Raw genomic sequence first — 144,179 nt, 5'->3', positions numbered from 1 at the left:
AGACAGAAAGGGAAATCCAGAAAGCAGAAATCAATTTAGCACATGAATCCGAAATCCAGGGCGGAGGAACAAGAAACAGGAACTAGGAAGTAGGCACAAAAGCTAGGAACAAGGAACAAGGGACTAGTCACAACAGGAACACTGCAACGATGACCAGCGCTGGACAGAAGTAAACGGAGGCTTTTAAAGCTGCCTAACGAGCACACCCCTCAGGTGCGCCGCCTGCTGCACCTGCAGCCACAGGTGTTGCCTATCCTCCACTCAACCTTGTCCTGCAAGGGAGGAGGTGAAGCAGTGAGCCAGGCATTCTGGGAAGCATAGTCATTTGAGTAAAGTAGCATGCTGGCTGCCAAAAACCTGGAATGGATCCGGAAGGGAAGTAACTTGGAAAATAAGGTTTTAGCGCTCCCAATACATCACAGCACCGTAGCATTAGGTTTGGAGGAAATGTCCAGTACGGAATAAACCCCAAAACATGCCCCCAAGTGGCGGGAACGGGAGCGAAGGGAGCGAGTCGTGACAGTGCTGCTGAAACAAAGGAAATCCATTGCTGAGGAGTATCTCTGCCGAGTACTGCCACATGAGCCCGCCAGATGTCCTCCCTTTCATCACAACGACCAAGGTCCAGGAACCAGGGTCTGCCAAGCTGCAGCTTGGAGGAATCCAGCTAGAACATTTTTATTCGAATCACCGGTACTGTGGGCTTGGGGTTTTCACCTTTTAGCCATAAGTTGTACTTCCTGTCTTGCAAAGTACTTTTGGAGTTGATCTCAACTCACCTGCACTGGCCTAACCGCTTGTGCTCTCTACAAAGTAGCTCACTTGAGTTATGTGATTTCTTCTGAACTTACTAACTTTGTCAAGATTTTATCTAAGTAGAAGTGCATCAGAACTATTGACTTTTTCTATTGGCTTTGGCTGTCCTAGCTCACTAAAGGCACTCATCTGAAGCTACTGTCTTTGGCAGTACTTCCCTCATGGGTTATAATTGTGGATACTATTGCTGGGATACAAGTTTACCTGCCTGACTTTCGAAGATTGTTATTATTTTACAAACTGTTTAAAACATGTTCTGTTTTCTTCTAACCTTTCCTTCCTTAAACAACTCAATAACTGAATTGTTAACTGAAAATATCTGCAATAATGACCTTAGCAGAAGTCACTCCATGTGCTGGAACGGTTTATAGTCATAATATCGAAAACAAAATTTTTAATTACAAAAATGTCGAATTCAAAAAAGTCGAATTCAAAAATGTCGAAATCACATACATATAATAGAAAAAGTCATTAATTCGAAAATAAAATGTGGAAAAAAAATCGAAAAACCAATGCTAAAATAACTATGTAAAATGTCACAAATACTAACTTTTTTTTGGGGGGGTAAATCCCAAACCCCCCCATCCCAAACCCCTACCCCAACCCCCCCATCCTCCCCATCGCCCCCAACACCCCCCATAGATATACCTTTAATTTTTTAAAAAAAATATTTAATAAAACATTAATTAATTAATTAATTATTTAAAAACCCCACCCCAAACCCCTAACCCAACCCCCCCTCCTCCCCATAATGGATATACCTTTCATTATTTAAAAAAATATGTTTAATACAATATTTATTAATTAATTATTTATTTATACATTAAATCGAAAAAAAATCGAAAAAAATTTGACTTTTTTGTAATTCGACATTTTTATTTTCGAATAAATATTTTCGACATTTTGACTTTCGAAAAATATTGTATTCGAAAATATGACTGGACACCTGCTGGAACATGTGTTATCATAAGAATAGTATTCACAGGTTTTATTGTCTTTTACAAACTGAATCCAAACCTTGATTGAATGTTACTATTAGATAAACATTTTTAAAGAATGCTTATTTAAACCTGGTATATATATGAAATAAATATTTATATATAACTTTAAGTGTGTCAGTGTTACTTGGCTACTTGTACTTACTGATTTCAATTATTCAGCTCTACAGCTCACATTGCCCCACATAAAATAAGCCTGGCTGCTCAGCCACACTACCAAGTCTTCACCAGTTGGACTGCACCAATTCTTACCTAACACAGACATGTTTGATGTGTCATGTGTTGCCCATGGTGGTGTTTGCCAATGTGGATGGCTGGCTGTAGCCATTTGATGTCATTCAAAATTCCAATGTCACATGGGCATTACTCTTCCCCTGGTACGTGTAGCGACTTGACAGTTGAATGGCCCCTCATTGTGTGTTTACCTCACTGTTGAATGTCAATGTGTCCACTGCTGGCATGGACATGATGGGTAGGGGAAGGTCACTTGTTAGCAAATGCCATGCATCTGTTGCTTACTTAACAACGTGTGTGAATGCACAATGTATAATGAGTGTGTGTCCTGTCATTTCTTGTTAGAGTGCATCTTGAAGCGTGTGTGCATTGTTGTGTCTTTGGATCAATGTGCAAGTGAGGATGCATCAGATGCAGAGGAGGAAGAGTTAATGGTGCAACCAGTGGGGGACGTGTTGTGGTACGCTGTGAGACCCCGCTGGTGCTCCAGTCCATCCTGAGTCGTGCTGCAGACTCTTCTCACTCAGATGGCTTTGATGCTGAACCTTATGCGCATACCTCAAAGAGGGAAAAGGTGAGTGGCCCAATGGGTGGATCAGATGGGGGTTGTGAGTCTACAGTGGGGCAGGTGGCTTCACAAGGCCAGTCGGTGGATGTCCCCCCGCCTGCCGTGGTTACGGCTGCAAGGCCACCCTCCCATGATTTGGCTTCAGCTCCTTGGTCCATTAGTTTTACTCTTAAACACGTGTCAAAGACTTTCAATTGTACAAAGGGTTTTACTCGACCCTTGTATGAACACTTTGACCTCTTACATCAGGCTCTCCTAGGGCCTCCTGGTATTTGTAGTTTTACCAAAGGGGGACCAGCCAGAGTCTTTCGAATGAGTGCCCACATGGCGCTGGACCACTCTGCAGCTGATCTTTCACTGGGTGTTCTTTAAAATTCAGTAACACACAAGTTCTTTGTTCACAAGTTCTTTCAATTCATATCATGTTGCCGTTTGCAACCTTCACTCAACGCAGTTCTATTTACTATCGGTTCTCCCTCCAATTCACCGGCTGTGCTGAACTCCTTGGCATGTCCTGTCTCTGGAGTCAAGGATGGTATCATGGTAGCAAACGTGTCTCCCTGCCTTGGTTATCAGTGCGGGAAGGTCCCGTGCACGGTTGACATCTGTTACACCACACGCCAGCTGTAGTTCATGTTCTTATGATTCCTTTCATGGAGGCATTATTGGCTCTGGATCGAAAAGGGCAAGGGCACTTTACTCCTTGTCTGCCTTTAAGGTCTCGCCGCCTTTCTCCTCCATTTTAACTGCCATCCTAGAATAGTTGCTTCCTCATGCATTTTGCTTTGCTCAAAGTGCGCTCTCGTGCTCTGCCTTTTATCCCTGTGGGGAAGGGAGAGTGCCATCAGGTGTGTGTAGTTATTGTCAATAGCCTGACTCTGCCTGACCCTTATGTTGGGACATGTCAGGTAAGCAGCTCTGGTGTTAGTCCATTGACTTTCAAGGTGTAGGAAACTGATTGTGTCAGAAAGGGGGGTAAAGCTTCTAAATATCCTATGGGGTAGGATGGGAAAAGGTTTTATAAGGAAGCAGGTATTGCGTCTCACGCATCGGTGTCCCACTTCCACTCCTCCACGACCCCCCATCCAGGTGATCCTCCCCCACTGGTCCACCCCCAGGAACTGGATCCAATAGAGATGGCCGTATCCTGGCCACCTGCATGACAGATCTCTGGGGGACTCACGGGTGAGACACCATCAGGTTTCTCACAAGGAGCATGAGAAAAACTGCCCTTAGCTTAAATGTATGGCCTGTCCAGCATCTTCCTAAATTCACCTGCCTCCAAACCCGTCTCTGTGTTTGTTGCCCCTTCCCTCCATTCCCTATTCCACCTTACCATGCCATTCTTAAAAAAACAAAAAAAGCCAAAACAATACAAAATCCCAAAACACAAAAAAACTGTTCCGTTAGGAGCCACATTTCACTGTAAAAAATAAAAATAAATCACAGGCCCCTTTGCAGCCTAAATGGTGAATTGACACCTGGAAAATTCCAGGTATGAGGTGGGGGAATTAAAATCAATGTAAGTGTTTTTCGTTCAAAAATGGTGGCTCTTAAAAGAAGCTTTATTCAGTTTCGGGCTTTTATATATTTTTTGGATTATTTGGTTTTATGTACTGAACTAAAAAAAATTCCACTGAATTTAATTATTTTTTCTACACAAAGTGCTTCTATTTTTTTCTGTTTTTCCTTTTTCTTTAGTTCAACTAATAAAAAATACTTGAATACATATTTTAAGTGTTCACACAAACTGCTTAAAATGCATTTTGAATGTTTTCATGAAAAATCTGATGGCCCACAGCAGTCAGATGCACTCCATCACTTCGAATAATTTTAACAATATCAAATGTGATATTTTCATTATGAAAAATGTCATGCCAACATCCTGCAAAAAGGCACATACAACTTTGTTCACATTGAGCCTTGCTTTCTCAATTTGTGGACAAAATAAATTTTAACACATCCACATTTGTCCCTGAACCATCCGGAAAAAAGAAAAAATTGAATGTGGAACCAGTTCCATCAACTTTCCAAATGTATCCTTCATGCCAAACTGTAATGATAGTCCGGTAGCATAGCCCAAACTGTTGCCTCCATAGTGAACTACAATGCTGTCCGGATGCTTCAAGTGAACCAAATTCTCACAAAATGGGAGGAATTCCGCCCACTTCATTTCTTGAACTCCATACCATTAAACCTGAAATACATCGGATCCAAGATTCTTAGACAATCCACAGTGCTCGGAATACACCTTCAGCCAATGGACCAGCGATCTGTTCAACCTACCTTCAGTAACCTCCAGGCCTTACTGGAACGTCTGGTCGACCACCAGATAAAAGCAAACCAACAATTCCAGGAAGAACTAGCTAGAATAACATCTGGCAAACATCGACCCATACTCCCTCATAGCATACGAGAGCCATGTAGAGCGGGCAAAGACCTAGGGATTTTTTTTCTAAACTTTAAGAGGTTGGTGTAACAGTTCAGCCAGAGTGAAGAGCTTAAAACTTCCCATTATTGATAGGAGAGCTCCAGTCTTCATAGCAAGACCTGAATACTCTAGGTACCACTTCTTTGGGGGAAATCAAGCACGTTCTGTTCAAAAGGGTCAACAGTTTTTATAGACAACACGTCAGGGAAATCAGTTTACATCTGGCTGAAAGCTCACTAGGACTGGGAGCACATGTTCAAAACACTGTCTCCCAGTGGGTACATAAAATAAAGCTCTGATTGAGGTATTAGACATATTGCCACTTGAATAATTCACCAATGCTTTAGCCCCTTTTTTACAAAGAGCAGTTTTACAACAACATAAGGCCACTTTGAATACAGCCATGGAAATCGGTCAGGCCCAAGCAGAAGTCACAAAACAACTTAGGGCTTTACATACGGGTTAGATACCCACAAAGGAAGTGAAACATAGTCCCAAAAGGACCTCCATCGAAAAACATTCTAGGCTTATTCAACCCTTTGTTAGAGACTGGGGGGGGAAAGGAAGAAACAAACCATGACCACACTAAAAGATGTCCGGACTAGAACTGAAAGTGAAACAATGTAGTTCCTGGCACCACCACTGGCATAGCGGGAGCCTGCAGCCCCTGAGGTGTGGGGGGTCCCACATATGTCTGTGAGGGGGCCCCTCATACTCAAAAAGAAACTAAAAAACAGAAGAAAAAAATAGTTTCTTTTTGAACTCCCTCTGCCTTCATAAAGAAATGATTTCTGTTACAGAAATAATTTCCTTATGAAGGCAGAGTGACTAGAAAAAGATACTATTTCTTTATGAAGTACAAGGGCTCCCCGTCCCATGACATAGAAGCCTACAGGATGGATGCCTTCACGTTATGCGGTGGCGGAGCCCTATGAATTCAAAAATAAATAGTTTCTCTTTGAAGTCACTCTCCCTTCATAAAGAAATGATTTCTGTTTTACTTCGATCCTATAATGGAAATAATTTCTTTATGAAGTCAGAGTAACTTCTTAAAAGAAACCAGTTCTTTTTCAAGTAATAGGGCTCTCCTCCACCCCATGACACAGAGGCCTCCAGATCATTTGCAGATGACGGGAACACGCTTAGCAGTTGCAGGGAGAACAAGATATCTTTCCCTGGAACAACAATTAAAGGTAAGAAAATGTATTTTCTTTAAATGTGTGTGCATGTAAGTGTGTGTGTATATATGTATATAATGTAATTTGAATTAATGAGTGAGTGCATGATGCATCCTGGATATGCCTGTGTGATTGTATGGTGAAAGGGTGCACACACAAATGTATGTGTGGCTGGGTGTGCTTGTGTGAGTGCATGGTGAAAAGGTGCCCACTTACATGTACAGGCGGCTGCCTGCGTGTGTCTATATGGGGAAATGGTACACACTTAAATGTATGGGTGGCTTGGTGTGGTGTGTGTGCTTGTGTTCAGGGACTCAGCAAAACCTAAATTTCCAGGGGCTGGGGGCTAACCCTTCTAATGTTGGGAGAGGCTCTAACTTCACAGGTGGTGGGGGAGGGGAAAATTAATTTGTGTGACGGCATCTAACTTCTTTATGCATTCTAATGAGACTACTACAGTGCTGCTTCAAAGTTACAAACAGTTAACTCTCTCCTTTAAGTCTGAAAGTACCCACTTGTGGATTGCTATGAGAATTAGTGGTCTCCTGTCCCCTCTCTACCGTTCCAATCACTCCCCTGGCATGCAAGTACTAAATGTACATCAAGATTTCAACTGCCTAAAAACTAAAAGTGAAATGATTTACGTTAGTAATTGCTGTGACTTTGTTAAGATGATCCACAGGCTCTGTTTAACATCTGTGTCCTGTTCTGTCCTGTTCTGTCCGGCAAGGGCTTTGTAGGTCAGCCAGGTCAAGTCAACATAGCCCAAAATTTCAAGGAGTGGAGGAGAAGACTGAAGCCCAGTGAGATCAATGGTGTTGTGCCACTGCTTGTGTTTAATGCCATGATTGCTTATTGGTAATCTTCATTAATCGTATCCACTTACTTCCTCATCCCAGTACTTGTGCATGAGGCACTTTGCCTCATACACAAATAGTGGGATGAGGTAGCGGGCCATGGAGGTAATGCCTGGCATAGTTATCTGTAATCTTGATTACTTCTAGCCCCACTCTTCCTCATCCTAGTACTTACCTAGGAGGCTAAGGTGCCTCATATGTCAGCACCGGGACAAGGAAGAGGGATATGGTGGTCATTCTGGGCCAATGTGCTGATTTTGTGGTTTGGGGTAGGCGGTTGAAGGGAGAGATGGTGTTTGGGGGAGGGGGTGTGGATTGTGTGATACATCGTAATGGTAATCCATCTCCAGGCTAAGCAGGCATGATATGTGGTCTCAGTGGGTAGAGAGGCGTTTTGGTGCAGCCAGTCTAGTCATTTCTTAGTTTGGCTTGACTTTTTTTTAACTGGGCATCTCTTATAAAGCAGTCCTGCTAAGTGTAATAACCTGGCTACACTGGTATTTGGATGCTGCAAGTCTAGCCATTTCTTACTGTAGCATTGTATATTTTTCTGGGCATCTGTGATAAAAACAGCCATGATAAGTTATATTGCTTTGACTGGCATTTTGGTGCAACCAGTCTAGGTATGTCTAAATGTGGTCTGGCATGCTTTACTGTTATATGTTAATACGTGGCTGGACTGGTCTATAATGCAGCCAGTTGAGCATGTTTTTATTTTGGCCTGGCATTTTTAATAGCAAAGCATTACATTCATTAAAGCATCGATGTTCCTGTGCACTGTTGGTGACTTGCATGTATTGGATTTTTGGACTAGTGTTACCCTACACAACAATTGCAAATGCTCTGGCTTTTTAGTCAATTTTTCTACGAAAGTTTGTTATATAATGCATTAAATGCATTAAAACACACATATTACACAGCCACGGGTGTTATGGTCATGGTTATGGTTATGGTTATGGTTATGGTTTTTGCGCGGCTTATAACTTCACTCCCTCTGGACGAATCCTTCACTCCCCCTGGACGAATCCTCACCAAACTTTGCAAAAAAAAGTATATGGGCAAATTTTGGTGATATTTGGTCCAGGGGGGGAAAAGTTATAAGGGGGGTCACAAAACATCTTTTTTTCCCATAGACTGAATGGGGGAAAAACTTAGCGCACGCCCACAGACCAAACCGCTGGACGGATTTTCATCAAATTTGCGGCAGGAGGAGGACCTTGGTCGCAAAAGCGTGCTTTTGTAAATTTGATGCCAATCTGTCCAATAGTTTTATTTAAAATGACCAAAAAGTATGTCTCAAAAAATAAGTGATATCTATGTCCGCTCTGCGGTCACACTTCCCTGTTCGCTCCGCGGACAAGATAACGATTGGCTAAGGGGCTCGCGTCATGACCGCAGACATGCGACGTGTCGTCCGATTGGCTAGAGTGAGGTGTGATGTGCGTCAGATTGTTTGGATGCGCCCGACATCTTGGATCCGCCGACAGCGCGGCGGCGAACAGAGGTGAAATGCTGTTTTGGGGAGTGTTTTGGTGTGTCAGAGTGCTTGGGGAGGTTTAGAGAGTAAGAGATAGGTGAAATACTGTATTTGTTTAGGCGGCAGGTGTTAATGATGTATTCGCCATGTCTGCGCTGTCCGGGATGTTTGTAATTATGGAAACTGAGGGGTCTCATAAGGATAGTATTTCCGTCCGTGCTGTGCACAGGGAGGTTAAAACTGTTCTAAGGACAGGCGTGGTGTTAGCAAACATTAAAATTGGCTACATGCTGCAGTTAACATTTTTGTTTCCATGGATGTGGTACTGACTTATAAGCCGCCATGGGTGTGATATGCTACGGTGGTTGTGGCCAGGGCCTAGAGTCTTGGGTGATTGGCAGTAGGCCGTAGGCCGTAGGCCATACACCCAAGACTCTAGGCCCTGTCCACAACCACCGCAGCATATCACAGCAATAGATACACCGGTAGTATCGAATATCAATCAGGTGGTGTTGGGGAGGGCCTAGAGTCTTGGGTGCATGGCCAAAGGCCATGCACCCAAGAACAAAGTTATAAGCACTGAAGTTATAAGCCAACATGGGTTTTATATAGTGCGGTGGTTGTGGGCAGGATGTAGAGTTTTGGGTGCATGGCCGCAGGACGTAGACCGTAGGCCATACACCCAAGACTCTAGCCCTGGCCACAACCACCGTAGCATATCACACCCATACATCACACCCATAGAATCGAATATCTATGAGGTGGTTGTGGGCAGGGCCTAGAGTCTTGGGTGCAAATTGAGTATATGCCTCAGTTAAAATGTTTCATTTTATGGGTGTGACAATGAGTTATAAGCACCATGGTTCTGATGTGCTGCAGTGGTTGTGGCCAGGGCCTAGAGTTTTGGGTGCATGGCCAAAGGCCATGCACCCAAGACCGAAGTTATAAGCACTGAAGTTATAAGCCACCATGGGTTTCATATACTGCGGTGGTTGTGTCCAGGACCTAGAGTCTTGGGTGCATGGCTGAAGGCCATGCACACAAGACCAAAATTCTAAGTACTAAAGTTATAAGCCACAATGGGTGTGAAATATTGCAGTGGTTTTGGCCAGGACCTGCACAAGACCAAAGTTATAAGCAGTGCAGTTATAAGCAGTGAAGTTGGGTGCATGTCCAAAGTTATAAGCTGTGAAGTTATAAGCCAGCATGGGTTTTATATAATGTGGTGGTTGTGGGCAGGAATAAGAGTCGTGGGTGCATGGCCAAAGGCCATGCACCCTATAAGTTGTAAGTACTGAAGTTATAAGCCACAATGGGTGTGATATGCTGCAGTGGTTATGATTTGATATGATATGGCATTTGTAACGCGCCTATACACAGGTGTTTCAAGGCGCGACGAGGCAGGGAGGGGGGAACAAGGGTAAGACAGACAACGATCCTACTAGGCCAGGTATCATTCAGACCGCGCAAGTGCAGGGGTAGGTGAGGGGACAAGTACAAGGGGAAGGGGAGGGGGGAAGTGCAGTACAAGTAAGTAGAATTAAAAAAAAAATATATATAAAATAAATAAATAAATAGGGCCAGCTGGTGGCAAGTGCAAGGTAAGTGCAGACAAGCGCTTGGAAGGGGGGGCTGTAGGGATACAGAGACAGTCCCGCAGTGCAGGGGTTGCCAGGGAGGCAGTGCAAGTGGAGAGTGGCTGGGCCCAGGACCGAGGTCGGTGAGAGTGGGCCAGTTGCAGATTCAGTGCAATTTCAATGAAGAATTTAGCAGGAGAGAGGGACAGAGAAAGCAGAAGCAAAGAGGAAGGTTTTGAGGAGCTTCCGGAACCGGAGATGGTTTTCCTCAAATTTCAGGGAGGCAGGAAGGCTGTTCCAGAGGGAGGCCCCTGCCACGGAGAGAGATCTACCCCAAGCTCGTTGCTTTGAGAAGCGGCTGACCCTGAGGGAGTTGGAGATGGATGAGCGAAGGGCTCGGGAAGGAAGATATTTAGGAAGAGAGAGTTGAAGGTATTTAGGCCCCAGGCCCCAGAAGGCCTTGTGGACAATGCAGAGGGTTTTGAACTTAATCCTCGCAGCCACAGGGAGCTAATGTAGAGATTTCAGTCCTGCAGAGATACGGTCCCTGGGCTTGAGGCCAAGGACAAGTCTTGCAGTTCTGTTCTGGATGAGTTGCAGAGGGCGGAGAGTGCAGGCAGGCAGATTAAGATAGAGGCTGTTACAGTAGTCCAGCTTCGAGAGAACCAGGGCTCGGGAGACAGTGAGCTTCTGGGGGAAGGAGAGGAAGGGAAGAATACCTCTGAGGAGGTTCAGCTGGTAGTGTGACTTCTTAGAGACGTCAGATATGTGAGGAGAGAAGGAGAGTGTGGAGTCGAAGATGACCCCGAGGTTTTTTGCCTTGCAGGTAGGAGCAGGAAGAGGGCCAAGAGAGGCCGGCCAGAGAGCTGCAGGGAAGGAGGGAGTGGGTGTGCCGATGAGTAGAATCTCAGTCTTACTGGCATTAAGGCAGAGGTCATTGGCGGCACACCATTACTGGATAGCAGACAGACAGTCAGAGATGAGGGAAGGAGAGGAGGAAGCGGAGGGTAGCCTGAAAATGAGCTGGGTATCATCCGCATAGCACTGAAAGTTGGGGCAGAGGGTGGCGATGCAGTGGGCAAGGAGTGCCAGATACTGGTTGAAAAGCCAGGGAGAGAGATTAGATCCCTGGGGAACACCACAGGTGGAGAAGAAGATGTCAGAGAGGAAGGACCCAAGTTGGACCTGGGAGGGTCGATTGGAAAGGAATGAAGTCAGCCACGCCAGAGCCTGACCAGTGATACTCAGGTTCTCACGGAGACAGTTGAGCAGGATGGCATGGTTGACAGTGTCAAAGGCAGACGAGAGATCGAGCAGAATGAGAACACAAGCGGTGTTGGAGTCAAGGTTCAAGAGCAGGTCCTCACGGATGTTCAGGAGAACAGTTTCCGTGCTTCTGGCCGCTCTGAAGCCAGATTGATGGTCATGGAGACTACAAACAGATTCAGCATGGAGGTTAAGCTGGGAGATGGCCAGTTTCTCCAGGAGCTTGCCCAGGAAGGGAGTGATAGAGATTGGGCGATAGTTAGCCGGGCAGGAGGGGTCGGAAGAGGGTTTCTTAAGAAGAGGGTGCACAAGGGAGTGCTTGAGGGGGGATGGGAAGACTCCAGAGGCGAAGGAGTGGTTGCAAAAGTCAGCCAGGGCAGGAGCCAGGGAGTCGATGTGGTCCTTGATAGTTTTGGAGGAAAATGGGTGAACCTGTTTAGACGAGACTTTCATAGATCGGACTTGTCTGGAAACCTCGTCAGCAGAAAAAAGGGGAAAGGCAGAGAAGGAGGGAGGAGGGGTGGCTGCAGAAGGGCCAGAGGAAGAGCTGGGAAAAGAGGGAGGGAGGTGATAGGAGGAGAGTGAGGACAGGATGTCCTGAGTTTTAGAGATGAAGTGAGAGGCCAATGCCGTGCAGAGGGCCTGGGAGGGGACAGGAGAGGTAGAGACTGCAGCAGGGTTGGCAAGCTCCTTGCAGATTTTAAGGAGTTCAGCCGAGTTGTTAGATGCCGCAGAGATGCAGGCTTGAATAAGGGCTCTCTTTTGGTGAGAACGGAGAGACGGTATTGCCTTTGGAGAAGGCGACAGGCCAGTTTGTCAGAGGATGAACATGAAGCACGCCATTTCCTCTCTGCCACCCTGCACTTGCGTTTTAGGGTGACGAGATTCGAGTCATACCAGGAGTTCCATTTGGCTTTGGGCTTCAGGCGGATTCTCATGACAGGGGCAAGGATATCAAGAGTATCAGATATAGCAGAGTGGAGCATGGAGAGGGCTGTGTCAGGGTGGGACTCAGCCGAAGTGGGAGAGGGGGCGAGAAGAAGGCAGCGAAAGCCTCAACTGACACGCGCTTCATGGGTCGGATGGCCGAGAAGGTGGGTGGCGATGATGAGGGTGGCTTTGCCTGAGGGGTAGGGAGGGTGAGGTGGAAGGATAGGAGAAAGTGATCACTCCGCGAGAGAGGAGTGGAGAGAGGGACGGGTTGTGGCCAGGACCTAGAGTCTTAGGTGCATGGCCGCAGGCCATGCACCCAAGACCATAGTTATAAGCAGTGAAGTTATAAGCCACCATGGGTTTGATATGCTGCAGTGGTTGTGGGTAGGACCTACAGTCTTGGTTGCATGGCCGCAGGCCGTAGGCAGTAGGTTATACATACAAGACTCTAGGCCCTGGCCACAGTCACTGCACCATATTTGAGCCATAGATCACACGTATAGATTCGAAGATGTATGAAATGTGTGAAATTATACTTACTGTTTCATTTGTTGAGATTCGATATATTTTTTACATGACTTTAGTACTTGGAGGAAATATTCTTTTTCAATTTCTGTGATAAAAGAAAAGAGCATGTTAGTGTTTGTATTTTACAAAGACTTATTACATTGTATAATAGAGAATTTACCTTTTTTTTTAACTTTTGTTTATTGGCAGAAAGATAAGACAGGTACAGCACAGAATACACAGAGATAAACAAGCATCACAGTATCGCATTTAGGCATTACAACATAACTATTTCAAGCAGCTCAGATTGGGGAGGGGGGAGGGCTGACAGCACAAAGGGGGGCTAAGTGGTCAGTACTTGTGGTGAGTTGGGCGGATCAGGCAGAGGGGTGGATCTCCATTCAACCCTGTCTCTATTGTTCAGATAAGTGCAGAACTCGGTCCACACGTTTTTGGGACGGGATGGAGTGGGCAGAGATGCGATGTACTCCTCCTCACACATTTGTACCCAAGTGAGGGCCTTCAACACATCTCTAGGGTGGGGGGGGCACGGCGTTTCCAACATTGTAATATGTATCTTTTGGCGACAATAGTGCTTACATTTAAAAATGTTGACATTTTTTCACGTTTTCCCCAGCCCATATTCCGGACAGCAAGGCTAATGGATCCCGGTCTACTGGGGACCCAATTATTTCAGAGAGCGCTTTTGTCACTTCTATCCAAGATGCCTTCAGCGCAGCACAGGACCAAAACATGTGTATATGATCTGCATCTTCAGATTTACATTTAGGGCATGTGTGAGTCGGGGTGTGTGTGAATATCGCCACTCTGTGCGGTGTATAGTATAGCCTGTTGAGAAGTTTATATTGTATGCAACGGAATCTGGCACTGAGGGAGACTCTGCGCGTGTGTGCACACATTTTGTTCCACATTGCTTCAGTGATTTCCGTTGCCAGCTCCCTGGCCCATGCTTCCTGTGGCTTGAGGGATGTATTCTCTAGTTTCCCTAGTTGGATTTTATACAGAGAGGATATTATGCCCCTGCCACCTGTGGACTTTGCAATGTATTGGAGTTCTGGTGAGTCTGGGGGCTCGTCTGGGTATGAGGGCCACATTACCCAGACCGCCGCTCTTAGCCTGAAGTATTGCAGTAGTTCCATCGCTGAGTTCGGGCCGCCATGTTTGAGGGGTGATATATTTGCCATTTGGGTATAGGTCAGTTAGGGCACGGTAACCTAGGTTTTCCCAGTGACGCAAGAACTGCTGATCGTATGTGGGGGAAAGTCCCGGAAATTGCCATATGGGAAGCCATTTATAGTATGGGCAGTGTTCTTGTTTAGAGTGCAAAATACTATTCCAGCTCTGATCGTGGTGGCCATGGGGTCTGATGGGGCGTCTGTCTGGAATGTGCGGTGTAGTAGTAGGGTCATGATGTTGGTCCTGTCGCCTGCCACTTTCTCTAGCTTGACGTGAGGGGGCGGCTTCAGGTGTGTGTACCAGTGTGTGGCGTGTTGGGCCTGTGCCGCATTCCAGTACAGTGCTAGGTCTGGGGCTGTGAAACCTCCTTTTTCATAGGGGGGGTCATATGTTGCCACTTTTTGCGGACAGCTCCGGAATGCCAGAGAAAATGGGCGCACGTCGAGTGGAGCCTCTTGAAGTATTGCTTCCCGGGCCACACTGCTACATTGACAAAGATATAGAGGAGCTTGGGGACCACGATCATTTTTGTTAGTGACAGTCTGCCCGCAAGGTACAGTGGGAGGTTGCGCCACTTGAGCATCTTGGATTCATTGAGATTTGCCATTGTCTCGTAGTTGTCCGCCAGCAGGGAGGCTTCGGTTAGTGATACTTGCACCCCAGGTACTTGATGCCACCTGGGGACCAGCGTAGGGGAATTTCACATGACTGTTGCTGGGTTGCTTTAGGGAGAGGGAATATTTCTGATTTAAAATAGTTAATGGTGAAACCAGAGTACGTGCCTATTCTGGTCATGTCTCGGATGATCGGGTCTAGGTATGTGGACGGGTTTCTGACGTATAGGAGTACATCATCAGCGCACCCCGAGATGATTTACGGTGTGTCCTGTAGGCGAATACCTTTGCGAGTGTGACGGTCCCTGACGTAGTCTGCCATGGGTTCAATGGCGAGCGCAAAAAGGATGGGGGAGAATGGACATCCCTGACGGGTGCCCCTGCATAGCGTAAAGGGGGAGGAGATATTGGAGTTAACTAGCACCCTGGCCGATGGTCCTGCATATAGTAGTTTAATATAGGAGATCATATTTGGTCCTACACCCATTTTTTCCAGCACGGCCCATAAGTATTGCCATGAGACCATGTCAAATGCCTTCTGGGCATCTAGTGTGACCGCCACTGCATCAGCCTTCGGATCTATTTTGGACATCACATTGAATAGACGGCGCATATTAAGTGCAGTAGAGTGACCGGGGACAAATCCACTTTGGTCGGCGTGGATTAGATGGGGCATGAATGGTAGGAACCTGTTAGCGATTATTTTAGCAAATATTTTCATGTCTGTGTTGATGAGCGATAAGGGCCTGTAGGATCCACATTCGTCTGGGGGTTTCCGTGGTTTGGGGAGGACTGTTATTAGGGTTTCCCTTAAGGAGGGAGGGAAGGTGGTTAATCGGAATGTGCAATATGGGTGCTAAAATGGCAACATGTTCTTGGTACAACTCAGATGTGAGTCCATCAGGGCCGGGGCCTTATTCTTAGGAAGGTCTGAAATTACCTGGACTATCTCATCTAAGGTGAACGGGGCATCTAGTTGTTCCTTGGTGTCCTGGGAGATGAGGGTCATAGGGATGCGCTCTAGCAGGTCGTCCAGGTCATGGGCAGTGTGTTCAGGCTGGGGGCCATAGAGATTGGCATAAAAGCTAGCAAAGGTGTCAATGATGGCTCTGTCCGACCAGTGTCTTGAGCCCTGTCCATCTATGATGCTATCTATTTGGGTCTTGCTTCCCTCCGCGCGCACCAATTTAGCCAGGGTTCTTCCAGGTCTGTCTCCCTCGCCGTACTTTCGGGCAGCCGCGGGACGAGAATAGTATTGCACCTCGGTCAGGGAGTGGGACTCAAATAATTCTAATTCTGTTCTAATCTTTGCTAGGGTTGCCGGAGATGGTGTGGAAGCTTACTCTTGTTCTAGGGTTTTAAGCTTGGCTTTGGAGTTGTTTAAGGCCTGCCTTATGGATTTGAGGACCCCCGCCTCCCTCGAGATACACATCCCTCTGATGTATACTTTAAATGCCTCCCAGCGGATTCCTTTGGGTGTGTTAAGCATATTGTTATTCTCAAATAACGTGTTTATATCCGCAAGGATCTCCGCTTTAAAGACAATGTCGGATAGATCAGATGTATTACCCAGTCGGATCTGAAGCAGCACAGGGGAGTGATCCGAGAGCGTGCATGCGAGGATCTTGACATCTGAAACCCTGCCCACCCGGCACCCTGAAAGGAGGAACATATCTATTCTTGAGGAGCTATCGTGTGCCGTTGAGTAGAAAGTATAATCCCTTTCTTGGGGATGGGTAGTTCTCCACACAATGTGTAGATTCAGGGAGCTCATATGCATGTGGAGTCGCTTGGCAGCTCGAGTTGTGACCCGGTGGGTAGTGGTTGTTCTATCCAGGATGTTGTCAAGTATAAGATTCATGTCTGCCCCCCAAATGCGGGGGACTTCCACTTACCTCATGAGGATGGCGGTTACTGCGTCTATACATTCGGGGGAATCGGTGTTGGGCGCGTATGAGTTAATGAGCAAGCATTCTTCGTTCGCTAGAGTGCAATGGAGAATCACATATCTACCCTCTGTGTCAATGTGAGATGTGAGATGTGTGGAGTGTGAATTTTACCAATTTATGGATGAGAGTAAGGACTCCCCTGGCTTGAGTGGAGTAGTGGGTATAGAATCTGTTGGGGCCCCGGGTCTGTGCTAGGTTCGATGATAGGAGTTTCAGAGCGTGCGTCTCCTGTAATAGGAGTACCTTGACCCCATGTCTTTGTGCATATGCCGTGATCCTACAGGACTTTGTGAAATTCATCAATCATCGAACGTGCCATGTCATCATTTTAATAGACATGCTGACAGTTTATGGGAATTCCCAAGTATAGAGTCTGTCTCTGTCTACCGCCATGCGTGTTGCGATGGCGAGAAATCGCCTCTCTTTACAACCAGTCATTACCATCCTGCCATTTTTTGTGTAACATTCCCCTGTTTCCCCACCCCCCACCCTCACCGCCCTGCGTAAACTAGCAGTGTGATAATCCCCACCCCCGGAGCAACCAACTGCGTGCCATCCCCAACTCGGCAACGCTTGACCAATAGCCCAACCGGGGTTTAAACAAAAACACTCCGCCTTAGAAGGCATTGCAGCTGCAGTGGGGGCTGCCGCTGTCGTCTGAACCACTTTTGTTAATGAATATTATGATGAAACATCAATAATCTTCCGAGCAGCTGATGAAACTTAAGTTACAAAGAAAGGAGGCACGTTTTTAAGGTAGAGAAGTCAAAGCAGATACTGCCCTAGGCCGTTGCATCACAGTAAATCTTGGCTTACAAAGTACGGACCAGTGTGTAGTATTATGGTTAGGCAAATTCCCCTTCCAAAAGATGTGCTCTTGATATGCTGATGTTTGGGCTATGTTGGGCCCTAAGTAGGGCGGAGAAGGGGAGACCACCAGTCCACTGGGGGGGGCAGTCCATAGATTGTCCACGGCCAAAGGGTTCTATAGTAGGGGCCTAGGAACCCTGGTATTAGTCGTTGTCCATAGGTTCCTTCGGGGGACTACCAGCAGGATTTGTGCCTCGTGAATTTGACTGCCTCGTCTGGGACCGTGAAAAAGTACATCTTGTTGCGGTGAGTACATTTTAGGCGATTTTCCTGTCTCTCAGCATTTTTTTTCACACCTCCGAATTGGCGTCGCTCCATCTGCATCCCCACCGAAAAGTCAGAGAAGATCCTGATGATTTGTGTGTCCAGCCTTAGTTCTCCTTTCTCTCTGGCCAGGCGGAGTATGTGGTCTCTGTCCTTGTAGTTTAGCAGTTTTGCAATTATTGGTCTGGGGAAGTCGCCTGGTTTAGGCCGGGGTGCCAGCGAGCAATGTGTTCTTTCAACTGTGAAGAATGGTAGAGCTCAGGGTTATCAAGGAGGTCTTTGAGCAGTTGTTTGACCGCGAGTTCCATGCAATCCTTTAGTGCAGATTCAGGAACCCCCACTATGCGGATGTTATTTCTTCGTGACCTCGATTCTAGGTCATCGCAATTAGCTTTGACCTGTTTCATGTTGCGGACGAGCTCAGTGACTGTGTTTTGTAGAGTATGAATATTGTCCTCATTGGTTCCTATTCTTTGCTCAGCCTCGGTGATCTTGGCCCCCTGTTGGTCAAGTTTAGCTCTTAAGGAGGCTACATTCACGTTTATATCGTCCAGCTTTTCATGAAAAGCTGTGAAGTTTTTGGCCATGGATTCCATCATCACAGTCAAATCTGGCAGCGGGAGTCCGGCAGGACATCGCCATCGTCCTCTGCTATGTAGGAGGATGCCTGGTCCACCCTGTGTGCTGCCTTGGTGAACTTATCCATGGTGCCTACCTTGCTAGTGCCTCGCGATCTGTTGGACATTGCTGTGGTGGGGAGCAGCGTCAACTTTGTAGGTTTGGTGTTGGCCGCGGGCCAGGAGTCACGTAGAGGTGTTGATAACAGGCCAGTGGTTAGGCCATGTAGATAGCTTGCGTCGGGTGGTCCCGGTATTGCCCCGAAAGATTGGAGGTGGCCTGTCCGTGGCTGGGCAGTAGTAGCGAGGAAGCCGTGGGCCAGAAATTGCCAGGGGGGCTGTGTAGTGGTGGACTGTGAAGGTGATCCATGGCCACCACAAGCACAGTGGGTGGAGAGCGCTGGGGGAAGTCAGATGGGCTCCTGAGCAGCCGGTGACACTTTAAAGTATGTTTGGGTTCACTGGGGTTCGAGCTGTTAGTGGGTTGGGTGGTGGGCCCACCGGGATGAAGAGGTGATGTTATTTGCAGTTCTGTGTGATGATGGAGTGGGGTGCTTCCCCCTTTAATGGCACCCTAAGGGTCACAAGTCAACAGTGGGAGATTCCCAGCCCACGGATATGCGGAGCCCACTGATGCGGGGGGGAGCGTGGCAGATGTAAATGTGGGGCCATGGAGGGTGGTTGCTTGGCCCGATGTTTCCACTGCACACGTTGGCTAGATAAGCTTCTGGAGCAGAGTTCGGGAGCGAGGAGTCAGTGCATGTGGGGGACAGCCGGGAAGGGCTGCATGCACGTATGAGTCCAGCCGCACTACGCGGCGCAGGGCCCTCCTGGCAGGGGGCAGGGCCAGATCAAGCGTCCCCACAGAAGATCCGGATGGCTTGGAGAGACTGCCACTGACCGCCGCCGCGCACGGAGAGTATGGCAGATGATGTTGTGAATGAGGGGGGTGGGTGAGCCGCGGCCACCGCACCGATGGAAGAAGGGCCCGCGGGGGTCCAGGCGGGGCAGCTCTGCAGGCAGCAGCCACCAGCACTCCCCCCCAAAACACCTACCGTTGCCGCCCGCAGTCAGCACGGGCCCGCGGCGGCAGAGTGGAAGGGGCCTCGGCTGGCACCGTAGTTCAGCGGTCCGGTCCCACGTCGCGGCGCGGCAGCACTGCCGTCGGCAACACAGCTGGGGGGCTCCTCAGGAAGGCTTGCAAGGTTTCTTGGCGGCATCACCCAGGGCCACCGAGGGCCCGCCGCGCACCAGGTTCCAGTAGGAGGGGCCAATGGGCCTACACGGCCAGGCTGCGTAGACGGTCATATCTCGTTCACCGCTGAGCCCCCTTTAGCTTTTTTTTTACCCTCATATTTAGTTTACAAACCAGTGTACTGTGCATTTTGCTCAGTTTCTGTGTTTGTTTTTGAAATCATTGGGTCTGGGGGAAAAATAATCCTTGTCGATTAAAAAAAAACCTTTCTTTGCTATGCTACAATCCATTTCTGTGTTTCCTTTGAGTGTTCACTTGTTGTTTCTGGTTAATGTTCTATATGTTGGCTTGTTGCAGATTTTTTGAACAGTTAGATACCTGTTGGCATATTCTAACTGTTATATAGTCTTTTAATTGAATTTTTGTTAATGTTGAAGTACACATTAGTTATAAAATGTTGGCTTTAAGAAGATTAAATAAGCGTTTGTAAGATTTGCTGGTAATCTCTGCTTTAGAGTAATGCTACTATTATCCGGGTACCTGTATTACTGGGGTGCGCGGGAAGTTTCACACGCGAATGTCCTGGGTACGTGTATCTTGGGGTGCGTGGGAAGTTTCACACGCGATATCAGCAGGGTACGTGTATTTCAGGGGTTCCGTGGAGTACTACACGTGAATTGGCCATGTGGGTCCTCCCAGGTGTTCGCTCCACAACCTCCACGGCCCCTGCAGGCAGCCCACATCACGGGGGACTAGCCTGCACCCCCACTCATGTGCCCCAGCACCCCCACCCCTCAGCACTGTGTGGCACCCTCCACCAGGCCCCCAACTCATGTTCCCCTGCACCCCCACCCCCAGCACTGTGGGGCACCTGCCAGCAGGCCCCCAACTCATGTTCCCCTGCACCCCCACCCCCCAGCACTGAGGGGCACCTGCCAGCAGGCCCCCAACTCATGTCCCCCTGCACCCCCACCCCCCAGCACTGTGGGGCACCCTCCAGCAGGCCCCCAACTCATGTTCCCCTGCACCCCCAGCTCCCAGCACTGTGGGGCACCCTCCACCACGCCCCAAATCATGTTCCCCTGCACCCCCACCCCCCAGCACTGTGGGACACCCTCCAGCAGGCCCCCAACTCATGTTCCCCTGCACCCCGACCCCCCAGCACTGTGGGGCACCTGCCAGCAGGCCCCCAACTCATGTTCCCCTGCAGCCCCACCCCCCAGCACTGTGGGGCACCCTCCACCAGGCCCCAACTCATGTTCCCCTGTACCCCCACCCCGCAGCACTGTGGGGCACCCTCCAGCAGGCCCCCAACTCATGTTCCCCTGCACCCCCACCCCCAGCACTGTGGGGCACCCTCCACCAGGCCCCAACTCATGTTCCCCTGCACCCCCACCCCCCAGCACTGTGGGGCACCTGCCAGCAGGCCCCCAACTCATGTCCCCCTGCACCCCCACCCCCCAGCACTGTGGGGCACCCTCCAGCAGGCCCCCAACTCATGTTCCCCTGCACCCCCACCCCCCAGCACTGTGGGGCACCCTCCACCAGGCCCCCACTCATGTTCCCCTGCACCCCCACCCCCCGGCACTGTGGGGCACCCTCCAGCAGGCCCCCAACTCATGTTCCCCTGCACCCCCACCCCCCCCCCAGCACTGTGGGGCACCTGCCAGCAGGCCCCCAACTCATGTTCCCCTGCACCCCCACCCCCCAGCACTGTGGGGCACCCTCCACCAGGCCCCAACTCATGTTCCCCTGCAACCCCCCCCCTAGCACTGTGGGGCACCCTCCACCAGGCCCCAAATCATGTTCCCCTGCACCCCCACCCCCCAGCATTGTGGGGCACCCTCCACCAGGCTCCAACTCATGTTCCCCAGCCAACATGTCATCACAATCTAGATCCCTGGTCCCTATGGTCAGCCTCCAAATGCCAAACACCCACCCGAGTATTGCATCCACCCACTTAGAAATGGCAACAACATGACAGAACCCCAATTGCAAGTTTGGAAATGAACACATGTCCCTCACATACACCCAATGGGTGTCAGTGAATCTCAAAACCCATATCATGATATGCATGAAACCAATGAGATGATACTACTCATTGAAGTTTGAACAAAAAATATGTATTAAAGGAAACATAAATTGAATCAAAAATAAACAAACAGAAATGGGAATTCAAAAAAATAAAAAGCAGCATGTCCGTGAAATAATGCAAAACCAAAAATCATAATCCAAAGGAATGGTGTCCAAAGTCACAGTCCACAAAAGAAAATCCAATGGAAAATTATAATTGAAAGCCATTGCTCCATGGGTAAATTCTAAAAAAAAAAAAGAAAATCCAACAGTCAACTATATACAGACGAACAAGCCAGGGTCCATGATCCCAACAGAAGAAATGAAACCTATCTAATAACACTACCTAATAAAAAAAAACTATATACAAAAATGTGGCCCATTGTCCAAAAGGTCCAAAAAAATGCAAAACCAAAGGAAACCTAACACTAACGACAGAACTATTTACAAGGGCAGCGGGCTAGTCCGACGGCTCACTTTTGGATGTCCCGGGCCAGGGCATCATCAAACTCCTGCTCAATGTCCCGGAGGCGGTCCTCCTCCATGGCCCCGAGGGTCCGCAGGGCCGTCGACGTGTCCACCTCCAACCCCCTGCGGATTGCCTCGAGGCACTCGGCCCGCCTCAGGGCCCTCCGCATGGAGTTCTCCATGGAGTTCTCCACCCTGACCATCGTGAGCCGTGCTCCGCATCTATGGGGTGGCCCAACCGCTGCCACACGGAAGACACTTTCTGTCCTGGGTCCTCCTGCCCTCCGGCCGATGCCTGCCCCTCCGATGTCGAAGGCCCCGAGCCATCATGGCTCCCACCACGTTGCTGCTGCTGCTGTGCCTCTGCCCGTGCAATGCCTCCTGCTGCCTGCACATCCTCCGCTGGCTGGGGTGCAGTCGTTGATGTGGCCACTCCTGCTGGACGTCCGACTCCCGACTGTGGCAGGGATGCCTCCTCCACCAGCCTGGCCGCACCGTCAGAGGCAGCTCCGCAGGGCACCCAGGTGACTGATGGGTGGGAAGATGGCACGGAGGACGACTGGCGCATAGGGGGTTCAGTTGAGGAGGGGGTCGTAGCAAGCCCCATCAAACGGAGGAATCCGGCCTGGGTGACCTGTCCCAGTAGGCCAACGCGGTCAACAAGCCATTCGAGATGACGTGCAGTCTCCTCATGAAAAGACTGCAGGTCACCTCGCATGGCCCGTTGACGCAATGCCACACCAGTCAGGACAGGCTCAACCCGTACCTGGATAGCCACGTCCGCAGGCAGAGGAAGGCCAGTTGTCGTGAGCTCATCCCCTGCTTAAAAATGGGTCTGGACGTAGGCATTTCTGCTGGTGCAAGATGATGCAGGGACATGATCAGGGACAGGATTGCACACAGGCACCTCCGCGGCGGCCTGTGCTGCCTCCTGTCCCTGGTCCTGCACTGCACCACTAGCACCAGTGGAATCCCCACCTCCAGACCCCGTTTCTGTCGCTTGCACGGCCTCCTCCTCCACCAAACCCCCCACCAACCTGGATGACTCCGTGCCATCTTCCCCCGTTGGGCCCTGTGGGGTCCCAGCTGCCCCTTCTGCTGTCGAGGAGTCCAACTCCAACCTCCGCCTCTTGGACCTCCCCCCGGCAGCTGCAGCATGGGATGCGGCACCGGACTCCTCACTCCCCGACGAGATCACAACCTGGGAGGGGAGCCGGGCCTTGCGTCTCCGGCTGGCGGTGGGATCCCCGCCACTGTGCTCCACAGCACCTTCTCCGCCCTCTTCATCAGTTGACGCTGCAGACAGGGAGAAACAAAACACAGGCATCAGGGCACTGTACAATGGACATATACACACATGACAGTTGTACATGAGTGGCATTGGCAAACCTCAGACATGCCATCACAATCCCCAACACACATGTCATTTCAATTTGCACACATGAGCCATACCACAGCCATATCACAACTGCCAGCACCATCCATACACATACAACAGCATGAGCAGGCAATGGTGAGCCAGACATCACATGCAACACAGGGAGTGCACTACACATGTACACACACCACCACACTTGCATGCATGTGTACACCTCTGCCAAGTGTCGCAGTGTTCAGATGGGCATCCATGTCACATCTGCCAATCAGGCTTCCACAACCCGCTGTCACATGCATCCATGTTGCATCACTGTTGCACCCTTGTCAAATACACACACATGCACATGTACACAGTGCTGATACATGCAGCTGAAAACAACATACATGCGTGACATCACGAACATGTCTACTTACATACACATTCATCCAAACATGTGTGCCCACACAACTGCATTTGGCATGCAAGCCTACACACACAAGCACCATCCATGTCTCACACATTACAGCCCTCGCATGTGTTAGCCTCACGGCCCTGTACACCCCCACCCATACTCGACCCTATACAAACAGATGTGCAACCTGCACACTACTGAAACATCACCACATGCACAGCTCACAATCAGGATGCATGTACACTTACCGCTTGACTCCAGACGGGTCTGCCTCTCAAGGACCTGGACGTGGAGCGCTGGGTATATGCGTTCCCGGACCCTCATCTGATCTTCCGACAAGTGTCCCCGGCGCCCCTTAGCATCCGCTGCCTTCAAGAGGCACCGGGCCTTGTTCAGGGTCCTGGACCTGAAGTCCTCCCAGCGCTTCTTGACATGTTGGAAGTCGCGGACTGCCACCCCTCCGCGTTGATGGCAGTCACGATGTCCGTCCAGATCCGAGTCCGTCCTTCCTTGTCGGCGCGGGAACTTCCGAAGGGGGCATCATACTGCCCCAGGTCTTGCTCCACCAGGACACCAACTTCCCTGGCACTGAAGCTGGTGCCCCTCTGCCTCTCTGGCCGGGGGTTGTCAGTGGTGCCAGATGTTGCAGTGCCCGACATGACAACCCCAGAGGCAGGAGTGGGTGGGCAACTGGGTCCTGGGGCTGGGCTGTGGAGCGATGGAATCCCAGTCAGGAGTCTTCGGTTCCAGCAGGGGTGGTCACAGCAACAGCACCCCTGGCTGATGTGCAGGCAGCAAATGGCAGGGCACGTGGGCAGCAGGCAGTCAGGCAGCAGCAGATGGCAGGTGGGGGCGTGCTCGGGGCTCTGGGGGGCAGTAATTCAGCCTTCTGGGCAGGAGCGTGGTCTTCCGTGTGCTTACGCGTGGCCAGCTTGATACAGAGTGATTTGGCACGTGAAAATTCTGCACGTCAGCGTGTAATTCGAGGAAAGGCCCTTAGCGCGTAAGCGCGTCTGCACGCATACGCAATTTCATTGGACAGAAGGCCCCTCAAGCGCAAGCGCCCCTGTGACGTGACGCGCGCAGGCGTGCATGGGCATTTCAGCGCCCGTGAAAAAATGCACGTCCGCGTGTAATCCGAGGAAAGGGCCCATGCGCGTAAGTGACGTGACGCGCCCGGGCGTTTCTCTCAGCACGGGTTAAAGGTGAGTGGGGCCAGCAGTTCGCTGTACATGCCTTTTGTGGAAACCGACGCGTGTTGCTGCTTCCTGCTGTTTCGTGCGCCATCACAACTTCAAAGCTATCAAGGACGTATCTCTTCTTTTGGTGGGGGTATTGGCTACGTGTGTTTTTCTGCATCGCGCTAGTCAGATGGTCTTTTTCCCACTGCGGGTGCCCCTGTGTATCACACCCATTTTCCATGTCATAGTAGCCTGCGTGTCCCACGCGTACGCGTTATTCGTGTTACTGGGTGCCACCGCGTACTGCGGGAGGTTGAATCCACGCACGTAGGCTGCAGGGTTGCGTGCACGGTTTTACTGCAGTTTTGGGGTGCCTGAGCATTGTGTGACCCGTCACTACATCACCGGGGTCACATACAGCCTTGCAGGTGCAGGGGGGCTGTTAACATCTTGCTTCCCACCCCCTTCACCCCAATTGCCCAGGTCAATTGTGGTGTACACCTCCCATTGGCACCACTCCATCTGTGCCGGCACTGCTACATCTGTGCCATGGTTGGGAGGCCACCAAAGGTGAGGGGCGCCTCAGCTGGGCGTACTCCTCGTGGCGGGCGTGGTCGGGGACGTGGCCGTGTTGACCAGGGAGTAGGGGGACTCCAGGGTGTCCAGGGCGGCCACAGAGGGGGAATAGGCAGGGGTGCGCCACTTGAGCACAATGTTGTGCCATGTGTCGGTGCAGTCATACCACCACCCCCTGTGGTTCCGGGGGATGCAGCTTCTGCATCTGGCACTGGCACCCGTGTGACTCGGCAGTCCGTTCCATCGACTGCCACGGGCCCAAGGGTAGTGGTAGCTGCAGGTGCAGCTGTGGACACCTCCACCCAGGCTCAGGGTCTGCCAGCGCAGGCTGCGTTGGCACTTGAGGAGCCCTTGGTAGATCTCCAACAGGCCAGGAGGGAAACCATAGGGGCAGGCCGGGCTGCTCAGACCAAGACACGTGTCCCTGGGGCAGTCATGTCATCTGCTGCCCCGAACAGCCGGGTGTTGGCAAGTGCAGGGGCAGATGCGTCCCTTTAACACAGTTTTTCATAGGTTTTTAGTAGCGCAACTTAACCATAACGTCCCTTTAACAAAGTTTTTTCACTGAATTTCATAGGTTTTTAGTAGCGCAACTTAACCATAACGTCCCTTTAACAAAGTTTTTTCACTGAATTTCATAGGTTTTTAGTAGCGCAACTTAACCATAACGTCCCTTTAACAAAGTTTTTTTCACTGAATTACAGAGGTTTTTAGTAGCACAACTTAACCATAACATCCCTTTAACAAAATTTTTTTCACTGAATTTCATAGGTTTTTAGTAGGGCAACCTACAGACTACTCAGCACATATCTTACCTGAAATAGTAAGTGTACATCATTTTACTCATATCTTTATAAACTTTCTGTATTAGATTAAAAAAAAATATTATTATTATTTTTTTTTTCTCACAGAAATGTCTAGTACTCTGGAATGGCTAGAGGAGCACTTCCCACATGACGAAATGTCAGAAAATAGTGAAGCTAATGGTACACACTTTACGATATAAACCATTTAAGTGTTATTATTTTATATATATTTCACATATATATTTCTTTTTGTACAGAGCATACCAAAATAGAAAATATGTCTGAAGAAACTGTTATGGAAAACACACTTGACAGCTTAAAAGAAAAAATTGATTTATTATTGAGCAATTTTAATAATTTGAAAACGTTTGTTGAGGATCATTTTAAATCAAAAACCTCATACCATTGTCCCAGATGTACTTTTCCCCCCTCACCATATCCCAGTCAATTATCCCCAAACCCTCTCCATAATCCAAAACGTTTTGATGAGACTTCCATCCCTTCTTCACCTGATATCAATCATGTAATCATGTTGAAACCCCTAATTCTCCTGTTTTTGTTTCTGTTTCTGCCTCACCTTCTCTGTCATAAATTATTAATATATGTGAAATAAAGTTAAATTTTTATATTGTGTTGTAATTACTTTCCATTTTTTATTTTTTTTAAAACAATGTAGATGTCCGTGGACAGCGCGGGTGTTCTGAAATCTTCGTAAATAAACGAAAATGGAGGTGTCCTGAAGAACACTATACCTGTCTGTATTGTTCGCTAGAAAGTTGAAACTGTTCTAAGAACCCAATTGGTGTCCTGAAATGTTCGTAATTAAACGAAAATGGAGGTGTCCTAATAAAGAACACTACACCTGTCCGTACTGTTCGCTATCAAATTGAAACTGTTCAAAGAACACAAGCGGTGTCCTGAAATGTTTGTAATTAAACGAAAATGGAGGTGTCCTAAAGAACACTATACCTGTCCGTACTGTTCGCTAGCAAGTTGAAACTGTTCTAAGAACACAAGCGTTGTCCTGAAATGTTCATAATTAAACTGAGGTGTCCTAAAGAACACTATACCTGTCCCTACTGTTCGCTAGCAAGTTCAAACTGTTCTAAGAACGCAGTTGGTGTCCTGAAATGTTCGTAATTAAACAGAAATGGAGGTGTCCTAAAGAACACTATACCTGTCCGTAATGTTCGCTAGCAAGTTAAATGTTCTAAGAACAACTGATGTCCTAAAAAGTTTGTAATCAAACGAAAATGGAAGTGTCCTAAAGAACACTATATCTGTCCGTAGTGTTCGCTAGCAAGTTTAAACTCTTCTAAAACATACGCGATGTCCAGAAATGTTCGTTTGATGTGTGACGCACTTTTAATTAATTCAGGACCCGAACACTGTCCGTAGAACATCAACGCGCATGCGCAAACCAATGTCCATGCATTTGGTGTCCTGCAGACAGGAGCTTCCTTCGCTGACCTGTTCGCGAAAGGATCATGTGACCGCGCCCATGCTGATCACGTGTCCTGAATGCGGACACTGTTCGTGTCCCCGAACAATTTAAAAGTACATTTTCGAGTAATCCTCAATATTTTTCCATAAAAACTCATCATGGCACAAGTCCCACATAGTAATCCTGAGTTTCTACATATATTTTGAAACTTTTTTAACCCTTTTTTGTGTTCGATCTGTCCGCGGACAGCGCGCATGTCCGCGAACCGCGTACAAGCACCCCTATAAAAGACCACGCCCTAGAGCTTATTCTCATTGTGTTTCTGGCTATTCTTCAGAGCACAGCTATTGCTCCAGCAACTTGCTGATTCCACCATCGAGATGGCATCCCTGGCTGCAGAACTGCCACCTGGTGCTGCACCTGCTTCAGCACCATCCCCACCTCCTCCACCACCACCACCTTCCCAAGGGCCTGAAGAAGGGAACAGGAGTGAGGATGCAGAGGAGGAAGAAGAGGATGATGAGAATGAGGTAGAGGAAATCCCTACTACACGCACTAGACGTGAGTCTTGGGTGTGGCGGTTATTTTCCTTTTATGGGAATGGTCATGAGGCTCGTGCGAACCGTGTTATCTGCAATGAGTGCAAAATGATACTCAGTCGCGGGAAGCACGGTTCGTACAGCTTTGGGACCACGACCATGAAGCGACACCTGAGGTCATTTCACTCTGGGGCTATTCGCAAGGTTGTACCTTGCGAAGAACGTAGTAGGTTGATTTCCTCTACTTCATCCTCTGTTTCTGATCCTGTCACCACAAAGACCACCTATGTGGGACAGCGTCTTCCTCAAGCTGCCTCACAGGCCATACAGAATTCTAATGACCCTTACCTTTCGAGGGTCACAGTTGTATGTATGTACTGTGACACAGTACTCTGCAGGGGGGAGCGACTTCGGAGTGCTTTTGAGACTATCGTCTCAGAGCACGAGAGGACCTGCTGACTACCCAAATAAAACCCACTCTACATCTTCCTCTCTCAGCTCGCCCTTTCTTATCCCTGTGGTTGGTGTCCCCCCTTTCCCCTCCTTTCCCCTCCTCTCCTAGTGTGTTGTGTCTAAAAAACCAAAAAAATATATAAAATTACAAAAATCACAAAAAAATAAGGCTCTTTTCAGAGCCGCCTTTCACAGTTAAAAAATAGAAGTGAAGATAAATAAAGCAGGGCCCTTTGTATTTCTTTAAAGTCCGCGGACAGTTCGCAAACATTAAAAAAATTGGGGTGCTACCCTATTGTTACCATTGCATTTTTCTCTGGGAGGAAGTGGTGGCTCTGAAAAGAGCCTTTGGGAGGTGTTTGTATGTCAAAAATTATAAATACTTAACACCTACTTCAAAATGGATGCTGTATTTCTAAAAAAGGTTGCAGTGCATTTTGTTCTTTTCTCAGAAAAATCTGATTACCAGCATAAGTAAGATGGACTCCATTTCTGCGAAAAATGTATCTACTACGAAACATAATATTTTCCTTGTGAAAAGAGGACATGCCAAAATCTCTTAGAAATGCACAAACAGCCTTATTAACATTGCGCCTTGCTTTTTCCATTTGTGGACCAAATGAAGAAGAACGAAGCCACATTTGTCTCTGTGCAATCCGTGAAAATATTATTTGAGAATTAGGAAACATGTCCATGACTTTCCCCAAGTCCTTCTTTCATAGCAAATTGCAAAGAAATTCCGGACACATGTCCTAAACTGTTCCCTCCACAATGAATTACAATTATGTCTGGATGGTGCTTTGTTTCCAAAGTAGCTCACTTCATTCCACATACTCCATGCCAGTTTGCTTCCACATGTGGAAATCCAAGATCTACAGCTACTCCACAGCTTTGTGCATGCACCTTCAACCAATGTATCCACGAATCTCCCAAAATCCAAACAATCTGTTTTCTGAAACACACAGCCATAGCTATCTGTTGTTCTCTCAGCAAAAAGAGTATCTGAGAAACTCTCTCCTGGCACAACACACCCACTAAACTTTCCTGACCAATCCCTTTCAGTGCTCATTCTCATTTGCATGACTTCTGAACCCAAAATCCCTGGATGTAACTCCCGATGTCCGCGAACTACCGCCATGTCCGAGAACATATCGTAACATGAACAGCCCTTTCCACTTCACTCTCTGTGCCATTCCCTAATTGGATGTTGCTAAGAAATCACATGACCATGCACCAATCACATTCAAGACCTCTACATCTAACTGCATCATCATAGATCAGCACTGCAAATGTACTCTGAATCTCTCTGAGTACAAGTGTCATATCATTGGCAAGCACCATCTACAAGAAATACTGTACAAGTCTCCAAGATTTCTACTTGCAGCTCCATGCATATCCATATGCATGAACACAAACTACAGGTATGCACATTTTCTGTACAGTACATGAACACATTTTCAAACTGAATTTTAGCTTGTGTAATCTGTAAAATGAATGTACTGTCTTTTTTCCAATTTCCTAAAATCAACTATCACTTATAAACCTTCATACTATTTACTTTCTTAATACACACACTATCAAATCATGTTAAGCTAACATTTTTTAAATGAAATTTATAGACTACATATATTGAAACAAAATTGCATGCATGCACACTCTATGTTCCAATGTCAAAAAATAATACTTATACAATTACATTTATTTATTTATTTGATTACTTTAATTTAAGCATGACATTAAGACACTATTACTTAGAACAGCTTAGTTACAGAAATGGTGGTATTCAGTGGTACATTATGAATTTCTCAAGACATACTAAAGATATGTTGTTTGTTACAGTTACTCATTGCAATACAATTTGTTCATTAAGAACATATCATATGTATTGAACTGGTGCGACGTATTTTATGTGATTAAGATAGTTTAAATGGTTTTAAGGAAGGCGCTGAGGATTTCAATTTAAAAAATCAATATCTAAATTAAAAACAATGCTATATACAAACAAAATTACTAATTTGTTTCTTTTACAATTGCAGTGAAGACCATTCTCCTGAAAGGAGCAGCCGAATTTCAAGAACATAGAAAAACTAAGAATTAAACTGCTCATTTTAGAAAAAAAGTAAGTAGAATATCACCATAATATTTGTATTATTACTCAAACATACTGTAAAGTTAATTCATGCTATTTCTGTGCCTAAAAATAGAGATAGTGCACCATTCTGTCCAAAAATCCCCATGTCTTAAACAGCGATTTACAGCCAGAATGGCGCACAAATTCCTACTTTTGGACACACAAATTACCCAACTCAACCGCTAGAATTTTCATATTATAGAACAAACAACTGTTTGTATTGTATACATTAGATTTACTATTTGTACTTCTCCACACCACTAGCTTCTTTTTTTCTGTCATCTGAACCTGAGTTTAGTAACATATTAATTGAAGAATACACATCCCTACTAATTGTAGTTCCCAATGCACAATCAGACACCATTACATACATCTTTATCATCTTACTCAATCATCTTACTCAAACACTCATGCACACAGCACACATACATTGCAGAACACCCCAACCCATACCTTCTTTATTTTTTTCAACAGACCCTAAAGAATGCCTACCAAAAGTCAAGTCCGTAGAAAGCAACGCAGAAGTAGAGCAAATGAAAATAAAAGTGTCCAACATAAGCATCCATCTCTAGCAGAATTTGTAAAAAAAAGTTCAAACAAAACAGGTAATACAGTCATTTAGTGAAACACAAGAGGTTTCAAGTATAAAAACGTTGCCTTCTCTGTCAAAATGTAAAACAAACAAAAAACAATTAACAGAAAATCAGCTATCACTACAGATAAAACTACTTCTTTAAATTTTAATATAGTGCAAAGTAAGCATACCAAGAAAAGTATTTTAGCCAAAATGTTCCGTCACAAAGTCCTTCAAAATCTTATAAAAACAGGAGAGAAATCAGGTTCAATGCTTAAAACCTATTGTAGGAAATTAATTTTAGAAGCGTTGATAGATAGTGCAATTCTTCTCAAACAAAAGATTTATTTTAGTGTTAAACAAAATGAAACCACTAACAAAACTAATAACTAAATTACAAAAAAGATTTCTCAATAAACGAAATGTCAACAGAAAGAACTTCTTAAGTATCTGCGCAGGTGAATGGAGTCACACTACGAGCACAGAACCATACTTTAATGAAGAAGCGTACAAACAAATACAATTGCCATACATAGCAGTGGTCGAGGTTATGAAAAAGTTAATAATACCATAATGGAACAAGAAGTACTCCTTACAAAAATATGCCCGGAAAACTTAGAATTACCCCTCCATTCAACTGAATCAGAACGTCTAGTGTACAAATGGCCATGCACGTCAATATGTAACATTCCTAAACAATTTTTCAAGTATTTACGCCAATTCCTCAATCAATATGTAAAAAGCAAAGACAAAATCAACATTAAACTACTGCAAAATATGGATACCTGTCCAGTGCGCAAATACACAGGACTACAAGGACATTCATTGGCCTGCATTACAGGACCTACTTGTAAAACCACCTTCCATGATATCAAAAGAATATCAACACATCATTCAACTATAAGAAATCTAGTCTATAAACGGTACTATGCTAAAAGTCATGCTTTAGCACTAGCAAATTTAAATAACATTCTTCTACATGGTACAGCAAAAGACGTACTTCAAGAAATTGACTATATCCAGAATAAATATTTTGGAAGTGAAAGTCATTTACAGAATGAAATAGCTTTAAACCAAATTAGCAACAATTCTACACATGGCGACCTTTTGCTAAACACATACAAAAAAGAAATACTAAAATTTAAAAGTACATCAGCTGAAGTACCAAACCATGTATTGGTATGTTTCCGCAGAACTTTTTATAAACGTAACACGAAAACTGTAGACCTATCATATACAATAGAAGACAATGAAGATTCTAAATGGTTTGAATTATCTCTCTACCTTGTAGCAGAAAACAAATAAGAAATAAGTGACCCCTTAATACTTTGCATTTACTGCACTACAAAACTTGACAACAACCAAACTCCTTCACGTGCTATCACAAATAATTTGGAATTATACCCACTACCAAAACCCCTACAACAACTTAATTTATATCAAAGCATTATAATTCAAACAGTACACCCATTTCAAGCAATAATACGCCTTCAACCAAAAACAGTAAAATTACCTCCCTCTGAATTGGTAAAAGGCATTCGTGGAAAAGTAGTTTATTTACCATTAGATCTAAAAGAAAATGTGCATACTCTAGGAGTGCAACGTCCAATGCAGCAATCTTTGAGTATCTTAGTAAATGGAGTACCTACAAAAGACAAAAAAATATGGCAACAGCTGGTAGATTTGCATAAAGTTAGACAAGCCTTACAATATCTTAAAGAGAATAATGAATATTACAAAGAAATTAATATTGAAGAAAACTTGAAAGATACAACTGAAATAATTCAAGAAACACAAGAAGGTCAATTTGAGCTACGAGCTCCTGCTACAATATCAAACACTTTAGACCATTATACAATTCATCCTTTGCACTCTAATTACACCATAGAAGATGCACTGGAAACATACCAAATTCTTCAAACAAAAGGATCACCAATCAGCATATGGGAAAAAAGTATAGAAGCACATGCTTTTCCTCTACTCTTTCCTACTGGCAAAGGAGGAAGGTATGATGATAGACCTATTCAAATATCAGCTTCAGAATACCGCTCATTACGGATGTATTCTGAAGATCCCTGATTTAGACAAAATGTGGAATACATATTCCACCTACTCTTTGAAAGTGAACTAGCAACTTTATGTTACGGAGTTGCACACATATTAAAATCAGGATCCCACTTTCAAAATATGACAGCTACACAATTATTACAAAAAGTGCAACAAAAGGATGAGGTTTTACAATCAAATATTACAAATCTATTAGCAAATATGCGTGGTACTAAAGAGTACTGGTTTCGACGTCACAGAGATGTACGTTGTATGATCAGAAACCTTCGCCCACCCACTTGGTTTGTTGCATTAAGTTGTGCAGAATATGCATGGGAAGATTTACATGATTTCCTACGCATATCAAATAAAATCAAAACAAACATAGATATACTAACACCAGGAGAACTTTGTTCTTTGGATCCTGTTAATGTTTCAAGATATTTTCACCATTGCTTCATTGCTATGCTACATTTTATTTGTAATAAAACTGTTCCTCCCCTTGGAGAAGTGCAACACTTCTTTTGGAGAAAAGAATACCAAGCCAGACGAGCACCACATATCCACATGCTTTTATGGATTAAAGATGCTCCTAAATTTGGTCAAGACAGTGATGTCACTGTTTTACAGTTTATTGAAAAATATGTCACTTGTGAAATTCCATCAGAATCCACAAACAGTGATCTTCATGCACACATTTTACAATTTCAAAGACATAAATGTAGCAAATATTGTCGTCGCAAATACAAAAACAAAGGGAAATACTACACCAAATGCCGATTTGGTTTCCCTAGACCAGTTACAAATACAGGTCAAGTGAACAACCTCATTTTTTCAGTTAGACATAGGGCCTCATCACGACCCAGGCGGTAAGTTACCGCCTGGGCCGTGACTTTACCACCATGGCGTAAACTACGTTTACGCCATGGTGGTTGGCGGACTTACCGCCCCATTCCGACCTTGGCGGGGCGGTAAGTCCCCAATCCCCATTTACCCTTCCCCATTCCCATTTTTGCCCCATAGGGCATAATGGGAGTGGGGAAGGCGTTAATTACGCCACCGTAAATTACGGTGGCGTAATTAACTCCATGGTCCCTTAGCGCCATGGATTTTAACACCTGCTAAAAGCAGGTGTTAAATTCGCCATGGCGCTAAGGGACCTCGTACTCAGGCGGTAAGGGTCGGCGCTGTTTACGGCACCGTAAACCCCTTACCGCCTGCGTCGTAATGAGGCCCATAGTGTTAAAGGTAAGTCACCTAAAATACATATTACATAAAAAGAAAAGAAGAAGAAAAATATATCAATGATTATAATGCAATCATTGCCCACTTATGGAATGCAAACATAGATGTGCAGTACATTGCAGACAATTCTACTGCAGTTGCACGATATGTCACAGCATACTTAACCAAAGCAGAAAAGCAGAGCTCCAAGACCTCTGGAATGACCTGTCATCAGATAAAACAGTGTCTCAGAAATTATACAGCTTGGGCATAAAAAATGCTCTCCCATAGAGAATGTGGATCATATGACGCAGCTGATCGTTTAACTGGTACTGCATTGTATGGTAAATCTGAACATATAGTATGGCTAAGTCTTGGTACAGCTAAATCTAGAAAAAGAGTTCTAAAAACATATGAAGATATAGAAGCAATAGCCAAACATGATCCCAACAGCCAAGAAATTTTAAAAAACAATTTATTAGACACATACTACCCAAACAGAAGTAATACTTTGGAAACCATGTGTCCATACCACATAGCCCAAAACTACACATACAAAAATAATATAAAACCTGATGAAAAAAAAGGTAAATACAGAGTGACAAACTGTGAAGGCAGCTTAGTTAAACTCACTAAACCAAATTCAATTAATCATATCAAATTGTAATTGAAGACTCCTCAACATAAAGAAATATATTACATGTCCCTGCTACAACTCTTTAAACCATGGAGAAAAGAAGAAATACTAGAAAACTATGACTTATATGAAGATGCTTTCAAAGCAAATGAAAGCACTATAACTGATGTAAACTTTACACAATACAAAACAATGTTGCACAATGAACAGCAACACGAAGAAGAACTCCAGGCCCAACTAGATAAAGACACTCCTGACAGTAGTCAACCTTCTGTAACAGGAAGCCAAGAACCACTGGGAGAACCACTAATAATAAATGAGGCAAAATTAGCTATGATAGAAGTAGAAAACACCATGTGTCAGTATGAAGATAAAGAAGACTTAACTATACTACAATCATAACTAAACAACGAACAACATAGCATTTTTGAAGAAGTAACAAAACAAATTGCACATGGTGTACAACATGAAAATAAAGAATGTTACTGCCATAATTATAAACCTATACTACTGTACGTCAGTGGTGAAGCTGGTTCTGGCAAAACATTCCTAATCAAAATCATCAGTAAATTCCTTCAACAATTGACAAACAACAAACTGTCAGCTGTTGTCACTGCCCCCACAGGTTTAGCTGCCTACAACATAGGTGGTGTCACTTTACACCGATTACTACTATTGCCAGTAGAACACCAGAACATATTACACTATTACAAACTTTCTGCAGAACCTGCAATGGAACTACGCAGAGTATTGAAACAAATGAAAATGCTACTAATAGATGAAGTGAGCATGGTCTCCAACCTAATGTTGGCCTTGATTCACCTCAGATTACAAGAAGTACTGAAAACAAACTTTGAAGAGCTCTTTGCAAGAAAACACATTATTGTTTTCGGAGATCTTCTTCAATTGACACCAGTAAAAGGTGAGCCTATTTTTAAAACATTAGGACACAATCTCTGCCGTAAAACTGTTGGCAGCATTGGAAATGTCAACCTTTCGCAACATTTCCAATACAGAGAATTAACAGAAAACATGCGGCAATCTGCAGATCTCACTTTGCCAACATCTTAAAAAGAATCAGAGTTGTTATACTTTCTAAAAAAGCAGAAGCAATATTGAAAACCCGGCACATTCATGCACTTCATGGTGATAATGCATTTGTTAAAGATGTTATGGAACAATTATCCCACAAAAATGTCAATTGTATGGCCTTAATGCCAACTCTTGCAAGCTGTTTCAAATTCAATGAAATAATGTTAAGTAAAGAAATGCAACCAATAATGGAAATTAGCGCCACAGACAAACTAGATGTACATGGTATGACACTACCTATGTGTGACCATGCCACAACAAGACTAAATAGTTTAGAGAAATCTATCTCAAACACAGAAGGCTTAGAAAAGATATTAAAATGATCCGTAAAATTGCAGAGTAATGCTTAAACGTAACCTTGACGTAGACCAAGGACTAGTTAATGGAGCACTGGGTACAGTTGTTGGCTTTCAAACATACCCACGTGACAACAAAATTCAGTTTGTCAATGTACTCTTTGACAAACTTTCAGAAGTTAAAAGGATAGGACGCTCAACAGCTCGATTTCTTCTCTTCAAAGACATGTATGTACGCAGAGAATAACCTTCTCTAACTCTTGCATACGCAGTCACGATTCATAAATCACAAGGTCTTACCCTAGACAAAGCAATGATAGATATTGGTAACACAGTCTTTAAAGAAGGCATGAGCTACATAGCACTATCACGCTTACGTACACTTGACGGTCTATTTCTAATCAACTTTGATGCAAGTAAAATAAATGATGATATTCCTTGCATTTTAGAATACAATAGACTTTGCTCACTATACACTCCCCATCTAAACACATATTCTGTTCCACAAAAAGTAAAACATTATAAAAGAAAAATAAATCAAACAGAAAAGCAACAGGATGTCACTGCAAATCCTCCAAAGAGAGTAAAAGAAAGTAATACTTCATCAAGTACCACAATCAAAAAAGAATCAATTAGGGAAAGTAAACCAGGTACTTCTTCAAAGAAGTAAGACAAACTCCAAAAAAAGCAGTCAGATACAGAACTACCTGGTCCATTTAAACTCTCAAATATAGTTGCTGTAAGTTGCTACACAAATGTAGCAATGAATATTCTATTTCAATTACCACCAATTGTTGAGAACATTTACTTACACAGTACAGACCCATTGTGTTTGCACATGTTAGTACTTCACAGAAATGCAGCAAACAATCCTGACAACACGTATAGTGTTTATGGAATAGGACAACAATTGGACTACTGTGCTGGAATGGTGAAATTCACTATAAACTCACAGGAAGATCCACAAGAATGTCTAATGTACTTACTACAAGTACTGGAAAACAAAAACATACCTATAAATGAAATCTTCCAGATTTCATACATGTGGAAACATACATGCACTCTCTGCAACAATGTGACACACAAAGAAATCCCCAATGAACGCTTCATATATATATCAATACCTAATTGTGAATCCATTCCATTTCAGCAACTTGTACAAAATGCAAACCATGGTATATTATGTTCTACCTGCAATTCAGATAATCGCTCCACGTTAGTAATACAAACACATAGTTACAATGCAGATGCTACCAAAAACAACTGCAAGCTGACTGGATTCACACATGGTCAAATATCAATTGGTAAGAAAACCTTCACAACAATAGGTATAATCTACCACACAGGAGCCACAACCAATTCAGGGCACTACACTGCATATATAAAAAAGAAATGTGGATGGTTTCAATGTAATGATAGTACCTTACTCTAAAGCAGAGATTACCAGCAAATCTTACAAACGCTTATTTAATGTTCTTAAAACCAAAAATTGATAACTAAACTGTACTTAAACGTCAAGTAAACTTGCAGTAAAAAATATAAACTGTTAGAATATTCCAAAAGCTATCTAACTGCCCAAAGATTCTACAACCATTAATCACATAAATGAATATCACTAAATTAGAGCAAAAAATAGACAATTAGAATACACCAATTGGTATCTAACTGTCCCAAAATGTAACAATATCCAAACAGATAAATCAATACCACTAAAATATATAAAAAAAATAGACAGTTACAATACGCCTACTGGTATCTAACTGCTCCAGAATTTCACAATATCCAAACAAATAAATAATATGCTACTGCTCCAAAAAAAATGCAACAACCCAATATATAAAGTATTAGCCAGAAACAACAATTGAACACTGAAAACAAACAAACAAATAAACTTTAGCATAACAGAAAAAGTTTTTTTTTAATCCAACATGGATTTTTTTTTCTCTTTTCTCCCACAGACCCAATGATTTTAGCAACGAACACAGAAACTGAGCAAATTGCACAGTACTCTGGTTTGTAATCTACTAAATATGAAGGTCCAAAAAACAAATGTTGATTATACAATGTGAAAAGTCATTACAAAATACTAATACTAACATGCTATTTTCTTTTATCACAGAAATTAACAAGAAATACATGTACTTCAGTTACTAAACCAAACAGTAAGTATATTATACACTCTATGCCCTGGCCACAACCATCACAGCATATCACACCCATAGTATCTTATAAGTTTGTTCCTTATAAATTTGTTTTTGACCCAAAGTTATAAGCAACTATAAGTGTGATATGCTGCGGTGGTTGTGTCCAGGGCATAGAGTGTTGGGTGCATGGCCAAATGGCCATGCACCCAACACTCTATGCCCTGGTCACAACCACCGCAGCATATCACACCCCTAGAGTAAAACATTTCAACTATGGCCTATGGAAACTTTTAATGTCCGCGGACATTACCAGTGTTCTTAGAACACTTTCAATCTGCCAGTGAACACTTCGGACAGCTTCTTCAGAACACCCCCTATGAACATTTCAGGACAACGCAAAAGTTCTTAGAACACTTTCAACTCGACAACGAACAATACGGACAGCATCCTCAGGACACCCCCTATGAACATTTCAGGACAACGCGTGTGTTATTAGAACACACCCCCATTTTGTTTATGTGCGAACATTTCAGAACAATGCAAGAGTTCTTAGAACACTTTCAACTTCACAACGAACAATACGGACAGCGTCCTCAGAACACCCCCATTTTGTTTTTTTGCGAACATTACAGGACACCTCGAGTGTTCTTAGAACACTTTCAACTTGTCATTGAACAATATGGACAGCATCTTCAGTACACCCCCTGCGAACATTTCAGGACACCATGAGAGTTCTTAGAACACTTTCAACTCGACAACGAACAGTACGAACAGAGTCATCAGGAAACCCCTTACGAACATTTCAGGACAACGCGTGTGTTCTTAGAACACACCCCCATTTTGTTTATTTGCGAACATTTCAGGACACCGAAACAGTTCTTAGAACACTTTCAACTTGCCATCGAACAATACGGACAGCGTCTACAGGAAAACCCCTATGAACATTTCAGGACAACGCGTGAGTTCTTTGCACACACCCCAATTTTGTTTATTTATGAACATTTCAGGACACCAAGACAGTTCTTAGAACACTTTCAACTTGCCATTGAACAATACGCACAGCGTCTTCAGGACACCCCCTACGAACATTTCAGGACACCGCAAGAGTTCTTAGAACACTTCAGGACAACGGGTGTGTTCTTAGAACACACCCCCATTTTGTTTATATATGAACATTTCAGGACAACGCGAGTGTTCATAGAACACTTTCAACTTCACACAAACAATACGGACAGTGTCCTCAGAACACCCCCATTTTTTTATTTGCGAACATTTCAGGACACCCCGAGTGTTCATAGAACACTTTGAACTTGCCATCGAACAATGCGGACAGCGTCTACAGGACACCCCCTGCGAACATTTCAGGACACGAGACAGTTCTTAGAACACTTTCAACTTGCCATCGAACAATACAGACAGCGTCTTCAGGACACCCCCTACGAACATTTCAGGATAACGCGAGAGTTCTTTGAACGCTTTCAACTTGACAACGAACAATACGGACAGCGTCATCAGAACACCCCCCATTTTGTTTATTTGCGAACATTTCAGGACACCCGGAGTGTTCTTAGAACACATTCAACTTGCCACAGAACAATACGGACAGCGTCCCCAGAACACCCCCATTTTTACATTGCCTGCAGTAGCAGCCCTGTAGTTATGGTTAAGTTGCTCATCTCATAGGAAGAACACTTTTTGGGCGGGTTATAACTTTGCTCCCCCGGATGAATCCTCACCAAACTTTGCAAAAAAAAGTACATGGCCGACTCTGCAAAGTTTGAAGTTTGGTGAGGTGTGTTCAAGGGGGGCCAAAGTTATAGCGGGCGTCCCAAAAATGTATTTTTTCCCCATAGACATAATGGGAAAAAACTTTGCTCACACCTACAGCCCAAACCGCTTGACGGATTTTCACCAAATTTGTGGCAGGACGGCGACTTGTTCCCGAAAGCGTGCTTTTGTTAATTTGGTGTAAATCCGTCCAGTAGTTTTCTTTTTTTTAAATGACCAAAATGTAAGGCAAAAAATTAGTGATATCTATGTCTGGTCCGCGGACTCACTTCCCTGTTCAGTCCGCGGCTGGTCTATGATTGGCTGCACTGTCCGCAGACTGGCCTCTGATTGGTCAGAAAAATTCGCTGACTTTTGCGTGGTCCGCAGACATTGGAACGCGTCAGCTGATTGGGTGGTGAGAAAACATAAAATGTGTCGGTTTTCCTGAAACGCCCGCCATCTTGGATTCGCAGAATTTTTTGGAGTCCGCGGACAGTGCAGTGAAAACATTTTTTTAAAAAGTAGCATTGCACTTGTTAAACTGAACAAACAATTGTTTCACCACCGAAAGTCCGCAAACACTCCAGATGTCCTGGGGCAGTCCTGTGGTGTTCACAGACACTTCTAGGACATCTGTACCTAAAAGCAGTTTTTGCATGGCTTATAACTTTTGCGCCACTAAATAAATGAAACTGCATGTAATTTTGCAATTTTATTCTAGAACTAATCCTGAATGGTTTTGCAAAGTTTTGTGATATTCTGTCAAGAGGGTGCAACATTGGAGGGGGGGTCCCAAAATATTCTAAAGGCATATAAATGTGGTGTCATTTGACGAATCTGCACAACATTTGGCAAAACGATTTTGGATCTAGATATGAATGTTTTTCTAAAGTTTGGTGGGATTTTCTCAAGAGGGGGCCAAATTAGAGCAGGGTCTCAAGATTTTTAGATGGCTTATATCTTTGTTGCTTTTTGACGAATGTGGACAAACGTTTTGAGAAACATTATAGACCCAGCCTTCAATGTTTGTGTAAAGACTGCATGGATTTTGTCAAGTGGGGGCTAAGTTATATGACTATTGTATGTACATACATATTGACACTTTAAAAAAAATAAAACATGGGCGGATTTCGAGCAAACGCGTGAGGAGCATTGGCAAGGACATTAAAGCATGGTTTTGCAAATGTGCCTGTGTTTTATTTTTTGACAAGTGTAATAATGTAGGTACAAAAAATAGTCATATACCTTTGGTGACTGAGGTATAGCCTGTGGCCGTGGGCAGTAGCCAGATTGTCCGGGACATGGCATAAGGTTATGACGTGGACAATCTGGCTACTGGCCATTACAGCTAGGGATGAAAAATGGTATTAAAGTGGTATGTGGTATGTCTTCCTGGGACCAGCTATGCGGTAAAGTTATTAGAAGGTAGGATAGGTTTGAGAGGCAAAACAGTGCTTGTGGTAATATGTTCATAGGGTTTTGCAGGTGCCATGGCAAGGGAAGAAGGGCTGTGTACGGAGCCCTGCCTTCTCTTTCCATGTTGGCTATCATGGAAAGGATTTTCCTTCCTACAGGAAGTATAATCCTTCCGTCTTACTTAATTTTAGTAGTGCACGGTAGTGGCGCGAGTTATGGTTGCTTAGCTTACCATAACTGGCGAATTTCAGGGGTTTTTCGATTTTACTTGTAACCATAACAACGTTTTCTTACTGAATTTCATAGGTTTTTATTAGTGCAACTTAACCATAACGTCCCTTTAACAAATGTTTTTCATTGAATATGTATATATTCAATGAAAAAACTTAGTTAAGGGGAAGTTATGGTAAAGTTGCACTAATAAAAACCTATGAAATTCAATTGTTACAGGGACGTTATGGTTACAAGTAAAACCGAAAAAACTCAGAAATTTGCCAGTTATGGTAAGCTGAGCAACCATAACTCACGCCACCACTGTGCACTCCTAAGACTAACACCCAGGACATCAAAGATGACATCACAAATGTCATTGATGACATCACTGATGCACTGATGTGCAATTAATGTTGATGAAAAGTCCCTACCTACAAGGGGTTGTTTTTATTATGTTGGTAACAAGATGTCAGGGGTGATTGTGTAATGTTGACCATGTAATAACTAGCTAACAATTCAAGACTTACTACACACCTGTGCTAGTACAAACAATACATATGAAGACCAACAATGCATATAAATCAGAGGCACATACAGGGAGACTAAAGTAAGGAAGAAAGAAACAGCATCATCAGAAAATGTTAATAGCATTAAAGTTGATCTTCCTGTATACAAATGAATTGTGTGTTTGAGGCCTGCTATTGCCCCATGCGTGTGCACCATGAGCTGAGACCAAACCCTAAGGAAGTATTTTAAGAACATACGACAAGGTTAATGTTTTGATATACAGCACCTTTTGAATTTCAATATTCTGATTGTCAGTGAAGAAAAACACCTGGTCTACATTTTTCAGTGAACCAACATGGGTGAGCCAGATATGTGATGTCATCAGTGATGCCATCAATGACATTTGTGATGTCATCTTTGATGTCCTGGGTGTTAGTCTTATCAGTGCAAGGTGGTGGTGCGTGTTATGGTTGCTTAGCTTACCATAACTGGCACATTTCTGTTTTTTTTTGGTTTTACCTGTAATCATAACGTCCGTCTAACAGTGTTTTTTCATTGAATTTCATAGGTTTTTTAGTAGTGCAATTTAACCATAACGTCCCTTCAACAAAGTTTTTTCAGTGAATTTTAATGGGTTTTTACCATTGCATGCTATTTTCCTACAACTTACTAATATCATACTTAGCCAATGAGCAATATTTTTGTCCAATTTACAAAGTTTCACCTTAAAACTGTGCCATTTCCCACCTTGTAGCATAATTTTTAACACGTCTATACACTTTTTGCAACTTTTTGAAATAATTTTGCATCCGTAGACGTCCAGGAACATCTGACTTCATTGCAGACCTTCTGGATGTGACACGTGACCATACGCTTGTGCGCAGCATGGTGACATGTTCGCGAAGGTGTCTGCACTTCGTGATTGGATCCTTGCTTTGAAGACAGTTCGGAACTGCATTTTCTACTGATTTAGGAACTTTCAACTTCAAAATTTCCCTTGCAAACCTCCTACAACTTTTCGTACTCATTATCCATTACCAATCTAGTACACAGTACCTACTTGGAAGAAGTTTATCAAAACTGCTATTTATCTTAAAAATTGCATCAGTTATTGCCATCCCTCCTCCCAAGAGGAGCCACCACCACCACCAGCACGAGGACCTTCACAACAAAAAAAAGCACAGTACTTTCAAAGACAATGAAGAAGACAAGAAGATGAGGTAGAGCAAGTGCCTACTTCTAGCACCAAGATCGAATCACGGATGTGCCAGTTCTTTGCTACTGTTGGGAGTGTACCAAAGGCTAAGACTACCAAAGTGAAATGCAGTGAGTGCATCTTTTTACTCAGTCGCAGACAACCTGGGCAGTACTCCTACGGGAGCACCTCCATGTGCCTCCACACCAATGCAATGCTCTCATAAAGATTGTTCCTTTCTCAGCAAGTAGTAAGCTGTCTTCCTCCGCCTCATCTTCATCAACAAATACTGTAGCCACACAGCCTGATATCTGCAGGCTTTGGTGTGTTATAAATAAATAAATAAATAAATAGATAGATAAATAAATAAATAAATAAATAAATAAGCCCCTCTTACCTTGCCATGGCAGCCTGCAAAACCCTATGAACATATTACCACTAGCACTTGTTTTCCCTTTCAAACCTATCCCAACTTCGAATAACTTTACCACATAGCCGGTCCCAGGTAAATATAGTCACTTTAACACCATTTTTCGTCCCTAGCAGTCATGGCCTGTAGCCAGATTGTCCGCGTCATGACCTTATGCTATGACCCAGACATTCTGGCTACTGCCCACGGCCATAAGCTATACCTCAGTCACCAAAGGTATATGACTATTTTTTGTAACTACATTATGACACTGACACTTGTCAAAAAATAAAACACAGGCACATTTGCAAAACCATGCTTTAATGTCCTTGCCAATACTCCTCACGAGTTTGCTCGAAAACCGCCCATGTTTTATTTTTTCAAAAGTGTCAAAATGTATGTACATACAATAGTCATATAATTTAGCCCCCACTTGACAAAATCCTTTCAGTCTTTACACAAATATTGAAGGTTGGGTCTATAATCTTTCTCAAAACTTGTGTCCACATTTGTCAAATAGCAAGTTATAAGCCATCCGAAAATGTTGAGACCCACCTATAATTTTGCCCCCTCTTGAGAAAATCCCACCAAACTTTAGAAAACCATTTATATCTAGATCCAAATCGTTTTGCCAAATGTTGTTCAAATTCGTCAAATGACACCACATTTATATGCATTTACAATATTTTGCGACCCTCTCTAATTTTGCCCCCTCTTGACATAACCCCACAAAACTTTGCAAAACCATTCAGGATGGGTTCATGCAGTTTCATTGAGTGGCACAAAAGTTATATGCCATCCAAAAACTGCTTTTCCCAACCCTGTAATGCAGAAATAGGTACAGATGTCCTAGGACATCTGAAGTGTCTGCGGTCTGTTGGGGGGTGAAACAAACCATTTTTTGGCTTCTTATGGCCATATCCCATCCCATCCTCATCACCCCCACATCTCCAGAGATTGTTTGTTGAGTTGACAAGTGCAATGTTGCTTTTTTATGTTTTCACTGCGCTGTCCGCAGACCCCAAAAAAGTCAGCGAATCCAAGATGGCGGGCATTTCAGGAAAACCGACGCATTTCACATTTTCTCACCACCCAATCAATGGTCTGCGTCCCGATGTCCCCGGACCATGCAAAAGTTTGCACTTTTTTCTGGCCAATGAGAGGCCAGTCCGTGGACTGAACAGGGAAGTGAATCCGTGGACCGGACATAGATATCACTAATTCTTTTGCCTTATGTTTTGGTCATTTAAAAAAGAAACTACTGGACGGATTTACACCGAATTAACAAAAGTACGCTTTCGGGACCAAGTTGTCGCTCCTGCCGCGAAAATACGTCCAGCGGTTTGGGCTGTAGGCCTGAGCAAAGTTTTTTTTCCATTATGTCTGTGGGAAAAAAAGAAATGTTATGACCCCCCTGTAACTTTGCCCCCCGCCACCCTTGACCAAACATCACCAAACTTTGCAAAAGAATTCAGAGTGTGTCATATGCGCTTTTCTGCAAAGTTTGATGAAGAGTCGTCCAGGGGGAGCAAAGTTATAAGCCACCCAAAAAGTGCTCTTTCTATGAGTTTAGCAAATTAACCATAACTACATGGCCGCTCCCATGAAGCAGCACGTCTGTGTGTATTGCGCAAGTCTGGTAATATAAGCCGGCCCAGATTGTCACGCGTCCCGTGATATATTGCTGAGCTGTGTGGCACCCAAATGTGTGTTACGCCACTCAGCACCACCCATAATATGCTGTTTCTCCTGTGGTGAAAAATGATCTCTCGCAAGACATTGCCTGAAAAAACAACTGGTTTAGCCTATGGAGGTTGGGTGGTTGTCTGCCAACACTTGGGAAGAGGAAGAACTAAAGTCCAAAGAAGAGATAGAAGGTTTAGATGTGTTCAAACTCCTAGTCCTTTTAAGACCCAGTTGGAGATAAAAGTAAATGGGGTTAAGGCTTTATCCTTGATAGACTCTGCGAGAAAGCAAACAGCTGTTAGAACAGACCAGTTATATCCCAAGGATCTTCTTCTGGGTAGACCCATAAAAATAACATGCGTTTATGGAAATGAACAAAGTTATCATAGGACCCCGGGTACCCTCACTGTTAGAGGAGAGAATGTTATAATGAACTCTGCCATTGTTAAGGGGCTCCCCAAAGAGGTTAGAAGAGCTACATATTTTCCCAAATTCGACCACTTAATATGAAAATCCAATAATTCCTCTTTGACCTACACTCCCCTTAACACATGGGTGCAAAATGGGTTTCACGTAGGACCACCGATCCGGGACTGGAAACAGGTTACTAGGGATCCCAAGGAAACATTTTATTCAGTGAATCATACCCCAATTCTAGAAGAGGAAGGCAATTTCACGAGGGGAAGGGTATGTGATGATTCACAGGATGTCCTCACTTCTCCCCAGGAGGGAGCTCTTCCCTTTGAGGCTAGGGAAGTGAGGCTGCTACCAAATAGTCCCCCTAGGAGTAGCAGAAAGTGGGATCTCATAGGGAGGGAATCCCCTCCTGGGGATGAGGACTCCAGTTCTGTGAAGGAACTCCCTAACCCCTTTTCCCTTGGGACCAATGCCCTGTCAGAAATCCCTCATAACACTACAGTCTGTTATGGTAATGTCTCTGTAGTTTTTGATCTACAAAGTCATATAACCCAGTTGAAGAATAGCCAAAGAAACCTGCAAACTAATAACATGTGGCCTTATCATGGTTCCAAGGAGGCATAAAGATTAGTTCAACAACAGTCAAGAAGGACTTTGTCCGTACGCTGGGGAGGATCCAGCCACAGGAAATAAAGACCAGGAAAGGACTGTCAAATAGAGACAGCAGCCTGCGTGAAGCTATAGCAGCTGGCAAAGTTCAAACCTGGGAACATGAAGCTGCATGAGCGCTGATCCCAGGTGGTGGGGAGGAGGGTCGGTGGAGCACCGAGGTGGAAGCCAAGCTCCTGACCATTGGAAGGAGAGAGAAGCCAGCTGTGGCATGACTTCGGGGAGGTGGACCGTGTGATCCTGTCACTGCACCAGAGTCACAAGGACGAAGCAGGGAGTGGATTGAAGGAAGCAGCAAAGGAGAGAGGACAGCTCTAGCATGACGTTGTGGAGGTGGGCCATGTTGATCCTGCAACTGCGTCGAATCTGTGTGGCCTAAGTCTCTGTGGAGCCGCAAGGACAAAGCGGGGAGTGGTGTGAAGGAAGCAGGGAAGGAGAGAGAATCCAGCGGTGGTGTGACCTCGGGAAGGTGGACAGTGTTATCCTGCAACTGCACCAGAACTTTGTGGCCCAAGTCATTGCAAAGTCGCGAGGACGAGAGAGGTAATGGATGGAAGATAGCAGAAAGCGATGCATCAACGTGAATAAGCCCATCACACCAGGAAGAACTAGCAACACAGTCCCAACACGTTACAGGTCATGGGAACAGCGTGGGACCTGGCAGTGGTTTGGGGCATATCAAGTATAAAGGGAGCCTTTGGAGGAATGTCCCTCATCACAGTAGTAACACCCAGAGAATTCAGAGTCAAGAAAGCCTTGGGAGTAATGCCCCTCATCAGAGTAATAATATCCAGAGAACCGAGATTCAAGAGAATCTCAGCAGTAATCTTCCTCGTCTCAGTATTGGTATTCAGAAAAATGCAGAATCAAGATTACATCGGTAGGAATCTCCCCCATCACAGTAATGATACCCAGAGAACCAAGCATCCAGATATCTTCTAGAGTAATCTTCCTCATCACAGTAGTGATACCCAGAGAACCAAGCATCCAGAGATCTTCGCAAGTAATCTCCCTCATCACAAAACATCACTACCCTAAGAGCGAAGAGACAGGAAAGCCTCAGGAGTAATCTCCTGCGTCACACTGTTGATATTCAGGGAACCAAGAGTTAAAAGAACCTCAGGTGTAATGTTCCTTGTATCAGTAGGGATATTCAGAAAATCAAGAACACATCGGGAGGAATCGCCCCGTCACACTTTGTTCCATTTGACAATTACAGCACACTAACCTGAAATGTTTAGTCGTAACATTTAGAAGGGAGCCGCAGGAGGAGCCACCAGATATGTCTGACCGAATTGATGTACTAACCCCTTATATAATATATAAGTATATATATATATAGACTACCCCACTAACCAATCCTGATCCCCATTAGGTTTTTGGATGTATCTTTATTTTGTGATGTCACACAGCATCAAAACTGGACAACCATCATGCAATCAATGAGAGAGATCCCTGGAGAATGTTGCATTGTTCATGTCTCAATCCCTGTTGAATATTTTTGAATAAAGACAGTATAACTTTTGCTGCATGGCTGGACTCTCCTGTTTCTGGTGTAGGGGATTTCCTTGGCCCAGTTACTCTTGCTAATAATAAGGGAGATTACCAATTCTGCTGCCTTAATTCAGGTGGTAGTTGAGGACGGTCGCTAAGATCCCCGGCAATTAACAGTGTCTTGTTCCTTCACGTGCCCTAAGGGATGCATCATGAACCACGAGGATCGGATCGAAAGCCACGTGTGGATATTGAGAAGGTCATCAGGCACTGCCTTGGAGAAATTCCTGCACGCTTCCTGTGGGCCATCAAGCAGACCAGATGGCAAAGTGGTAGATTGTGGGAGTGACCGTGCCCAAGGGCTTCAGCGGATTCTCCGAGTGAAAGTACAGGTCCAGTGATCTAGCAATTATTGGTGTGGGAAATTGTTGTTTTGTGATTCATTTTTGTGGCATTGAAGTGAGAGACTTCCTGTAGTCAAGGTGAGTTTTCTCAAGAAGCATTTATTTTCATAAAAGATAGAGGCCCTCCTGCTGCAGATGAATCTGGCACCAGGGGAATGTGTTCACATGTGCATGCAGTGCTATGGAACCCAAAGAAGATTCCATGTCTCATGGGAGACTGCAAAACATGTTTGTTGTGATTTGTTACAGATATGGCAACAACAGCAAGATGCACTTTCAAACTGGGCATGGAATCCTAACATATTTATACATACAGTTTCTATCAGAAACACAACATATTTATTTATCATATTACCATATCGTTTATGTGCTTAAATGGAAAAGGCATCATAAAAGTGTATTGACAGCGGTTGCAAGTCTTAAGATACATATTAAATAAAAAGACCCAATTGACCATGTTAGGTACATTTACCTTTATCCAAATAAAAGGATCACCTTACTACTACTACTAAATAGGATAGGTGATAGATATATAACAGTTAGTCATGAAGTATTCCTGTTCCTAGGCAGTTAGCTAGGTTATGGATGAATTATGGATTGTCCAGGTGGTCAGATTAGTTTATGGATGGAGAGGTGTATACCTTTGCCTAGGTGTTAGAAGGTGTTTTCTTACTGTATCTTTACAGATGTATCCCTATGCTCCGTTGTTGTAGAAGGACCACATGTTTCTGGTAGATGACGTTCGTGAATTATTTGTGTTGTGTCTTGGGATATTGTGGGGTTTGATAGTGCACTTGAAGTATTGCGGTTTTACCTTAGGGCTCGTGATGTCACACAAAAGGTTGTTAATAGGACATGTTGCGTTGACATAAGGGTGAAAGCCTGCAGCGGGGCATCGAATTGTTAGCAAAAGAAAGAAGAAACATGGAAAAGATGCTGGTTTATAACTGGATGAGGTGGTGTTGAAGCTTTTTAAGGAGTGATGTACCATTTGGGTTGGGCTCAAAGAGTACGTGGAAGAATTTTAACTTGGCCTGTGATGGCAGCAAATAGAGTGAGAGCGCTGCACGGAGCACACTCTTGTCGTTTTATTTGGTGAAATCAGAGAGGCTGGTGGAATGAATTGAGAGGTGTTTTTGTTGGAGAAATTGATTAAGAATTGACGATAATTGTGACAGTTAATTTGACAATTGTTGAAATGTGTATAAAAAACACACTTAAGTTCAAGTAAGTATCGGCAGCCCGAGAGGCACACGCCACCATGGGGGATACACCCCCGAGACACTTGTGCAAGTCCCTCCCATGATATCAGGAAAATATATGCAAGTTTTGCATAGAATGGAATCGTGACACAGAGTACTAAATGGAAAAGCCATGGCCCCAGGAAGGCAGTCTTTCCAAATATATTCTGTAGCACATGACCACGTATTTACATGCTGTCTATAAAGGGAAAAATTGAATAACCAGTTAGATATACTGGAACTAAATGTTTGAGGACAAGGAAGAGGATACACTGAAGGGAGAGTGGATGCTTAGCCAGCATGAGGTGGGGTGCGAAACACCCATGTCTCCTCACACTACTCCTCAAACCACTGACCCCCTGACTGAAGGCCCGGGATTTTACCCCTTGAAGGAATTAAAAGCAGCGGCAGGATACACTAAACCCATTTAGTCACCTCCTGCATATAGAAGCGAAGATACATCTAGTGGCGCCAAGCAGGCGAATAAGAAAACTGGGACTAGGCTTGACGAACACAAAGAGCGCATCAATTTGCAAGCAAAGTTGACTGGGGGTGACAAGGAGGCTCAGGGAGACAGTGGGGACAATGAGGTGACAGTACCACCAAATGAGTGGGTGGGATGACAGATATTGCTCAAACTTGATGGAAGGCCACCTGCAGAGCATAGAAATACTGAGAAGGAAGAAAAAGAACAATAAGAGAAAGAAGACAGAATGAGCTGAGATAATAGAGGAGGTGAAGAAAACAGAAAGAGCAGAGAGGAAAGAACAGGAACAATTGAGAAAGGAGGCAGCAAAAGTTGAAGAGAAAGAGAATTTGGAGAGAGAGAAAAGAAGACAGAAAGAAATAGAAGAAAAGACAATGATAAAGGCAGAGGAGGAGAGAGAGGCAGTTGCAATTTAAGAGAGAGAAGAGGAAAATGGAAATTGAAAGAATTGTTTAGAGGACAGAGACAGAAGACAGGAACGGGAAAGCGAGAGGAGTAGAGTAAGACGACTTAAGGAGGTAGAGGACATTATGACGGGATCAACGTGTCTAGAGGACGTGGAAAAAGAGAGAATACGGAGAGGAATCAGGACACTATATAGGATCAAGCAAGAGTATAGTGGGGTCCCCAACGAGGGAGGAGAATGATTCATTGGACAGAATATTGGGGAAACAACAGGGAAACATAAGTTGAGGAGGTATCAGGTAATAATGTCCCCATACATAATGTCGCCATACATAATGTTGATGGGAAAAGCCATTGGCAACATTACATATGGTGACATTATGTATGGGGACGGGTTGCATGGATGTCCCCTGCTCCCATTAAAAAAAAAACAGAAAACAGGGGTTGCAGGGGTGTCCATAGCATGTTGAATGTTAATAATGTCTATGCAAAAAAACTGCAACTTTTTTGTCAGGGGACATTTTTGCGGGGACAATTATTACATCGTACCACTTAATTTTGGAGACAAGGAGGTTGAGGATAGTGATGACAGCATGGGAGCCATGGGGTAGGATGAGAGCTAGGGGAAAGTGATGACGATGAAGGGCGAAGGCCGGGACGCCCCATCAGGGAAGTAAACCCAGAGCAGGAGACACTATGGGACGGAGAATAGGACATTGAGAAGGGAAACCTAGAACCCGAGGGACGCCTTGAGTGCTTCAAGTGCAAACCACATTGTGCAGACAAGCTTACTCCATATGCACAGAGTTTGAGAGCAGTACCAGGATGAAGGAGAACCAGCATGACTGGAGCATTTACAACCACAAAAAAGCAGGGAAATATGACCGAAGTGTAGGACTGAAACAGTTTTCATTGTTAGAAAAGGGCAGAGGATGACCACATTATATACCGTGGCAGCAGTTGGACAAAGACAATTTGAGGTGTAAGTTAGCCTTGCTGACTGCAGGAGCGGGGAAATGGATTTATGAGTTAGAAAGACTGATGGCAGGGACGAAATTGGCAGTGTGTGACATGCTTACTTTCAGCCATTCTTGAGAAAGTAGCTGATGATGTTTGGAAACAGACAGGGTATCTGGAGTGACAGCACAGAACATAGCACACAATGGAGCGCCGTTCAATAACTGCAGAGCAGCTGTATGGCAGGCTCCGAGAATACATTACCCAGACACAGCTGACATAAGTGTGATTATGGCATGCAAAATGCGTCAGTGCGAAGATCCAGTTCAATATATTGAGGAGATATAAGAACATTGATGTCTTGAGACGAAGAAACCGTGGGATAAAACAGTGGGCCTATTTTATCACATACTAAGCCAAGGACTAACAGAGCAGGTATAAAAGCAATTAAAGACATTAGTGGGGATGGAAGCAAAGCCATGGTCATACACTCAGTTGATTATAGTGCCTTATTGTCAGCTAATGCAGGAAAACACGAGAAAGAAACATGATGAAAGAAAGCAGGAAAAGCAAAGTTAGTACATAAAAAAACTGTTTAGGTATGCAATTGAAGGGACAATGTTGATGAGCGGAGAGGGAGTAGGGACTCAGAACATGCAAATCCGACAGCAGGTGGCAAAGAGAAGTTTTGCAGGAAGAGGAGAAGCCAATTATTGGCCAAAGGGAAGAGGAGGGGTGCCCCGGGGGAGAAAAGCAGGGAACCCAGTGCAGGTTTAATGGAAGACATACAAGACCCATGGGAGGTCCACCACAATGCTGGACATGTGGGAGAGTGGGCCACATATCGCAAAAGTGTAGAAACAAAGGTGGAATACCGCAGAATGGGGGGCGACATATCAACAGATGTACCAGGCCAAGCAGCCTGACTGTTATGCTCAAGATCACATGCAGACCTAGACATATGCACCTCAAGTGGCACCAGAGCAACATGCACCAGTACAGTGACAACAACCCATGGTGTACACATCACAAGCACAGGGACAGACACAGCCACTTCAACCAATACAGTGAGCACCAGTGGAACAGAATGCTGTTGTAACGAGACATGCAGACACCACAAAGCAGACTCCCATAAAGAGACCAGAGGGAGTGACTGTAGTGGGTGCAACCCCTTTACAGGGATCGGGATGACTTTATATCCACAGTAGGATAGCACACTGACTGTTACACCTGACCCGAATGAGGAACCACATGTAATACCATTATAAATCTGTGACTGAACATGCTGCCTGTGTTTTATTTTATTCTTTTAGTCAGATTTTAGGAACACAGGCTTTAAGTCTTTTACTCTTCAGTACGCATGGAAACTACAACTCTCGGCTTTTTTGTAGTTTTCAGACCTATCTCTTAAAGGTTAGGTGCTGGAGCGTCTGCACAAGCTGGTCTGTGCTGGTCTGTGGCTGTTAGGGAGAATTCTACAGAATGGCTAATTTCCCCTACCTACTGAGTCCCTCAGCAGCTTTGCTGGATTTCTAGGATTTATTTTTCTCACCCAGTAAGAGTGTGAGCCTTTTTTCCCACTCTTACATGTGTTTTGCTGTGTGTGTTTAACATTTTTGTGTTCATAGACTGTGGAGCCCCACCTACTCCATAGGCATCATCTTTTTACTATTTGTTACACAGCACCTCCAGTGCAGTGACACAGGGTTGTCTTTTTGGCTACCCAACTCCGACTCCATTTTCTGGTGCTGACTACTGTTTCCCAGTACATGTAAAGTTGCCATTGACTTTATAAGTCTCTTTTAAAACTCACAGACCCAGTACAAAGTATGTTAAATAGAGTTCTGGAAAGGGTTAGTACTTATCCCTATTTATCTGTTTCTCTTGGAGTATTGTTTTGCTCCCTTTTCATTAAGACTTGGCTGGTGGCAGTGGAAACTACCCTATTTTTCCTACTCCGGTTATCTTAAATAACCCTGGTATTGTTTTAGGCTATCTTGGTAGCCATGAACTTACACCCGCTAGATCATATACGTTTTTATACAGTTCCGGCTGGGTTTATTCGCCATTTCTTTTTGTAAAAGTCTTTCTCGTGTTTTTCTCTGCGCGCCAAACCAGGTTTGGTTTCTTTGTTCACCGTCCTTTCGCGGGCTTCTACAGAGAAGCCCTCCTTAGGCGCCTGGATGTCTGGGGAGGAAAGGATGTGAGGGAGGGGTTAGGACTCCCTGCACAGGGTGTCCTTGGAGACACATGTCACACTCTGATCTGATTGGCTGTGGTGACTGTCCCGGCGGGACAGCCACCCTGCTGTGTGATTGACAGCCAGGCTGTGTGAATGGGGGAAAACTGCATAAAAAGCAGGTCTCTGGGTCTGGAAAGGCATAGTCGCCACTGGAATGAAAGAACCAAAGAGGAGCTGACAGAAGAGGACCCCTACAATGACTGAACCGCCCGGTGAAGCCCTGCTGCAGGTTCGAAACTCCATACTCCAACAACAGGGAAGATCTTCAAGGAATCTTCTCCCCTTGAGCTGGTGGGAACAACCAGTTTACCAAACTGCTCGCCAGGTCTCCCTTCTCTGGTTGAATTTGCTGTACAGAGCTACAGTGAACCGGATAGCCAGGAGGAACGGACCCTGCTTGCGTTTTATGGAGCGCACCTTTTATTTGTTGCTTTGCTCTTCTGCAGGTATCTTCCCTGGGCAGTGCAGGACCCTCCAGTCTTCCTACTTTGTGTCAGTCCGACAGTCGCTTCAGGAACCGTGAGCCTGCAGGTCCTGCCAGTGACGTCCGCCTCAGGTACAGCCTTCTTCTCCATTTAAGGTACTGTTCAAATCCGGTTGTTCGTTTCGTCCAGCCACGGCGAAAGTGTGTGAAACCTTTGGCCAATCTGAGGGCTTGTCCTTCTCCATTCTTTAAACTAACTTTTCTGCTGACCAACTTCATCTGGAACTCTTGGCAAAGACTTATCCGCAAACTACCCTGAACTGTGTGATCTTGAACAAAAGACTCTGATCCATTGACTTTGGGCCAGGCCCTGTTTGAATCTGATTTCCTCACTGTAGTTACTTTTTCTAGATTGCCCTGCTTACTTGCATGTTGGTATTACTCAATTTCTGCCTAACTTTGTCTTTCCCTCCCTTTTTGAATTGCTGGAGTTCCATTTTGCTCACACTTCATTTTGAGCCTAACTTGTCCAGAATTTATTGGGTGTGGTGTAGTGTATTAAGAGTGTGATTTTTCAACTGCTTTACTTTAGTGAAATGTTTTACAACTGATGTGTAAATAAATGTATATTTTTTTACTCAGAAACCTGGAGTCAGTGTTTGTTTGAATCATAGTAATAGCTGTCCTTTGTGTAACTATTGATACTGCTCACTTACTCTTGAGATAAGTCTGGCTGCTCAGCCATCGTTACCACTTTACTGTGTAGTACAGGCTTGTACCAAAGGTGAATTTGTACTGTCACTTGTAGTCTTTATTGTGTGTGGTGTTCCCAAAGGGTACTGCATATAATTCTGCCTAACAGTGCCGCACCGTGGTGCCAGGTGCCCACGTTTCTGCTGAATTGGTTAGGCATGTTTACTCTTATTATGCATGCATTGGCTATGATTGAAGCTGCAAAGAATAGACTTCAATCTAATAATCTAATATTGCGAATGCAGGTGCCTAAATGCTGTTGAGTGTACGCAGTGCTGAAATTCTGCAACAGTATCCTGATGAGGAGCCGTCCATAGCAGTGCTAGATAATGCAATGTTGACTAAAGACACTGCGAATACAGTGGACGGCTTCCAAGCTCCTCTAGTTATGCCACATAGCTTTTCAGCCCAGTCCACAGCGCCGTTAGTTAATTGTGGAGTAACTACAAAACTGTCCATAATAAGCTTGAGCCAGGAGAAGCAGGCTGTTAAAGCCATGACAAATATCTAAAATGTGCTGCAACTTTAAAGCAAGATGGTGATTCTAACTGGTGGGGAGTTGCTGTTTGGCAAAAGAACATTACATCAGCTAGTAGGGACCACTGTTCTAAGAAAACCCACAATGCCAGTCTTAAAATACTTTTACTGAACACTAGGTCACTGATGAAGCATGCATTGGATGTGGCGACATATATTGTTAATCAGGCTATATGTGCTTTTACTGAGACATGGTGTTATGGTGCAGCAGGACCTAGCCTGGCACTAGCCATTTATTTTTAAGTGCAAACTGGATGTTTGGGAAGTCGAGGCACCAGGCATTGAAGGGAATTAAATTAAATATATATAAATTAGGACAGAGGCAGAAACTACCTTTAACGTAGTTCTGGTTTACAGACCTCCATCTACTATGCCAGAATTTCCAACGCAATTCTGCAATATTTTGATATACATCCTTAAACCAAATACTAAGGCGATGGTCCTAGGAGATCTTAACTTCTGTCTGGATAACAGCAATGATCCCTTAGCCAATATGCTTAGAAGATTCTTTAGGCAACCTGAGCTTCGAGCAAATTGTAAAGACAGCTATGCATTCAAAAGGGAATACCCTATATTGGGTTGTTGTACATGACATCAAAACAACCAATTAATCTGTCTTGCCCTGTCCATGGTCAGACCATTTCTTTGTTCATTTCACAGTAGTCTTTGAAAAGATTATAAAGACCAAGGTTACGAAAAGAATCAGTATAACCTCGAGGAATTTTAAAAAAGGTCACTCAGCCTTGAGCCTTGTTTACTGCCCATGGTAGAGGAGGCTAACGAACTTGAGTTGGCTGATGATATTGTTGACGTCTATATGAAGACAGTGCAGGAAGCCACTAAAACCTTGTCTCCCCTCAGAACAGAGCATGTTGCTAAAATAAAAGGTAACACCTGGTTCCCCCAGGTGTACAAAAACTCTAAACAAATAAGAATAAGTGCTTTTATGCTTGGAGATCCCCCCAGGATGCCCTCGATAAAGAGGCTTATAAGGTGGCAGCCAAGGAGTTTAAAATAGCAGTCATAGCAGCTAAACAAAGCATGTTTGATGCTGGACTGCTAACGCACAATTTGAGTTAAAAGAACTTTTTAAGATCCTGAGGGAAATGGAAGATCAATGCACTAATAAATCTGATACTTCCTGTCAATTCAGGAAGCTATAATGGGTAAACTTGACGGAGTAAAAAAGAACATTGAGATCAGCAAGAAAACCCTTGGCCTGGCAGTAAGTGCTCACCATGTGGCCGAACATACGCAAAAGGGGCACAATCACCGGTTTAATTTTAAAACCATTTGGGAATCCGAACTGGCATTGATCATCACTAATCTCAAACCGATCAGCTGTAAATGGGATAAATGCCAAGCACTGATAATAAAGGCATGTACTCCCATTTTGATAGGCACTCTTTGTAAATGTGTCAGTGCTTCATTTAGAGAAAATCATGTTCCTGAAGGGCTAAAAGAATGCTTGGATTACTCCTCTACTGAAAAAGCCAGGTGTATGTCCAGTTACACCAGCCAATTGTCGGCCTATTACTAATACTCTGTTTTAAAAAAAAAATAAGGTTGGTTCTGGTGGCATACATTCAAATCTTGCCATATCTGAATGAGCATGTGATTTTAAACAAATGGCAGGCAGGTTTTAGGCAAGGGCATGGCATAGAAATGGCACTGCTTGGCCTGAAATCTAGATTATTACAGATTATGGATAAGAGGCAAACTGCAATGCTCATGTTGTTGGATTTGTCCGCAGCTTTTGATCTGGTTGACCACACATGGTTGGTCAAAAGACTAAAAGAAGTTGCTTTTTTATTTTGGACAAGGCTGCCCTTTGGATTAGCTCATTCTTGAATAATCAATGCTGCAGAGTATGCAGCAAGGAGGCGGAAGTGCAACCGGCACAGCTGGTTTAAGCCGTGTCCCAGGGGGTGTGCTTATCACCCTCCCTATACAATATTTTTACGGGGCACTTTTTAATCTTTTAGAAGAGAATGGTGTTGGGTTTGCAAATTATGCAGATGACACGCAATGTGTCATCCCAATGTCTGGTAATAATGGAGACGATGAAAGAACTGTTAATAAGATTTATGAACGTATTCAAAACCTGGATGGTGGGTAATTGTTTGGCACTTAACGAAAGAAAAAACTGAACTGATGGTGGTAGGTACAGAGACTAAAATACAGAAGCTGGGAATTGATTATAACCATTTTCTAGTGGCAGGCGGTGACATTGGGCCTCATTACGACCCTGGCAGTAGGGGGTTAACAGTTTTGATTATTTATTTGCTCTTTCCTCTTCTAGTGTAATGTTTTAGTGAAAGCTGTATATTGTTCCTTGGTTTATAGAATTGTTTGTAATGAATGATGAATACAATGTTTGTGTAATGTTTTGTGGAAGGTTTAATTTTAAACCAATTTTTTTTTTAAGTGAAATGGTGTTGGCATGTACGTAAGGTAAATACTAACTAACACACATATCTACTTCTCATTTTCATTACTCAGAACTATTTACAAACATGCATGTGTTTTTTTAAGGTTTGCTACATCGCGAAAAATGTGCTCGTTGTTAAATACATTCACGTCTGCCTGTTACAAGCAAGCCCCCCCTCCCCCAGAGGGCTAACATAAAAACAGGCAATGCACACACGAGTGCATCACAGAATACAACAGAGGAAACGCACACAGATGTAAACATCTACGAAACTAGTTAAAACATGTCATTCCCCCGTCAATCCTGGAAACTCGTATGTGCAATCTCATTCACAAGTCTCCTAAAAGCATATTCAGTGGGGTTATAAACACCCCATGGATACATGACCTTGCGTTGTTGGGTCGCCGCCAGCGGTATAATTGATGGCTGCAGCGCCATCCTTCCTTGCTGAATCATGTCTTGCTCTGTCAAAACGAAGCGCTGTCAGCGATTTGGGTGTTCATTTTTATAATGATAGCGACGAAGGCAGATTAACACCTTTCAGGAGGAACCCGTCTGCTCCCGTTCGAAAGAAAGAACAGAGCGCGCGCCGGCAGATTCCAAGGTTTAGCCACCGAGGTGAAGGACTCCGCAGCTGCTGGGCCATTAATGGGGCCGGAGTCTGACTGGAGACGGGCCTTAAGTGGCCACTTTGGGAAGGAAGTTGAATGACACTTCAATCTAGCTTTCATCTTTGCACGGTGAGTGCTTGGCATGTTATCCTTCAGAAAATGGAGAACATCAGCAATATTACCAGTCCTAAAATGTATCGCAATGTCCAAAAATAAACTGAAGATCGCCCAGGAAAAGACACCTAATGCTTGTTGCAGTATTCATGTATTTGTTTTAGGGGTGGGGAGGTTGGAGCTATGAAATATCTGTTAGGTTTGGGTTGCATCACAAATAACCAGAAAATAAATGAATTACTAACTAACTAAGGAATTTTTTATATAGCGCAATCACTCACCCAAAGGTCTCAGGGCGCTTACATGAACGAATACAAACACATAACACTAAAATGCCAGAAAGGAGAGAAGAGAGTAGCCGCCATGGGTCATGGCGACTAACAAGTCCTGAGGGGTAGCCAGTGAACTTACGGCACCAGGTGGGGATTTAAGCATGAATACATTCATGTTATCCTTCTTTTATAGTTGTATGTCATAATGCATACTTCACTGGGCTGGTAGTTCTCAAATGCAATTACATTGATGGCAATCCTAAGGATGGATAAGAACTGTGAAGGTTCGACATACGTTATGACTTTCTTCGGCATGGTTTAAAACATGATAACAAGAGTCAGGACACGGTTTTGGGATTGTAGCATAGTGTCTTCAAGAAGCTGCTGGCACTTTCCCCATGGTTCCAATTGTCAAAGGTCATCATAGGGTTATGTTTGCAGAATCCCAAATGCACCCGGAAGTCATATAACTTGGCCACATGTACTGTGCTGTTGCAATTGACAACATTGTGAGTTCAGTGTGCCCTATCATACCCTGGCAGCTGAGCACAATCTGCTTTGTTGGTGGGGTCTTCATTGTATCCTTCACATGTATGTGCACTCTGAGTGAGGATACTTCTTAAATTCATTTTTGGGAACTGGGATCTCCTCTGAAGCAACAGCAGGGCACCTGACTCTTGGGCCTACCTTTGGGTGCAAACTGAAAGGGGTAATCTCCACCAAGGTGCTGTTACCGCTCAAGCTTGATTTGGCCACCTTACTACCTAGGTTAGGGAGCTTTTGAGTGAAGGAGTGGCCTAATATTGAAAGCATACAGTGACAACTTGGGGTACCCTCCTTATTCTTCCTTTCCACTGGTTCTGAAGTAAGTGTTCCACACCATTAGCTTTTGCTCTAAAAACCACTGGAACTCAAGGACACATGGTTGGGATCTGGAAAATCCCATCTATTCCTCCTCCAGGTAGTATACCACTGAGTGGATGGGCATCCAATGTCCCCAGTACCGCTTGTCACCCTAATGCCATGGACTACAACGTCTTCATGCAAGGCAAACAAAAAAATCGATTATACATGTTTGCAATGGTTATCCTTTGGGGTTGGGATGATGCAACAAATAATTCCCGGTTAGGTTTTTACCTTAACCACCATCAGACACTTCATATACAATGTGCATTGCATGCTCTCTTGATCCTACGGAGTGGGTTTTGCCACCACCTATCTATTTACTACATCATCCAATATAATTAAAGGTCAAATGTATGTTTGTCCTGAGCAATCATATGCAGTAGAGACTGCCCGCTTCTCCTGTTGTCACTGCTAGAGGGAGCTGCTGCCTTAGGAAATATATTAGGCCAGCTGTACATTTGTCCGATGCAGTCACGCACAATAGAGACTGCCTGCTTCGCCTGTTATCACCGCTAGAGGGAGGTGTTGCCTTAGGAATCATGTAGTGGTCCTACGGTTTGAATGAAAACTGTATCTTCTCTATCCCACTGGAACGTATGTTTGTTCAAGGCAATCATGCGCAATAGACACTGCCCGCTTCGCCTGTTGTCACCGCTGGAGGGAGCTGTTGCCTTAGGATATATAGTGGCCCTACTGTGTTAATGAAAACCTAAAAACAAATGTTTTTCTACTTTCATGAATTACAATCAATTATAACCAAATACACCACATAAGATATTTACACTCTGAAAATGTCTCTCCTAATGCACTTTGGCCCGTGTACACAGGCTTTCATACTAGAATATCTATAAGCAGGAACGTGTTCATAGACGAGTGTGTTGTGACACTAATTGACAAATCAAATGTTGCTAAGTAGAAGAATATACAGAACACTAATTTCGTACAAATACCTGCTGTGCGTAGATCTGAATTCTAGAATACACTCCCTGGATCAAGTGTTCACACAACGCACATGTTGCATGTTACAGCCGATAATTCCATTGTGCAGTGCAACCTACTAGTGAGCACACTTTAGGATGAAAACCACAATTAAGAAGAAAACTAGCAGTCTCTGATTGCTGCATCTCACAACAGGACACATTTGAAGGTTCCTCACATCTGCTAATACCAACATTGTATCATAAAATGTTTCAACTAACATGCAAAGTCTTTTTAGGAGTACCTCACAACTGTCTTACATGTATCTCTATCTCTAACGTGCGAGTCCCTACTATCTTAACCATGAAATATTATAAAGAGGCTAATATTATTTTCAAGAAAGAAATGACAATAATACAATGTATTTGAGGCACCATTTGATGGGTTGTATTTCCCCCTACACAGAAAAGAATATCACAGAATAATTGCTGGATTAAAATGTGAGTGGGCACCGGCATTTATAGGTTAATTCCAAGATTTACCAAGAGGTACACAAGACCTCACATTTATAGAACAGTAAGTTTAGTTTTGAGTAAATATCGAGATATGCCAATAAGTTGCACATGAAACAGGGCATATGGAACATTGGCAACTACCAATGGAAGCATCATTTTCATATGGTTAACTAAGGCTACAAAACCAGCAAATTCATCAGTTCAAGCAATTCTAAATTTCTTTAATTACATTGAAGGGTGATGTTGACAGCTGCATGAGATATTTGTATGCTAATCATAGAAAGAATGAAATAATGCTCATTAGTCTTCATGGGGTAATATTGTAGGTTTCCTGGATCTTGAAATACATCAATGTAAAAAAATGTGCATCATTATGAGTTTGGTGGCATTCCGGCAGCAAATCCACTGGAAAAGCACCAAACGGAATTACCATTGCCGCCAGTTGGTCCCACGGATTTACCATGAGACTACAAGTAGTGGTAGGGTCGTGGAAGTCCTTTATAGGACTCCCTGGGCATTATGGTGGAATATTCCTTCAGCAATAATTCTGCCGATTTTTCCTATTTCTGGAAGTAGGGTGGATGATATACTGCCAACATTTTGCAATTTGGTTTATCCTCCATAAATTGTATGCAAATCTGAATTTCTTGGTGTATTTCAAACAATCCACAAATGGCCTTGTGGAACTCTGGCATGGCAACAGTTGAAAAACATTTCAGGTAAGCCATTTACACATGACGATCTGATTACGAATCAAAGAAGTGGAAGAGTAAGTTTAAGTGTTATGTGATTAATCTAATGTTCCCCTGAAATAAAAGTACAAGAAATCACATCAAAGGTCTCACCTAAGATTTTGATTCAACTTTCTAGAAGCAACTAAGCCTTGACAAAATCCCTTAAATGTGACCTGTTTGACTCTCAATTCTTTTTGTGGATATTCAACCGATCTTGCAAGTGTTCTCTAGGTTTTGCGTGCAGTTAAAACCCAAGTAGAACCTGTAGCAATCCCTGGATATCTTGCATAGATGTAGGGCTACATTCAAGAGCCTCTGTTCTAAGGTGAAATCTCCAGGCTGATTCATTGAGTCTGTTCACCCAATTAGGGGCATCACATCTCATAAAGAAAATTCTGGAACTATGAAAGGCCTAGCTTACTTCCCATTCCTTTGTGGGGTTTGCATGACTGAGAAAATATGTGATGAATGGCAATTTTACAATTGTACGGTGTTAGCAGAATTTTGACCAGTGTTGGGTCTTTGGAATTTGCTTTTGTGTAGTTAGGTGTTGTTCTGATAATTGTTTGTTGTCTCACTTTAGGGATTTGTAATCCCTGGTCTACTAAATGTTTGTTCAGTGTTTTGTTAATTACCCCCTGATGAAAGAAACACAACCAAAACTATGCCCTTGACTTGTGCCCCATATTCTCTTTTTTTCCCTGAAAAAAACTTTTGAAGCCAAACAATATCCAGACCCTGTTCCTTTCCCACAAAAACACAAACAAATAAATCTGTTTACCTGTATCCAGTTTCCCTGATTTGTATTAGTTGATGTTGTCATCTCCCTAGATGTTTGTTGTGTTGTTATTTGATTCTTTTTTGTGTCTTGTTAATTGGTGTCGCAGCGTTATTTTCTGTTGGCTCTTATTCCTTGTCGGCAGTTTTCTTTGTGTTATATTGGTTCTGTGGATTCGTTGTCCTCTAGCATCTAGTTCTCTATGTTGTGGTTCCCTATAAGAGATGAGATTAAGGAGGGGAATTACACTATTGCTGTACAGTGAAGAGAAGTACCTATGAGGAGAGGAAGGGGAGATTAATGTATACTCGTAGGTAGATGTGTTTTCACCCATTATTGACAGAAAGAGCGGGAACCTAGTGTTGTTTGCTGGTACCATCTCACGGGCATTGGTCATGAAACACTGCCAGAATTCTGAGCCAGTGGGACAGGGTTAGGCATTGTTAGTGGCAACAAGAGAAAGACTGGAGTGTAAGAGGAGGGAGGCCCATTGGAGGAGACACTCTTGAGCACAGAGGCATTGAGCCATTGCTTGTGGTGGAGGTTTCCATGGAAGCAGGGTCATTGATGGATGCCCCATTGAGGTAGGAGAGCCTGGGAATGTGGTGGAGGACCCTGCATAGTCATGGGTGGAAGGCCCTCTGGTGGAGCAGGAGAGAATGATGCATGTGGTGCAGGTAGAGGTCACTGGAATGTTCCTTATTGTGGCTGATGTGAGAATTTACTGCAAAAACCCTGGGGGAGTATACTAAAATGGTTACTGACTTGATGGCGGGGCATTTCAGAGGGGGAAATGGTTATCACCCAGAAACAAAATGGGTGAAAAAGAGTTGGAAGTCCCTGAGGGGGAGCATCACATTGGGTTGGAACCTCACCATAAGGACAGACTGTTGTGGTGCTGCATCAGGCAGTGGACCTATCTGATTGGGGGTGGCTGAAGTAGAATGAGGAGCTGGTGGTGAAGAATCACATTGCATCTGCAAGTACAAAGGGAGCATTGTCGGCGGTGAAGTCACAGGGAGAAAATACCTCTTCCCCTTCAGACAGTCCTTATGGTGTTGGATGTGGCGGTACTTCAGGCTGCACCAGGGAAGGCTTTCAAGGGCATTGAATGTGTAGTCTTCTGTTAGTTAGATGGCTGTGACAAGAAGATCAGGCAGGGGCAGAGAAGTAATAGCTGAACCCTATGGATGACTGTGATGCTGGAAATGCATTGGAGGGACAGAGCCTCCCTGTCCTTGTCCTGTAGTCCTTTTTCATTTGTGTTCTGTATTGTTTTCTGCCCAGGAGTCCATGTGGGACTCCTGGCAGTGCAGCTCTTCCTGTTTTTGGTTTGGTGTATGGACCCATGGGATACCCTTATGGCACCCATGGGTGGGGGTACAACCCTGTGCCCCTAGTGTATGTTTGTTGGCACCTGTTAGTACCCCCACCTGTTTGTGGCCCTCAGAGCAGGGTATGGGCTGGTGGTAGCTCCATGCTGAATTTGACAGGTGCTCTGAGTATCCTCCATTTTGGGCCTTGCCATTGGAATCAGTTGATTCCTGATAGGAAACAAGATGGCCCATGTGGCCTCTTGCTTTCTATTGCCTGTTACCTTGTTTTCCCAAAATCCTGGGAAGCCCTGCCTCTGTCCCTTTCACCTGACTGGTTGTTGGGTGGAAGTTCCATATATGTTGTTGTTGTGAAGTCCAGGCCAGACTGGCTGGAGCCTTCCCAGAGGCTGTATGTTATGGGTACACCCTGTGGGTGGGACCTGGGTGAATGGAGTGTGTGACCAATATGCACTTCTTGTTGTCGATGTCTGATTTCCAGGTGTTTGACACAATGACTGAGTCAGCCCTGCCCGAAACTAGTATGAATGCAGTGTGTAGTGTTGAATGGCTGGGTAGTTGTCCCAATACACATTCCTTGTTGTGAGTGTCTGAGAGGTAGGAGAATGACCTGAATGCACTGTGTGCCTGATTGGCAAAATGAATGAGAGATCAACTAGTATAGCTGGGGGCCTCCCACTGCTAAAAATCTTTCAGAAGCGCTGAAGTTGAAACTGACGCTTAATCTCGAAGCCGAGCCTGACGAAGAAGGTTGACTGCTGTCTCCCTGCGCCGAAATACGAAAGCCGTCGAGACTGATCCAAGAGAGCACCTGGTTAGGCACACTCTTCCCGTGCTCCGAGGGACCATCAAGCACAGCTAACCTTCGCCAAAGCGCCCTGGAAGTCAGACCCTCAACAGGCTGCTGACCGGAGACTGGGACTGCTGAGGAGAACGAAGATAAGCACTGGACATTCCGTCCACCATTATCGACCAGGGTTCACAGGTTTGTGTAACCGCTGGAGGCCCATCGAAGCCGTGTGGCCCAGAAGACGGGACTGCTTGACGCCGAGCCACCGACGACCGGAGCTGCAATGCTTCTTTGCCTAAGACTTTTTGATTCACGGACGCGCTTGTCCGCACCGCCGCCCACCTTATCCTGCCGGAAAACGCCAGGCCCTCGACACGCCGAGGAGCATCCGCCGATGGGTTTCCCACCACCCAACGACCATAGAGATGCCGGAAAACTTGACAACCTTGCTGGGCCACAGTTCTTCACAAATTCTTTGCGGTCCTGAACTATCGACATCGAGGTGCCCCGCACACCTCTTCCTTGCAGGACGCCTTTGCTCCGTCATCGACGGGCACCGCTGGGACCGAAGCTGCCGCCTTTACGCTGAAGTTCACTTTCTTTGAGGGATCTCGATGATCCATGGCTCCTGCTTTAAAGGGATCCACTCAAGAAGGATCCGTCGATGACCCGATGTCAAAATCTGCTATTCCAGGCACTTTGGGTTCGTAGAAACATTATAGAAGGAAATAAGACTAATAGAACAATATATGGAATGGGCTTGTGATATATCTTTACTTTACAGGTTGCCCAGGTGGGGGGATCTCCACACAGAACTGTGTTTAACGGTAGAGGCCAGTATTCTGCCAATTGTTCTAACTGACTGCTTTCCTCCTATGTCTATTGTTGGTTACCTTTATTAAGTGATTTGTGTGACATTTAACCAAGGTACAGTTGATGCACTTTAATGAAATCTAATAATAATTGTGGTACCACTTAGAATTCTATATATTTGCCACTGTAGATTTTCAAAGCACAAAGTGAGTTATTGTGATTGTGTATATAACCTTGAACCTTAATTATATAAAGACTGTGTTTTAACTAATACCGTGTGTGGACATTCCTTTGTGGGGGCTTGGGGACTACACTGTACTTAAGAACCAGCCTGCATCACCTCCTGAGAAGCTAGGCTTTGATTGCTCGCCCATTGCTACCTTAATAGAGAATCTTGGCTGGGTTCCTCTGTGCCTCTCCTCTACCATATAGAAAGCAGAATTACAGACCCTCCCTCCAGTCTTTACAATGACAGGCAGGTTGTTGATGAGTAAAGTAATGAAGTAGAATACATCCAACACCCTAAACGTGCATGAAAATACAAGCTGCGAAAATCATGGTGAAAAGACATACAGCGTTATTGCGAGCAGCCTCGTATAAAGAAGGCTTTCTGGCATAGGCCTAACAAGGCATTAGTAGCCATGCTTTAGTAAGCCATAATACATACACTGTTTAGTTGAACATAACTGTGCGTCCTTAAGTAGATACAGCATCATTTATCATTAGTTAGGGAAACATAGAAGAAGTGTTCATTATGAGAATGAAGGGCCATAACCCCTTACATTAACTTAACTTAACAAATAGTACATGTAGGCCTTGACAGCTAGTCAGCTATCCCTGAAGCATGAAAACCCCCACCTCCTCAGCAGAAAACATCAGCCAGACCCTTGAAGAGAGAAGCACACAACCTAAGTTGCACCTTCTTGAGTAAAAGGCTGCTGCACAGTGATTGGTTAAGGCAATGGGGGCGAGCATCTTCCCAGGCTTGAGTTGCGGTAGTAAGGTCTTGAAAGAGCAACAAAGAAAGATATTAAACCCCAGAGCTAAAGGACAAAACACTGCACACTGATTGGTCATAATCATCAGCTTAGCTAAATTCCCAAGTCTGTGTTCAAAAGAGATAGTTATATCTATGCCCCTAGGCAGTACATCCAAAAGTATCACAATGAAGGTCACAAGTTGGCAGGAACTGTACAATGAGCAGTGAAGAGAGTGCTTGTCACACTAAAATTATCAAGGTGCAACACTGCTCTCTGTTGAATACATGGTACTAACAGAGCTCCAATTGCTAAGAAAGAAGTAATGTACAGCACCATTACACATGAAGTAGAATCGATTTGGAGTCAGTGATTTTACCCTCACTGCATGTGCACAATAGTAGTAAAGACAACTTTATAAAATCACAAGCACATATAACTTGCATCCTGCCATATTGTGTTATTCAGCCATACTTCGCATCGTGCCATATTGTGTTATTCAGCAATATCTCGCATCATGCCATATTGTGTTAGTCAGCCATATCTCGCATCCGGCCTTAATGTGTTAGTCAGCCATATCTCGCATTTAGCCATATTGTGTCTGTCACGCATATCTCGCATCCTGCCATATTGTGTTAGTCAGCCATCTCTCACATCCTGCCATATTGTGTCAGCCATATCTCACATTTAGCCAGATTGTGTTTGTCAGGCATATCTCGCAACTTGCCATATTGTTAGTCAGCCATATCTCGCATCTAGCCAGATTGTGCTAGTCAGCCATATCCCTCATCTAGCCAGATTGTCTTAGTAGGCCATATCTCGCATCCTGCCATACGGTGTTAGTCAGCCAGACCTCACATCTTGCCAGATTGTGTTAGTCAGACATATCTCTCATCTTACCAGATTGTGTTAGTCAGCCATATTTCGCATCTTGCCAGATTGTGTTAATCAGCCATATCGCAAATCTTGCCAGATTGTGTTAGTCAGCTATATCTTGTATCTTGCCAGATTGTTTTAGTCAGCCATATATCACATCGTGCCATATTGTGTTAGTCAGCCATATCTTACATCCGGACATATTGTGTTGGTCAGCCATATATCACATCGTGCGCTATTGTGTTAGTCAGCCATATCTTGCATCCGGACATATTGTGTTAGTCAGCCATATCTTGCCTTTAACCATATTGTGTTATTCAGCCATTCCTTACATGTAGCCACATTGTGTAAGTCAGCTATAACTTGCATCCTGCCATATTGTGTTATTCAGCCATACTTCGCATCGTGCCATATTGTGTTAGTCAGTCATATCTCGCATCCGGCCTTAATGTGTTAGTCAGCCATCTCTCACATCCTGCCATATTGTGTGAGCCATATCTCACATTTAGCCAGATTGTTGGTCAGCCATATCTTGCATCATGCCATATTGTATTAGTCAGCCATATTTCACATCTTTCCAGATTATGCTTGGTAGCCAAATCCCCAGCATTTAGCCATAATGTGTTAGTCAGTCATATCTCACATCCTGCCATAATGTGTTAGTCAGCCATTTCTAGTGTTTAGTCATACTGTATTAGTCACCCATATCGCGCATTTATCCATATTTTGTTAGTCAGACATATCTTGCATCCTGTCATATGGTGTTGGTCAGCCATATCCTGCATTTAGCCAGATTGCATTAGCCATATCTCACATCTAGACTGATTGTTTTGGTAAAGCATAATTTCTAAGCGTTACTGCATTTACTGTTATGCCGCCTTTTTAGGCCATTTTCCCACTATCCAGGTGTCCAGAATCTAGGGTTGATGAATTTATTATTGTGACCCAATTTATAGGCTCTTCTTTCTCTGTTCAGGTGCGTCAAATCTAGGTGGTGCTGCATCTTGCCATAATGTCAGCCATGTCCCACATCTTGTCATATTGTTAGTCAGCCATATCTCGTTTCTTGCCATATTGTTTAAGTCAGCCATATCTTGCATCTAGCCAGATTGTGTTAGGTAGCCATATGCCGCATTTAGCCATATTGTGTTTGTGTTAGTCAGCCATATCTCATATCCTGCCATTGCCATAATGTGTTAGTCAGCCATTTCTCGCATTTAGCCATATTTTGTTATTCAGCTATATCCCACGTTTAGACATATTGTGTTAGTCACCCATATCTCACATTTAGCCATATTTTGTTAGTTAGCCATATCTTGATCCTGCCACATTATGTTAGTTGGTCATTCCATGACTCCTGACCTGGTGAGTGCACGTGAGCCTGATCTGCGCATTTTCATAAAAAGTATTTTCCCCGTTCCGTTGCTACTGGTGTCTTTTCTCCCGACCCGCTTCCCCCTTGTTTCCAGCCCTTTTCCCTCCTCCAAGTGCACCCAACACCCCTGATTGGCTTCCCTAGCTGGTAGCTTGGCCTACTCAGTCGGCCCTTGCTGCCTCGCCATTACCCGACTCCTGACCTGGTGAGTGCATGTGTGACTGAGCTGCGCATTTCCATTTAAAAAAAGTATCCCCCCCCCGTTCCGTTGCTACTGGTGTCCTTTCTCCCGACCCACTTCCCCCTTGATTGCAGTCCTCTTCCTGCCACCCAGCCCGCCCACCACCCCTGATTGGCTTCCCCAGCCTGGCCTACTTAGTCAGCCCTCACTGCCTCGCAATTCCGTGACTCCTGACCTGGTGAGTGCCTGGGTGCCTGAGCTGCGCATTTCCATTTAAAAAAAAGTATTTTCCCCAGTTCCGTTGCTACTGGTGTCCTTTCTCCCGACCCGCTTCCCCCTTAATTTCAGCCCTCTTCTCACCTACCAGCCCGCCCACCATCCCTGATTGGCTTCCCTAGCTTTTAGCCTTGCCTACTCAGTCGGCCCTTGCTGCCTCGCCATTCCGTGACTTCTGACCTGGTGAGTGCATGTGTGCGTTTAGCCATATTGTGTTAGTCAGCCTTATCTTGCATTTAGCTAGATTGTGTTAGTTAGCCATATCCCATGTTTAGCCATATTGTGTTAGTCAGCCATATCCTGCATTTAGCCATATTGTGTTAGTCAGCCATATCTCACATTTAGCCAGATTGTGTTAGTCAGCCACATCCTGCATTTAGCTATATTGTGTTAGTCGGCCATGTCACACGTTAAGCCATATTGTTTTAGTAGGCCATATCCTGCATTTAGCCATATTGTGTTAGTCAGCCTTATCTCGCATCCTGCCAGATTGTGTTAGTTAGCCACATATCGCATCTTGCCAGATTGTTTTAGTCAGCCATATCTCGCATCTTGTCATATTGTGTTAGTCAGCTATATCTCACATTCTGCCATATTGTATTAGTCAGACATATCTCACAACTAGCCAGATTTTGTTAGTCAGCCATATCTTGTATCTAACCAATATGTGTTAGCCATATGCTGTATTTAGTCATATTGTGTTAGTCACCCATATCTTGCATCCTGTCATATTGTGTTAGTCAACCATATATCGCATACTACCATATTGTGTCAGCCATATCTTGCATTTATCCAGATTGTGTAAGTCCGCCATATCTAGCATCTTGCCATATTTTGTTAGTCAGCCATATCCCGCATCTTGCCATATTGTGTTAGTCAGCCATATCACGCATCAGCCAGATTGTGTTAGTTGGCCGTATCCCTTGTTTAGCCATAATGTGTTAGTCAGCCATATCTTGCATCCTGCCATATTGTTTTAGTCAGCCATATCTCGCAACTTGCAGATGAGACGTTTCTCTGAGCAGAGAGTAGGGGTAGATGTGTTTCTTCAGAAGGATCCTCCCTCTGAAATGGTCTCCCTGCCCTATCTGACTTGAGCCAGATTTCCTTAAGTTCCAGAAGCTTCTAAAGGTCTTCCTTTTCTCCTCCTCCTTCCCTCTCCACCTCCCTTGCTAATTCTCCACCTGCCTTTGCGACTGGTACCCTGAGTCCCATATGAGTCATATTGCGGCCAGGCCCTCCATCTACCAGTCTACTTCTTCACCCCTACCAGCACTTGCCCTCAGACACCCTTCCCTGACTAGCCTCTAGTCTGGTACACCCCCGCCCTCCCACTATTTACACCTACCCCTGCTTCCCCTGGCACTTGCCTGCCTGGTTCCTTTCAGCACTTGCCCAGCCCTTGGGGCACCCTCCTCCTCTTATCCCTACCCCATCCCTTCACCCGACCTGCCCCCTCTGCCCCCCTTGGTCTTGTGGCACCTGAAAACACTTCTGCTGCATAGGCGCCATACAAATGTTCAGTAAATTAAAACAAATAAACAGCAGCTGGCACTCACATGGTTTTAAAAAATGTCCAATCTAGCGCTCAGATGTGGGTTGTATAATCTGTGATAGCATTCCATTGCGCTGCCAATGGATCCTTGTCAACATGTGCAAAGCACAGTCCCTATCAGTGGCATCTGAGGTTTTCAGGTTGCACTGTGGCAACTTGAGATGTACATGTAATTGACATACTGCATTTTTGTCATGAAGAGCCCGGATAAAAAGTCAGCAGATATTCCTGGCCACACCAACCTTTTCTTTCAGAATATGATGATTGCTAATATATTGTGTCATGAGGCGGTCTAAGACATGACAAAGCAGGGGACATACATCGTCTTGCAAATTCATAAGGCAGCAGGGATATTCAATCCATTGTCTGATGCAACAAAACTCAAATGGATATAACAAGGCTCATATGAAATATATACACAATTTTTGTGTTGTGTATATCAGGTTATGAAATGGCACAGATATGCCACGGAAGTAAGTGGGTTTAGTTGGTGGCTTTTACAGATCAAGATACCCATCCCCTATGTGTCAGAGCTAACATTGTTGCACAACCATTACCATGTGATCTGCTGCGTGAACTCTGAAAAAGCACATGATTCTATTTGTCCAAAATGAATCTTAATAGCTGCGCTATATGATCCTCCAAGCAGATGAATACATCATCTTTCTAGAAAATATGTCAAACACTGTTGTGTACAAAAAATGCTTCTTTTTCATAAACAATATAACATGATCTGGCCAATATGTGATTCGCTCAAAAGTGAGTTCAGGGCCTAATTCCTTTTGATGTCCTTAATGTGATTGATCTTAATAATTGTATCAGATCATTCAGTGTTATCACATTTGGTAGAATTCATCATGAATACCATGTATGCGATTACATAAATACGTAATACAATACGAGTATATCTACAAGAGGAGAATAAGTGAATAGAAGAAAACGTAAAGAAAACACAAAGGAGAAAAATGAAAACAAGCACAATTGTATGAATGTGTACCATAGATGTTTCCATATGCAAACGATTTTCTTGATTTCTGATGAACAATAATATGTCAAATAAAATAAATGCTTGTTTTTCACATATAGGTCAATAATTCATTGAGGGAGGATTTCGGAACCTGTAGTTCTCTTGAATGATTTTCGTTCCATTAAATAAATAGAGTGTGGTTTCGAGATAATTGGTATCTCCGTTCTTAGGTCAAAAATGAAGGTGCTTCTTTACATTAAGAGAATAGACCAACATGTTTACAAGTTGAATTCAATTAACTGTAAAGGTAAATACATACGAAGATTATCAAAACCAGAAAATGTTATCTTACTCTCTAAGTGGGAGGTGTTCCCAATAAATGGAGTAAGCCTTATTGGAGTGTTGCTATGTGTCCCCAATTGCTGGGATTTACTGTGATTATTCTAATAAGCTAAACACCTTGTATCTTCTGATTTGCAGTTTAAAGATCAATATTACTATGAGATGAGAATAATAGTAATTACATATTGGCTTGTTACTTATATGGTGGACAATAATTGATTTCTCTGTGCAGGGATTTGTTAAATGGGCGTTCCCTAATATTGAAATCAAGTTAAGAATCTTAAGTCTCTGGTGAACTGTTATTACAGTCTCATCATATCTGCACAGCAAATTCTGTGTGAAGGCAATAGAATGTAATTTACCAAAGGAACGTTTGTTGATAATGTTAATTGTGGTAAACCTAAATGTTCCACTGCTAGGTCACATCCCTTCTGCACGAGACCCCAAGCATCTCCAAACATGTTTCGGCCTTGTTGGACCTCATCAGTGAAGAGTAGCTTGGGTCTCTAGACGGGACCCACGTCTGGGAATACCCGTCCCACTCGGGTTGACAAAGCAAAAACAAAGAGGTGATGGCTGGAAGGTTTAGAATGAATTTTAACCACTGGCATTGCTCTGGGCAACCTTCCAGACCATCATTCTTCGCCTGCCAAGCCATCACAGAAGGATAACGACCATATGCAAATCAGGCTTGGTTCCACCTCAAAGGCGCAGTCGAGACTGAACTGCTAGGTCACATACCTTATGCACGAGACCAAAAGCATTCCCCAACATGTTTTGGCCTTGTTGGGCCTCATCAGTGAGGAGCAGTTTGGATTTCTAGGCCCAGCATGCACAGGACCCACGTCTGGGCATAGCCGTCCCACTCTCAGTGACAAAGCAAAAGCAACAAAGTGATGGCTGGAAGGTTTAGAATGAATCTTAACCACTGGCATTGCTCTGGGCAACCCTCCAGACCATCGTTCTTCTCCTGCCAAGCCATTACAGAAGGGGAAAAACCACACAGGATGACCAATACGGACGGACTAGGATGCCTCTTCAATAGCATTTGGACCCTGAACCATTCAAAGCTTCCTCTCACCAGTGTCACACTAGATAACAAGAGAATAGATCGCACCAACCCAGTTCCACACCCGAAGAAACAGCTCAGACACCTACCCCCCTTACAAGACTCACTGTGACACAGCTGGATACGCGCAGCACCTCCACAGCGAGAACCAGTAACAGCCGCACCCACAGGGATACAGCTCAAATGGAACCAGAAGCACCTGAACCAGGATACAGACCCCACTAGCAAGGCCCTCAATTTTCTGCATACTTAAGCCACACAAAACTCACACAATCACTTCTCTCCCAGCAATCCGCATGCACTTCACCACACATCATCAACACATAGACAGCACCTACAGCACACAAGGCCTCGCCGGAGCCGATACTTGCACCAAAGCCCAGCATCCGGTGTATACCGAGTTTAAGCTGCCAACTGCACACAACCCCTCCCACTCTCCTACTCTCCTCCTCCTGACTAACCCTACCCACACTCCCTCCTGTTTTACAGATCTGCCAGAGCGCCTGGGGACCAATTCCGTTTAACATAACATAACATAACATAACATAACATAACATAACATAACATAACATAATACATAAACAGCATTTTCATGAGCAGGCATTTGAAAAGGGACATTAAGACATTGAATCACTTAAGTAGGGCTAGAAAAAAAGGAATATTGCAGGAGTTGAAGTGTTCAGCCTGCATATAGTCGGGGTTTGTTTGCTATGCTGAAGTCTTGGATCACCCTTTTTCCCCCAATGAAATAGGTCATAGACTGGATTGAAAGAGGTTATGATGATCTCAGACCAGGCATGATTGGTTTCTTGGTCTAGTCACAGATGAAATTAAGTGAAGAATTCCCTGGGTGGAATTGTTTGGGTTGTTGAATGCAAACTGCAATCGGCATTTGTTGACCCTTCCAAATAGTTATTTACATTTTATTTTATTTTCCAGCTGTTACTGTGGGAGTTGGAGTTTAAATTTTGAGAACACAGCGAAGGTATATAATCCTCTACGAAGCCCAAAGCAATGCTGAGAATCTTTTCACAGAGTATTTGCAGTCATAAATCAAATGCTAGAATGTTAATGAACACGATTCGTCTCGCGCCTATCCAGTGAATGTCAGCAAGTTGGATGCCAGTCTACAGTAGGAAAGCTAAATGGAATTTGGAAGTCAAAATGATGACCATTTGTATACCACTAACCAGCGTTCAGTTTCCTGCAGCTCCCTGCTTCTCTGGTGCTCCAACCCAGGTAAATCAGACAAGTGTGACTCTCTCACAAGCTGCCCTCAGGAATGTAATGCTTGTCTTGCTCCTCCTCCAAGGTGCCACTGAATGGCACATGCCTTGCCCAATTGTTTCAATGGACAGACAGTGACTAGTTTGTCACCCATCTCCCTGAAACTCTGCTGATGCTCCATCCTTGACAAATCAGGTGAGCGTGGCACTCCTACAATCTGCCCTCAGGGATTTCTGTCTCCTTCCACTCCTCCTCCCAGTTGTCACCCAGTGGCACATTTCTTGCCTGCTTGCATCAAAAAATGGGCCTGATTAGTGTGTTGCTCACTTCTCTGAATCTCTTCAGATCTCACCCAAGTAAATCAGAGAAGTGTGACTATTCCAAAAGCTGCCCTCAAGGATCCCTGGTTCGCCTTGCTACAGCTTCCAGATGCCACCTGATGACACATGTCTTACCCATTTGTGTAAAGAGAAGGACACTGACTGGTGTGTCACCCACCTTCCCAAATCACTGCTGATGACATGTTGTGTTGTTTGCCCCCTCCAATTCAGTGAACATGTCACAGAATGACCACATATGTGAAAACAAACTATCTGTGGACCTTACATTTGTAAATAAAAACTCAATTTGTGAGTATTACTTTAGTACAAATGGGACTAATTGAAATTAAGTGAACCCATACTTCAACAAGACATTCTTGACTGATTGTTGTTATCTTAATAAATCAGAATTATTGAAATTAAAACGCATTTAACATGTTTCTTCTAACTTGAAACAGGTTCATTTCCATCTCTTGGAAATTCATAATGACACTTTGCAACCTTGTTCCTTTTCTGTTTTGTTATGTTATGTTGTTTTTCAGTTATTGTGTAATTTTTAAACTGTGTCTGTGACTGTAATGCTTTTGTACTGAACACCACCTCTAGCAAAGAGTGCACCTTGAATTAAATATCTGATACTTATCAGTAACATGCACTAGATATTCATATTCAGCAAATTAATATTAGAAGACCACTGGTTGCCTCAAGTAACATATTCATGTGAACATTTGGCCATCATCAAATAATTGTGTAAAGGATTCCCAATGGGAACAGCCTCTAGTATGATAACATAGTGCTGCTTCAGCAAAGCAACCCTAAATCTCACTCTCTGCCAGGGTCTCAGTCTCTCACTACCTCACTGTATCCTCACTGTGCACGCACTGTAAATAGATCTGCACTTCCATACATAACATAAAATGGCCTCCAGCAAAGATGTGTTGCCTCTCTGAAGGTTTCCTGAGACTGAATGGGGACTTCAGCTATGTATCCCCATTGAAACCATGTGGACAGCCTTCAGAAACCTTTCAAAAAGGTATATTGATGAATCTGCCAACATGTGGGTAAACCAGGTATTCTGTGGGAACGTTTGTCGAGTCCAACTCCTCAGATCAGCTGACAACTAATTGAAATGTACCCTCTTAATGTTCTCTTGTTAGTGAGCATCAAAAGCGCCTTTACAAACGTTCTGCTCATCCTTGCAATGGTCATAACATAACAAACCCGGAGTCATGGCATTGAAAGTATTATCGATGTATCGTAAAGAGTGACTTGAATTCAGCTCAGAGTGTTTTTGTTGACTGAACTACATTATGTGCCTCTGTGGTATCTATATAGGTAAGCTTTTCAGATATGAAAAGAGTGTGAACCACTGACTATAATCCGGAGAATATCACGCTGGCTAACTATATTTAAACAGTTCCCTTTATTGTCTGATATGTACTTGCAGCAAAGATGTGACTCTAAACTATGTCTGCAAAATGTGTCACATCTTTTCATCTAGAAAAGCCATTCAGCCCTTACAAATGGCATAACAGTATGTTGGGCGATTTTAGGGACAATGGGCCTCATTACACGGAAGGCGGTAAACCAAGGTGCTAATAGCACCTTGGTCCATGCCAGTAAATTATCGGTACCGCCATGGAGGAAAGGGGAATTACTGCCCTATTCCAAGGTTGGCAGGGTGGTAATTCCCCCTTCCTCCATTGCCCTTCCCCATTCCCATTTTTGCCCCATAGAGCATAATGGGAATGGGGAAGGTGCTAATTACGGTACCGCAAATTGCGGTACCGTAATTTGCACCCTAGTCCCTTTGCGGGTTCGATTTTTAACGCCTGCTAAAAGCAGGCGTTAAAGTATCAACCCGGAAAGGGACCTCGTAATAAGGCGGTAAGGGTTAATGGTCACCGGTACCCTTACCGGTGACCGTTAACCCTTACCGCCTACCGTGTAATGAGGCCCACTGTCACCAGTATCTTTGATGATCGTTTGTATTGGGGTTGATTAGCAGGCCTTGGAGGTAAAAGAACAATACAATTGTGATGGTGAATTTAACTTTAACAGTAAAGCAAAACATCCATGATTCTCTCATGAAGGTGTGAAAAAACATCAAAAAGACATAGGGCCTCATTACACGGTAGGCGGCGAGCCATGGCGCTATTAGCGCCATGGCTCATGCCGGTAAAATACCGGCACCGCCTTGGCGGAAAGGGGATTTACCGCCCCATCCCAAGGTTGGAGGGGCGGTAAATCCCCCTTCCGCCATTGCCCTTCCCCATTCCCATTTCTGCCCCATAGGGCTCTATGGGAATGGGGAAGGCGCTAATTACGGCACCGCAATTTTGCGGTGCCGTAATTAGCTCCGAGGTCCCTTAGCGGGTTGGTATTTAACGCCTGCAAAAAGCAGGCGTTAAAACTCCAACCCGCTAAGGGACCTCGTAGTAAGGCGGCAGGGATTTACCGGTACCGGTATTTTACCGGTGCCGGTAAATCCCTACCGCCTACCGTGTAATGAGGCCCATAATGTTGCTATACTATTAAACGTGCATTAGGGCTGCTCGAGGTTATATGTTTAAATTGTAAACACAACATAGCACTTGGAAAAGGGATCATTTCATCTCGTGTTTTAGAAGATGACTGGTGTGTGAATTCTCTTTAGAAATTCTTGTTATCTAAACCATCAGCCTTCATTATGTGGGTGCTCATGCATGAGCATACGTATAAACTAATATGCGAGGGACTTTTATGGTGAACTTTGGCACTGTCCGTTTTGAACTGCATTATCAGCTATAGTGCCAAAAAGGCAACACGTGAAATGCCTTGCTTTGAAGCATAAATTGTAAAAAACAAATTCACCTCTACTTTTTGACAACGCTAATCGAATTATTTTTTTTTATTTTACTTTTTTATTGTGCATTTTGGTTACACCAAAACCCCTTGACACAAAATGAATACAAACATTTACACAATTCCATAAAAAGTAGTAAGATCACAATTCCATTCTACTTATTACATAATAAAACATTGAGTTAAAATGTTATGCATACACATACAATATAGCCCATCATGTTGACTAAAGCTGTATGGGGAGTCTGAAACAATGCTCGTCATGTAACACCGACCACGCGCTTTACGTCTTATTTTCAGATGCAGTAGGCTACCCCTGAGATCACAAGGCAGTTTGCCACGTAAAACAAGGACCAGAAATGGTGACCTTGGATGTGATTACAATTGGAGACAAAGCTTAAATATGTCCTTCTATATGTATGGTTAAGGGAATTATAATTATAAAACACTTCCTGAGATGATTGCTAGCTGATGATGCAGCTGAGGGCATGATGAAAAGGTTACCTTTTTCAATTTAATGATAGAGAAATTATTTTTTTACAACATAAACAAGAGACTGATAACTGTCTTTGATACAACGAACATGTATTCCTCTATGTCTTTCTATTCTATTGAATAATATGAAATACGTTTCATTTTCTATCTTGCAAATTTGACTGACATGAATATATTTATACGGAAGAATTGCAAACATACATTAGCAGGGACATTCTGATATTATGCTTTTTATTAAATGAATGAAGGTCTGTGCCCTTGATTTAGATAAATGGATAGTTCCTAAGAACACTCCTGTATTAGTTAGCATTATTCTATAAACATATCATGGGCTATAGTAGCCAAAGATGTTGCATTCAGGTTGCAAGTAAGGAAATAGATTTGTCACACAGGCTTGATATAAATGTGAGCAAGGAATTGTAGCTTTAAACAAAGGTTTTCTAACAGAGAATTGCATGTTACTAATACATTGCTAAAAACTAGACATACAAATATATATTTATTAGTACTTGGGGGGGCGTGGTTTCAACCTCTGAGCCAATGAAGAAGCTCAGAATGGTGCCTTTACCACATGGTAAAGCCACGCTCTGAGTCTCCTCAGAGCTGGAGCCTGCCATTTTACCTGCCGGGTAAAGGTAGGTGCTGCTCCCTGCATCCTTTTCCTCTTACCGCACCCACACACCCACATCTCATCTCCCCTCCTGCCCTCACCGCACTTACCTGGCTCTGCTATGTCCCTCTCCGGGACTGGGAACACTAGTGTTACCGGCACGTCACCGACCTGGCAATGGCCACCATGAAAAGGGAAAAGGGACAACATGTAGTTCCCTTCTCCCCGATCCATGGCAGCCCTCTTATTTTGTAGCTTTTTTTTAAGTTGAGAAACAGCGGGGGCATGGCTTGGAGCCATGGCGGTCGGTGCGGCTCTCTGAGAGCTCCCGGCTGGTTCCACTCTACCATCCACAATGCCCAGTGAATCTTGAGTCTCAGAGGCAAGAAAATCTCCGAAGGGTGGCTCAAATTAAGGGGCATGCCTTGAGAGGTCTCCGGCCGAGCTGCAACACCATGAACGGCTGATTTTCCTGGTCTGAGGCCGCGGAGAGTCGGCCACGGAAGATGAGACAAAATGGCGGATGGCGCCTTGCCCGAATCCTGCCGCTGATGGCGCTGGGGGAGAGGCTTGACTGAAGCTTACGACGGGCACAATATAACGGGATAGACCTGTGTTCTCTGCCCTCCTGAAGTCGAAAAGAGCAGCCCTACCGATCTGCTTTGAGGGACCCCTGGGGGCGGCGCTCCTTGATCAGCCTGTCCCCCACTGGTGCGGGTCTGAGGTCCCCGCTGAGGGGCTGCGGGGAGCCTCCGCTAAGCAGCGATCCTCGGTCGGCCATTCGCAGAGAGGATCGGCGCCTCCATCTGTGCCAGCGTGGAGGCCACTCTGAAATCATACAAGGAGCACCCGACCCGCGGCCCCGGGGCCTGTGGCCGAGCATTCCATGGGGCCAGCACCGGCCTGCGACGGAGGATAGAGATCCTTAGCCTCTGTGGAGGCTGCAGCCGGGGGGGCTCCGCATCCCTGGATCAGGCTCTTGCGGCCTCATCTGGGCCCTCCGAGAGGTAGGGCGGCACCTGCCGCAACACTAATATCCTGCAGCCCCTGTGCCTTTGGGCCTCCTGCTCACAGGGGCACCCAGACCGTGCGGGACTGCAGCTCGGGAGCCGCATGTGACAGTTTGGGGACCAGGGAGCACAAGCAGCAAAGGGGAGCTGGGTTTGGTGGCCCCCCATCCACAACTGCCGCATGTTCCTCCAGGCACTCGAGTCCGGCTCCTGGCCCTAGGGATACCGGGGGAACACTTCTCCCAACAATTGGACTCTCCTGGCAGACCAAGACGCTTCAATCTGCGGCCTCTGACCTCCCTGTCTCTGAGGTCTCTGCACTCCTCCCGGCCCCCGGACTGGGATACTACAAGCTCGCGGGTCCGCGACCAGGAGAGCTCGGCCACTGGCACCCCTCGGCCCTCCACTGCACCCAAACCAACCACAGCTACAACTCAGGGATCCTGCTACGACTTACCCTCGGCTCCCTGGGGGGGATTGGGCTCCGAGCAGCGCTGGAGGGAGGCCTGCTTGGGGGCTCCCTGATCAGGCCGGCAATGAACTAAAACTGTGCCAGCCCACGTAACCCCTCCCTGTGGTGAGCTGTGGCTCTCACCACTAACCCAGAATAAGGTAAGGCGGCAGGAACTGTTGAACCACCTGCGGACTTCCCCTCCTGGGGCCAAATCAGCTCCCGTCGGAGCACATCACCGGCTTGGACCTGGGCTGCAGGCAGTGGCTAAATATCGGCCTCTGTTTGGGCCCACGGCCCCCTGTGACTGACCTGGGCTCAAGTGCCCGAACCTAACTCTGATTTATCCCCTGCCAGCAAGGGTCTATTGATCAACCCACACCTCCTAAACTAAGGCGTCCCTCCCCCTCGAGGTTCAAAGCGGAGTGAAGTACCTTGGGAGGAACCGCAAGAATCGGACCGGCACGGGCTTCCCCCCTACTATCCAATCTGCACGAAGGCACATGGCATCAAGATGTCCAGATCCAATAAAACCACTAAGCAAATGGACATTTCAACGCTACTAAATACACTGATAGGGGAAAAAACAAAAAGAGTGAACGCAACGAGGGTGGGGTGGGAATCGCTCAGCCCGAGTACCAGGCACCATGGCATCCCAATCTGTCACAAAAGCTGACTTGCACGTCCTCCTATCAGCTCTCACCAAGGAATTCCAGAAGGGCACGGAAGAAGTAAAGAGTCAAATTGTACGACTAGATAAGAGAGTAGGGGAGATCAAATCAAGAACCGAGCAAATCGAAACTACACTTTGTGAGCAGAACTTTGAGATCGGAGAAGGAGCGGACAGAATTAGGGCCCTGGACTGCAGATGCGAGGCACTCGAAGCCAAGCAATAAGACGCTGAAAACCGCTCGAGGTGGAATAATATCAGGATACAGGGAATTCCAATGGCGATATCAGAGAAAGACCTCCCACCCTACGTATCCGACCTCTTCCGCTTTATTATCACCCTTCCAGATGACGCCCCCCTAGAGCTCGACAGAGTGCACAGAGCGAGGCCCAGACAAAGTCCCAATGGTGCAGCTGACGTACTGGTGAGAGTCCACTTCTACAAGCTGTCGGGGGGGAAATTCTGCCGGGGTCGGCCGGGCCGTCCGCAGACCTCCGGGCAGGGAGGCCCCAACTCCTCCCGTATATCCCAAAAGAGATAGATTATGAGACACACGCAAGAAGCAAGGTGACTCTGCTGTTTATTAGACAAAACGGCAGGGATGGGTCAAGGAGCGTACGCGTCCGTCCTGACACACACACAATCGTGGGGCTCGCAGGCCCTTTTTACCTTAGTATGACGCGCTACTTGCGTCACTTGGAAAGTTTAGCAAAAAACCTATCTCCACTCTGGATTGGTTACTCGAGTGGTAGGGTTAGTATAGCACACATATAGAGAACGGTGTTAGTGGTTGAGGGTTAGTCAGGTGGTATACCTGGGCTGTCCCTTCAATTTGATACATGAAAGTTGTTACATGAAGACCTCTGAGGATTGGTCAATGTTAATGGCGTCAGTGATAGGAGCCCCATGTTCTGATTGGTCCGCTCGCGAGCCTCCCAGTCTGGGACTATCGCTGTTCCCAGCTCGCGGTGCACCTGTAATTTGCAACAATGTTTTACTACGGGTAGGTGTAAACAATGTGAGGATTTATTCATATGTTGGGAGGTCGACTACTCCCACTGCTGCAGATGTCCAATGAGTCTTTTAATTGTATCTGCCTGTGTCTTGAAACGTGGGATTCAGGCGTCTCCTTCCTCCTGGGCTAGGCATATTGTCAGGTTTGGCTTTGTCACGTGAGGTGGGACCGTGTTTGAGGCAAAATTCAACATAATTAATATTGTTTTTCCTACTGTGTGCCTGGTTTATCTTGCAGGTGCAACCTTGGCGTTGGCTTGCAGCGTGCGAGATTGCAACATCGTGCCCTTGGCGGTGTGCTTTCGCCGGGCTCATTTTGCAGGGTCAGCAACCCAGTTCTTGCTCATTCAATGTTCATGGAAGCTTTTGCTTGCGGCCTACTTGGGCCTGGTGCATAGGTGGAACCGTTTGATGCAGAGCGCTTTAGGTTACGGTATCATATTGCTCTATCCTCAGTATCGTGTCTCCGTTATATTCTTCATTATGGTACATGGTTCTTAGAAGAAGCGTGAGCAAGCCTTTTTAGATAAGTTCATGATGCGTCTTGCGTTTCTGCATTTTGAGAGCCTATGTGGAAAATAATAAAGATGCACGTCCGTGAGTATGTCTGTCACCTACGTCATAGCACTGAGTATATTCTTCGTGTGGATTGGTGTGGGAGTGTCCGGTGTGCATGTTTGCACAGGTGTGCTGACCGTTGGCTAGGTCGTCATGGCATCTCTAACGACGTGTAGGTTTAGTCGAGTTGATCCGTGCCGCAGGTGTCGGCATGGACAGGGCGGGCTGCTGGGCAGGTAGATGGGCACATCCGTATGTTCCTGTACCAGGGTATTTGATCGTCTGGTAGATAGGCGAATTCCTCTCGTGGCGGGTGTCTAGGCCGTGATCCTCTAGGCCAAGCGCGAGAGGGGAAGGGCGGGAGCCTGTCCTTCCATTCTCCCACTTCAGTCCCCCCTCTGGTCGACTTGTCGACCACAAACATATCCTTTTCTTTATCTCCTCTTACTCTCCATATTTTAGTTATTCCTCCCAAATGTCCATAGTGGTTAACATGGTCTTCAAATGACCAATACATATATTCACAGGTTCCTCCAGGAGTGCAGTATACCCATTTCCCTATGTAGCTCCTTGGGTTTCTTGGGTTTTCGAGCTTCACAGATGGTGGGTCCAGGTGGTTGGTGATGATCTGGTTGCGCAACTTCTCTCTCTCTTTTATGATTGTTCCTGTGTGTTGGCCGTCATCTGTTGGCATCAAGAGGTGTATACCAACCATTTCGATCATCTTGTCTGTGGTGCGTGCCTTCTGGGCCTTCCAAAATCTTATTATGATCAGTGTAGCTCCAGCCAAAATAGTACATCCAACTATAATCTTCAGTCCATCTGACAGCCAAGATGGCATCCATGACCATAATATTGAAAACCAGCTCTCATCCTTTTTCACACCTTTACTTTCATCCATCATTTTTGAGTGCATCTGGGCCAATTGTGATACAGCTTCCGTGAGTGTACCATTGTCAGCATCATTAGCAGGAATGAATGTGCAGCATGATTGTCCTATCTTTGCGCAAACTCCTCCTTCCATTGCTGTGAGGAGGTCCAGTACATATCTGTTCTGTAGTGCAACCATTCTTACTGCTCGCAATTCCTCTTTTATTGCGTTGAATCCATTTACTGTAGAGTTAATTGTCATCATTAGTTCCCACCTAGTTATCTGGAGCCATTTTGCGTTTGCGTAGGCCTGCAGTCAAGGATGTATTATTGAGGAGAAGAACATAGCTGCTCTGCTGAATAGTCTGTGTTCCGGCGGAATTGAGGTGAGTGCTGTTTCCGACCTTCCCCACAGGTAATTTCCTGTCAGAGGTTCTCCTTGTCTTTTCCTTCTGTTGAGGACAGTGTAGTTGCCGTTGCGTCGGTTCTCTGGCCCTTTCCGAGGCTGTGCAGATCTCCTCTTCCTTTTGTTCCCTTCATCCATCTTGGGGAAATTCGCCATATTCACATGCTTCTGGGGTACCACTAGTGATGGTACATTAACGTGTACTATAGTGCATACACCATTCCACAAAGGGGGCAGTGTGTGGTACGCCTTGTCTCCACAGGCCCAGTAATGGTCCATTACTACTGCTGTTCCTGCTCCCCCCTCAGGTAACTCCATCACGCTTTCACAGTTGGTGTTGTATCCTACATCCACCTCTCCTTTATGTTGGTAGCATACCTTAGGCGCAGTTAGCGGCAGTATTGTTATTGGGTCTTCATCCTTCTCCATCCACGTGAGCATGGGTACGTACTTGATCCAAGTCATCCAACATCTATGGTTATGTACATCAATAGTTGAAATATTTTCTCTTGTTACCATGTTGCTGCCAACCACTCCTATGTCCCATTTGTTGTTCATGTACACCTTCCCTGTTATTATCATCAGTGGTCTTTCCCAACATCCGTTTTTACCAGGGACTTCAGTGGCGTACCAATCACATGGTAGGTACTGCAGTGTTACTTTCTTTGTTTCTCCTTTTTCAGGACCACTTGTTATGTATCTGAATCCTTCAGCATATAAACTGCTCTTGTGGTAACTCAAATAAGTCTTGAGGAAGTTGTTTTCATATGGATATGTATCTTGTGTTTTCCACACCAGTTGCACCACTGTCCCTTGAAATCTTCCTTTCGTCTGGAACAGTGCCAGGTATATTATACATCGTGCTATTTTTCCATCTATCTCCGTGGCAACAAATGTTCGAGAAGCGCTCATGGCGTATGGGATCAATGAGCAAACGTAGAAGCTGTCTTCTGTTGTCTGCTTACCTATGTGGGTCATGTGTTGGTACCATATGTTGTTTGAGATGTGTGCTGAATCTTGTATGTAGTTGTTAATGCCTTTATTATCTGAGTATGTGCTCCGTTTAACTCTATTTTCCTTGTGTGGGATTTTACTAGTACCACCTGACGTAACACCTGTTGCAGCTGGGGGTGGGGGTGCATTAGGTTTGGGTACAGCAATAATATCAATAGCATAGCTGTACTGCCATACAGAGGCAGCCAAGAACCCGGTGATCATTAAAATCCCTATCAATTTTATTACAGATGCTAATTTCACCGGCATTTTGCTCTTACCTTGCTGCAGTCCGGCAGCTTATTCTTGCGACGTTACAGTTGCCCGCCTGAAAATTCTTAATATGCTTGTTATTGGTGTTAGTTGTCGTTTTTTAAGCTCTCCCTATCAGGTAGTCATTCAGTGCCCAGGCGAAGAGCTGTTCCCACGCCAATCTAAGCGATCTATCTCTTAGGGCGGGCAAGTATGGTTGGAGGTGGGGCATTGAATGTTCTATGGCCAAGAGGAAGGCTGTGTAGTAGACACGTACCCTCCTTCTTTTCAGGTACGTTGGCCGTTTTATTTCATACACAAATTGGTGTGACAATTCTTCCAGGTAATTATCGTCTGAGGGTACCATCTACTCCTGGGCAGTGAATTGGTTAGTTATCTACTTTCTTAACAGTACAATAATACGCTGTACCTGCATGTGCGAGAGAAAAGAAAGAGAACATGCAGGTGTTTACATGTGTGTATGTGCAAAACAATGTCCTTCAGTTCAGTTATTACTACAGTGGGTAGGGGGTCAATGGGCAGAGGGTTTGGGGCTCAACTGGCGGAAGTCTCTTTACCCTTTGATCGTGTAACCATGGGGTGGGCGGTATGGGGATCACCCCTTTCTTTTCTAGTAGTTGTCTCTGGGGAATCTGGGGGGTGGCAGGGTATGGGGACACTTAGGCCGTTAGTTGTGGTAGAAGTCTCTTCCTCCGTTGGTGACGCTGTTGTTGTTCTTCCAGTGGCCCTGTCGATGGCGCTTGTACGGGTCTGGAGTTTGTAGCTCTTTACGTCGTGTAGGTGGTTCCAGGCACGTTTGTCCTGTAGCTTTACTGCTCTCGTTGATACCTCCTCTACCAGATGGGGGCCAGAGAATCGTGGACTGTTCCACTTTCTGTTGAAATTGCGAAGTAGTACGTGGTCACCTTTAGCAACTTTGCACAGTGTTTCCTTTTCCAATTCTTTATCCACGTCTTCTTGTTGATCGCTGTTAGACCCGCCCCGCGTGCGCTCGAGCTGTTGAGACACAAACACTACACTAGTAATCAAAGAAGACACATATTGGTACATTTCATCACCAAGGACATCTGCAGTACTCTCGTGGTCGGTAAATGCTCTTGATGTTGGCGTTAGGGGAAGGCGCATTTGACGTCCGGTAACCACCTCGTGAGGGGTGAGGTGGTGGTTGGAACCTGGTCTATTCCTTAGCTCAAATAGGGCTAGTGGAAGGCAATACAACCAACTCTTCTTTGTTGTTTGCTGTATTTTTGCAATTGCCTCCTTTAATAGGCCATTCAGGCGTTCACATAGACCGTTGGCCTGTGGGTGGTATGCACATGCAAATTTATGCTTGATGTTCAGCAAGGATGTAATGTGCTGGAACATTTCGTTTGCGAAATGTGGGCCATTGTCTGACCTCAATAGCTCACACACTCCCCACCTGGGGAAGACCTCCCTCACTAGGAATTTAGCTGCTCTAAATGCATCTGGGTGTGAACAGGGCCCTGCTTCAATCCACCTCGAGAATGGGCATACAACTACAATAATATACCTATTTCCTTGACATACGTTGATCATATCAACATAGTCAATATGGAGATGTCGGAAAGGTCCCTCTGGCCGGGGTATAGTACCTCTTATCACCTTCAGAGTGTGACCGGTGGTAAACTGTTGACATGTGAGACAATTGCTGATAAAATTTGACACATGAGAATTTAACTCTGGGCAGAACCAGTCTTCCCTAATTCGTGCTGCAATTACTTCCTTGCCTGTGTGGGCTGGGTGATGTAGTTGGCTCAGGGCGGTGTTCAATAGTGCCAGTGGTATTACAATCTTTCCAGTGTCACCCTGGCGCCATAGTGCGTCGGTTGGTGACATTGTGCATCCTCTTTTTAGCCATATTTCTTTTTCTGCCATTGGTGCAGCCGCTTGTAGCTCCATTATCTGTGTGGCTGGGAGATGGGTGTAACCTTCTCTTATCAACATCTCCTTAGCCATTCCCCTCCCTCTCCCTCTCTGTGACTCTGGGGGGTTCCATATCTCACCAAAGTATGCAGCATACTTTGCATGTGCGTCTGCTGCTGCATTCCCTTTTGAGATGTGGTCTTCACCATTGGTGTGTGCGGTGCATTTGACCAAAGCTAATTCTTGGGGGTCATTTATTGCTTCAATTAGTTCAGCCAATAGGAGGGCATGTTGCACTGGAGTGCCATCAGCTCTCCTAAACCCTCTTCTCCTCCATTTCGACAGCCCTGAGTGGACAGTGGACGAAACATATGCGCTGTCGGAATATATGGTCACTCGTTTGTCAAAGCTTTCCTTCAACGCCAAGATCAGTGCAATCAATTCTGCTGCTTGAGCGGAATAATGCTGTGGTAGTTGTACACATCTCATTGCCACACACACCGGTACCTCCATCATTTTTACCACTGCTGCCCCAGTCCTCCTTATACCATCCCTTTGGTCGATAGTTGATGACCCATCAATGAACAGGAGCTCACCTCCCTCTAGTGCGTTCTCTTCAACCTTTCTAGTACATGAGTACATTTCAGTTATTTGCGTACAGTCGTGGGCATAGTCTCCCTCCTCAATTACTTCTGCTAGGAACCTTGCAGGGTTGACCGTGCTACATCTAACAATTGATAGTTCAGCTCTGGATAAAATGATCTCATAACCTGATGCCCTTTGCGTGGTTAGGGTGGACTTAGGTTTATTCAATATCGCAAATAGTGCATGTTCCACAAACAGTGTAGTTGGGCACCCCATGGTGATTGCTGATGCTTTCTCTACCGCAAAAGCAGCTGCGGCGAGACCTTGTTCGCAAGGGAAATGACCTAACATCACAGGATCTAAGTGGCCGCTGTAAAATGCTACTGGTTTGTAGCCCATGCTTGTTTTTTGAGCCAACACTGCTTTCATTACTGCTGAGTCGCAATGTGAAAATATAAAGAATTGTCGCTCATAGTCTGGGGATGCCAGTACCGGAGCAGTTGATATCGCATCTTTCAATTCATCAAAAGCCTCTTTCATTTCCATTGTCCATCCCAACTTTTTCTCCCCTTTATTAGCTTCCTTTAACGCCTCAAGCAGGGGTCCTATGTATGAACTGTAATCAAATACCCATGCTCTACAGTAGTTGCACAGACCCAGGAATTGCTGCAGTTCCCTCACTGTTTGCGGCACTGGTGTGTTTGAAATGGCCTGTGCTCTTTGTGGTGCAATCTTTCTTCGATGTTGGGATATGAGCTGACCAATGTAAAGTACCTGTTCTTGACAGTACTGTAACTTTTCCATGTCTACCTTGTAACCTTTTTCAGCCAATATTGTCAACATCTTTAATGAGTCCTCTCTGCATGTTCTTTCGTTTGTACTGCAAATTATTATGTCGTCGACATACTGCAACACTGTGCTTTCCACTTCAATGTTACCCAAATCCATCTGTATTACTCTGTTGAAAATTGAGGGTGATTCGCAATACCCTTGTGGCAATCTGGTGTGTTTCCACTTTGTGTTTCTGTAAGTTAAGCTTATCAGATCTTGTGAGTCTGGGTGCAATGGTATTGAGAAGAAAGCATTTTTAAGGTCGATCACTGTAAATCGTGATGCTTCTGCTGGAATGCCACACAATATTGTAGCCGGATTTGCGGCTATGGGGTATTCTGCTTCTACTATGTTGTTCAAGGGCCTGAGATCCTGTATGAAGCGCCAAGACCCCCCTTTAGCCTTGCGCACTGGGTATACAGCCGTGTTACATGGTGATTCTGAGGGGACTAATATGCCATTATCTATAAGGGCCGTTATGGTTTCATATATGCCCTCATCTGCCTCTTTTGATAGTGGGTACTGTTTCACTCTGGGGAGTATTGCACCTTTTTTCAATTTTATCCTTACTCCCCCTATACTTTTTATGCACCCCACGTCATAGGGGCTAGTAGTCTACAATGATGTGGGTACCTTTGTCATATCCTCCTTAAAGAAGGGAACTGGGGTGGATGTAGGTGCCTCAAGTGCCATTGCAATTTTCTGTGCTACTTGTTTGTACGCCACTCTTAGCCATATTTCCACACTCATCATAAACACAATTTCACCTTCCTCTTTTTCTTCTGAGAACAGCTCCTCATCTGACACCTGGGTCAGTCTACATCCTTCTGCTAATGCTATCACTGCCCTCCATGCTCTTCCTTCTCTGTCTTGGGCATGTACAGCAATATAATCAGCTGTTGCTATAATGCTCTCAATGTCCACTGGAACCATCTTTCCTTCTGGTTCATTGACTGGTGTTTCTGGTCTGAACAAATAGGCTGCTGGCCTCCTCAAGATCTTTCCCTCTATCACTGGCATCCATGCAAATGCCATGTCTGTCCCGTACTGGAAGAGTTCGCCATCTACTGGCTCTGCCCTAATCGCTGTCTGTCCGCAGTATGCTTGCATAATCTGTCGTGCTGTGAGCATGTTAATCCCTGGAGTAGAGCAAATTATGCCGTCTTCAGTAAAGGAGATCGTCATATTCAACCTGTTCATTATGTCTCTCCCCAGTATATTTACTGGTGAGGCACTATATTATAAAAGTGGAACTGACATGTCATAATCTCCTATAGATAAGGGAATGTTATCAGTAAAAGGAACCAACCCTCTAGCCCCAGAGAATCCTTGGGTGTTCATGGCTTCGCCTGACATCTTAAATTTACCTTCCCTTATGCAAGACCGAGTCGCCCCGGTGTCAACAAGGAATGATAATTTTTTGTCACCTATCGTTACCTCTATGCGTGGTTCCTCCGCACTATTAGGTGTTACTGACAGGATGGGACACACCAAGGCCGTCTGTGGGCTGTCCAGTTGTGTTTGTTGTGCTTGGGGTTGTTGTGTTATCGCTACCTGTTGTTGTGGCAGTGAATATGTCTGTGGCTGTTGTTGTGTTATTAGTTGTTGCTGTTCATTTCCCTGTTGCAACGTCTGCTGTTGCTGTATGCCCTGCTGTTCCTGTGTGGGCCTTGGTTGTCCCTGTTCACTCCATGATGGTGTTCCTGGTCTTACTCTACACGTGCGTGACATGTGCCCTAATAATCCACAACTCCAACACACCGGTGGTTCCCTATTCTGCCATGGAAAGCTCCCTGTGTTGTCCTGGTATACTGGTTGCCCTGTGGGGTAGGAATTTTTAAGTCCTCCCACCTGCTGTTGTGTGTTATATCCGTATCCTCTCCCTCTCATAATTCCTCCTCTTCCCCTGTTGTAATTATAATACCCAGCTCCTGGCATTGAGTATCCTCCTCCTATGTTGGTCGTATATGGTTGGAGTGGCGGCACCTGTTGTGTTATAGTCTGTGAGGGTGGTATTTGGGAGAGATCTTGTGCAGCCACTACTTGTGTGGGGCTTTGGGTCATTGTTGTAGGTGTAGTTATTAGTGCCCCTTCCATTGTGTATTTAGTAAGTTTTTTCTGTACTAGTTTAGCCTCTTCCGTTTTCCTGTCCTCTTCCTTTTGTTTCATTTTTCCTTGCCAGGTCCTGCAATGATGCACTATTGTCAGTTGTATTTCTGGCCATGCTTTTGCTTCCATTCCCACTACTTTCTTCAGTTGTTTCTGAGCTCCTTCTGGGAGCCCTTGTACTAGTATATGATAAAATATTGCTGGTGTTTTATCCCATTGTTCTCTAGTTTCCATGCGCCACTTCTCTTGTATTTCCTGGATATAATCAACAGGATCTTCGTTCTCACGCATCTTAAGTGAGGTAATTGCTCCTATGTCTGATGTGTCTGGGTACTGTACCCTCAGTGCCTGCCATAGTGCATGTCTGCAGTTTGCGAATGGTGCCCCATCGTGCGATGTGTTTACTATTGTTACCCCAGGGAATCCCGCTCTCTTCCAAATGTCATCCGCTGCATCCCCTAATATCGATATTAGAAGGCCCTTTACATCTCCCACTGCCAGTTTCTGTCCTGCGGTGTGTTTTTCCATTTCATATATCCATTTACCCGCCCCTCCACTTAATGATGGGAGCCTGCACTTTATATTTTCTTTGTCTGTATGCTTCCAAGGGACATACTGTGGCCTAACCCCTCCCCTCTCCAGAAGTGGCATTAAGTTGTGTCTCGTTTTACCCTTTGGGTTCCATAAAATCGAGTCCTCACACCCTTCCTCTTCTTCCCTCTCTTCTACATCGTCAATTTCGTCCGTATTTCCCCTGCTCGTAACTCTTTCTTCTCCATCCTTTCCCCTTCTTCCATCATTTCCTGTATTTAATGTGGGCGTGTGTATTCGTCCTTCCTGCCTGCGTCTAGGGAGGTCTCTAAGCCGACATGCATAGGGTGTCAGTTCGTTTGTGAAGGGCGCAAGTTTTATTTTACGTAATGAGCGTGAGGTGGTTGAGCATGTAGGGTGGGATGGGAGAGGGCGTGATGGGGACGGTGTGGCCTCATGTGTCTGTCTTTCCGCTATTCCTTGCTCTTCCTCCTCACTTCTCTCCAGTTCATCCTTTCTCCCACGGATCCATGGTGAGTCTGTGTTGGTCCGGGTGATGTATAGTTTATCTAGGCTTTCCCTTTCACTGTTTCTTCCTTCCTTATCCACTCCTTCTTCTTCCTCACTACAAAAGTCAGTCATAAACGGCACCCCCCACTCGGTCTTTTTCCCCTTGATGGTTACTGTTTTTAAGTCTATTAGGTCCAGTTCTCCCTTTTCTCCTTTATCAACCGCTCCCCTTTGCGCTGATGTTGTTGCTACTTCTGTGTCTCTATATACATCCCCCCTTACTTCACTCTCCCTTCTCCTATGTTCTCTTTCTCATTCATTTCTCTCCTCCATCTCCCTACCATTTTCCTCCCTTTTCCTTTTTAATTCCTCCATTACTTCACTACTCACCTTTTCCAATATCCTTTCATCCTCTTTCTTCCTTTCCCATCTCACCCTCTCCCTTTCTAATATACTCTCTATCACCCTCCCTTCTTTGTATTTCTTAGTCGTTTCTGATAGTAGTCTCTTCTTCCACATTGCCATTTCTCTTTCTTTCTCTTCTTCTTCCCTTTTCCTCTCTCGCAGCACTGCTCTTGATACCCTTTCTGCTGCTGCTTTTACCCTTTCAGCTTCTCTCCTTTGCGCCTCAGTTTGTTCCCTTATTTTTTCCAATTCGTTCTTACCTTCTTTCCTTTCCCTCGCTCTCTCTCTTTCCTCCCTCTCGAGCTGTTTGATCAGTTCATTCTGCTCATCCCTTAACTCTGCTAGTCGTTCCTCCAAAATCTCTTCCTTTTGTCGTAACAGCTCTTCCCCTCTCATTCCACTCTCCCTGGTATTATCCTCGCCTGTTTTCCTTACTACCTCCTTCTCTTCTCCTGTTAATGAACCTCGTAATTTTAATAGTATCTGTGCAGCTACCCACTCATCATTTCCTATTTCCACAGTGTGTTCTTCTCCAGTCCTCCCCTCCCCTGCTGGCATCTTCCTATGAGCCACATATGGTGGAGGGCTGTATGCCGGGTTCGAGTACCCCTCAGCCGCCCTTAACTGTCCTCTTTCTATTTCTCCTAATTCTCTTAAAGGGTACAACCCCCCTCCCTCTGTTTTCACTACCTTTGCTAGGGGTATATCGCTGCTCGGTTCCTTTTTTATTTCATTTGATTTATTGTTCTTTTCTCTTCCCTCTTGTCCGTTCCCCGTGTTCTTTGGGTCTTCACTCCCCTTTTTCCCATCCTCTCCTTCCTCCTTAATCTCTTTTTCTTCCGGTATTTCCCCCACAGTGAACATTCCATTTGGTCCTGGTCGGGACCCTTGGAACATCCTCCATAAGTTAAACACCTCCACGTGGTTTGCCAACTTCTTCCCTTTGTATGTATTATGCAGATGGTTTAATAGTGAATGTTGGGCATATGGATCAAAGCTACCATTAGGCGGCCATGGTGTTATCATTTTGTTGTCCGTCCCCTGTGTCCATTTTATGCTATACTTGATCAGTTTCTCCCTATGGGGTGACAGTGTTGTACATATGTGTTGTAGTGGGGTAGTGAGGGTATTCCCCCACCCTCCCGATCCTGTCCCGTGTGACATAGTAGCGCTCCACTTGTTACCCTTCCCCTATTTGGTAGCGGTTATCTCACTAGCAGTTTACAATATACAGCCTTATATCGTTACCTGGCCCAGTAAGTTTGGGGACTTGTGATAGTCCGCGGAGGAAAATTATTAAAATATAGTATTTACATTTGTATATTTTCTTCTGTCTTTCTTCCTTTACACGACACCCTTACGGCCCCCTGCGGCCGAGGCGCACGTAGCCCCCTGCGGCTGCGTACCCCTTGTGACGTTCTTATACAGTCGTCCTATTTTCACTTGCTCCTCCTCCTTCTTCTACACTTGCCGTGGCCGGCGTTCTCCGTGCGCCGCCACGTCCCCCGGTTCGCCTTTCCTTGATCAATTCATTACGGTTTATCTCCGTTTCCACTCCCTTACCACAGTTCTCTTCCCCACCACTCTCAGAAAGAAAAATGCCTTGTGCTCGGGATATCCTATGAAAGCCCTACTGGTGACGTCACCGATCGCTTCAAACTACTGCTATGTTCTATATATATTCTTTAAGTCCAAAATACACTTGCAATCTACCCCCGTTAACCTCACAGCTGTCTTCCTGTCACTCCTGGAACAAGGTAATGAATAATATAATCGGACTGCGCACGCTGCGTCGCCACGCGTGTGATACGCCCCTCGACAGGAGGGCTTAACCAGCCAATTATCTTCCGTATTGGCCAACTAACTAGCTACCGCCTACAGGGAAACGTCATCTACCTATCGAGTTTCTTGCTCGAACAATAGGGATCGTCATCTACTCATTGATCAATAAATGCCAAATCGTAGGAAACCACACACACACACACTTACACGTAGTCGCGACCTAGGCCATCAGTGTCTACGAGCGGCCGCACGTGATGTTTTCGTGCTCCGCCCCCTTCTCTCGCGTAACGTAACCGACTGCTCTCGCACTCGTTCGGCTACCATTCATTTCATTGCCTACACTAAATTGTCAAACCTTCGCCGCGCACCTGTGCAACACCTCCCACCTCCCGTATTTAATTCCTCCCCCTCCCTCACAATTTCACATTGCTTGTTGTGCGTGGCATGCTCACCAAGTTCTCTTGATACGGGGCCGCTTGACTGCGTGCACCCCTCCAAGCGGCTCGCCACCTCCCCTCGCCTGGACCACGTCTGGACACTCGCCAACCGCGGGCGGGATACTTCTCAACCGGCTCCCGAAGGCCAATATCCGGATTGCGCTGTCCGGTCTTCTCGCAGTTCCGCGATGGTCCTGTAGTCCTCAGAAGGGGGCAACGGCATAGGGGGCCGCGCCGCCGGGCCTCCTCGCAACGGGATTACCTGGAAAAAAGTAAAAATAAAAAAGCAGATCTTAAACAGATCTCAGCAGTGCCTCCAACTTGTCGGGGGGAAATTCTGCCGGGGTCGGCCGGGCCGTCCGCAGACCTCCGGGCAGGGAGGCCCCAACTCCTCCCGTATATCCCAAAAGAGATAGAGTATGAGACACACGCAAGAAGCAAGGTGACTCTGCTGTTTATTAGACAAAACGGCAGGGATGGGTCAAGGAGCGTACGCGTCCGTCCTGACACACACACAATCGTGGGGCTCGCAGGCCCTTTTTACCTTAGTATGACGCGCTACTTGCGTCACTTGGAAAGTTTAGCAAAAAACCTATCTCCACTCTGGATTGGTTACTCGAGTGGTAGGGTTAGTATAGCACACATATAGAGAACGGTGTTAGTGGTTGAGGGTTAGTCAGGTGGTATACCTGGGCTGTCCCTTCAATTTGATACATGAAAGTTGTTACATGAAGACCTCTGAGGATTGGTCATTGTTAATGGCGTCAGTGATAGGAGCCCCATGTTCTGATTGGTCCGCTCGCGAGCCTCCCAGTCTGGGACTATCGCTGTTCCCAGCTCGCGGTGCACCTGTAATTTGCAACAATGTTTTACTATGGGTAGATGTAAACAATGTGAGGATTTATTCATATGTTGGGAGGTCAACTACTCCCACTGCTGCAGATGTCCAATGAGTCTTTTAATTGTATCTGCCTGTGTCTTGAAACGTGGGATTCAGGCGTCTCCTTCCTCCTGGGCTTGGCATCTTGTCAGGTTTGGCTTTGTCACGTGAGGTGGGACCGTGTTTGAGGCAAAATTCAACATAATTAATATTGTTTTTCCTACTGTGTGCATGGTTTATCTTGCAGGTGCGACCTTGGCGTTGGCTTGCAGCGTGCGAGATTGCAACATCGTGCCCTTGGCGGTGTGCTTTCGCCGGGCTCATTTTGCAGGGTCAGCAACCCAGTTCTTGCTCATTCAATGTTCATGGAAGCTTTTGCTTGCGGCCTACTTGGGCCTGGTGCATAGGTGGAACCGTTTGATGCAGAGCGCTTTAGGTTACGGTATCATATTGCTCTATCCTCAGTATCGTGTCTCCGTTATATTCTTCATTATGGTACATGGTTCTTAGAAGAAGCGTGAGCAAGCCTTTTTAGATAAGTTATTGATGCGTCTTGCGTTTCTGCATTTTGAGAGCCTATGTGGAAAATAATAAAGATGCACGTCCGTGAGTATGTCTGTCACCTACGTCATAGCACTGAGTATATTCTTCGTGTGGATTGGTGTGGGAGTGTCCGGTGTGCATGTTTGCACAGGTGTGCTGACCGTTGGCTAGGTCGTCATGGCATCTCTAACGACGTGTAGGTTTAGTCGAGTTGATCCGTGCCGCAAGTGTCTGCATGGACAGGGCGGGCTGCTGGGCAGGTAGATGGGCACATCCGTATGTTCCTGTACCAGGGTATTTGGTCGTCTGGTAGATAGGCAAATTCCTCTCGTGGCGGGTGTCTAGGCCGTGATCCTCTAGGCCAAGCGCGAGAGGGGAAGGGCGGGAGCGTGTTCTTCCATTCTCCCACTTCAAAGCTCAAGGAGGAGATAATGCAAGAAGCCAGGGCCATAGGACACAAGTTCGGTTCTAATTCCTTTTTTTTGTTTACCATGGTCAGAGAGAGGGGGAGAACTGGAGCCAGGGAGGTGGCTGAACGAGGGGGGGGACCGGATATCAGGGTGCAAGCCACCAAGGGTCACGTCCCCCTACATGAAACCGCCGCAACAATGAAAGCTCAGCCTGCCGGGGAAGGGAAGACTACAGAATTGCAATCGATTAACGGCAGGATAGAGCCGCCAACCAACCTAATTACAAATGGCCCTCCCGGATAGAGAGCTATCAATGCTGACCTGGAACGTCCAGGGTCTTAACGTCCCTTGGAAAAGGAAGTCCGTAGAGCACAGGCTCTCCCAACTGGCACCCGATATCATTTGCTTGCAGGAGAAACACCTCCTCGGGATAGATGAGCACCGCATCCCCTTCCAACGCTACACAAAACGCTACTTTGCCTCGGCGGGCCTCAAGAAAAGAGGGGTTGCTATTTTGGTAAGCCGAGACTTACCACTAACGAACATCACTATCAAAAGAGATCCAGAGGGGCGGTACATACTGCTGAAAGGCCTACTAGTGGAGCCTCCTATTACCGTAGCAGCCATATATTGCCCAAACACAGCGCAAAGCCTATTCCTTCGTAACCTCCTTCCCATACTAATAACCTTCGCTGAAGGTCAGCTGATCATAGGGGGCGATTTCAACCTGACTCCAGATCCGAACTTGGATAAAACGCTCCCTCCATCTAAGGAGGACTTTGGCAAGGCTCTCGCTATGGCAGAATCCCTGAGGGAAACCGACAACCTGGATTTATGGAGATGGGCCAACATGGGGATAAGGGATTACGCATTTTTCTCCCACGCCCACCTGGGGCATTCGAGGATCGACCTGCTTCTTCTCTCCAGTGCTCTCATCCCCTGTGTGGAATCCATCCAAATAGGACACAGAGCCCTGTCAGATCACGTACCGGTCATAATGAAATTGAGGGTACAAAGCTTTCCTGAACTGATTCAGAGACAATGGAAACTACAAGACCAGATCCTGACAGACATAGCGATCAGAATGGAAATGGCCAAAGCCCTCAAGAACTACTTCAGGGAGAACACCACCAAGGACACATCGATATCCATTATCTGGGACGCCATGAAACCTGTCAACAGGGGTTCACGCAAACTACTGCACAGCCCGGTTCCGTCATCTACACAAGCTGCAACAGGATAAACTCGAGGCGGAGGTGGCAGCAGTGGAATGCATCCTCAAACAAGGCCAGAACAGGAAAGCAAGCCGCGCACTGCAAAAAGCGAAAAGATCTCTAGAAATGCACTTAGCAGATAAGGCAGCCAGAGAACTAACATACACCAAACAGTTCTACTACGTGCACAGTAACAAAGGAAACCGGCTCTTGGTCCATAATCTTAAAACGCTGTACTCGAGAAACACTATCCAATGTCTCCAGGACGCACAAGGGACTCCGCGCTACTCCAACATAGAGAAAATAGAGATCATGACAGCACACCACAAGGGAATCATGTCGGGTTCCCCCATGGCCGCACAAGCACACTCTAAATACCTAGCAGGAGTACAGCCGGACGACCCACACCCGCTACTGACAGCCCTTGAAGACCCCATCTCGGCAGAAGAAGTGAGCGAGGTCATAGCAAAACTGAAAAACTCAACTCCAGGTCCGGACGGGCTCACAGCCCAATTTTATAAGAAGTTCTCATACATCCTAGCGCCCCAACTGGCTGCCCTCTTCAACTCTTTCCTGTCATCAGGAACTACCACCCCCTCGATGGAATAATCACTAACTGTGTTGCTGCTGAAACCTGGAAGGGACCTGAGCCACTGTGCCTCTTACAGACCTATCACCCACCTGAACAATGATGCCAAAATATTTGCCAAAATCCTAGCGAACAGGTTGTCCCCCTTACTACCAGACATCATACATTGGGACCAAACCGGATTTATTCCTGGCCGTAGCACTCACGACAATATAAGGAGAACCATAAACATCATTGAATCTGCCAGCAGGAAGGGTTTGGAGTTGATGGTGCTGTCGCTCGACACTCATAAAGCTTTTGATATGCTAGACTGGGGCTATATCCAAAAAACATTAAGGCACTATGGATTCGGTCCTAATTTTATAAAATGGACACTAGCGAACTACCAGCACCCATCCACCAGACTTAGAATGAATGGGATTAGGTCTGACATAATTAACATCTCAAGAGGCACAAGGCAAGGATGTCCCCTCTCCCCCCTTATCTTTGCCCTCTCTATGGAGCCATTTGCGAATAGGGTACGTCAAAACGCAGCGATCCAAGGCCTGGTAATCAAAGCCAAACATTAAAGCCGCCCTGTACGTCGATGATGTCCTCTTAACATTGACCAAGCCCAAGGAATCCATGGAAGCTCTGTGGATGGAACTGAAGGAATTTGGGGAGGCATCGGGATTCAAGGTCAACCTTTCCAAGTCGACGGCGCTGAGCATCAACCTGCCTCAATCTTTAACTACAAATTTGGAAAACGATTATCTTATACCCTGGGCGAAAAGGCAATTACCATACTTAGGGGTCTAGCTCCCAAGAACACCCAATAGACTATACAAAGCCAACTTTCCGCCGCTTCTCAAAGAACTCAAGAGTGATCTGCTTTGCTGGCAGAAACAGGAAATCTCCTGGTTCGGGAGAATTACGGCCTTGAAAATTAACCTAATTCCTAGACTGCTTTATCTCTGCTCAGCCTTACCTAACTACTATCCCGAAGCAAGCGGTACAGAAACTGCAAAGAAGCATTATGAGATACATTTGGGAAGGAAAACTGCCACGGATCCCAAGGAAACACATGCTCCGAGGATGGGCGTTGGGAGGACTGGGAGTGCCTGATGTGGCCAGGTACATCCTAGCGGCGCAGCTCTCACATGCGTTCGCCTGGCCACCCACTACACCGAAACCCCGCTGGCTGGAGCTGGAGGAAGCATGGAGTCCAGCTCCAATAAGCTCACTACCACACATGAAATGCCCCAGAGACTGTGCAGGCATGGGGCCTTTGACGGCAACCAAAAACACGGTGGCGAGCTGGAGGAAAACGCTGCGACTGTGGAAAGTCGGCAGCATAACAGGCCCTCTCACCCCGATCTGGATGAATGCGGAATTCTCGCCGGGCATCAACACCAAGAACTTCATGAGGTGGAAAGAAGGAGGAAAGAAGGAAAGAAGGAGGACTGGAGAGGGTGCAAGACTTCTTCGAGGAGGGAACCCCCCTGGACTTCGAGGCCTGAAAAGTGAAATTCAATATTACGGAAGATGAGAGATTCAGATACATGCAACTACGGCACTGGCTCTCAAACAGGGTCATGAATAACCTAGGAAGCAGAGACCTTACAGCCCTGGAACATACCCTCACAAAATATCTACCCTCTACAAGATCCTTGACAGAACTGACCTCACCCGCAAGGAGCCATACATGCTCAAATGGGAGAGAGACATTGGGAGGCCCATAGAATCGGTGGAATGGGACCACATCTGGACGAGGGCACATAGAAGCTCTAAATGCGTATCCAACAAAGAGGGGGCATTCAAGGTATGCTACAGGTGGTACCGAACCCCAGAATTGCTCAATAAATGCAACCCGGCAATTCCATCATCGTGTTGGAGAGGATGCCCAGACAAAGGCACTCTATACCATCAGTTATGGACATGTCCCAAAGCTACCCAATTTTGGAAAGCCGTGTTAGATCAAGTCAACACGATAACGGGTGTGACAATCCCTTGGGATCCGGGTATTGTCCTTCTAGGAGCAAGTGGAGAGGACCAATTCCCCCTATCAGGGCACAGAGAAGAGCTATGTGGCCACCTGTTGACGGCTGCCAAAATTTCGGTGGCAAGACTTTGGAAAAAACCAGAGGGCCCGGCAGTCCAAATGTGGTGGACTAAATGTTGGGACATAATAGCGGCTGAAAAAATAACTGCCCTCCGGTTTGGAAACAGGGACAAATTCTTCCAAACGTGGGCCCCTTTCCTGGACTACACACAGAAATACCCAGGCCTGGCCCGACAACCTCCCTCTCTACGATGGATGGACAAATATGACTGAAAAGGAGAGTGGAAGGGCAAAACAGAGGTTCCAACCTGGGGAACTCTTCTCCCGCTCGTAGGACCAGAGACGAAACAATGAAGGCCTAGGTCCAGGTGTATCCTCCTCCCCCCCCAATACAAACCTGAAGCATGAACTGCCTCCCTGAGCTCTGGCCCAAACTATGGGTTTCTATCTACTCACTCCTCCCCCGCCCTGCCTTCCGCGGGACATTTCTCTGACCTGTTGTTGTTGTTTTTTTTTTTTTTTTTTCTTGTTTTGTTTATCACCTACATCAACAAGCATTGTAATGCTCCTCGCAGTGCTCGCAATTTATAAGCCACAATGTATAATTTGCTTGTATAAAATCAATAAAAAGTTGAGAAACAGCAAACAGGTCACAAAACACTATTTGTACACAGTACACTGTGCCAGGGTACTAATAGCAATATTACCCTTGTAGGGGGGGCATTACAGGGGCAGAAAAGGCCTTGGGCTAGCATTGAAGCTTTGTTCAGGCTTCCAACTGGCATTGGGGCATTACCTGGCCCAGTTATGCCCACCCCCAGCTTTTTTAATATGGCTTAAATAATTTAAATGAAACACACATTGGCCCTCATTCTGAGTTAGGCGGTATAAATTATGGTAATTCCACCAGCGGAATTACCATTTCCGCCAGTGTGTCCGGCAGAATTACTGCCATATTAGAGGTGGGTGTGTGTGTGTGCACCAACCATCAGCCCTAACCGTAATTTCGTGTACTGCCAAAATCCACTATTGAGTGGTAATTCCACCAGCATTGGTACCCTTTCCGCCAAATCATTTGGCAGAATTAGTTATTTTTATTATTTAGAATTTTTTCGCCTGTGGATATAGCGCCATGAATGAAATGCAAAGATGAATAGCAGTCATCTTTAAAAACGCAATCCATTCAAAATCCCCCATTTCCTGCAGGCATCCAAGGTAGTAATAGTGTGGAAAATGTCTGGGGAAAAGGGAAGTAGCAAAGTCCCTGAAAAGCACCTCAGGAATCCCAAATTCACTCACGCTGACCTGACGGTTCTGACGGAGGAGATTGTGACCCATTCTGAGGAGCTGTATGGTGGGCAGAGAAAGAAATCTACAAAGAAGAGGAGGGCTGCCATTTGGAGTGAAGCATGGGACAAGGTGGCAACAGTGGGGAATGTACCTAGAGACATTGAGGACATAACAAAATGGTGGAACCATCTCAAAGGCCAGGTTATGGTCACTGCAGGCGCAGCATCACCGGCACACAGCAGCCACAGGAAGATGCTGCAATTCAATTTTTTTTAATTGGGCAGATTTAAATTGTAAACGTTTAGCTAAATACCACATTTTTGTATATTATTGTACCTATTTTCTGACAGTAACGTTTGTGAGCTCCAAAGCACTTCCTGGTTTTGGCACCATCTTATTTGCTGCTTTTCTGTACTACAATTCTCAGCAGAGTTGTAGATCTTCAGCACTTTTCTCAGCCAACAGGCATGACAATGCACCCAAGCCAGTCTTTGCCGGTCCTTGTCACTCCGTGTCGCTGCCCGCCACCATAGATTCTTTTTCAAGGCCTCCAGGAGTGATTTATTTGCTGATATGCAGTGTGGATCGAACCATCCCCTCCTGCTTAAACTAGCTTTTTGGGTGCACTGAACCACAAAACCCTACGTCAGGGCTCCCAATATACCCATAAAGCATTCCACTACCCATTTTGAGCTCTGGCCTCATTCTCTAGCATTCCGTCACGTTCCAGGGTTTTCCCCACCAAAATGCCTAAATGCATACCAGACTCCCAGATTCTCTCCCAATTTATTCTTCTTTTTGAGAGGGCACCCGCTTCAGCCAGACATGATGGAGCATCAAGCGGGTGATCTCCACCAACTAGCCCCCTGAATTTCAGAGCTATAGCATTGTGGTCACTACTGGGATCCACCACTACTTCAAAGCTAGCTATATTTAACCACAGATCGAGAGATAAGCAAAAGTAATTGATTGTGGAGGAACCCAAATGAATAAGGAGAGCCAAGAAGGTTCTACACTGTGGACCATATAATGTGCAATCACAGAGCTTGTGAACATATGTCCTCAATCAAAAATGTGTCTGGCTACATAGGTATATTTTTTGCTAACTCAAACATACACATTGCCAGCCTTTCAAAGTTCAAATGAGACAAGGGTAGAGGTGAGGATATAAAATCAGAAATACATTTAAAATTATGTGGTCTAACAGCCACAGAATAATATGATTATTGCACAGAAATGTATGGCTTAATACCTGTGACTATTTACATAGCTGCATGTACAGCAGCAACCAATCAATTGACGTGATACATTAACATGCCTATGCATGCCTGGGAGCATGCTGTATACCTGCTGGTATACCAACACCCAATGGCATTCTGTGTTTCATAACCATGGATATCTGGAAAAACGGCAAAGAAAAAGCTTTCTTGTTCTCCCAAGTGCCTCCAACATCTATGCCAGCTCCGCTACTCTCCTAATTGCCTCTTCCCTCCCCTCTGCGATTCCCCATATAACACAAATTGTTTCTGTTATGGAGTTTCAATAAAAATGTCGACTAGCCACGGGTGTACCCGAGCCTATAGTCGGTGCATTGCTCTTTACCCGTGCGTATGAGAACACCCAATAAAATGGCCTGTTTCAGTTTGTTTGTAGCTGCGGCTATTGGGAATTACAGTGGGAAAAATGCTTTCCTGCTCTCCTAGGCCCTTACCAAGTGCCCCCCACTTTTCTACCAGCTCCCACCACTCCATTGATGATCTCCACACCTCCCATCCCCTCTCCTATTCCCCCTATAACACTTGTTGTTTCTGTGACACAGTTTCAGTTGAGATGTTGGGTAGACGCAGTCCGCCAAAATACACAGCATTCCATTGTCCTGCAGATAAGCACAATTACTCATGTGCCTATGGACTGCTGTGACTATGTGTGCCACACAGTGATTGTCGCTGGTGTAACTGCACTTACACACTTCAGTCATTGCTGTGATTAACAGCGTGTGTGGTTTGCCAATCACATTGTTTGTAACTCAGCTGTGGCTATTAACTTTCTCAATATATATATATAATATGTATATATTACATGGCCACAGTAGTGGCCATGTAGTTATGGTTAAGTTGCTGTTTCCATAGGAAGAGCACTTTTTGGGTGGCTTATAACTTCGCTCTCCCTTGACGGATCCTCACCAAACTTTGCAAATAAAGTATTTGGGTCACTCTGAATTTTATTGCAAAGTCTGGTGAGGATTCGTCCAGGGGGGGCAAAGTTATAGGGGGGGTCTCAAAACTTTTTTTTCCCATAGACTGAATGGGAAAAAATGTTTGCTCGTGCCTACAGCCCAAACCGCTGGACAGATTTCCACCACATCTGGACCAGGAGCAGCGGCTTGTTCCCGAAAGCGTGCTTTTGCAAATTTGGTGAAAATCCGTCCAGTAGTTTTTTTTAAAATGACCAAAAAGTAGGTCCAAAAAAATTAGTGATATCTGTGTTCGGTTCGCGGACACACTTCCCTGTTCGCTCCACGGACAGTGTCCTGATTGGCCAATCGTCTTGCGTGATGTTCGCGGACATGCAACGTGTTTGCTGATTGGATGGCGTGGAGCGTGAAGCGCGTCAGATTTTTTGGTAGCGTCCGCCAACTTGGATTCGCGGACGTCCGCAGACAGCGCGGTGAAACTTTGTTCAAAATGTGTATTTAGTAGAGTGTGTTGGTGTGTAGGAGTGTTTGGGGAGGGTGGGAGTGTATGAGATAGGATGAAAGTTGTTTTTTTATGTGTTAGACGTTCTTTTTGTGTTCGATCTTTTTGCGTACATCACGGGTGTTCTGAAATGTTCTAAATAAACTGACTGGGGGGTGTTCTAAGGACTCAATATGTGTCCGTTTTGTTCGCAAGCAAAGTGAAACTGTTCTAAGAACACTCGCGGTGTCCGGAGAGTGTTCGTAGGGGGTGTCCTGAGGACGCTGTCCGTATTGTTCTCTGTCAAGTTGAATGTGTTCTAAGAACACCCGCGGTGTCCTGAAATGTTCGCAAATAAACAAAATGGGGGTGTTCTGAACACGTTTTTGAGAACACTCCCGGTGTCCTGGACTGTTTGTAGGGGGTGTCCTTAGGACGCTGTCCGTATTGTTCGTTGTTAAGTTGAAAGTGTTCTAAGAACTATCGCGTTGTTCTGAAATGTTCGTAGGGGGTGTCCTGAAAACGGTGTCCGTATTGTTCGCTGGCAAGTTCAAAGTGTTCTAAGAACACTCACATTGTTCGCGGACATTAAAAGTTTCCCATAGATCATAGTTGAAATGTTTGACTCTATGGATGTGATATGCTGCAGTGGTTGTTGCCAGGGCATAGAGTCTTGGGTGCATGGCCATTTGGCCATGCACCCAAGACTCTATGCCCTGGCAACAACCACCGCAGCATATCACATTCATATTTGCTTATAACTTTGGGTGAAAAACAAATGTATGGTTCTCTGTCAAGTTGAATGTGTCCTAAGAACACTCGCGGCGTCCTGAAATGTTCGCAAATAAACAAGATGGTGGTGTTCTGAAGACGCTTCTAAGAACACTCGCGGTGTCCGGGGAGTGTTCGTAGGGGGTGTCCTGAGGACACTGTCCGTATTGTTCTCTGTCAAGTTGAATGTGTCCTAAGAACACTCGCGGTGTCCTGAAATGTTCGCAAATAAACAAGATGGTGGTGTTCTGAAGAAGCTTCTAAGAACACTCCCGGTGTCCTGGAATGTTCGTAGGGGGTGTCCTGAGGACACTGTCCGTATTGTTCTCTGTCAAGTTGAATGTGTCCTAAGAACACTCGCGGTGTCCTGAAATGTTCGCAAATAAACAAGATGGTGGTGTTCTGAAGACGCTTCTAAGAACACTCGCGGTGTCCGGGGAGTGTTCGTAGGACTCAATATGTGTCCGTTTTGTTCGCAAGCAAAGTGAAACTGTTCTAAGAACACTCGCGGTGTCCGGAGTGTGTTCGTAGGGGGTGTCCTGAGGACACCCCCTACGACCACCGCAGCATATCACATTCATATTTGCTCATAACTTTGGGTGAAAAACAAATGTATAAGGAACAAAGGTATTAGATACTATGGATGTGATATGCTGCTATGGTTGTCCTTATTATTGTATACTTACTGTTTGGTCTAGTAATGGGAGTCCATGTTTTTCTTCTTCATTTCTGTGATAAAAGAAAATAGCATGTTAGTATTAGTATTTTGTAATGACTTATTACATTGTAAAAGCAATATACTTTTATTTTTTTTCGACCCTCATATTTAGTAGAGTACAAATCAGAGTACTGTGCAATTTGCTCAGTTTTTGTATTTGTTGCTAAAATCATTGGGTCTGTGGGAGAAAAAAAAATCCATGTTGGATTAAAAAAAAAACCTTTTCTGTTATGCTACAGTTGATTTGTTTGTTTGTTTTCAGTGTTCACTTGTTGTTTCTGGCTAATGCTTTATACTTTGCTTTGTTGTATTTTTTTTGGAGCAGTAACAGATTCTTCATTTGTTTTGATATTATAACATTTTGGAGCAGTTAGATACCAATTGGCGTATTCTAACTGTCTATTTTTTTAATATATTTTGGTGGTTTTGATTTATCTATTTGGATATTGTTAAATTTTGGGACAGTTAGATACCAATTGGCGTATTCTAACTGTGTATTTTTTGGCCTAATTTAGTGGTATTCATTTATCTGATTAGTTGTTGTAGAATCTATGAGCTGTTAGATAGCTTTTGGAGTATTCTAACAGTTTATATTATTTTAGCACAAATTTATAATTTTGGGACAGTTAGATACCAATTGGCGTATTCTAACTGTGTATTTTTTGGTCTAATTTAGTGGTATTCATTTATCTGATTAGTTGTTGTAGAATCTTTGAGCAGTTAGATAGCTTTTGGAGTATTCTAACAGTTTATATTTTTTTAACACAAATTTACTTAAAGGTTTAAATACAGTTTATTTATCAAATTTTGGTTTTAAGAACATCAAATAAGCATTTGTAAGATTTGCTGGTAATCTCTGCTTTAGAGTAATGGTACTATCATTACATTCAAACCATCCACATTTCTTTTTTATATATGCCGTGTAGTGCCCTGAATTGGTTGTGGCTCCTGCGTGGTAGATTATACCTATTGTTGTGAAGGTTTTCTTACCAAGTGATATTTGACTATGTGTGAATCCAGTCAGCTTGCAGTTGTTTTTGGTACCATCTGCATTGTAACGTAGAAGCATTAGTATTACGTATTTACTATGTGTTTGTATTACTAACGTGGAGCGATTATCTGAATTGCAGGTAGAGCATAATCTACCATGGTTTGCATTTTGTACAAGTTGCTGAAATGGAATGGATTCACAATTTGGTATTGATATATATATGAAGCGTTCATTGGGAATTTCTTCTTGTGTCACATTGTTGCACAGAGTGCATGTATGTTTCCACATGTATGAAATCTGGAAGATTTCCTTTATAGGTATGTTTTTGTTTTCCAGTACTTGTAGCAAGTACATTAAAAATTCTTGTGGATCTTCCTGTGAGTTTATAGTGAATTTCACCATTCCAGCACAGTAGTCCAATTCTTGTCTTATTCCATAAACACTATATGTGTTGTCAGGATTGTTTTTTGCGTTTCTATGAAGTACTAACATGTGCATACACAATGGGTCTCTAAAGTGTAAGTAAATGTTGTCAACAATTGGTGGTAATTGAAATAGAATATTCATTGCTACATTTGCATAGCAACTTACACCAACTATATTTGAGAATTTAAATGGTCCAGGTAGTTCTGTATCTAACTGCTTTTTTTGGAGTTTGTCTTCCTTCTTTAAAGAAGTACCTGGTTTACTTTCTCTAATTGATTCTTTTTTGTTTGTGGTACTTGATAAAGTATTAGTTTCTTTTACTCTCTTTGGAGGATTTGCAGTGATGTCCTGTTGCATTTCTGTTTGATTTAGTTTCTTTTACAACGTTTTAGTTTTTGTGGAACAGAATATGTGTTTAGATGGGGAGTGTATAGTGAGCGAAGTCTATTATATTCTAAAATGCAAGGAATATCAGCGTTTACTTTACTTGCATCAAAGTTGATTAGAAATAGACCGTCAAGTGTACGTAAGCGTGATAGTGCTACGTAGCTCATGCCTTCTTTAAAGACTGTGTTACCAATATCTATCATTGCTTTGTCTAGGGTAAGACCTTGTGATTTATGAATCGTGACTGCGTATGCAAGAGTTAGAGAAAATTGTTCTCTGCGTACATACATATCTTTGAAGAGAAGGAATCTAGCTGTTGAGCGTCCTATCCGTTTTACTTCTGAAAGTTTGTCAAAGAGTATATTGACAAACTGAATTTTGTTGTCACGTGGGTATGTTTGAAAGCCAACAACAGTACCCAGTGCTCCATTAACTAGTCCTTGGTCCACGTCAAGGTTACGTTTAAGCATTACTCTGCAATTTAAGGATAATTTTAAGATCTTTTCTAAGCTTGCTGTGTTTGAGATTGATTTTTCTAAATTATTTAGTCTTGTTGTGGCTTGGTCACACATGGGTAGTGTCATACCATGTACATCTAGTTTGTCTGTGGTGCTAATTTCCATTATTGGTTGCATTTCTTTACTTAACATTATTTCATTGAATTTGAGACAGCTTGCAAGAGTTGGCATTAAGGCCATACAATTGACATTTTTGTGGGCTAATTGTTCCATAACATCTGTAGCACATGCATAATTGCCATAAAGTGCATTAATGTGCCGGGTTTTCAATGTTGCTTCTGCTTCTTTAGAAAGTATACCAACTCTCAAACTTTTTAAAATGTTGGCATAAGTTAGATCTGCCGATTGGCGCATGTTTTCTGTTAATTCTCTGTATTGGAAATGTTGGCAAAGGTTGACATTTCCAATGCTGCCAACAGTTTTACGGCAGAGTTTGTGCCCTAATGTTTTAAAAATAGGTTCACCCTTTACTGGTGTTAATTGAAGCAGATCTCCAAAAACAATAATGTGTTTTCCTGCAAAGAGCTCTTCATAGTCTGTTCTGAGTACTTCTTGTAATCTGAGGTGAATCAAAGCTAACATCAGGTTGGAGACCATGCTCACTTCATCTATTAGTAGCATTTTCATTTGTTTCAATACTCTGCGTAGTTCCATTGCAGCTTCTGCAGAAAGTTTGTAATAGTCTAATTTGTTCTGGTGTTCTACTGGTAATAGTAGTAATCGGTGTAATGTAACACCACCTATGTTGTAGGCAGCTAAACCTGTGGGGGCAGTGACAACAGCTGACAGTGTGTTGTTTGTCAATTGTTGAAGGAACTTACTAATGATTTTGATTAGGAATGTTTTGCCAGAACCAGCTTCACCACTGAAGTACAGTAGTATAGGTTTATAATTATGGCGGGAACATTCATTATTTTCATGTTTTACACCATGTGCAATTTGTTTTGTTACTTCTTGAAAAATGCTACTTTGCTCATTGTTTAGTTTTGATTGTAGTATAGTTAAGTCTTCCTTATCTTCATACTGACACATGGTGTTTTCTATTTCTATCATAGCTAATTCTGCCTCATTTGTTATTAGTGGTTCTCCCAGTGGTTCTTGGCTTCCTGTTACAGAAGGTTGACTACTGTCAGGAGTATCCTTATCTAGGTGGGCTTGGAGTTCTTCTTCATGTTGCTGTTCATTGTGCAACATTGTTTTGTACTGTGTAAAGTTTACATCAGTTATAGTGCTTTCATTTGCTTTGAAAGCATCCTCATATGAGTCATAATTATCTAGTAATTGTTCTTCTTTTCTCCATGGTTTGAAGAGTTGTAGCAGAGACATGTAATATACTTCTTTATGTTGAGGAGTCTTCAATGACAATTTGATATGATTAATTAAATTTGGTTTAGTGAGTTTAACTAAGCTGCCTTCACAGTCTGTCACTCTATATTTACCTTTTTTTTCATCAGGTTTCATATTATTTTTGTATGTGTAGTTTTGGGCTATTTGGTATAGACACATGTTTTCCAAAGTATTTCTTCTGTTTGGGTAGTATGTGTCCAATACATTGTTTTTTAAAATGTCTTGGCTGTTGGGATCATGTTTGGCTATTGTTTCTATATCTTCATATGATTTTAGAACTCTTTTTCTAGATTTAGCTGGACCAAGACTTAGCCATACTATATTTTCAGATTTACCATACAATGAAGTACCAGTTAAACGATCAGCTGCTTCATAAGATCCACATTCTCTATGGGTGAGCATTTTTATGCCCAAGATGTATAATTTCTGAGATACTGTTTTATCTGATGACAGGTCATTCCAGAGGTCTTGGAGCTCTGTCTTTTCTGCTTTAGTTAAGTATGCTGTGACATATCGTGCAACTGCAGTATAATTGTCTGCAATGTACTGCACATCTATGTTTGCATTCCATAAGTGGGCAATGATTGCATTATAATCATTGATATATTGTTCTTCTTCTTTTCTTTTTATGTAATATGTATTTTTAGGTGACTTACCTTTTACACTATGTCTAACTGAAGACATGAGGTTGTTTACTTGACCTGTATTTGTAACTGGTCTAGGGAAACCAAATCGGCATTTGGTGTAGTATTTGCCTTTGTTTTTGTATTTGCGACGACAATATTTTCCACATTTGTGTCTTTGAAATTGTAAAATTTGTGCATGAAGATCCCTATTTGTGGCTTCTGATGGAATTTCACAAGTGACAAATTTTTCAATAAACTGTAAAACAGTGGCATCACTGTCTTGACCAAATTTAGGAGCATCTTTAATCCATAAAAGCATGTGGATATGTGGTGCTCCTCTGGCTTGGTATTCTTTTCTCCAAAAGAAGTGTTGCACTTCTCCAGGGGAGGAACAGTTTTATTACAAATAAAATGTAGCATAGCAATGAAGCGATGGTGAAAATATCTTGAAACATTAACAGGATCCAAAGAACAAAGTTCTCCAGGTGTTAGAATATCTATGTTTGTTTTATTTTTATTTGATATGCGTAGGAAATCATGTAAATCTTCCCATGCATATTCTGCACAACTTAATGTAACAAACCAAGTGGGTGGGCCAAGGTTTCTGATCATACAACGTACATCTCCATGACGTCGAAACCAGTACTCTTTAGTACCACGCATATTTGCTAATAGATTTGTAATATTTGATTGTAAAACCTCATCCTTTTGTTGCACTTTCTCTAATAATTGTGTAGCTGTCATATTTTGAAAGTGTGATCCTGATTTTAATATGTGTGCAACTCCGTAACATAAAGTTGCCGGTTCACTTTCAAAGAGTAGGTGGAATATGTATTCCACATTTTGTCTAAATCTGGGATCTTCAGAATACATCCGTAATGAGCGGTATTCTGAAGCTGATATTTGAATAGGTCTATCATCATACCTTCCTCCTTTTCCAGTAGGAAAGAGTAGAGGAAAAGCACGTGCTTCTATACTTTTTTCCCATATACTGATTGGCGATCCTTTTGTTTGACGCATTTGGTAAGTTTCCAGTACATCTTGTACGGTGTCATTACAGTGCAAAGGATGAATTGTGTAATGGTCTAAAGTATTTGATATTGTAGCAGGATCTAGTAGCTCAAATTGACCAGCTTCTTGTGTTTCTTGAATTATTTCAGTTGTATCTTTCAAGTTTTCTTCAATATTAATTTCTTTGTAATATTCATTATTCTCTTTAAGATATTGGAAGGCTTGTCTAACTTTATATAAATCTACCAGCTGTTGCCATATTTTTTTGTCTTTTGCAGGTACTCCATTTACTAACATAATTAAAGATTGCTGCATTGGACGTTGCACTCCTAGAGTATGCACATTTTCTTTTAGATTTAAAGGTAAATAAACTACTTTTCCACGAATGCCTTTTACCAATTCAGAGGGAGGTAATTTTGCTGTTTTTGGTTGAAGGCGTATTATTGCTTGAAATGGGTGTACTGTTTGAATTATGATGCTCTCATATAAATTAAGTTGTTGTAGAGGTTTTGGTACTGGGTATAATTCCAAATTATTTGTGATAGAACGTGAAGGAGTTTGGTTGTTGTCAAGTTTTGTAGTGCAATAACTGCAAAGTATTAAGGGCTCAGTTATTTCATATTTGTTTTCTGCTACAAGGTAGAGAGCTAATTCAAACCATTTAGAATCTTCATTGTCTTCTATTTTGTATGATAGGTCCACAGTTTTTGTGTTACTTTTATAAAAGATTCTACGGCAACATACACATACATGGTTTGGTACTTCAGCTGATGTACTTTTAAATTTTAGTATTTCTTTTTTGTATTCAAAAGGTTGCCATGTGTAGAATTGTTGCTTAATTGGTTTAAAGCTATTTCATTCTGTAAATGACTTTCACTTCCAAAATATTTTTTCTGGATATAGTGAATTTCTTCAAGTAGGTCTTTTGCTGTACCATGTAGAAGGATGTTATTTAACTTTGCTAGTGCTAAAGCAGGACTTTTAGCATAGTACAGTTTATAGACTAGATTTCTTATAGTTGAATGATGTGTTGATATCCTTTTGATATCATAGAAAGTGGTTTTACAAGTAGGTCCTGTAATGCAGGCCAATGAATGTCCTTGTAGTCCTGTGTACTTGCGCACTGGACAGGTATCTATATTTTGCAGTAATTTAATTTTGATTTTGTCTTTGCTTTTTACGTATTTATTGAGGAATTGGCGTAAAGATTTGAAACATTGTTTGGGAATGTTACACATTGACGTGCATGGCCATTTGTACACTAGACGTTCTGATTCAGTTGAATGGAGGGGTAATTCTAAGTTTTCAGGGCATATTTTTGTAAGAAGTACTTCTTCCATTATGGTATTATTCACTTTTTCATAACCTCGACCACTGCTATGTATGGCAATTGTATTTGTTTGCTTTTGTTTGTACGCTTCTTCATTAAAATATGGTTCTGTGCTTGTAGTGTGATTCCATTCACCTCCGCTGATACTTAAGAAGTTCTTTCTGTTGATATTTCGCTTATTGAGAAGTCTTTTTTGTAATTTAGTTATTAGTTTTTTTAGTGGTTTCATTTTGTTTAACAGTAAAATAAATACATTTCTTTTGAGAAGAATTGCACTGTCCATCAATGCTTCTAAGATTAATTTCCTACGATAGGTTTTAAGCTTTGAACCTGATTTCTCTCCTGTTTTTATAAGATTTTGAAGGACTTTGTGACGGTATATTTTGGCTAAAATACTTTTCTTGGTATGCTTACTTTGCACTATATTAAAATTTGAAGAAGTAGTTTTATCTGTACTGATAGCCGATTTTCTGTTAATTGTTTTTTGGTTTGTTTTACATTTTGATAGAGGAAGCGAAGTTGTTGTACTTGAAACTTCTTGTGTTTCACTAAATGATTGTATTAGCTGTTTTGTTTCAACTTTTTTTACAAATTCTGCTAGAGATGGATGCTTATGTTGGACACCTTTATTTTCATTTGCACTACTTTTGCGTTGCTTTCTACGGACTTGACCTTTGGTAGGCATTCTTTAGGGTCTGTTGAAAAAAATAAAGAAGATATGGGTTGGGGTGTTCTGGAATGTATGTGTGCTGTGTGCATGAGTGTTTGAGTAAGATGATAAAGATGTATGTAATGGTGTGTGATTGTGCATTGGGAACTAAAACTAGTAGGGATAGGTATTCTTGAATTTATGTGTTACTAAACTGGGGTTCAGATGACAAAACAAAAGTAAGCTAGTGGTGTGGAAAAGTACAAATAGTAAATCTAATGCCGGTCAAGTGGCACAGCGAGTAGAGCGCCCGCTTTGACACCCGTGCAGAGCCTGTTAACGCAGGTTCGAATCCCGGCGGGGCCAAACTCAGCCTTTCATCCTTCCGAGGTCGATAAATGAGCACCACACACCGTGGGTAATAATAAGCAGCGCTCAGATACCTGAGGGTTTGTAGCGCTATATAAAAGCCTAATTATTATTATTATTATTATTATTAATGTATACAATTAAAACAGTTGTTTGTTCTATAATATGAAAATTGTAGTGGTTCAGTTGGGTAATTTGTGTGTCCAAAAATAGAAATTTGTGGGCCATTCTGGCTGTAAATCGCTGTTTAAGACATGGAAATTTTTGGACAAAATGGTACAAAATCTCTATTTTTAGAAACCAAAATAGCTCGTATTAACGTTATAATATATTTGATTAATAATACAAATATTATGGTGATATTTTACTTACTTTTTTTTAAAATTAACAGATAACTTCTTAGTTTTTCTTTCTTCTTCGAATTCGGCTGCTTCTTTTCAGGAAACTGGTCTTCACTGCAATTGTAAAAGCTTCAAATTAGTAACTTTGTTTGTATATAGCACTGTTTTTAATTTAGATATTGATTTTTTAAATTGAAATCCTCAGTGCCTTCTTTAAAACCATTAAACTAATTTATTTACATAAGATACATTGCATCAGTTCAGTACATATGATATGTTCTTAATGAACAAATTGTATTGAATGACTAACTGTAGCAAAAAAAATATATCTTTACTATGTCTTGTGAAATTTATAATATATTAGTGAATACCACTATTTCTGTAAGTAAACTGTTCTAGGTAATAGCGCCTCAATGTCATGTCTAATTTAAAGTAATTAAGTAAATAAATAAATAAAAACAAAAAATATGAAATTGTATAAGTATTTTTATAAAGGTTTAAACATAGATTGTGTTTGCGTGCAATTTTGTTTGAATATATGTAGTCTATATATTTCATTTAAAAAATGTTAGTTTAACATGATTTGAGTGTGTGTGTATAAAGAAAGTAAATAGTATAAAGGTTTATAAGTGATAGTTGATTTTAGGAAATTGAAAAAAGTACAGTAAATTCATTTTACAGATTTTACAAGGTAAAAGTCTGTTTGAAAATGTGTTCATCTACTATACAGAAAATATGCATACCTGAAGTTTGTGTTCATGCATATGGATATGCATGGAGCTGCAAGTAGAAATCTTGAAGACTTGTACAGTATTTCTGGTAGATGCTGCTTGCCAATGATATGACACTTGTACTCAGAGAGATTCAGAGTACATTTGCAGTGCTGATCTATGATGATGCAGTTAGATGTAGAGGTCTTGAATGTGATTGGTGCATGGTCATGTGATTTTTGAGGTACATCCAATGAGGGAATGGCAGAGAGAGTGTAGTGGAAATGGTAGAAGGGCTGTTCATGTTACGATATGTCCGCGGACATGGCGGTAGTTCGCGGACATCGAGAGTTACATCCGGGGATTTTTGGGTTCAGAAGTCATGCAAATGAGAATAAGCACTGAAAGGGATTGGTCAGGAAAGTTTGGTGGGTGTGTTGTGCCAGGAGAGATTTTCTCAGATACTCTTTTTGCTTAGAGAACAAAAGATAGCTATGGCTGTGTGCTTCAGAAAACAGATTGTTTGGATTTTAGGAGATTCGTGGATACATTGGTTGAAGGTGCATGCAGAAAGCTGTGGAGTAGCTGTAGATCTTGGATTCCCACATGTGGAAGTACACTGGCATGGAGTACGTGGAATGAAGTGGTTGGACTTGCTACCTCTCTGTGCTACTTTGGAGACAGAGCAACATCCAGACATAATTGTAATTCATTGTGAAGGGAACAGTTTAGGACGTGACTGGAATTTTTTTGCAATTTGCTATGAAAGAAGGACTTAGGAAGGTTATGGACATGTTTCCTAATTCTCAAGTGATATTTTCACGGATTGCACAGAGACAAATGTGGCTTCGTTCTTCTTCATTTGGTCCACAAATGGAAAAAGCAAGGTGCAATGTTAATAAGGCTGTTTGTGGCTTTCTAAGAGATTTTGGCATGTCTTCTTTTCACAATGAAAATAATATGTTTTGTAGTACATACATTTTTCGCAGAGATGGAGTCCATCTTACTTATGCTGGCAATCAGATTTTTCTGAGAAATGTACAAAATGCATTGCGACCTTTTTTGGAATTACAACAACGATTTTGAAGTAGATGTTAAGCATTTACAATTTTTGACTTACAAACACCACCCAAAGGCTCTTTTCAGAGCCACCACTTCTTTCCAGAGAAAATTACAATGTTTATGATGGAGTAGCAACCCAATTTTTTTAATGTTCGCGAACTGTCCGCGGACTTCTAAAAAATACAAAGAGCCCTGCTTCATTTATTTTCACTTCTTTTTTTTAACTGGGAAAGGCGGCTCTGAAAAGAGCCTTATTTTTTTTTGATTTTTGTAATTTTGTATTTTTTTTGGTTTTTCAGACATGACACACTAGGAGGGGAGGGTAAAGGAGGGTAAAGGGGGGGACACCAACCACAGGGATAAGAAAGGGCGAGCTGAGAGAGGAAGATGTAGAGTGGGTTTTATTTCGGTAGTGAGCAGGTCTTCTCGTGCTCTGAGACGATAGTCTCAAAAGCACTCCGAAGTCGCTTCCCCCTGCAGAGTACTGTGTCACAGTACATACATACAACTGTGACCCTCGAAAGGTAAGGGTCATCAGCATTCTGTATGGCCTGTGAGGCAGCTTGAGGAAGACGCTGTCCCACAGAGGTGGTCCTTGTGGTGACAGGATCAGAAACAGAGGATGAAGTAGAGGAAATCAACCTGCTACGTTCCTCGCAAGGTACAACCCTGCGAGTAGCCCCAGAGTGAAATGACCTCAGGTGTCGCTTCATAGTAGTGGTCCAAAAGCTGTACTTACCGTGCTTCGCGCGACTGAGTATCATTTTGCACTCATTGCAGGTAACACGGTTCGCACGAGCCTTAGGAACATTACCATGAATGGTAAATAACCGCCACACCCAAGACTCACGCCTAGTGCGGGTAGTAGGGTTTTCCTCTACCTCATTCTCATCATCCTCTTCTTCCTCCTCCGCATCCTCACTCCTGTTCCCCTCTTCAGGCCCTTGGGGAGGTGGTGGTGGTGGAGGGGGTGGGGGTGGTGCTGAAGCAGGTGCAGCACCAAGTGGCAGTTCAGCAGCCAAGGATGCCATCTCGATGATGGTGTAGTCTGCAGGTGGCAGCAAAAATCACTGTGTTCTGAAGAATAGCCAGAAATACAATGGGAATAAGCTCTTGGGCGTGGTCTTTTATAGGGGTGCTTGTGCACGGTTCGCGGACATGCACACTGTCCGCGGACAGATCGAACACAAAAAAAAGGATCGGGAAAGTTTCAAAAGGTATATAGAAACTCAAGATTGCTATGTGGGACTTGTGCCATGGTGAGATTTTATTGAAAAATATTGTGGATTAACTGAAAACGTACTTTTAAATTGTTCGGGGACACGAACAGTGTCCGCATTTCAGGACACACGATGAGCGTGGGTGCGGTCATATGATCCGTTCGCGAACTATTCCGCGAAGGAAGCGCCTGTCCGCAGGACACCAAGTGCACAGAGATTGGTTAGCGCATGCGCATTGATGTCCTACGGACACTGTTCGGGTTCTGAAGTAATTAAAAGTGCATCACACGTGAAACGAACATTTCAGGACACCGCATGTGTTCTTAGAACAGTTTAAACTTGGTAGCGAACAGTAAGGACAGATATAGTGTTCTTCAGGACACGTGTAATTTTGTTTATGTACGAACATTTCAGGACACCAATTGTGTTCTTAGAACAGTTTCAATTGGGTATCGAACACTACGAACAGGTATAGTGTTCTTCAGGACACCTCCATTTTCATTTACGTACGAACATTTCAGGACACCAATAGCGTTCTTAGAACAGTTTGAACTTGCTAGCAAACAGTACCGGACAGGTATAGTGTTCTTTAGGACACTTTAATTTTTGTTTGTTTACGAACAATTCAGGACACCGCGTGTGTTCTTAGTACAGTTTCATGTTGCTAGCGAACACTACGAACAGTTGTACTGTTGTTCAGGACACATCATTTTCGTTTATTTACGAACATTTCAGGACACCAATTGTGTTCTTAGGACTGTTTTAAGTTGATAGCAAACATTACGGACAGATATAGTGTTCTTTAGAACACTTTAATTTTTGTTTCTTTACGAACATTTCAGGACACCACGTGTGTTCTTAGAACAGTTTCAACTTGCTAGCGAACAGTACGAACAGGTGTGGTGTTCTTCAGGACACCTCCATTTTCATTTATGTACGAACATTTCAGAACACTCGCACTGTCCACGGACACTTTTATTGTTTAAAAAAAAAAAAACGGAAACTATTCACAATACAATATAAAAATGTAACTTTATTTATCATATATTAATAATTTATGACAGAGAAGGTGAGGCAGAAACAGAAACAAAAACAGGAGAATTTGGGGTTTCAACATGATTGGTATTAGGTGAAGAAGGGATGGAAGTCTCATCAAAACGTTTTGGATTATGGAGAGGGTTTGGGGATAATTGACTGGGATATGGTGAGGAGGGGCAATAGTATGAGGTTTTTGGTTTCAAATGATTTTCTACAAAAGTTTTTAAATTATTAAAATTAGCCAACAATACATCCATTTTTTCTTCTATATTGTGAAGGCTGTTATCCATAACAGGGTTTTCTGAAGTTTTTTCTATTTTGGTATGCTCTGTACAAAAAAATAATATATATGTTAAATGTATATAAAAAAATAATAAATACATGGTTTATATTATTAAGTGTTTACCATTAGTTTCACTATCTTGTGACATTTCTTCATGTGGGAAATTGTCCTCTAGCCATTCCAGAGTACTAGACATTTCTGTGAGAAAAAAAAAAAAAAGATAATATATTTTTTAATCTAATACAGAAAGTTTATAAATATATGAGTAAAATGAAGTACACTTACTATTTCTGGTAAGATAAATCCTATGTATTCAGTGGGTCTGGTCTTGTTCTTAGTTCTGTTGTGTCTGTGAGGTAATTATGTTGGAAGCCAATTTATCTTGTGGTATTTTCCATTTCAGAACATATTGTATTTAAATGAATGGTTAGTGTGTTACATATATGGGTTACATTTCTTATGTATTACTATATATAATGTGTTTGTGTGCTGCTTTTTGAATTTGTTAAATGTTCCTATATTATGATATAACAATCAAATATACCCCCCCAACACAGTTTTTAGGTAGTGGTACTGTTCTCCGAACATGTCCGCGAACATTAAATAAGTTCGCGGACATCAAGTTCATAAGAAGAGATCTAGTCAGTTCCATATGACATGTATATAAAGTCAAAGTCATTATTGTTAAGTTGTGCTACTAAAAAACTATGAAATTCAGTGAAAAAACTTTGTTAAAGGGACGTTATGGTTAAGTTGCGCTACTAAAAACCTATGAAATTCAGTGAAAAAAACTTTGTTAAAGGGACATTATGGTTAAGTTGCGCTACTAAAAACCTATGAAATTCAGTGAAAAAACTTTGTTAAAGGGACGTTATGGTTCCAAGTAAAACCTAAAAACCCTTGAAATTCGCCAGTTTTGGTAAGCTAAGCAACCATAACTCGCGCCACCACCGTGCACTGCTAAAACTAACACCCGGGACATCAAAGATGACATCACAAATGTCATTGATGACATCACTGATGATATCACATGTGTATGTACTTCTCATGAAATATGTGTAGAAGGGATTCTTATTATGTTGCGAAAAAAGTGTCAAGAATCATTGCAAGAAATATACCCTAATAAGTGCATTGAACGATGCATTGATATAAATAGCATCCTATTATGGGGTTCTATCTAGTATACTAAGCTACTCATACAGAAACATAACATTGTGTGCAGCGTACAAGATGAAGGTATGATATTCGTAATGTTAATATGTTAAATAATGAAATGATAATTGTTTTTTTAACAGATTTTTGTGTACTGTGAAATATGTAATAAGTAGCTAATAAAACCCATGTATTACATAATTGCATTACTATAGACAAAACACAAAGACACAAGAACACATACCAATATGGGTATATACAGGGAAAGTGAAGTTAGCAAAAAAGCACAAGTAGTAGCAGAAACAATTCATAACTTAACTGATTAGTTTCATGCAAATAAATGATTGCTCTGTTTCAAAGCTGCTATTTACCCTATGTATATGTATCACTTGATGTGATTGGACCCTAAGGAAAGTAGTGTGAGTACAATGTATACAAATATGACCATATACAGGGAAAGTACAGCCATAAAAAAAAAAACAGAACTATCAGAAAGTGCTCATAAGTCTAGTGATTATCTTTATGCACAAAAAGGATTGCTGTCTTTCAAGCTTGTGTTTTCCCATATGTATATGTTTCATATGATGTGACTGTACTCTAAGGGAATTACTGTAAGAACCTACTAGAAGGATATGTCTACACATAAAATAAAATTCTTAGTTTCTGACTGTTACTGAAGAAAACCATGTGGCCTAGATATGTCAGCAAAAGAAAAAATAGTGAGCCAGACATGTGATGTCATTAGTGATGTCATCAATGACATTTGTGATGTCATCTTTGATGTCCTGGGTGTTAGTCTTAGCAGTGCACGGTGGTGGCGCGAGTTATGGTTGCTTAGCTTACCATAACTGGCGAATTTCAAGGGTTTTCCGGTTTTACTTGGAACCATAACGTCCCTTTGTTAAAGGGACGTTATGGTTAAGTTGTGCTACTAAAAACCTATAAATTCAGTGAAAAAAACTTTGTTAAAGGGACGTTATGGTTAAGTTGTGCTACTAAAAACCTATAAATTCAGTGAAAAAAACTTTGTTAAAGGGACGTTATGGTTCCAAGTAAAACCGAAAAACCCTGATGACATCACATGTCTGGCTCCCCCTTTTTTCCTTTACTGACATATCTAGGCCACATGGTTTTCTTCAGTAACAGTCAGGAATTAAAATTGGAAATGGTAGTATATTTGTAGACGTATCCTTCAAGTATGTTCTTACAATAATTCCCTTAGGATCCAGTAATATCATATGAAACATATACATAGAGGAAGACACAAGCTTGAAAGACAGCAATCCTTTCTGTGCATTAAAATAATCAGTAGAGTTGTCAGCACTTTCTGATAGTTCTGTTGTTTTTTTATTACTGTACTTTCCCTGTATATGTTCCTATTTTTATATTTTGTATTCACACTACTTTCCTTAGAGTCCAGGCACATCATGTGATATATATATATATATATATATATATATATATATATATATATATATATATATATATATATATATATATATATATATATATATATATATATAATACATAGGGTAAAGTAGCACGTTTGAAACAGAGCAATCATTTCTCTGCATAAAGGTAATCTGTTAGGTTATGAACCCTTTTTGCTACTACTGCTGGTTTTTTTTGTAGTGATAGTGGGTAGTGGTCAAGAGGGTTGTGGTAGGCTGGTAATGGTAGAGAGGGTGTGGGTAGAGTATATGGATGGGGAAAGACATGGTGGGGATACAGTGGTGGTAAAAAAGATACAAGTAGGGTGAGTAGGTGGGGGAAGTCAAGGTTAGGTAAAAGGGAAGAGAATAAAGAGGTAGGGATTATGGTGGGTGGTTGGGGTAGAGAGGGTTGGGTGGTTGGGTGGATGCAGAGAAGGTGGGATACAGTAGGTGTGCAGAGGTAGAGACACTAGCCATGGCCACAGTAATATGTGTACAGTGATTACGCAATACTTTATACTTTTCAGTCTGTAAAAAAAAAAGAATATATAATTAGTTAGAGATCAAAAGCATCTGCACTGGGATCATGGAAAATCCTGGTAGTGAAATATTTGAGCAAGTTTGCCAACCTCAAAAAACAAACCAGAGAGGTTGGGTCCACCCTCTAAAAAGGTTAAGATGATCATCTTAACTTGGCATCCCCACGTTGATGACGGCTAGGGTCTAATTACCTGCTATTTATAGCACTTACGCCAAAGTGTTTTACATAGAACACATATACATACAATATCACTCAACTGGAATTGGTACTCATTTATCGACCTTGGAAGGATTGAAGGCTGAGTTTGCCTTGCTGGGAGTCAAACTTGCGACCTGCAGATCACCTACGAATTGCAGCAGCAAGCATGCAACCCACTGAGGTACCTTGCCAGCATCTAATTTGTATGTCATTGTGACTCCCATCTGTTCGGTATCTGCTGATGGTGTTTGCTTCCAGGTTAAGCCGAGTTAAGATGATCATCATTTCCCACATTTGATGAATTCATGGGCTTTGTTGCGTTAAATCTCATCACCTTAGGTGTCCTCTAACTAAAGATGTGTAAGCGAATTTCAAGGGTTTTGTTATACCATAGTTTATTCAAATAGTTCTGGCATATAGGCAGGGCTGAAGCACCTCCTAATAGCCCAAACTAAAAATGGGACACATTGTAGGCCCTCATTTTCATTTTATGTATACCAGTTCTTAGCAGTGGAAGAACTATCGCCTGTAAATGCCCTAATTTTATACTAGAGGGATAATACACTTTTAACAGGTGACACTTGTTCATAAGGAGCCTACCTGCTCTTGACTTTTGCCTGCCACTATGTGCTGACATATACATTTTTGACATGATTCGCAAGGATTTCTGTGAGAATTGTTATTCTTATGTACTTTGCACATTAAGAGCAAAGACAGTTTTGCAAATGATCCAAAAAGAGGATGTCGCACCATGTCCCGTGTGCTAATAGTACTTAGTGCAATTTGCTCCTTTTCTACTTTTCTTTTGTTAATTGACCCCCTGGGAGGCCAGCTCTTGCTCACAATATCAAACGAAATAAAAATAGCTGAAACGTTCTAATTAAATTACAGAGCCAGATTGGCTGTTATGCTCCTATAGAGATTAAAACAGACTTTATATATATTACATGGGTAATGCATTCAGGTTTAATTAAACTTCAATGTATTAGGAGGCACGCAACAGCCCAAAGTGTTTGATCAGAATATGGCAATAGCTTAGCATGGAAAGTTGGGGATACATCACCCTAACAAGGCTACACTCACTCCTTGCTGAGGGTTCGTTTAATATAAAGGCAGGGGTGTAGCAAAGGAAAGGCTATTATATTTTGCACTTTTTAAGACATTCTAAACAATACAACACATCTAATCAAGAGCTGTTCGAGGCTTTACTAAAATGTAAGTTGAGCAATTAAGCTCCATATGTATAAAAGTTTAGTTGAAGTAAGTCGGCCATCATCTGCAATATAGCGGTGGAAACAGTGAAATCAATACAAAGGCCTTTCTAATTAGCACACATCGCATGAAACTTAGGGGAGACATCTACCCAGAAAGAATCGAATTATCTTCAGGTTGTGATGCCATTGATCACACTACACTATTGAACAAACTAACAATCTCTCATGGGCCAGCGGGTAGTACCCTTTCATGATTCTGATACTTTCGGCGCAGCTGTAGCTCCAACATTTGATTGGCTCCCATCGACTTGAGTCATGTTATTTTCTTGCAGTGTCCCTCAGGAATCGGTCCAGTCATCAACCCTAGTTAGGATAAACAATGTTTGACTTTCCTACTTATCTGGTACTCTGGACATCAGCCATATTATGTACACCGTTGTCAAGCAGGGTTACCCCAATCTTAGTAATAGTTCTATGGTACATGACCAACCAGTAAACCTTTAGTCAGCTGTTCAGTAGTCAAAGAAACAAAACTAGCTCTGCATCATTGGTCAGAAAATTGGGCTCCTATTCTTAGATCAGATATCCCTATCACATGGATACTTTGCCTGGCCAAAATCTTTGGGTCTAATGACAGAGTGCAAGAATTGCAACATTTGTTATACTTGACAGCAAGGGAGCTTTCACACCTCAAACTAAAGTAGTTCCCAACAACACAAAAACACCTACAAATGCCATAAGCCACTGCCCCTACAACATTTCCCCCCAAAAGTGAACTGGGTTGCAAAATGACCATATCCTGATTAGACTATTGCAACAGTATGCAGATTGGAATACTAAATCAAAAGGATCAGAACAATGCTGCTTGGATTACATTGAGCAAAAGGCAATACACTGTGGCTCCTGGGTGCCCCACTACATTCTCCCAACCCTACAAACCAACAAGCAGTCTGAGCTGGGCTTCACTAAACATGCTATCAATATTTCATGAAGTTCAAAAAAGCTTTGAAATCCTATTTTCTGGAATGACTATGTAACATTATCTTGTAACACTAGTACACTTTATGCGTTTACTTGTTCCACTCATTACACGGCTGAGATCTGCGCACCTTCCTCTCCTCGAGTTTCCTTTAATGAAAGCTTAAACACCATCATGCTCAATCATAGGTCTGTCTTACAGTGCAAGAACCATTGCCTTTATGCCTGCAGTCTCTTGCATGCTAAAATATCCTCCTGCGTATGTTCTTTTTTTAATTTTATTTTTTATTTGTTTTAGTTGCATAACAACTTTTCAAATATTTTATCACCATTTATACAACAATTACACAATTCATACAGCACAAACGTTTTCCTAAAAATACAAATATCCAAATAACAAATGAATCCAAATTGCATAACAAATATAAAAAAACCCTGATAAAAACGTATTCCCCCTAACAATTTAAACTATTCCCGCTTCATTAGGCCAAAGGAATATTAGGGTCCAACCAATCCTCTTAACATAAAATTCACTCAAACCTCCTAAAATGGAACCAACATCCTATCTCACAGCGGACTTTATGACTTGTGAGTCTAAGGAAGCATTATGTCAATTTGACCCCCTGTGGCTTCAACTTTCGGGAGAATCACTCTAAAGAATTGTACCACTGCAATTTGGACACGTTCTCTTGAAGATGAAAATATTATTTGCCATCTACTCTCACTTGAGGTATGAATGTGAAAAGTGAGAATATTAAGGAAGCATCTATTCCGGACCTCCCTTAAAGCCGGGCAGTCAATTAAAAGATGCTGACGGGTTTCCTTTTATATCCTCCTGCGTATGTTCTGCATCTCGGACACCTCTATTATTCTTTTCCCTGAGCGCTCTAAGATGCATTTACAAAGCACTGTGTAACGCACGACAATAGCTACACACATAAATACAGGTTCACTGAAGTTACTATGGCTGGGGTAAGTGATAGATGCACCAGCTATCTAGAGAATTTGCAACTGCATGTATTTGAAAAGGACAGAATCATTGCTGTTAGAGTGAGTGTGGTGTGCAGGAACTCATGAATTCTACACATTCAAGTTAAACAGGGATGAGGTACTGTAAACAAACTTTATTCAAAACCATTTCTCTAGCTCAACAAGGAATGATTCTTCAGCTTTTACTTGGCTGCCCACTTCTTGGGTACTACAATGCTACCAATAGTGTTCTCCATATTATGGTATAAAGGTATTCACCATCAGTAAAATTAAAAGAGGAATGAGTGAGAGTAAGGGTTGGGCACCCAAGACAATGGTGCTCCACTTGGTATAAGCAGAGTTTTACATTGCACATACTTTGCTCGCAGATCAAGCAATCTACCTGAAAAAAGGTCAAGGGCTACGCTCATTATATTTGTTGCACAGTGTTTGGACAGCATATGTTCCAGCCGCTGTGCATCCTAAAGTTGCCGTGTGCAGGAAACAGGGCAGCACAATGTTGTTGCAGGAATAAAAGATTCAGTCCCAATGGATTATATCTGACCTTTGACACCTGCAAATCCAGGTGCAATACATTGAGATTCACGTAAATGCTAGTCACCATCTAGATACAAGGCAACCAACTTTAATTATTGCTTTGGGCACAGGTGCAAAAAGGCACAGGAACCAGGGATTGCCCGCAGTCTGACTAGGCCTTACATGTGTTCAGCACACAAAGCAACCAGGCATGTGCAAAGACTACAGACAAGCAAGTGTTAATGACTGCAACGCTCTCAGTGCAATGTGGCGGCAACGGGTACATGTGTTTCAATTTCAGTGTAATAACATTTAAGAAGAAAAGGAGACGTGTACAGTAAGATGTACCCCTTATGATATGATACTTTATTTATATCGCGCTCGTACACAAGTGTTTCGCAAGAAGCAGCCACGAAAGGCAATCTCTTAGGTCAGGAATAAATATACAACAGACTACAAACGTATACACATCTGGAGAAAAAAAAACAGTTTTTTCCATGCACCATTAATTTAGAGGATTAAGCTGCGTTCTTTCTTTGCACACAAGTACTGAATGACGTTCACAAATGTACATGTATGCTGAGAATGAAAATATGCATTACCCAATCTGCTGTGGTTTACTGACTGAAGTAATTTTAGTGGAAAATAATTGATGTTTTTCCTCATTTTGTACACATGCCAAGCTGAATTCCATCTGTGCACACAACACGTGTGAATCACTGCTAGTTGAGGGAGTCTGGTATAGTGTGTACCTTCACTCTCCCTTTAAATGATGCTTTGACCCGGTACTGTTTCCTGTATCATTACATATCTATAACAAACTGGTTTAATGGATGCGTTTGCTTGCCTTAAACATTTTGTGGCATGCCGCATGGTTTGAATGGGGAGGATAGTGGCGGCATAACCTCTCTGTTCGTTAGACCAAGAAGGCCAAGGTGGTTGAGAAAACGAGGAGGCTCATAGTGTGACACGCTACAAAGCCAACCGTGACTGCTGGAAGAGATTTTGAGCTGCAAGGCAGACCTATCAGAGAATGGGCATATAGGCACAGTGGGCTGTGAAACCTACGGCTTAAAAGAAGCCTACACCAAAAGCAGCACAATTTGGGGACATTAAGGGCCTGATTTTAAAAATTGTGTTAACATGGAAAAGTTATACATATTTAAAGAGCATGAGAAATATGAAGTCTAAGTTTCATTTAGCTTAATTGAACTTTGAAGAGGAACATTTTGAAAATGTTGGATCTTCCAACGTGTTAACTGTTTAAAAACTTTGTTCACTTTGGTAATGAGAGAAATATAACAAACATAACTGGCAAGCTGCTGGCAATACAGATTCTGCTAGAACACACGGAGGACTCCATGGGCCGCTCCAAGGAAAGACTGTACTTGGCCTTTGGCAGGGTTGGATTTTATTGTTCTCTGTGTTAGAGTTATCTTGTATCTTTGGCTTTCGTTTTTCCTTTTGATTTTACGTGCATGCTTTGTTTTCCTGTGCTGTAACAGCTTTTAATTCTTCTTTTGTATTGAGATACTTTTCATGTTATGTTATGTTGTTCAGCTTTCTCGAGTATCCAGACTAGTGTCCAACAGTCTAGGTGAATGAATGGCAAGATTCAAGTGTGACAAAGAGCCCAAGTCAAGTGGGCTGCAGCAATGTATCTTGGTTTATTCATCTATATCACTTAAAGGCTGATATGTTATTCTCTGGTCTGCTCCATTACACTCTCTGTCCTCTCCAAGAAGAGGGTCCATATCCAAGCCTTCGTCTCTGCGGCCCCTAAGAACACGGGCAAACTCTTACAAATCTGCTAGGAGAGGGCCTTTTTGGCCCACCTAATCTCCACCCTCTCTTCTAACTTTTAGTGTTATACGGATGACACCCAGCTCTCTTTCAGGCTTCCCTCAGCCTCCTCTCCTCCCTCGGGCATCCCTGACTGTCTATCTGCGATTCAGGAATGGTGCGCCTGCAACGATCTTTGCCTTAATGCCAGTAAGACAGAGATCCTTCTCATTGTGACCGATGCTCCCGCTTTCCCGCTCTCACTCTGGCTGCCCTCTGGCCCTCTGCCCTCTCCTTCAAGTGAGGCAAAAAACCTTGGCTTCATCTTTGACCCCACCCTCTCCTTCTCTCCTCACATCACATACCTTGCCAAAAAGGCCCACTTCCAGCTGTACCTCCTCAGAGATTTTCTACCTTTCCTCACTTTCCCCCAGAAGCTCACTGTCTCCAGAGCCCTGGTTCTCTCATGACTGGACTACTGCAACAGCCTCGTTCTAAATCTGCCGCTCTCTACTCTTACCATCAGCAACAAATCAAGTACAGGATTGCAAGACTTATCCCTGGGCTCAAGCCCAGGGACCATATAACTCCAGCCCTGAAATCTCTCAACTGGCCCCCTGTGGCTCCAAAGATAAAGTTCAAGACCCTCTGCACTGTCCACAAGTCTTTCTGGGGCCAGGGCCCACACTACATCCAACTCTCTCTTCTGAAATACCTTCCTTCTAGAGCCCTTTGCTCATCTACCTTTAACTCTCTGAGGGTATCACACAAACTACTCCAGGCAGAGAGTGGGGGCAGATCTCTCTTCTCTGCAGGTGCCTCCCTTTGGAACAGCCTCTCCACCCCCCTCAAATGTAAGCCGACCACCTGAAATTCCGGAAGCAATTCAAAACCCTCCGTCTCTAGACTACCTTCTCTCTCTCGCTCCCTTGCTAACTTACCTGCCTGCTGCACCGACTGGTTGCTCGGTTCCCTCAGACACTCTCTGGAAACCAGTCTTCCTTGCACCACCTCCTGGCCTAACGCATACTTGGGGCTCTTGCTGCACCCCTATGACCCCCCGCCCCTTCGCCTCCTGCACTTACCTAGAGCCGTGCTGCCCTGGCTGCGCTTATTCTTAGCCATGCTGCCCTTATCGCACTTCCCTTTTTTGCTCTGCCTTACACTCCCCCCTCTCCTTCCCCTTGCTACTGAATGAGGCAAGACCTAGTAAGATCGTTTATCTTGTCCTCCCTATGTCTTCCCTCCCTTGTCTTGTGGCTCCTAGAAACACTTGTGTACAAGTGTGTTATAAATGCCATATCATATCATCACATAATTGCATGGAAGAAGTATAAGTGCCATATCTGCAATGTGCCTTTCAATAATCAATAATATTCAATAAGAAAAGGCAATTGAGAATGAAAAACTGCTGGGGAAGAAGATCAACACTAAATCTCACATAGTCTGTCATACTTGATCATGGTGTTTAGTCATTCTGAAGGCATCATTCTCTCATTTTTAAAGATTTCTGTAGACGAAGGAACGATTTCCTAAAATGTAAATGGAGAAAAGCTCTACAGCTTCCAATATAGGAGAATGGATTATTAATTAAAATCCTGTCATATCTAGCTTGAATAGATTAAGAAAACACACAAAAACCACCATGCCTTGCTCTATATGTTGCAAAACCCGAGCAACGCCAATGGACTCCAGGTCATCGTCGCTTCTGTCAATAGCAGGAACATGTTCAAATGCTCCACCATGTGCTTGTTTCAAATCATGTGATATTGGTTCTGGAATACTAGGAATGTGGTTTAGGGAATGCTGAATCGTTTTCCACCTAATAAGGTTTTCATCATTGTTGCTGTTAAAAGGACTCATCCATCTCTGATGATCACCTCATGCACTAAAGACGCATTCAGATTTGATAGTGGGTGAATGAGACACAAGATGTTTGGTTACCATCCTTCTTAGTCTTTCAAAGGCTTCATGAACCAATGTCAGTAAAACCAAGTCTCATCATATATCGTCAGATGCATAATATCTGTGTGGTACTGATAGAACATTTCCACCTTTACCATTCTTGATTTGTGTTGATAATTTCTTTTGTTTCCAAGTGCTGGTATACAATGTTAACGAAACCTAATGCTCCAAAATCCTTCTTATCTCTGAAGCCATATCCTGCCATTATGATGCGGTCTCTTAATATGGATTCCCAAACCCAGAAGGCCAAGGTGAGTGTGCTCTATGCCCTCGACCCTGAGAGCCACCTTTACAGAAATTGTAGTGGATTTACAAAACCACGAGCAGCGCTTTGTCCCCTCTCCCCCTGCCAACTTCCTCCATTCAAAACTCTCATCCCACCTCCCGGACCTCCTACGCTCCCTGATTGGTCAGAAACCAAGACCACAACAGAAGCCCCAGCTACCAGGTGTTCTGTGTGCAACCCAACACCATTCATTAACCCAGAAGGCCAAGGTGAGTGTGCTCTATGCCCCCGACCCTGAGAGCCACCTTTACAGAAATTGTAGTGGATTTACAAAACCACGAGCAGCGCTTTGTCCCCTCTCCCCCTGCCCACTTCCTCCATTCAAAACTCTCATCCCACCTCCCGGACCTCTTACGCTCCCTGATTGGTCAGAAACCAAGACCACCACAGAAGCCCCAGCTACCAGGTGTGCTGTGTGCAACCCAACACCATTCACAAACCCAGAAGGCCAAGGTGAGTGTGCTCTATGCCCCCGACCCTGAGAGCCACATTTACAGAAATTGTAATGGATTTACAAAACCACGAGCTGCGCTTTGTCCCCTCTCCCCCTGCCCACTTCCTCCATTCAAAACACTTATCCCGTCTCCCAGACCTCCTACATTCCCTGATTGGTCAGAAACCAAGACCACAACAGAAGCCGCAGCTGCTGGGTGTGCGGCGTGCAGCCCAACGCTATTCCGAAACCCAGAAGTCCAAGGTGAGTATGCTCTATGCTCCGCCCCAACCCTGAGAGCCACCTTTACAGAAATTGTAGTGGATTTACAAAACCTCGAGCAGGGCTTTGTCCCCTCTCCCCCTGCCCACTTCCTCCATTCAAAACCCTCATCCCGCCTCCCGGACCTCCTACACTCTCTGATTGGTCAGAAACCAAGACCACATCCCCATAAGAGATAACCTGTCCAGGGCAGCCCTCTGCCCGGCAGCCCCAGCGACTATGGGCGGCTCCTACATTGACGGCTCCAAGATGTGTCTGCAGGTGTCCGCAGGGGAACCAGTGGCCAGCAGTCAACCAGCACCAACCACCTGAGTAAGTGTGGCATGGGAGTAGAGCAATTACTCTACTTCAAAAACGCCTGCCACTCCACTTTACCCACCTATTAACTGTGAATATTAGCATGTGTCTCACCTAGATATAATCAAGAACACTAGCCTGCATTGCATTGCATCTAGATAGGATCATCAATGTTAGCATGGCACACTTACACAGAAGTTGTCCATCATTTAGCGAGAATTGTGAACTTTAGCCTGCACCACATCTAGATAGAATTATGAATGGTAGCATGCAGCACACTTAGATGGAATTGTGAATGGTAGCATGCACCACACTTAGATGGAACTGTTAATGGTAGTATGTGCCACACTTAGATAGAATTGTGAATGGTAGCATGGCCCACACTTAGATAGAATTCTGAATGATAGCATATCCCACACTTAGATGGAATTGTGAACAATAGCATATCCCACAGTTAGATGGAATTGTGAATGGTAACAGGTACCACACTTAGATATAATTGTAAATGTTAGCATTTGCCACACTTAGATGGAATTGTGAATGGTAGCATGTCCCCCACTTCTATAGAATTGTAAATGGTAGTCTTTCCCACACTTAGATAGAATTCTGAATGATAACATATCCCACACTTAGATGGAATTGTGAATGGTAGCATGTCCCACACTTAGATGAAATTGTAAATGATAGCATGTGCCACACTTAAATAGAATTGTGAATAATAGCATATCCCACACTTAAATGTAATTGTGAATGGTAGCAGGTAGCACACTTCTTTAGAATTGTGAATGGTAGCATGCCCCACACTTCAATAGAATTGTAACTGTTAACATGTCCCACACTTAGATGGATTTGTAATTGGTAGCATGTACCACACTTAAATATAATTATGAATGATAGCAGGTACCACACTTAGATAGAATTGTAAATGTTAACATGTGCCACACTTAGATGGAATTGTGTATGGCAGCATGTGCCACACTTTGATGGAATCATGATCATCAGTCTGCGTCGCATCTGGATAGAGTTGTGCATGTTAGCATGTCCCAGCATATCCCACACCTAGATGGAATATGAATGGTAGCATGTGCCACACTTAGATGAATTCCTGAACATTACCTTGTGTCGCATCTAGACAGAAATGTGATTGTTAGCATGTCCCACACGTTGACTGAATTGTGAATGTCGGCATCTCCCACACTTGGATAGAACACCTGGTTGAAACCGTGAACATTGGCCTGAGTCGCATCTAGATAGAAAGGCAAATGTCAGCATGTCCCACACTTGGATGGACATGTGGATGGAAGTGTGTGCCCCACTGAGATAAAGTCGTGAACATGCCTGGTCTGGGGGCACTTTAAAGATAACCATCATATCACATCTCTACTCTCACTCTCTACTATACTCCATCCTACAACTAGAACACAGCTATACCCCTGATTAATTTGGCCTAGCTGTTCACATACAGATACGAATACGACCCCATGAACACCTCATCACCCTAATAAAATGCAGCTAGCCGAGCACATTCCGGCATAGTTGCTAACATATGCGTCCCTCAAGCGTAACACAGCCAGAGCCCTGTGTCCACCCACCAGTCTGCACACATCCAACTGATATCTTCAGCACCACACCTAACGCTAGGATACAGCTACCATCCGGCAATTTCATCAGCTGCACACATATCTGGTGCACCCACACACCCTACCACACTATGGCCCTCTTTAGGACTCCGGCGGAAAACCATGGTGCTATTAGCACCATGGTCGTGCTATTAGCACCATGGTCGATGACGGAGTCCGCCATGGCGGAATGGGGAATTACCACCCCATTCCAAGGTTGGCGGGCGGTAATTCCCCATGCCACCATGGCCCTTCCCCATTCCCATTTTTGCCCTATAGGGCATAATGGGAATGGGGAAGGCGGTAAGTACGGTACTGCAAATTGCAGTACCGTACTTACCTCGAGAGTCCCTTTGCGGGCCCCTACTGTAATGGCTGGTCTCGACCAGCGATTAAGGTCGGGTCCCGCAAAGGGACCTTGTAGTAAGGCATTAAGGGTTTAACGCCGCCAACACCTTTTACGGAGCCGTTAAGCCCTTAACGCCACGGTCCTAATGAGGGCCTATCTCTCTCTACTGACCAGAACCACGGTTCCTGAGGGCGTTCAACCTACCAACGCTTTGAGGTCACACCAATGATATATAGAGCACTATATAAATGCCAAGTAACATAACATAAGAGAACATCTCTGATGGTCTTGTTATTAATGCAAACAGCCTGCACAATGAGTTCATAAGGTGCTAGAAGCTGGATGTGCCATGTCCGTAGACACCACTGTCTTGCATCACATATTTGTTGATAGCTTTCTTCAGTTCAAAGATCTTTTGTGAGATAGATTGGATGAATTCCCATTGGCTGGAAATCTCCTGGATGAGGCTGAGCTGGGACAAGACATGCACAATGTTGAATCGTCTAAACAAAGTGCGGGCGTTTTCCAAAATGACAGAAATACCCAAGGATTGGGAGGCATTTTACAATTATGTTTGCAAACTCTCTGTCTTTTTCGGAAGTCCTGCACTATAACAAGCAATACGAAAAAAACAGAGTTCACAGTAGTAACTGTTACTGTTTGTTTTTTTTTTTTTTTTTTTTTTTAAGAATGGTACACTTTTTATTAATATTTATTCTCATCTACAAACCTTGAAATAAGAGTCACATTGTCCATTTAATTTACAAAGTTCTGAAGTCTGAAAGTTCTGAAAAGTCCCATACAAAATCCAAACCGCAACACATCTATTAATGCAAAAATGAAAGAAGTGTAGAAGAATGAAATCTTGGATGATCCAGGAAGAGCATACTGTTATTTGAGGACGCGTCGTAGTTCATTCATGAGCCAGAGGGCCATGCTGAGAAGTGCCAAGGAGCCCGACTGGTGGGTGGCAGCGAGAGGTGTTGGAACATAGAGGAGAAGAGTGCTGATTCCCAGGGTGACCTGCAGATATGCTACTGCGATGAGGGATGTCAAGGCCATCTTTGCTCTGGGAGGAAGGGGGATTTTCCGAGAGTAAAAGTACATGGCTGTAATGGCAGTCACTGAGCTGATACCCAGTATTCTATGGTCAAACTGCACTGTTGTTGGGTTTTCAAAGACATTTTTCACTGCTGGTGAGAAAGCAAGAAGGTCGTCGGGGATCCACCGTTCGCCCATCTTGGGGAAAGAGTTGTAAACCAGACCATCGTCCAGTCCTGCAACAAATGCACCTGAAAGGGCAGTAAGAAATACAAGCCCTGCTGTTCCATGAGCAAACCTTCGCAGCTGCATCAGTTTACTTCGAACCATAATGTCCCTTTAACAAAGTTTTTTCACTGAATTTCATAGGTTTTTAGTAGCGCAACTTAACCATAACGTCCCTTTAACAACGTTTTTTCACTGAATTACATAGGTTTTTAGTAGCGCAACTTAACCATAACGTCCCTTTAACAACGTTTTTTATCACTGAATTTCATAGGTTTTTAGTAGCGCAACTTAACCATAGCGTCCCTTTAACAAAGTTTTTTCACTGAATGTCATAGGTTTTTAGTAGCACAACTTAACAATAATAACTTTGACTTTATGTACATGTAATATGGAACATACTGAACCCCTTCTACTGAATTTGATGTCTGTGAACTTTTTTGATGTCCGCGGACATGTTCGGACAACAGTACCACTACCTAAAAACTCTGGGGTGGTATGCTTAATGGTTATATCATAACATAGTAACATTTGAAAAATTCACAAAGCAGCACACATACATATTATATGTAGTAATACATAAGAAATGTAAACCATACATGTAACACACTAACCATTCATTTAAATACAATATGTTCTAAAATGGAATATACCAAAAGAAGATAAATTGGCTTCCAACTTAATTACCTCACAGACACTCCACAACTAAGAGCAAGACCAGACCAACAGAGTACTCAGAACATATCTTACCTGAAATAGTAAGTGTACTTCATTTTACTCATATATTTATAAACGTTCTGTATTAGATAAAAAAAATATTATTTTTTTTTTCTCACATAAATGTCTAGTACTCTGGAATGGCTAGAGGAGCATTTCCCACATGAGGAAATGTCAGAAGATAGTGAAACTAATGGTACACACATTACAATATAAACCATGTAATTATTATTATTTTATATACATTTAACATATATATATTTTTTTGTACAGAGCATACCAAAATATAAAATACCTCTGAAGAAACTGTTACAGATAACACTCTTGACAGCGTAAAATAAAAACATTGATTTATTGTTGACTAATTTTAATAATTTGAAAACTTTTATTGAGGATCATTTTAAAACAAAAACCTCATAACATTGTCCCACATGTACTTGTCCCCATCACCATATCCCAGTCAATTATCGCCAAACCCTCTCCATAACCCAAAACGTTTCGATGAGACTTCCATCCCTTCTTCACCTGATACCAATCATGTTGAAACCCCTAATTCTCCTGTTTTTGTTTCCGTTTCTGTCTCACCTTCTCTGTCATAAATTGTTAATATATGTTAAATAAAGTAACATTTCTATATTGTGTTGTAATTAGTTTCAGTTTAATAAAAAAAACAATTTAGGTGTCCGCGGACAGCGCGGTTGTTCTGAAATGTTCGTAAATAAATGAAAATGGAGGTGTCCTGAAGAACACTATGCCTGTCTGTACTGTTCGCTAGCAAGTTGAAACCTGTTCTAGAACACACGCGATGTCCTGAAATGTTTGTAAATAAACGAAAATGGAGGTGTCCTGAAGAACACTATACCTGTCCGTAGTGTTCGCTAGCAAGTTGAAACTGTTCTAAGAACACAAGTGGTGTCCTGAAATGTTCGTAAATAAACGAAAATGGAGGTGTCCTGAAGAACACTTTACCTGTCCGTACTGTTCGCTAGCAAGTTGAAACTGTTCTAGAACACACGCCGTGTCCTGAAATGTTCGTAAATAAATGAAAATGGAGGTGTCCTGAAGAACACTATACCTGTCCGTACTGTTCACTAGCAAGTTGAAACTGTTCTAGAAAACATGCGATGTCCTGAAATGTTTGTAAATAAACAAAATGGGGGTGTCCTGAAGAACACTATACCTGTCCGTATTGTTCACTAGCAAGTTGAAACTGTTCTAAGAACACAAGTGGTGTCCTGAAATGTTCGTAAATAAATGAAAATGGAGGTGTCCTGAAGAACACTATACCTGTCCGTACTGTTCACTAGCAAGTTGAAACTGTTCTAGAACACACGCCGTGTCCTGAAATGTTCGTAAAGAAACGAAAATGGAAGTGTCCTGAAGAACACTATAGCTGTCCGTAGTGTTCGCTAGCAAGTTGAAACTGTTCTAAGAACACATGCGGTATTCTGAAATGTTTGTAAATAAATGAAAATGGAGGTGCCCTGAAGAACACTATACCTGTCCGTACTGTTCACTAGCAAGTTGAAACTGTTCTAGAACACATGCGATGTCCTGAAATGTTTGTAAATAAACAAAATGGGGGTGTCCTGAAGAACACTATACCTGTCCGTATTGTTCACTAGCAAGTTGAAACTGTTCTAAGAACACAAGTGGTGTCCTGAAATGTTCGTAAATAAACGAAAATGGAGGTGTCCCGAAGAACAGTATACCTGTCCGTACTGTCCCGTAGCAAGTTGAAACTGTTCTAAGAACACACATGGTGTTCTCAAATGTTCGTAAATAAACGAAAATGGAGGTGTCCTCCGGATGCTATGTCTGTCCGTATTGTTCGCAAGGAAGTTAAACTGTTCTAAGAACAAACCGTTGTCCTTAACTGTTCATTTGACGTGTGACACACTTTTAATTACTTCAGGACTCGAATAGTGTCCGTATAACATCAAGGCGCATGCGCAAACCAATGTCCGTGCATTTGGTGTCCTGCGGACAGCCGCTTCCTTCGCGAACATGTTAGAGAAGCGATCATGTGACCGCACCCATGCTGATCGCGTGTTCTGAATGCGGACACTGTTGTTCATGCCCACGAGCAATTTAAAAGTACATTTTCAAGTAATCCACAATATTTCTCAATAAAAACTCACCATAGCACAAGTCCCACATAATAATCCTGAGTTTCTACATACTTTTTGAAAGTTTTTGAACTTTTCTTTTGTGTTCGATCTGTCCGCGGACAACCCGCATGTCCGTGAACCGCGTACAAGCACCCCTATAAAAACCCACGCCCTAGAGCTTATTCTCATTGTGTTTCTGGCTATTCTTTAGAGCACAGCTATTTTTCCTGCAATTTGCAGATTACACCATCATCGAGATGGCATCCGTGGCTGCACTACTGCCACCTGGTGCTGCATCTGCTTCAGCACCACCCCCACCCCCTACACCACCACCACCTCCCCAAGGGCCTGAAGAGGGGAACAGGAGTGAGGATGCAGAGGAGGAAGAAGAGGATGACGAGAATGAGGTAATGGAAATTCCTACTACCCGTACTCGGCGTGAGTCTTGGGTGTGGCGGTTATTTACCATTCATGGGAATGGTCGTAAGGCTCGTGCGAACCAAGTCACCTACAATGAGTGCAAAATGGTACTCAGTCGCGGGAGGCATGGTTCGTACAGCTTTGGGACCACTACCATGAAGCAACACCTAAGGTCATTTCACTCTGGGGCCATTCGCAAGGTTGTACCTTGCAGGGAGCTTAGTAGGTTGATTTCCTCTACTTCATCCTCCGTTTCTGATCCTGTCACCACAAGGAACACCTCTGTGGGACAGCGTCTTCCTCAAGCTGCCTCACAGGCCATACATAATGCTGATTACCCTTACCTTTCGAGGGTCACAGTTGTGTGTATGGGCCTCATTACACGGACGGCGGTAAGGGTTAACGGTCACCGTTAATGGCAACGGTGACCGTTAACCCTTACCGCCGTACTACGAGGTCCCTTTGCGGGTTGGAGGAATTAACGCCTGCTTCTTGCAGGCGTTAAGTACCAACCCGCTAAGGGACCTCGGAGCTAATTACGGCACCTTCCCCATTCCCATAGAGCCCTATGGGGCAGAAATGGGAATGGGGAAGGGCAATGGCGGAAAGGGGATTTACCGCCCCTCCAACCTTGGAATGGGGCGGTAAATCCCCTTTCCGCCAAGGCGGTGCCGGTAATTTACCGGCATGGTCCAGGGTGCTAATAGCACCCTGGATTACCGCCTTCCGTGTAATGAGGCCCTATGTACTGCGACACAGTACTCTGCAGGGGGGAGCGACTTCATAGTGCTTTTGAGACTATCGTCTCAGAGCATGAGAAGACCTGCTCACTACCCAAATAAAACCCACTCTACATCTTCCTCTCTCAGCTCGCCCTTTCTTATCCCTGTGGTTGGTGTCCCCCCCTTTACCCTCCTTTCCCCTCCTCTCCTAGTGTGTCATGTATAAAAAAGAAAAAAATATATAAAATAACAAAAATAAAAAAAAATAAGGCTCTTTTCAGGGCCGCCTTTCACAGTTAAAAAATAGAGGTGAAAATAAATGAAGCAGGGCCCTTTGTATTTTTTAGAAGTCCGCGGACAGTCCGCGGACATCTTGACATCTTATATTTTGGGGTGCTACCCTATCATAACCATTGCAATTTTCTCTGGGAGGAAGTGGTGGTTCTGAAAAGAGCCTTTGGGAGGTGTTGTGTTTCAAAAATTATAAATACTCAATACCTACTTCAAAATGGATGCTGTAATTCTAAAAAAGGTTGCAATGCATTTCGTATGTTTCTTAGAAAAATCTGATTGCCAGCATAAGTTAGATGTACTCCATCTATGCGAAAAATGTATGTACTACGAAACATAATATTTTCATTGTGAAAAGAGGACATGCCAAAATCTCTTAGAAAGGCACAAACAGCCTTATTGACATTGCGCCTTGCTTTCTCCATTTGTGGACCAAATGAAGAAGAACGAAGCCACATTTGTCGCTGCGCAATCCGTGAAAAAATTACTTGAGAATTTGGAAACATGTCCATGACCTTCCCAAGTCCTTCTTTCATTGCAAATTGCAAAGAAATTCCAGACACATGTCCTAAACTGTTCCCTCCACAATGAATTATAATTATATCTGGATGTTGCTCTGTCTCCAAAGTAGCACAGAGAGGTAACAAGTCCAACCACTTTATTCCACGTACTCGATGCCAGTGTACTTCCACATGTGGGAATCCAAGATCTACAGCTACTCCACAGGTTTCTGCATGCACCTTCAACCAATGTATCCACGAGTCTCCCAAAATCCAAACAATCTGTTTTCTGAAACACACAGCCACAGCTATCTGTTCTTCTCTCAGCAAAAAGAGTATCTGAGAAACTAAACTTTCCTGACCAATCCCTTTCAGTGCTCATTCTCATTTGCATGACTTCTGAAAACAAAAATCCCCGGATGTAACACCTGATGTCCGCGAACTACCGCCATATCCACGGACATATCGTAACATGAACAGCCCTTCTACCATTTCCACTTCACTCTCTGTGCCATTCCCTCATTGGATGTACTCATTGGATGTAGCTAAGAAGTCACATGACCATCCACCAATCACATTCAAGACCTCTACATCTAACTGCATCATCATAGATCAGCACTGCAAATGTACTGTGAATCCCTCTGAGTACAAGTGTCATATCATTGGCAAGCACCATCTACCAGAAATACTGTACAAGTCTCCAAGATTTCTACTTGCAGCTCCATACATATCCATATGCATGAACACAAACTACAGGTATGCATATTTTCTGTACAGTACATGAACACATTTTCTAACTGACTTTTAGCTTGTATAATCTGTAAAATGAATCTACTGACTTTTTTTCAATCTCCTAAAATCAACTGTCAATTACAAATCGTTATACTATTTCATTTCTTTATACACACACACTCAAATCATGTTAAACTAACATTTTTTAAATGAAATATATAGACTACATATAGTCAAACAAAATTACATGCACACTCTATGTTCAAATCTCAAACAATAATACTTGTACAATTATATATTTTTTTATTTCTTTATTTATTTAATTACTTACATTTATATAGGACAAGCAGCCCATGACATTGAGGCACTATTACTTGGAAGAGCTTAGTTACAGGAATAATGGTATTCAGTGGTACATTATGAATTTCACAAGACATAGTAAAGATATTTTGCTTGCTACAATTAGTCATTGCAATACAATTTGTTCATTAAGAACATAATATGTGTATTCAACTGGTTCGACGTATCTTATGTAAATAAGATAGTTTTAATGGTTTTGAGGAAGGCGCTGAGGATTTCAATTAAAAAATCAATGTCTAAATTAAAAACAGTGCTATATACAAACAACATTACTAATTTGTTTCTTTTGCAATTGCAGTGAAGACCAGTCTCCTGAAAAGAAGCAGCTGAATTTGAAGTACAAAGCACAACTAAGAAGTAACCTGCTCATTTTAGAAAAAAAGTAAGTAGAATATCACCATAATATTTGTATATTTACTCAAACACACTGTAAGGTTAATTCATGCTATTTCTGTGCCTAAAAATAGAGGTTCTGCACCATTCTGTCCAAAAATCCCCATGTCTTAAACAGCGATTTACAGCCAGAATGCCCCACAAATTCCTATTTTTCGACACACAAATTACCCAACTCAACCGCTAGAATTTAGATGTTATTGTATAGCATTAGATATACTATTTATACTTCTCCACACCACTAGCTTACTTTTTTCTGTCATCTGAACCCCAGTTTAGTAACACATTAATTCAAGAATACCCATCTCTACTAGTTGTAGTTCCCAATGCACAATCACACACCATTACATACATCTTTATCATCTTAATCAAACACTCATGCACACAGCACACATACATTGCAGAACACCCCAACCCATACCTTCTTTATTTTTTTCAACAGACCCTAAAGAATGCCTACCAAAAATCAAGTCCGTAGAAAGCAACGCAGAAGTAGAGCAAATGAAAATAAAAGTGTCCAACATAAGCATCCATCTCTAGCACAATTTATAAAAAAAGTTGAAACAAAACAGCTAATACAGTCATTTAGTGAAATAAAAGAAGTTTCAAGTACACAAACGTTGCCTCCTCTATCAAAAGTACCAAACCATGTGTGTGTATGTTGCCGCAGAACTTTTTATAAAAGTAACACAAAAACTGTAGACCTATCATACAAAATAGAAGACAATGAAGATTTTAAATGGTTTGAATTAGCTCTCTACCTTATAGCAGAAAACAAATATGAAATAACTGACCCCGTAATACTGTGTAGTTACTGCACTACAAAACTTGACAACAACGAAATTCCTTCACGTACTATCACAAATAATATGGAATTATATCCACTGCCAAAACCCCTTCAACAACTTAATTTATATGAGAGCATCATAATTCAAACAGTGCACCCATTTCAAGCAATAATACGCCTTCAACCAAAAACTGCAAAATTACCTCCCTCTGAATTAGTGAAAGGTATTTGTGGAAAAGTAGTGTATTTATCATTAGATCTAAAAGAAAATGTGCACACTCTAAGAGTGCAACGTCCAATGCAACAATCTTTAATTATCTTGGTAAATTGAGTACCTACAAAAGACAAAAAAATTGGTAACAGCTGGTAGATTTACATAAAGTTAGAGAAGCCTTACAATATCTTAAAGAGAATAATGAATATTACAAATAAATTAATATTGAAGAAAACTTGAAGGATACAACTGAAATAATTCAAGAGACACAAGAAGCTGGTCAATTTGAGCTCCTAGATCCTGCTGCAATATCAAACACTTTAGACCATTATACAATTCATCCATTGCACTCTAATGACACCATAGAAGATGCACTGGAAATGTACCAAATGCATCAAACAAAAGGATCACCAATTAGCATATGGTAAAAACGTATAGAAGCACGTGCTTTTCCTCTACTCTTTCCTACTGGCAAAGGAGGTAGGTACGATGATAGACCTATTCAAGTATCAGCATCAGAATACCGCTCATTACGGATGTATTCTGAAGATCCCAGATTTAGACAAAATGTGGAATACATATTCCACCTACTCTTTGAAAGTGAACTAGCAACTTTATGTTACGGTGTTGCACACATATTAAAATCAGGATCACACTTTCAAAATATGACAGCTACACAATTATTACAAAAAGTACAACAAAAAGAGGAGGTTTTACAATAAAATATTACAAATCTATTAGCAAATATGCGTGGTACTAAAGAGTACTGGTTTCGACGTCACGGAATTGTACGTTGTATGGTCAGAAACCTTGGCCCACCCACTTGGTTTGTTACATTAAGTTGTGCAGAATATGAATGGGAAGATTTACATGATTTCCTATTCATATCAAACAAAAACAAAACAAACATAGATATACTAACACCTGGAGAACTTTGTTCTCTGGATCCTGTTAATGTTTCAAGATATTTTCACCATCGCTCCATTGCTATGCTACATTTTATTTGTAATAAAACTGGTCCTCCCCTTGGAGAAGTGCAACACTTCTTTTGGAGAAAAGAATACCAAGCCAGAGGAGCACCACATATCCACATCCTTTTATGGATTAAAGATGCTCCTAAATCTGGTGAAGACAGTGAGGCCACTGTTTTACAGTTTATTGAAAAATATGTCACTTGTGAAATTCCATCGGAATCCAAAAATAGTGATCTTCATGCACAAATTTTACAATTTCAAAGACACAAATGTGGCAAATATTGTCGTCGCAAATACAAAAACAAAGGGAAATACTACACAAAATGCTGATTTGCCGAAGTGAACAACCTCATGTCTTCAGTTAGACATAGAGTTAAAGGTAAATCACCTAAAAATACATATTACATGAAAAGAAGAAGAAAAATATATCAATGATTACAATGCAATCATTGCCCACTTATGGAATGCGAAAATAGATGTGCAGTACATTGCAGACAATTCTACTGCAGTTGCACGATATGTCACAGCATACTTAACCAAAGCAGAAAAGACAAAGCTGCAAGACCACTGGAATGACCTGCCATCAGATAAAACAGTGTCTCAAAAGCTTGGGCATAAAAATGCTGTCCCATAGAGAATGTGGATCTTATGAAGCAGCTGATTGTTTAACTGGTACTGCACTGTATGGTAAATCTGAAAATATACTATGCCTAAGTCTTGGTCCAGCTAAATCTAGAAAAAAAAGTTCTAAAATCATACGAAGATCTAGAAACAATAGCCAAATATGACCCTAACAGCCAAGACATTTTAAAAAACAATTTATTGAACACAAACTACCCAAACAGGAGTACCACTTTGGAAACCATGTGTCTATACCACATAGCCCAAAACTACACATACAAAAATAATATAAAACCTGATGAAAAAAGCGGTAAATACAGAGTGACAAACTGTGAAGGCAGCATAGTAAAACTCACCAAGCCAAATTTAATTAATCATATCAAATTGTCATTAAAGACTCCTCAAAATAAAGAGTATATTACATGCCCCTGGTACAACTCTTTATACCATGGAGAAAAGAAGAAGAAATACTAGATAACTATGACTCATATGAAGACGCTTTCAAAGCAAATGAAAGCACTATAACTGATGTAAACTATACACAGTACAAAACAATGTTGCACAATGAACAGCAACACGAAGAAGAACTCCAGGCCCAAGTAGATAAGGACACTCCTGACAGTAGTCAACCTTCTGTAACAGGAAGCCAAGAACCACTGGGAGAGCCACAAATAACAAATGAGTCAGAATTAGCTATGATAGAAGTAGAAAACACCATGTGTCAGTATGAAGATAAAGAAGACTTAACTATAATACAATCAAAGCTAAACAATGAGCAACATAGCATTTTTCAAGAAGTAACAAAAGAAATTGCACATGGTGTACAACATGAAAACAAAAAATGCACCTGCCAAAATTAGAAACCTATACTATTGTACGTCACTGGTGAAGTTGGTTCTGGCAAAACATTCCTAATCAAAATCATCAGTAAGTTCCTTCAACAATTGACAAACAACAAACTGTCAGCTGTTGTCACTGCCCCCACAGGTTTAGCTGCCTACAACATAGGTGGTGTCACTTTACAGCGATTACTACTCCTGCCAGTAGAACACCAAAACAAATTAGACTATTACAAACTTTCTACAGAAGCTGCAATGGAACTACGCAGAGTATTGAAACAAATGAAAATGCTTCTAATAGATGGAGTGAGAATGGTGTCCAACCTAATGTTGGCTTTGATTCAACTCTGATTACAAGAAGCACTCAAAACAAACTATGAAGAGCTCTTTGCAGGAAAACACATTATCGTTTTCTGAGATCTTCTTAAATTGACACCAGTAACAGGTGAGCCTATTTTTAAAACATTAGGACACAAACTTCGCCATAAAACTGTTGGCAACATTGGAAATGTCAACCTTTGGCAACATTTCCAATACAGAGAATTAACAGAAAACATGCAGCAATCTGCATCTCTCACTTATGCCAACATCTTAAAACGTATCAGAGTTGGTATACTTTCTAAAAAAGCAGAAGCAATATTGAAAACCCGGCACATTCATGCACTTCATGGTGATAATGCATTTGTTAAAGATGTTATGGAACAATTATCCCACAAAAATGTCAATTGTATGGCCTTAATGCCAACTCTTGCAAGCTGTTTCAAATTCAATGAAATAATGTTAAGTAAAGAAATGCAACCAATAATGGAAATTACGCCACAGACAAACTAGATGTACATGGTATGACACTACCCATGTGTGACCAAGCCACAACAAGACTAA

General features: G+C 43.4%; 1 pseudogene; it reads right to left on the bottom strand.

Annotated features, from left to right (window-relative positions):
• Positions 1 to 133,086: 133,086 nt before the first annotated feature.
• On the bottom strand, positions 133,087 to 133,721 carry LOC138467250 (heme A synthase COX15 pseudogene; annotated as a pseudogene).
• Positions 133,722 to 144,179: the final 10,458 nt, after the last annotated feature.

This window comes from Ambystoma mexicanum, chromosome 4q, assembly GCF_040938575.1.
Source record: "Ambystoma mexicanum isolate Mex_15411 chromosome 4q, UKY_AmexF1_1, whole genome shotgun sequence".
NCBI lineage: Eukaryota > Metazoa > Chordata > Amphibia > Caudata > Ambystomatidae > Ambystoma > Ambystoma mexicanum.
The sequence above is the reverse complement of the archived record's forward strand: the minus strand, read 5'-3'. Positions and strand labels throughout refer to the sequence as shown.